We start from the raw sequence: 121,896 nt of genomic DNA on the forward strand, positions 1-121,896 counted from the left end.
CCAGATTCATTGGTAGCATGAGTTACCCAACCATAAGCTAGGCACACCAGGGCAGTATCTAAACCTGGCAAAAATGTGATCTTTAATTCATCACCAGTGCCCACTGGTACAGTCTGATTGGTAGAGATGTGGTATGTTTTTATCATCATGCCATCAAACCCCATTCTGAACAGGGTTAGACAACTCAGTTATGCTGTTGCTCCTACTGGTGGCAAATTATGGGTCCCATTTTTGCCTGTGAAGACAAGACCTATAAGAGAAACTGCCTGGAGAGTGTAAAGTGGATGCTCTTATAATTCATTAATAACATGTGTTTGTCTTAAATCCCTCTAGTAGCTAGGAGTGTGAAGGGGCTGATGTAGGTAGAAACTTGGCGATGGTAAATGCAAATTTGGATGCAGTCTCAAGGACTACATTTATGCTAATGCTCTGGTGATTATACTATGCCTAAGAGTTACTAACAGGGAGATCTACGTTAAACTGCGCCCCCCCCCCCCGCATCCCCCCCTCCAAAAAACAACTATTGAAATATTGCACACACAATTGTCCCCCTGCAGAGATGAGAATGACTGAACCATGCATGACAGATGTTAGTCACCTCACTTCATACGCTACTGGGAGGAGCTTACATACAAGGTGATGAAGGCAACACAAGAACACATATTGAACACAAACAAACAAACTTTAAAAGCCTCTCAGTGTTCAGAAACAGCCATAGGGGAATGCCCAGTCCTGTTCATTCCTTCAGCTGCTGGTGGCTGCTGGATTATATGACCTGCAGACACATCTATTGTCAGAATCATTTTAATTGATTCTGTGAGAAGCTAGGGAAAGGAGAGAGAAATAGTTCCCCTCCCAGGCCATGGAGCAGCAGCCGAGCTTCACCAGGGAGGACACTTAAGCCTAATAGCTGGAATCATTTCTATGGCTCTACTGTGAGGGAGAAAGGCCAGGAGGATCAATGTAGCTTCCCCTTTCTAAGGATGACTCTGCAGCCAGACTCCCACGGGCACTGCTGCTCAAGAAGGTCATATGGAGGTTTCACATCATGCAGTGGGTCTGCAGCCCTGCACAACGTACCTAAATCCTACAGTGCACAGTGGAATCATACTGGCTCCATTGACAGAGGCCCCCCTTGCACTCACAGGGAGGATGGGGAAGCAAGATATTTCCCTTTTAGGGCCAAATTCTGAAATGCTTACTCAATTACTAGACAAACTTTCATTGAAATCAATGGGAGATTTGCCAGAGTAAAGACTAAGGACGTGAGGATCTTGCCCCAGTTTTAAGAAAATGTTTAAATACTCTTTAAATAAAATCACTGGCTGATGTGTCTACATTTTCCCCACAAATTAAAATAACTTTTCTTTCTCAGTTGTGAAGATTTTATTGTGTTGGTTGGTTCCTTTAAAGCATTTGTACATGCTTCCTATACTGTTACCATATATCCTGTGACATGCATACCAACATATATGCTTCAGAAATAGAGCCTGAGTAACATAGCTTACTGGATTTTCAAAAAATAGCTTTAAGAGCCTAACTGATGATGTTTGTCAGCTTGTAGAATTTCTATGTATTGTGTATACACAGATGTAGTAGTTTTGTTTCTCTTCTGCCTATAACAGAATTCTTACAGTCAAACTCCTTGCTTTTGGACACCTGCAGAAGAATTTGACATTTAAAGACTGTCGGCTACTTTCCATCCATCATCGCTAGGAATTCTGAGCAGAAAGGTTTTTCATTTTCCACTCTCTCATTGATGACGCTACTAATTCTCCTGTCACTCGAATGTCAGCTGCCTTTAATGCTGGATGTCCACTCACTATAACACAAAATGAACAGATTTGTTTGTAAATTAGAAATCCATAAATAAAGATTACTCAAACTGCAGACAGCATGACCAAAATCAGCCCTTATGAGACAAGATTTGACATGTTACAACACGGTAAACTATTAGTTAAATCAGAGAAGATGGGGATTAGTATAAGAACTGGAACTGGCTAAAGGGAAGACAACAAGGGGTAGGGTGACCAGACAGCAAATGTGAAAAATCGGGATGGGAGTGGCGGGTAATAGGAGCCTATATAAGAAAAAGACCCAAAAATCGGGACTGTCCCTATAAAATCGGGACATCTGGTCACCCTAAAACAGGCTATGGTGAAAGGTGAATGATCAGACTGGAAGAAGGTGATCAGTGGAGTTGCTCAAGGCTCTGTCTTGGGATCAATATTATTCAATATTTTACTTAATGACTTGGCACAAAAAGTACAAAAGTGCTAATGAAATTTGCCAGTGACACAAAGTTGGGTGGCATCGTCAATACAGAGGATATAAGACCATTATTGAGGAAAATCTGGATGACCTTGAAGACTGGAGTACAGAAATGGGATGAAACCCAATTGTATGAAGTGCAAGGTCATGCACTTAGGGTCTAATAATAAGAATTTCTGCTTCAGGCTGGGAGCTCATGTGTTGGAAAAAACAGAGGAGGAGAAAGACTTTGGGGTGTGGGGTTGATCACAGGATGATTTTTGAGCCACCACTGTGATGTAGTTGTGAAAAAGGCAAATGTAATCTTAGGCTGTATTAGCCAAGGTATTTCCAGTGGAGAAGGCGTATTAATGCTATTGTACAAGACACTGGTAAGAGTCTGTTTGGAATACTATATAAAGTACTGGTCACCCATGCTGAAGAAAGATGGACTGGAGGACTTGTCTTATGCGAGGAGACTGGAAAAATTTAGCTTGTTTAGCCTAGCCCAAAAAAAAAGGCTGAGAGGGGATATGGTGGCTCTTTATAGGTACCTCAGAGGTGGGGAGGGAAACAACAAGGAGAATGACGAGCTATTTAAGCTAAAGGACAATGTTGACACAAGAACAAATGGGTATAAACTGGCCCTGAACAAATTCAGACTAGATAAAGGTGTCTAACCAACACAGGAATGAGGTTCTGGAACAGCTTCCCAATGGGGGTTGTGGGGGGAAACAATTTAATTAGTTTTAAGACAGAGCTTGACAAATTTGACTGTGATTGTAGAAGGGGTTGCTTGTGCTGGTAGGGGGCAGAGCTAGGCAGCCTGGAGATCATCATCAGTTTATGCCTTACATTCCTAAAAGCTCCTGTTTCAGGACTTCAGCCAGCCACCCTCACAGGTTAGAAAGGGATTCTCCCACCTCTAACACCCTTAGTGTACTCTGACTTTTGTGAGTGGATTTTTGGTCTCCTTCCACTGAAGCATCAGAGATGACCATGCCTGGAGATGGGACACTGGAGCAGGGTGGGCCAGAACTCTGATGCGGCTCTGAGTATTCTCTCTCTCAGGTGCTTGGCTGGCTGGTTCTTGCTCACGTAATCAGTGTCTAACTAATGCCCAAATGTAGGACCAGGAAGGAATTTTGCCCCAGGTCAGATCGTAGTGATTTTGGGTGTGTGTGGGGGGGTCACCTTCCTCTGCAGCATGTGGGTGTGGGTCACTTGCTAGGATATGGGTATATTTAACATAGTCATTTACCTGCCACAGGGGCCTCGGACATTGGAGCACCTCCATCACTCCTATTTCCTCCCTATAACACATAATAGTCTGATCTCCTGTGGGCAGTAATATCTTAGTCTAATTCAGTTGTTGGGTTTAGTGTACAGGTACTGGGTGGTATTGTTGGCCTCAGATATGCAGGAGGTCAGGCTAGATGATCTGGAGGTCCTTCTTGCCTTAAACTCTGTGACTGCAAGATTGATATCTGAAGGTGAATGTGCATCCCAGTAAAGACATCTACCTATAATTCACTGACAGAAAACTTTGTTAATGCAGAGTTAAGGTTGCCTGATAGTATCTCTTACAGCCTGCCTCAGAGATAAAGTCCCCGCACATTGAGCCCTGAAGATCAGACTTGAGGTCAGGAGAGGACATTGCCCGGCCATTGTACTGGCAGCAGCCTTGCACTCATCCATGATTAACCTGACTGCACCAGATCAGTAATAACACTGGGGAGCTTCTAGAAGCCTGGATTAAAGCCATACAGTGTAGATATGGACATTCAGGGCTGTAGACTTTTGCTAAGTGTATAGTTGTTGTTGTGATATCTCTGCCCTTCCAGATTGTTTAGTTCTGCAAAACCAGGAAATACTGAGATAAGGTACATGCACGTGCAACTGTAACTCTTCCCCCAGTGGAGCTGGCAATAGCATAGAATTATCTGCATGGACTCTAGTTGCATTCACTGTGGTAGATGTAACTGTATTGAATGGTGAAAGGATTATATGGAGCAGTTTTGCAGAGCTGTGATTGTGATGTGAGGTATTCCTGTGAGCCTCTCTCCCTGACCTCCATGTATGCAATCAATGAAAGAGGTTCACGTGTATCTTGAGAAATCTAGTATGCCAATTTCAGCAATGAGTTCTGTAGGTTACATCAGTAGCAAGACACAGGGGTCTTCTTTCCATGGGAATTGTCAGCAGCTAGGTAAGAGATAAGTGTGGTCTGTGGGATTAATGCGGGATAAGTGAAAATATAGTGTTAGATGGCATTGTGTGCATAAGATTGTAAAAGGGATCATAGAAGCTACAAAATTTAGCAATTGTGGTATTCTTTCTGTGAAGTAGACTCAGCGTTTCAATGTAGGGCAGGTGTAGGAAGCTCCTGTTCAACAAAGACAGAGTATTAGTATTGATATGTGTGTTATGGACATACTGGGGGCATTGCTCAAAGAGGCCAGATAATCTGACTAAGCATGAGAATTTTAGAGCGCTTGGAAGAATCAACCTTTAAACAGAAAAGTTTTCTCAACCTTGTCTGTAGGAGAGCTGATGCTCTGCTATAATTTTGTACAACATTAATAATCAGCAACTGCTTTGCTATATCCAGATCACTAGCACAGTATAATCCTGAAAGCACAGGAGGCCCTGAGAGGGAAAGGGCCACCCATTTCCTAGCTCCCAGATGAGGGGATGGGGGTAGGCAGAAGTGTTTAGACATTCCCAGAGGGACAAGCCCCTTTCCCAAATCCCAGTACACAAAAGAAAGGAGAATGTGGGGCTGATAGACAGCCCCCTTACATCTAATCTCCCATACTGCCTACCATCCTCCTCAATGTTACCCCTCCCAAGGTCCATTCCCACTCTCCCTAATCCCCAATCGCACTCCCTGATCCAAACCCCCAATCCTTCTCCTCTCCTCTACCAGGGGGATCCCCATAATCCCCCTTTCCCTGCGGCAGTCGGTAACTCCTCTCCCCTATTCCTCCAGTCCCTAATCCCTCCAGCCTTCCCAGCAAGCATTCACGTGAGTAATTTATTTTGTTTTTTAATGTAGTTTGATCACCTGAATTTTTTGCAGCACTCAGATCACATTTCCCAACAAAACAAAAACAAAACAACACAACCCTTTGACAAACGCAGATTGTAGCAACATGGCTATCTTTTATTTTCCTATTTCTGCCAAGGGTTAGGTTCACACAAAGTGCTCAAATGTAGTTCAGATTTAATGGCCACATCACATCCCCTTGAGCCACCCAGCTCCAATGAATACTGACTAGCTATACCCTTCTTGAGTATTCTATCTGCATATGAGCAGTATAATCTGGTTGGGGTGCATGTGTGTGGGTGTACGTTTTGTCCATTAATGTTTCCAATATTTCTTCCTCAAAGGGGATGTGTTTGCCTTGCACTATCTGGGGTAAATGTTGAGTGACTGAGACTCTTTGGGGCGCGACCAGAGCTATGGGTTGATCCCTAGGCCTGTACAAAAAAAAGTTGGTTGAATGTGTCAACCTTCAGAAAAGTTTTTTTTTTCTTGTGAGAGGGCCGTATCTTGGAAGCTGTGTGGTCAAATGACCCCAATTTTGGATCATTAGCCCTACACCATGCCCTCATGAGGCATACCCAATTTCAAAGCAATCTGAGGAAACATGCAGATTTTAGGGCACTGTGAATAGTCATCCTTTAAACAGAAAGGGTTTCCCAACCTTAACTGTAGTAGATCTGGTGCTCCCCTATAATAAAAGGATAATGCTAGATTACACACAAAAAATCAGCAAGATGGAGTTTTACAACATATATTTTTCTCAGAGATGCTTACAGAATTATACCCTCCTCACAAACAAAGCTCGCTGAATGTGTCCAATTGTTGAGGGACTTTATCCTCACAAGTTTGATCTTGCAGCCATTGAATTCCCAAAACTCTAGTCCATAAAGGAGTTTGGGAATGCAAGCAATGCAGAATCAGGTCCCATGGGATACAAGAGAATGATTGCTGCTTTTGCTTATTTTTAGTTCTTTACAAAGACAAAATCAGAAAAACACCATTATGCCTCCTGAACATGGCCAAGAGGTGCAGTTTTTAAAACGGTTTGTAATAATTACTTGTACAAGTATTCAGTAAATATTTTTAGATTTTTTTTTTAAAAAATGATGAAAAATTAAAACAAATGTATAAATACAATCCTTACGAGAACAGCAAAAGCAACTTTCACATGCTTATAAAACAAAAGATGAAATTAAAAAGATGTAAGGGCCGGGCAGAATTACAGCGCCTGCATTCTGGGCAGTGAAAAGACTGCATGGTACCCCAAAGGAGGAAGGAAAGAGGTGTGATCTGAGATCCACTCTTCTACACCAGCCAGCTCAGAAGCTCAGCAAGTTCCACTGCAGAGAGGGGTGCAGTAGTGGGCATGTGGCCTCTGTATGCCCAGAAGCCAAAGGCAAAATACTTCCTGGAGTTCCCCACACACCCAGCAGTGGCACCTCTATGGAGGAGCTCAAAGCATAGGGTGCATAGGGAGTCACGTGGCTCTTGATCTGGATCAGGTAAACACAGGAGTGACCATGCTTAGTTGGGAGAAGCTCTGCTACCTTTAGTACATTTATAACACAGCACTTAGCATCCTGTAGTGTCACCTAGCAATGCCTCACAGACAGAATATTTATTTTAAAACAAGACAGCCACAATACACAGCTATGTTGCTGGTATGTTTACTTTAAAATAAACACTATGTAACACCTATTTGGCATAATGTGATGAATGCAACTTTTCTAGATGGCCATAAATTTTCAACAGATAAAATTAACACCAGGAAGTTTTTAATTTATTCCAAATAGGGAAAAACAAGCAAAGACCGCCATCCTGCTAACAGCTACACATATCTGAGCAAATTACATGTCACTGACTTGAAGTCAATGGGACCACTCAGATGAGTAAAGCTACAAGGGAAAGCATTTGCAGCAGTGATCCCCACATCACTGCTGATCCAGCTAAAGTTATTCCAGTAAAAGGTAACCAATCGTCTCCAAAAGATCAAAAAACTGCAGCTGCTTCTTTTCCTTCTAAGTCTATATACTAACAATACCCCATGAGAAGTAGTTCCATCGTATTGCTTATGATTTTATTGATACAAGCAAAGTCGTGCTACGTTTGAGAACTGAACATACTCCTTGTAAATCTTTCAAAACTCTTATTTTCACCTTTAACAGATTTGAATGAGCAACACACTCCCCAGCTTAATGATTGCCTCAAACTGGAGAGTAAACTCAAAATACATTAAAAAGAGGATAAAAATAAAAAATAAAAACAAATAATTGCCAAGACCATTTACATTACAATTTCTATGTATATAAAAAAGAAGAGACACAACCATCAGTAGGAAAACGAACACAGGAGGAGAACAGCAGAAGGGATAGGAAAGAGAAGCAGCTGGAAGAAATAAGCAGGAAGCCCCAAAATGGAAACTCTCTTTGGCAGGATCTGTGGAAAATAGGCATACATCCCTAGAACTGAACTGCATAAAACAGTTTATTACCAATTAAGGGTTGAAACAGTATGTAATTTGTTACCACCTTCTATTCTGTTTAAAAAATGGGGCTCTTGAGAGTTTTTCAGATCAGTCCCAATAGCAATAATCAGCACTTCTGAAAGGAACTGATTTTAAATTCTGACTTGCTATTCATTTGGTGGGCCAGGGCTCTTTATGATGATCTGCTCTTGAGAGTTTGATTATTTAAGAGTTGTCCCTCCAAAAGGTCTCTTGTTTTGACTGAGTGCTTGTGACTCCTTAAAAATTTTAGTCCTGAGGTTAATATTTATTTATTTAACCCCTCTCATTCTGCCAAAGCTTCTAAACATAAAAAATAAAGCTGGAAGACGTTTTCCACACAATGGGGGAGAAGAACCAGAGGGTCAAACCTACCATGACCCCCAGTCTGCATTTACAAAGCATCCCTAACAATCACTTTGCAAAGCACTGAACAATTATCCATCAAGCACATATGAGCATGAGAAAGCTATGCTAAGTCAGCTTTCAAAGATAGATATTCCCCTCTTGAGCCAGATGTGTGTTAACCATTCATAAGGCTGTACCTTCATGCTATGAAGGAGAGACAGACATTTTTTTTTTTGCAAAATGTTTGTCAGATTGTGATGAGACATTGGCTTAGGGCATTCCTCAGTACAAAATAATGAGAGGAAAGCCTAAATGGACAATTAAAAACAGAAATACTTGTTGGAGTAGAGACTCAGAACAGATCAGTGTCCTGAGAAATGATTGTGAAGAATGCCTTGTAAATATGGCAACATACTGCAGCAAGTCACTACGCTGCTCTGTGCCTGTTTCCTCACTTGTAAAACATGAATAATGCTACTTTCTTCCTTTGTAAAGTGCTTTGAAATCTACTGATGAAAACTGCTATATAAGAGCTTGGTATTAATTATTATTATTTTATTTACTATTAAGTGTCACAGGAGAACACATACTTGATACATCAGTCAGAGGTATTTTGCTCCAGACACCTCGTACATCTCAAGCATCTGTGAAATGGATAAATGTGAGGCAGTCGTCCTTTTACAGTATAACTGTAGGCAACAAAGCACTGGAAAGACAGTAAACCCCCATTCAAAAGAGAAAACACTGCAAGTGGGTCTGGAAAGAAAACTTACTTCTCCCACACACATAGGTTTTATGAAATCACAAAACATGTTCAGTCTAGGCATAGCAAACAATTATGAAACATTGGCTGTGCACCTCTGAAGACGACGATGAACTCATGCATGAACTGGATGGAACACTGAGAGATTTCAATCAGAGAGGGTAAGAGAAAGGGAGGGATTTATGGTTCCTTCCACTGGAAAATAATTTGGGCGAGTCAAAAATGACAGAACATAAAAACAAGCCATCTTGTCTTCTCCGAGAGATGACACTGGGGATGTGTATTGCAATGTACTTCAGACTTTCCAAGTGTGGTTACAATCAGAAAAATGATTATGTCAATGTCTCACCTTGTTTTTCAACTAATTATTTCCCTGCACGTGCTAAGGATCAGATCTGCAGTGAGATTTTCTCACAAAAATAGAAGTTTTTACTACTTTCCGTTAGTCCCATAGAGGCAATACACTGGGGAAGAGCAGGCTGGAGCCTATTCTTACTTATGTGCCATCAGCAGTACTGTAAGTTCCAGGTCCAGAAAATGCAGTGTGGCAACTCGACTAAGGTCACAGGCGGAGTTTGTAGGGCTGGCATTTAACTAAAACAGCAGCTTTTTACATTTGATCTCGAAGTCTCTATGCGGATGTCTATACTGCAGCTTGTAGTTTTTGGTACCAGCATAGGTAGACAGACTCGTGCTAGCTCTGCTCAACCTAGCACACCAAAAATAACATTGTGGATATTGTGGCACAAGTAGCAGCTTGGGCCAGTCACCCAAGCTTGGACCCAACAGATCTAGTGGGAGTCTGTCTACCCATGCCGGGAATCACAGCTCCCAGCTGCAGCTACAATGCCATTTTTAGAATCAGTCTTCAGACTGGAACCACAAGGAAAATGAAATAATCATGAAAGCAGATCTCTGACGAAGGTTGCATATCTTTTCGGAAGAGATCACTCTTCCAGACTACAGTGTATTCTTCTCACTGCATAAGTCTGCACCTCCTTTCAGGGGTGTTATTATATCATGCCAGTTTATACATCCTATTAATTTAACAAGTCTTAGGTGCTCTATAAACATGCAACACAAATAAAAAGAAGGTGAGCAGAGGGATCTGGAAGAAAATAAGAAACAGAAGAACCTTACTAGACAGTGGACATGATCCATAATGATGGGTGAACAATAAAAGGTTTGGAAATTCGGCTAGATTAATCACTGAGAGTTCAAATACTTGTCTGCCCTCTGGGATGTTGCTGCCAGAGAACCCCTTGAGTGCAACAGCAGTGGGATGCCAGCAAAAGTTTTGGGACTGGGGAGAGAGGAGGAAAAGGACTTACTCAAACCTAAAAGATTGTTGAGTTTAGTTCCATTCAAGAGATGGACAAATATCTGGAGAAGCAGAGAGATGTTCTTATTTAACAAACAAATTTGCCCATCTCAGGGGGATAACCCCTACAGACCTACAATACACCTGGACTGTCACCCCAAGCCAGGTATAGATGGAAGATCCAAACACGGAAAGGAAAGTCAGTTGCCTCTGTCAAACCATCCCCACTTTGTTAAAGCCCTGTCAAGGGTGCTTAGTAGATCTGGAGTTTGTTCGTGGAGAGGGAGCAGAGACTGAGCAGACTAGGAGAAGAGTCAGTAGGAAACGGAGATAGGACTGGGAAAGACACATCTGTTGGTGTCCTCCACCACTCCTCCAGCAGTGTGGAAAATCTCCAGAAAAGATAATACACCTTGAACTATATTATCTTTTCTCCAGATCCCTCCCACAGAGTGTTCCTTAAGGTGGGCATGAGCACTGAGGAATCCAATGGGTACCCAGGCATTCCCGAGGGAATAGAGCTGGTGTGGCAGCATTGTGCTACTGCATAAATGGCCTGGTCTCTCAGAGATCCCCTGCTCCCAGGACTTGCTGGTTTTTTGAGTGAGCCAGCAGCCTATCTGAGCTGGGGGAACAAAGCCTGCCCCAGCAGAATGATACTGGAGGAACTCCATGAGGGGATCCTGCTTGTGCATCCAGATTCTCTCTTAGCCATTTCATTGCACTAAGAGCTCATGTTTATTTGGTAATCCACCATGATCCATGTATCACTACTTTCCAAAATATATGTCCTCCATCCTATAAATGTTTCTTGGTTCCTAGATGTATGATCTTGCATTTAAACTGTATTAAAACACATTGTTTAAGTGACCCCATCTTACCAAGTGATCCAGATTGCTCTATTGAACTGAACTGTCCTTATAATTATTTACAACTCTGACAATTTTTGTGTCATCTGAAAACTTTACCAGCATTAATTTATATTTTCCCCCAGGCAAAGATAAGAACAGATCCCAGTGAGACTCCACTAGAAATGTTCTGATTGGATGATGATTCTCCCTTTACAATTACTTTTGAAATCTGTCAGCCAGTTTTTAATCCATTGCACATGTGTTATATTGATTTGTATACTGCTTAAGTAGAATATTATGCAGTACTAAGTCAAATGCCTTACAGAAGACTAAATATATTATGTTAACATAGTTAACTTTTGTCAACCCAATTTGTAATCTCATTAAAAATAACATCCAGTTTGTTTGATAAGACGTATTTTTCATTAATCATGCAGACAGGTATACATTATAGAACCTCTTTCTTTCTTTACTGAATGCATCCATTTTCAGCTTTTCCGTGATTTTGCCCAGGATTAATGTCAAGCTAACTGGCCTAAAGTTACCCAGCTCCTGCATTAAATGTGGAATGATACCACTGACTGAAAGTTTAGGAGCTAATCTGCCTCAATAAAATGGATTTATCTATCTGTTATAAATTTAACATTGCAGAGTTACAAAACAGCTTGGTTTTAGGTTGGCAAATCTAAAAGAGTAGCAGGGACAAAGAAAATTCTCAGTTTTCTGCTTATTAAAATGATTTTAGATGCAGTGCGTACTTAATGTCAGAAGCTTATTTTATGTTCACAAAATCTGCTTTTAACATGAACACAGGACAAAATTGAAAAAACTCTAGTTTATAATGCACAGTATAATATTTATAACGTAATGTAGTCCTGTTCAGGAAGGACAGGCAGGGCAGAAAAGGTGGGGGAGTAGCACTGTATGTAAGGGAGCAGTATGACTGCTCAGAGCTCCGGTACGAAACTGTAGAAAAACCTGAGTGTCTCTGGATTAAGTTTAGAAGTGTGTGCAACAAGAGTGATGTAGTGGTGGGAGTCTGCTATAGACCACCGGACCAGGGGGATGAGGTAGATGAGGCTTTCTTCCGGCAGCTCACGGAAGCTACTAGATCGCACGCCCTGATTCTCATGGGTGACTTTAATTTTCCTGATATCTGCTGGGAGAGCAATACTGCGGTGCATAGACAATCCAGGAAGTTTTTGGAAAGCGTAGGGGACAATTTCCTGGCGCAAGTGCTAGAGGAGCCAACTAGGGGGGGCGCTTTTCTTGACCTGCTGCTCACAAACCGGGTAGAATTAGTGGGGGAAGCAAAAGTGGATGGGAATCTGGGAGGCAGTGACCATGAGTTGGTTGAGTTCAGGATCCTGACGCAGGGAAGAAAGGTAAGCAGAAGGATACGGACCCTGGACTTCAGGAAAGCAGACTTCGACTCCCTCAGGGAACGGATGGCCAGGATCCCCTGGGGGACTAACTTGAAGGGGAAAGGAGTCCAGGAGAGCTGGCTGTATTTCAAGGAATCCCTGTTGAGGTTACAGGGACAAACCATCCCGATGAGTCGAAAGAATAGTAAATATGGCAGGCGACCAGCTTGGCTTAACGGTGAAATCCTAGCGGATCTTAAACATAAAAAAGAAGCTTACAAGAAGTGGAAGGTTGGACATATGACCAGGGAAGAGTATAAAAATATTGCTCGGGCATGTAGGAATGAAATCAGGAGGGCCAAATCGCACCTGGAGCTGCAGCTAGCGAGAGATGTCAAGAGTAACAAGAAGGGTTTCTTCAGGTATGTTGGCAACAAGAAGAAAGCCAAGGAAAGTGTGGGCCCCTTACTGAATGAGGGAGGCAACCTAGTGACAGAGGATGTGGAAAAAGCTAACGTACTCAATGCTTTTTTTGCCTCTGTTTTCACTAACAAGGTCAGCTCCCAGACTGCTGCGCTGGGCATCACAAAATGGGGAAGAGATGGCCAGCCCTCTGTGGAGATAGAGGTGGTTAGGGACTATTTAGAAAATCTGGACGTGCACAAGTCCATGGGGCCGGACGAGTTGCATCCGAGAGTGCTGAAGGAATTAGCGGCTGTGATTGCAGAGCCATTGGCCATTATCTTTGAAAACTCGTGGCGAACCGGGGAAGTCCCGGATGACTGGAAAAAGGCTAATGTAGTGCCAATCTTTAAAAAAGGGAAGAAGGAGGATCCTGGGAACTACAGGCCAGTCAGCCTCACCTCAGTCCCTGGAAAAATCATGGAGCAGGTCCTCAAAGAATCAATCTTGAAGTACTTGCATGAGAGGAAAGTGATCAGGAACAGCCAGCATGGATTCACCAAGGGAAGGTCATGCCTGACTAATCTAATCGCCTTTTATCATGAGATTACTGGTTCTGTGGATGAAGGGAAAGCAGTGGATGTATTGTTTCTTGACTTTAGCAAAGCTTTTGACACGGTCTCCCACAGTATTCTTGTCAGCAAGTTAAGGAAGTATGGGCTGGATGAATGCACTATAAGGTGGGTAGAAAGCTGGCTAGATTGTCGGGCTCAACGGGTAGTGATCAATGGCTCCATGTCTAGTTGGCAGCCGGTGTCAAGTGGAGTGCCCCAGGGGTCGGTCCTGGGGCCGGTTTTGTTCAATATCTTCATAAATGATCTGGAGGATGGTGTGGATTGCACTCTCAGCAAATTTGCGGACGATACTAAACTGGGAGGAGTAGTAGATATGCTGGAGGGGAGGGATAGGATACAGAAGGACCTAGACAAATTGGAGGATTGGGCCAAAAGAAATCTGATGAGGTTCAATAAGGATAAGTGCAGGGTCCTGCACTTAGGACGGAAGAATCCAATGCACCGCTACAGACTAGGGACCGAATGGCTAGGCAGCAGTTCTGCGGAAAAGGACATAGGGGTGACAGTGGACGAGAAGCTGGATATGAGTCAGCAGTGTGCCCTTGTTGCCAAGAAGGCCAATGGCATTTTGGGATGTATAAGTAGGGGCATAGCGAGCAGATCGAGGGACGTGATCGTCCCCCTCTATTCGACATTGGTGAGGCCTCATCTGGAGTACTGTGTCCAGTTTTGGGCCCCACACTACAAGAAGGATGTGGATAAATTGGAGAGAGTCCAGCGAAGGGCAACAAAAATGATTAGGGGTCTAGAACACATGACTTATGAGGAGAGGCTGAGGGAGCTGGGATTGTTTAGCCTGCAGAAGAGAAGAATGAGGGGGGATTTGATAGCTGCTTTCACCTACCTGAAAGGGGGTTCCAAAGAGGATGGCTCTAGACTGTTCTCAATGGTAGCAGATGACAGAACGAGGAGTAATGGTCTCAAGTTGCAGTGGGGGAGGTTTAGATTGGATATTAGGAAAAACTTTTTCACTAAGAGGGTGGTGAAACACTGGAATGCGTTGCCTAGGGAGGTGGTGGAATCTCCTTCCTTGGAAGTTTTTAAGGTCAGGCTTGACAAAGCCCTGGCTGGGATGATTTAACTGGGAATTGGTCCTGCTTCGAGCAGGGGGTTGGACTAGATGACCTTCAGGGGTCCCTTCCAACCCTGATATTCTATTCTATGATTCTATAATTCTATGATTCCTTTCAAAATATTATCTGAAATATTTGCACTTGAAGCTCAGCTCTCTCCTTCACAGTCCCATTCCTTCAAATTGGTCCTGCAGTTGTCATAATCTTATATTTATCACATTTAAATGGCATTAGATTGTAAAGTCTGATGTCACATATTCAGCATTATGATTAAGTTTAAAACAATACAAATTTAAACAAAGAATGCACTTTTATAATCGGTAAAGGTAGCAAGGGCAACTAATAATGAAAGAAAGGTACAAAAGGGTTTTAAAGTTTCTCCAAAGTGCAAATATTTCTTTAAATAAACTATATGAATGTGTTTAATCAATTCACAGTTAGATTTCCTCATATTGTAGCGATAGTATATTGATACTTGTATATGATCATGTTCTGCGCATCATGATAGTTATATATCTCTCAAAAGTTAACCCACTTGAAAGTTTATTAAGCAGTAAAACTAAAATTCTATTAACCTTAATGGGATTTACACAAGAAAATTCACACTTAATATGGATGTAGCACTGCTGCTTAAAATTGTTGCCAGGAGAAAAAAGCAGGCTTACTGTAGTTAAAACACAGCCATCACATTTTCTATTTATGTCGTCCTTCACAAGGGTAATCCTCTGTGTATTAGGGAGAGAGGAAAAAGCCAGAGACTGGTTAGTCTTTAAGCTTCTCAGATGTAAGATAAGATAACTGCATTTGCCCATGAAGGATGATCTTGCTTGTGACAGAATAACAAATCACCACTGGTATTAGAGCTGTGTAAATAAAATTGTTCAGTTCAGTGGCTGAACCAGAAAAAAAATGTAAGTTTGGGTAGACTCAAAATTAATTTTTTTTAAAAAATTTGGTGAACCAAAAAAGTAAAGAAAAATTCATGGAAATATTTTGTTCTACTTGAAACATGATCTGCTATGTTTTTGAGGGACTTTTTCTTCTATTTCATTTTTTTACCTTTTAATTTTTTTAAAAATAAAACCCAGGTAAAAATGCAAAACAGAAAGCCAATATCAAAATGAAACATTTCAACTTTTTGAAATTGTTTTTGTGGGGTTTTTTTCAGAAGAAACAATTCAGCAAATTTGACATGAATTTGTGAAATGTTTCAGTCTACTCGAATTGGCATTTTTCAGCCAAAAAAAATGAAAATAAAATAAATTCATCCAATTCTAACAGGAATAGGGACAGGAACACATTATGTTTGGTGCACGAGCAACCATTATCTTCTCAGGTCCTGAAGCTTCTGTTGCCTATATTTATGCCGTAAATTCCTGCTGCTGCCAAATTGCTCCTTAGTGTACTATCTTTAACAAAAATTCAGACTCTTTGTACTCCCACACTCCCCACAACCAAAAGAAATAAACACACAAACAAACAAAACCACCTTTTTCTTTTGCCATTTATGGCAAGCGAGCTTGATCCTGCCAACATTTACCGATGCATTTCAATAACCACTGGAGCAGTCCTGCTGAATATTCAGGTGTGTAAAGTTGAATTCAGTGATGCTGCTCACAGGTGAATTTCACCCCGATGCAGAGAACCAGAATGAGACCTACGAAACACTGAAGTCTTTTTGCAGACCTCAAAAAAGGTGGGATTTAATGGTACAAGGGACTTCAGTGGTTCGTAGGTCTCATTCTGGTTCTCTGCACAGGGGTGAATTTCACCCTAAGTGAGTGAAATTATTCATAAGGGTTATGGAGGATCAGGCTATATTTTAGCAGAATGCCTCGTAGGCCACAATGAAAATATTTTCTGTGGAAATTAGCTCTATTCTTTCCCACATTCCCATGGTTAACATTTTAAACTAAGTGTTTCTCAGCAACAGATTTTAGCTTCATCTATTTGAGAATGCACAATATGCACCACCATTGTGAACAGCCTACAGCATGAAGCAGTTCGAAAGCTCTTTCCATAGACTTTACGTCAAAAGATTAGGGTCTGATTTTCAGAAGTAATAATAAACAGGAGCTATGGGTGTTCTTCTTTATTTATTCCCATTTATTTCAGCTGCAGTTCAATGTTCAGCATCTTTGCAAATCAGTCCAAAAATGTACAGTACTGTCTTTTATTCTGTTTCTGAAAATGGAGGAAACATTCCAAGGAGAAGGTTCTCTCTTTACAAGGTGGGGCAGTCAACACAGAGTAACTGTTACAAACTGTATCATCCACTTCTCTACTGTCCACATTTCTCTTATCCATCATGAATTCAAAGTTCAATTAAAAAAATATATATTTGTAAAGTCACAGAATACAATAAACATCATGGCAGGCTGTGTGATGCCCTCCATGTTTGCACCCCAATATAAAAATAACAAGCTAAAACACAAACTATTGGAATTGTACTGTGGCCTAAATGTGCTTGTACTTCCTCCAGAAACCATACCGTATGTTGACTTGGATCTTTCAGCAATGACATACAATCTGGGATTGTTAAGAAAATATACATGCAACAGAGCACGAAAGACTGAGATAATAAATACATTGCTGTCCTTAATTTTGGTGTCATGCCTGTAATAGACAGGATGTCAAAATCCAGCATTTCTTCACCTCAGTCATATTCTCCAAAACAAAAATAACACATTGTACAAAGCAAGAAGTTGTGTTCTGAAAATGATGAAAGTGAGACACTTGCTATCTTACACTTCTTTTATTCACTAGGAGTTAAAAAAGTCACAAAATAATGCCCACGGGCTAGGCACCTTTGCCATCAACTGAAAATGCAATCCTTACATACTAAAACGAATGCACAAGTTTTCTAATACAGAATTGCAACCTAGAACTTTTAGTTAATGTTGTATTGCCCCTATGTTCCCTCCACTCCACTGAACAGTGCAGAAGGGATGAAGACCTGTGGAAAAAACACAGGGGTCTCATGAAAGAGAAAGGTAGTTCTGCTCAGAGCTCCCTCACTACCACCATCTGCTTTTATTCTTTCTGCAAAATACCCACATTGCTGTTGGGCCACTTGCAAGAGAGGAAAGTGGTCAAGGCAAGGAGAGAGAAGCCAGGAAAAAGACAAAGGAAGAGCAAATCTAAAATGTATGTGCACCTTAAAACCTGTGCAGAAGGGAGGGGGTCACATCTCAATCATAATATATTAACCTTCTCCTCTGCTACAGGACTCTGTTGTGAGTTCAGAAAGAACCATTTTGGGCCAGACAGTTAACAGCAGCCCCTTTCTGGCCCCTTGTCCCGTGGTCATTCTGTACTCTGGTTGGGCGCAGTCTGTCCCCACCAAAATGTTTTTTCAAGATCCATATAAAGAAAAAGGTCTGTGCATATCATAGCCTACCATATCAAAAGAGTATGCAAATTCTTTACAATTCCATATTCTGCTCAGCCTCCCACCCCAATTATTAAATTACAGGGTATTAAGAGAAACTACATAAAGCACTCTGAAAAGACAAATTTCAGAGACACAAAATGCTATTGCCAAAAAAGAGAGCATGCAATTAAGTTTTTAAATAATTCTTATCACATTTCATACTAAAATTAGCACTTTCAAAAAAACAATAGCAAACTGCAATATTCCCAAAGATGCTCAGCTGAGGTAGCGTAGCAATGCACAGAGACAGAATCCTGATCGTTCCTTAAATTTTGATGTTATGCACAAATAGCACTCATCTTCTCCTTAATTATTAAAATAATTCTGTAACTCTAAAGTGAATATAGATTAATATTTATATAAAAAGATCGAGAAGAATTTCATGTTTCCTTTTTGTACTAGTGCACTAACAAAAATGTATGCTATTCTGCTTGATTTTCAGTGAGAATACATTAGCACAAACTTTTTGTTAATTGGGCTCTCAGAGTAAGTACACAGCAATGAACATTAGTCTCTCCTCATTGCTTTTTAAAACCTTTATGTCTACCCAGGTCTCATAGCCTTACAGATTGTAATGGCCTTAATGAAGAAAAAGGGCATTTTTATTCAATTTGATTCGAGCTGATCTCCATTCAGAATGACAATGTCGCCATTCACAATGCTATTGTTAGGGTTGTCTCATCATTTCTATTTTAAATCCTGTTTATCAGGAATTTTTAATTTGGCAATAAATTTCCTTTCTCAGGTCTGAAACATGGCACACAAAGCATATAATCTACTCCCTCAAACCAACTTCTGCACACAAACCAATTGTCAAACACATACATTCGACCAGTTATTCAAAATCACAGCTCATATCTCTCAAAACCAGCATCGATCTAAAAACTGAAATTTGGCAATACAATACTCCACAATACAATCAAATTGCTTTGATTTCCTGACTGTAAGAAACAAAATTAAAAATGTTTGCAAAACTGAGCTTCAAATATTTCCTTCGCATACGCATGGGTGCTTTGTATGTAATTGGTCTCCAAGATTTTTAACACACAAAATTAATACCTGCAGGGGTATCTCAAGTTGGGCACCCGAGTTGTTAGCCACCTTAGAAAATGTAGGCGCCATGATATATTGAGCCCTTTTAACACATTCATATTCAATATTGTGAATTACAGGGATAATTGCAAATTACAACAAATTAACAAAAAAGTGTGAATACCTTTCACACAGGTACACATTGCACATCAAAGCCAAAATCCTCACGTGTGCACACACCCCAAGGAGTTGATAGGTACTAGACACATGTCAACAGGTAAGAGGGGAGAGCAATCCTTCCCCAATGCCTCAGAGGGACTGCAGAGCTACTCCATCAAATCTGCATCCTTTATATAAGGTGAATGACCACGACATCTGCTTAGCCATACATCTCATAACCTTTGCCACAGTTCCTCTGGGCCATCACTCAAATGCCCATTGTGTACAGTCATCCAAGGAGCCGCAACAGAGCCAGGATTTTTATCACACAAGATCAGTGCAGTATTTGAGCACATTTGCAGTACAACCCAATCCCCCTACAAAACACCTTCTGCATAAAATTTGTTAAATGCCCTGAACAAGATTCTCCTCAGCTGTCCAACTTGTCAATGTTCCCCACGCACGCTGCCTATGATGTGAATATTAAGAATGTTTCCTGATTTTCTGTTTCACAAATGTGGTCACCCTACTCTCACTCGTACATGTAAATGTGGCTAGAGTGGTTGCTTGAATATCTAACTTCAGTATTGTCTCTTTGGTTGACAAGTGCAGCATAGGTGGCCAAGAATGAATGGGCTTTTTTGTATTCTGATCCAAAATTGATCATTAAATGGAACTGCATTTAAAATAGACTTTTCCTTCTCCTCTTCCCATTGCTACCCTGCTATAAAATACCCATGTGAGGGTATGGAGGATGAGGTAACCAACAGTGATGGGGAACATGGAGAGTTGGCTGAAGCAAGAACACAAGTGGATCCTGAGATTATTACATTTTAAATGAAAATTATTTTTTTCTAAATCCTGGTTCTCCTATTGGGGGTAAAAAAAACAAGAAGAGGAACAGAGGGGTACCTCTCAGCCAGCAGCTGTAACAGGAAGTTGAAGGATGATAGTGGGTCAAAAAGGGCAGGAAAAGAAGTGAGATCTGCAAAACATCTACAGAGAAACCCAGTCATAAGAGTAGGGGGAAAAGTGATCTGGCTGTAAGAATCACAGATGGACCACAGGCGCCTGGATAAAAAGCATTCAATCCTTGAGAAACTGCACCCAGGAGCCAGACTGGACCAATCCAAGATGCCAGTAAGTGCAAATGGGTTTCTGGAAGAAGAGAATTACCTATTGATTTAGGCTAGTTCCCAAGTCTGGAGACAGCATTAGAGGTCAGACTAGTTATAAAGATTTCTGTACATATTTTCATGCATTTAAGAGGTATCTGGAAGATGGAGAAGTGGCAAATAACAACAACTTCTTCTTAACAGTTACTAATCAATAAATCAGATGGATTAACAACATGTTATACATAGGTATAACTTCCTAAAGGGAAAGGGAAACTTTAAATATTGCTCGGGCATGTAGGAATGAAATCAGGAGGGCCAAATCGCACCTGGAGCTGCAGCTAGCGAGAGATGTCAAGAGTAACAAGAAGGGTTTCTTCAGGTATGTTGGCAACAAGAAGAAAGCCAAGGAAAGTGTGGGCCCCTTACTGAATGAAGGAGGCAACCTAGTGACAGAGGATGTGGAAAAAGCTAATGTACTCAATGCTTTTTTTGCCTCTGTTTTCACTAACAAGGTCAGCTCCCAGACTGCTACGCTGGGCATCACAAAATGGGGAAGAGACGGCCAGCCCTCTGTGGAGATAGAGGTGGTTAGGGACTATTTAGAAAATCTGGACGTGCACAAGTCCATGGGGCCGGACGAGTTGCATCCGAGAGTGCTGAAGGAATTGGCGGCTGTGATTGCAGAGCCATTGGCCATTATCTTTGAAAACTCGTGGCGAACCGGGGAAGTCCCGGATGACTGGAAAAAGGCTAATGTAGTGCCAATCTTTAAAAAAGGGAAGAAGGAGGATCCTGGGAACTACAGGCCAGTCAGCCTCACCTCAGTCCCTGGAAAAATCATGGAGCAGGTCCTCAAAGAATCAATCTTGAAGTACTTGCATGAGAGGAAAGTGATCAGGAACAGCCAGCATGGATTCACCAAGGGAAGGTCATGCCTGACTAATCTAATCGCCTTTTATCATGAGATTACTGGTTCTGTAGATGAAGGGAAAGCAGTGGATGTATTGTTTCTTGACTTTAGCAAAGCTTTTGACACGGTCTCCCACAGTATTCTAGTCAGCAAGTTAAGGAAGTATGGGCTGGATGAATGCACTATAGGGTGGGTAGAAAGCTGGCTAGATTGTCGGGCTCAACGGGTAGTGATCAATGGCTCCATGTCTAGTTGGCAGCCGGTGTCAAGTGGAGTGCCCCAGGGGTCTGTCCTGGGGCCGGTTTTGTTTAATATCTTCATAAATGATCTGGAGGATGGTGTGGATTGCACTCTCAGCAAATTTGCGGACGATACTAAACTGGGAGGAGTGGTAGATACGCTAGAGGGGAGGGATAGGATACAGAAGGACCTAGACAAATTGGAGGATTGGGCCAAAAGAAATCTGATGAGGTTCAATAAGGATAAGTGCAGGGTCCTGCACTTAGGACGGAAGAATCCAATGCACCGCTACAGACTAGGGACCGAATGGCTAGGCAGCAGTTCTGCGGAAAAGGACATAGGGGTGACAGTGGACGAGAAGCTGGATATGAGTCAGCAGTGTGCCCTTGTTGCCAAGAAGACCAATGGCATTTTGGGATGTATAAGTAGGGGCATAGCGAGCAGATCGAGGGACGTGATCGTCCCCCTCTATTCGACATTGGTGAGGCCTCATCTGGAGTACTGTGTCCAGTTTTGGGCCCCACACTACAAGAAGGATGTGGATAAATTGGAGAAAGTCCAGCGAAGGGCAACAAAAATGATTAGGGGTCTAGAACACATGACTTATGAGGAGAGGCTGAGGGAGCTGGGATTGTTAAGCCTGCAGAAGAGAAGAATGAGGGGGGATTTGATAGCTGCTTTCAACTACCTGAAAGGGGGTTCCAAAGAGGATGGCTCTAGACTGTTCTCAATGGTAGCAGATGACAGAACGAGGAGTAATGGCCTCAAGTTGCAGTGGGGGAGGTTTAGATTGGATATTAGGAAAAACTTTTTCACTAAGAGGGTGGTGAAACACTGGAATGCGTTGCCTAGGGAGGTGGTGGAATCTCCTTCCTTGGAAGTTTTTAAGGTCAGGCTTGACAAAGCCCTGGCTGGGATGATTTAACTGGGAATTGGTCCTGCTTCGAGCAGGGGGTTGGACTAGATGACCTTCAGGGGTCCCTTCCAACCCTGATATTCTATGATTCTATGATTCTATGAAATGCAGTTTCTTTGCTCTAACATGAGCTGGTGAAATCATACTTAAATTTTCTGGAAGGGAAAAAACTACCTGTTAACTGTACTGTTTTGGAGCTGCCAGTAGGACATCAGACATTATTGGGTAACCAATGGAAAATTATGTTTCTTTATGCAAAGAGAATTACTAGTGAAGATTGGCAAGTGCTGAAATTTTGCTACTCTGTGAGTAACTGCAGCATGTTATTCAAGACTAGAAGTATTTATGCAAATATGGCAACTGCCTGAGATCATTCAAGGAAACAAATTAGACACAATAATAAGACCTGGCAACAATGGTTCTTCCTTACTTCATTTTCTGAGAGAAGTGAATGTCCATTCCCTTAGTCCTTGATCAAAAACTGTCTTCTCAGAGGTCTAGTCCTTTTTTGATAATGTAGTCAGTACTTTATTGATCTATGATTCTGATAAACCCAGAGCCTGCATGTAGCAATAAAAATAACTGCTAATGAACAGCTTTTTAAATTTCTACTAATAATGCATCATATCCACCAACCCAAATTGAGGCACCATCAAACCTGGATAAATCAGGACCTGTGATGGAAAATATAAACCCCACTCTGGGATAGAAGGGGTTAAGGAGCAGTTCTGGGCCCAGGTGGCTCTGCCTGGCCACATGTGCAGAGCCTACACAAAGATGAGCTTAAAAGAGAGTCAAGACAGCTCAGAAGGCAGGCAATAACCAGAGGAGGAGGAGTCTCTATAGCTATAAAAGAAGGTCTTATGTCAAAATAGGCATACAGAACTTATGTTTTGAGAACAACACTGTTGAGATTCCTATGCAGAATAACAACACCTTTAAATAAATCTATAATGTTTACAACACATGTAAAAAACAAAACAATCTAGAATTGGAAGAGTTAGTGAAGGGTAGCAAAGGCCTGTACATTATTTGTGGCAACCTTAATAGCCATAATGAATTATGGAGAAGCAGAAAACTGACTCTAAGGGCAAACACCTCGAATGATTCATTGACATGCACAACCTGATATTTTTAAACACTGGGTTTAATTTGGTGGATGGAATCTTTTCATGTTTAGATCTGGAATTGCAACAAGTAATATAACAAGGAAATGCAGATGGGAAATCTATAAAGAAGATGGAATGAAAGGTGATCACTTTCCTATACTAATTATCGCAGTTAACTCACGCGATTAACTCAAAAAAATTAATTGAGATTAAAAAAATTAATCACAATTAATTGCAGTTTTAATTGTACTATTAAACAATAGAATACCAATTGACATTTATTAAATATTATGGATGTTTTTCTACATTTTCAAATATATTGATTTCAATTACAATACAGAATATAAAGTGTACAATGCTCAATTTATATTATTCTTATTGCAAATATTACCACTGTAAAAATGGTAAACAAAAGAAATAGTATTTTTCAGTTCACCTCATACAAGTACTGTGTGCAATATCTTTGTCATGAAAGCGCAACATACAAATGTAGAATTTTTTTGTTACATAACTGCACTCAAAACCAAAACAATGTAAAACTTTAGAGCCTACAAGTCCACTCCGTCCTACTTCCTGTGCAGCCAATCTCTAAAACAAACAAGTTTGTTTACATTTGCAGGAGATAATACTGCCCACTTCTTAATTACAGTGTCACCTGCAAGTGAGAACAGACATTCACATGGCACTTTAGTAGTTGGCATTGCAAGGTATTTACGTGCCATTTATGCTAAACATTCGTATGCCCCTTCATGCTTTGGCCACTATTCCAGAGGACATGCTTCCATGCTGATGATGCTCATTAAAAAAAACAATGCATTAATTAAATTTGTGACTGAACTCCTTGGTGGAGAATTGTATGTCTCCTGCTCTGTTTTACCCACATTCTGCCATATATTTCATGTTATAGCATATTGTTCATTTTAAGAACACTTTCACTGCAGATTTGACAAAATGCAAAAAAGGTACCAATGTGAGATTTCTAAAGATGTCTAGAGCACTCAACCCAACGTTTAAGAATCTGAAGTGCCTTCCAAAATCTGAGAGGGCTGGATTATGGAGCATGCTTTCAGAAGTCTTAAAAGGGCAACACTCCAATGTGAAAACTACGGAAACCTAACCATTAAAAAAAGAAAATCAACCTTCTACTGGTGGCATCTGACTCAGATGATGAAAAGGGACATGCATTGATCGGCACTGCTTTGGATTGTCATTGAGCAGAACCCATCATCAGCGTGGACGCTTGTCCTCTGGAATGGTGGTTGAAGCATGAAGGGACATATCAATCTTTAGCGCATCTGGCATGTAAATATATTGCAACGCCAGTTAAAACAGTGCCACGTGAATGCCTGTTCTCACTTTCATGTGATACTGTAAACAAGAAGCAGGCAGCATTATCATCTGCAAATGTAAACAAACTTGTCTGTCTGAGCAACTGGCTGAACATGAAGTAGGACTGAGTGGACTTGTAGGCTCTAAAGTTTTACATTGTTTTGTTTTTGAATGCAGTTATTTGTTTTACATAATTCTACATTTGCAAATTCAACTTTCATGTTGAAGAGTTTGCACTACAGTACTTGTATTAAGTGAATTGAAATACTGTTTCTTTTTTACAATGCAAATATTTGTAATAAAAAAATAAACTGAACATTGTACACTTTGTATTCTGTGTTATAACTGAAATCAATATATTTGGAAATGTGGAAAACATCCAAAGATATTTATATAAATGGTATTCTATTATTGTTTAACAGCGCGATTAATTGCGGTTAATTATTTTAAGAGTAAGTGTGATAAGTATCTAAGTACCAATTTCATAAGTGATAATTTAGAGGAATTTCATGGTAATATAATAAAGGAAGCTGTAGCGGCAGCCAACCTAGCTATAAAATATTGAATTTCCACAAACTCAGAAATCCAGTTCCCTGGTGAAATGAAGAAAGCAAATCAGCAATTAAAGAAAGAAATACAGCAGACAAACAAGCAAAAAATACAATGAATAGCAAGGACTTAATGAACTATAAAAGATGTAAAGCAGTGGCACAAGGACTATTAATAAAGCAAAAACAGATTTGGAGAAAGTAAAGTGGGAAAATTACTTAACAAGTTGGTCTTCAAGTCACCAGAGCCTGATGAAATACATCCTAGGCTGCTCAAGGAGCTGACTGAGGAGGTATCTGAGCCATTACTGATTATCTTCCAAAAGTCATGGAAGACAGAAGAGATTCTAGAGGACTGGAAAAGGGCAAATATAGCACCCATCTAAAGAAAGGGAAATAAGGACAACCCGGAAAATTTATAGACTAGTCAGCTTAACTTCAGTACCCAGAAAGACAATAGAGTAAATAATTAAGCAATCAATTTGCAAACACCTAGAAGATAATAAGGTGATAAGTAACAGTCAGCATGGATTTGTCAAGAACAAATCATGTCAAACAAACCTAATAGCTTTCTTTGAACGGGTAACATGCCTTGTGGATGGGGAGCGGGAATGGTAAATGTGGTATAGCTTGACTTTAGTAAGGCTTTTGACACTGTCTCACATGACCTTCTCAAACAAACTAGGGAAATACGTGGACCTACTATAAAGTCGGCGGGTAACTGATCGGAAAACAGTTCCTAGAGAAAAGGAGTACTTGTGGCACCTTAGAGACTAACCAGTTTATTTGAGCATGAGCTTTCGTGAGCTACAGCTCACTTCATCAGATACATACCGTGGAAACTGCAGCAGACTTTATATATACACAGAGAATATGAAACAATACCTCCTCCCACCCCACTGTCCTGCTGGTAATAGCTTATCCAAAGTAATCGTCAGGTTAGGCCATTTCCAGCACAAATCCAGGTTTTCTCACCCTCCACCCCCTCACACAAATTCACTCTCCTGCTGGTGATAGCCCATCCAAAGTGACAACTCTTTACACAATGTGCATGATAATGAAGTTAGGCCATTTCCTGCACAAATCCAGGTTCTCTCACTCCCTCAGAGAACCTGGATTTGTGCAGGAAATGGCCTAACTTCATTATCATGCACATTGTGTAAAGAGTTGTCACTTTGGATGGGCTATCACCAGCAGGAGAGTGAATTTGTGTGAGGGGGTGGAGGGTGAGAAAACCTGGATTTGTGCTGGAAATGGCCTAACCTGACGATTACTTTGGATAAGCTATTACCAGCAGGACAGTGGGGTGGGAGGAGGTATTGTTTCATATTCTCTGTGTATATATAAAGTCTGCTGCAGTTTCCACGGTATGTATCTGATGAAGTGAGCTGTAGCTCACGAAAGCTCATGCTCAAATAAACTGGTTAGTCTCTAAGGTGCCACAAGTACTCCTTTTCTTTTTGCGAATACAGACTAACACGGCTGTTACTCTGAAACAGTTCCTAGAGAGTTATCAGTAGTTCACAGTCAAGCTGGAAGGCCATAATGAGTGGGATCCCGCAGGGATTAGTTCTGGGTTCAGTTCTGTTCAATATCTTCATCAATGATTTAGATAATGGCATAGAGAGTATATTTATAAAGTTTGCGGATGATACCAAGTTGGGAGGTGTTGCAAGTGCTTTGAATAATAGGATTAAAATTCAAAATGATCTGGACAGACTGGAGAAAGGTCTGAAGTAAACAGGATGAAAATCAATATGGACAAATGCAAAGTACTCCACTTAGGAAGAAAATATCAGTTGCCCACATACAAAATGGGAAATGACTGCCTAGGAAGGAGTACTGCAGAAAGAGATCTGGGGGTCATAGTGGATCACAAAAAAAAGCAAACATCATTCTGGGCTATATTAGCAGGAGTCTTGTAAGCAAGACATGAGACAATTCTTCCACTCTACTCCACACCGATTAGGCTTCAACTGCAGTATTATGTCCAGTTCTGGGTGCAACATTTCAGGAAAGATGTGGAAAAATTGGAGAAAGTACAAGAAGAGCAACAAAAATTATTAAAGGTCTAGAAAACATGACCTGTGAGGGAAGATTGGGTTTGTTTAGTCTGGAGAAGAGAAGACTGAGAGGGGACATAGGTTTTAAAGTACATAAAAGGTTGTTACAAGGAGAAGGGAGAAAAATTGTTCTCCTTAACCTCTGAGGATAGGACAAGAAGGAATGGGCTTAGATTGTAGGAAGGGTGGTTTAGGTTGGACATTAAGAAAAACTTTGTAACTGTCAGGGTGGTTAAAAACTGGAATAAATTGCACAGGGATGTTGTGGAATCTCCATCACTGGAGATTTTTAAGAGCAGGTTAGACAAACACCTGTCAGGGATGGTCTAGATAATACTTAGTCCTGCCATGGGTGCAAGGGCTGGCCTAGATGACCTCTTGCAGTCCCTTCCAGTTCTACAATTCTATGAAAATGAACAAAGATTCCAGGGACTCAGAAATATATAAACTAGTTAAAAGACTGAATGGGATACAGCGTAAAAACAAAATTTATACCTAGACTTATAGTAAATGATAAAGTTTAAAGTTCTAACTTAGGAAAAATTGGAAATTATAGCAAAAGCATTCCAAAAAGTTAGTAGCGATACAAACTGCTACTTCGTTGAATATTTATAAAAATTACTAATGACACCCAGCAGAGGACTGGGTGTCATTAGTTATCAGTACTACATTGCTTAACATCATGATTAATAATCTCCTGAAGAGTGTATGGGCAGGAACAGGTATTACCCTATGTGTGGATAACTGTGCTATACAGGTCAAACAGACTTAAGATAGCGGTGGAAAGAACCAATGAGGTACTGGGGGGAGGGGAGGGGAGAGTTGAAATTGATAAGATGCTTGGGGATTTAAGATCTCACTTTGTGAAACAAAACAGAATAATCTTCACAAAATGAAAGATTGGGGAAGAATGGAACATATCTCTATGCACAAAAAATTCAGGTCGTTCACAATTTTATATTTTTAGGAGTTAGATAACAAACTAACTTGGAACGGTCATATAGAAAATATCAAGACTAAATGTAAAGATCATAGAATCATAGGACTGGAAGGGACTTCAAGAGGTCATCTAATCCAGTCCCCAGATATGATGAATCTGCTGAAAAATATTGCTGGGAACAATTGAGGTACAGATAAGAACACACTGATGACGCTGTATAGGACACTTAATAAGATGACCAGTTATAGATTATGGCTATCACGCCTTCAATTTGGCTTCTAAATCATCATTTAAAAAAATAGAGACAAATCAAACCCAGCCTCTGCAAATCACATGTGGTGCAAGCATAATAACACCATTATGTGTGATGCACGTAGCTACCAGAAAATGTAAGGATGAAATTGTTAGAGTTAACCTTTTGGGCTAAGGTTAATGGGCTAAGGTTACTAGTAAAGATAAGAGTACTACACAAATATACGCGTATTGTTGAGAATTAAGTAGACAAGATGTAACTGAATGCCACAAACTCCCATATGCTAACAAGGTTAAAAGGGGGTAAAATACTTGAATGAAAAGGAAGATATTAAAATCTTTAGTAATGGGAAATCAAACTATAGCTGGACTGTTGTCTCACCAGTTGTGGATTGTGGAATTATACAATAAAACAAAAGTAACAGCAGGATCATCAAAAATGATTAATAAAATTTATGAGTTTATATATGGCAATGTTGACCCCATTTACCATATCTATACAGACAGATCTAAAGATGACAACATGGGTAGAGTGGGAATGGTCTTCTGGTATCCCTGAATCTGGAATAAGGAGATAAGTAAAACTATTCAATTTTGTGACTATTATCATGGCTGAATTGGTGGGCATACTGTTGGCACTGACCTGGGTAAGGGATGTATGCCCAACTACAGCTGCTATCCTATCTGACTCTTTAGCTGGTATAATGAAGATCAGAAAGGGAACATCAGAAAGCAGGAATAAATTAATTACATATTGTTATTAACGATTAAGTATACAAATACTAATAGTGTGGATTTCTGGCACGTCGGGATACCTGGCTATGAATTAGCAGATAAAGCAACAAAAAATGCCTTAAAAATGAGGAAGTTGATATAAAGATTCCTCTGAGTACCCATAACTTCAAAAGTTTGGTTAAGAGAGAACTTAAGCAGGAATGCAAGAAATATGGACCAAAAAGAGTAAAAAGGATGAAGGCTCTATGAAATATGTCCTAAACTTGAAAATAACATTATACTGCACAGCTAAGACAGAAGAAGTGAAATAGGTATATTTAGAGTGCTAAGAGGTCACTGTGGCTTGAATGGTAATTTGTATCTATCAAACGCATACAAAGATGGAAGAAAAGGAGTACTTGTGGGACCTTAGAGACTAACAAATTTATTTGAGCATAAGCTTTCATGAGCTACAGCTCACTTTGTCAGATGCATTCAGTGGATCCGATGAAGTGAGCTGTAGCTCACGAAAGCTTATGCTCAAATAAATCTGTTAGTTTCTGAGGTGCCACAAGTACTCCTTTTCTTTTTGCGAATACAGACTAACACGGCTGCTACTCTGAAACCTGTCATTATACAAAGATGGGTTATGCGAAATGCAAAATTAAAGAATCAGTTGAGTATCTGCTCTGGCAACGCAGGGAGAATTATACAGAAAGAAGGATTATTTATGTAGAATTGAGCTGTCTCCAAAAGAAAGAATATAGTCTGAAAGGATTGGTGAAAATGCCAGGAAAGTGGGGTAGTATTAAAAAAAATACATTACTGTGCTTTTTTAAGGATAAAGGACAGGGTGAGAGGCTATAGATTTCGATTATGCAAAAACTGTGATAGGTGGTGGTCATAGCCTTACATGCTGAATTTATGGCTGCAGTGCCATAAAGTGACAGGAAAAGAAAAAGAAAGAAGGGGGTCAGACAGGATAGGAGGTGCAAACTACCTTGGGAACTCCTGAGTAAGCGTACAGCTGGAGTCCAGGCTGCAAGTGGCATCTGCCAGAGGCTTAGAGGAGGAACTAGCCTTTACCTAGCAATAGGGAACCTTTCGTGCCATCTTCTTGTGGATCATCTGCAAGGCTTTTGACCACACCCTAGACTGGAAAGGTCAGTAGTACCAAGTGGCTCAGGGAGGCAGCCCTGAAGCACTCCTAGATGTTTGACATTGCTGCCTTTCATAGGGTCCTGGGCTGGAGCCTGGTTGTGAGGGAGGGCCCGGGTTCCCCTACTAGCCCCACCTTCCACAATGGGGCATATGTCCCTTTCTCCCAAGAGGTAAGGGGGATAGTGACATTTTAAGCCCCAAGACAAGAGCTGGATGTGGGCTGAAGACTCTTTTGTGCAGGACATTGGACTTTTATATTTTATATTTTATATATTTTATATTTATATATATTTTATATTTTGATGGATTCTGTTAATTTTTGAGAAGGGGGCAGCAGACTCAATTGGTGACCTGGCCAGAGGGCCAAGTGCTGGAACAATTTGTATAGTGGGGGTACTGAGAGTCATCGAACCAAACTATAAACACTGCATTTAATGGAAACCACTTCAAACCAAGGAGTGCAGTAGCACCCCTAGCACCCTCATTTCTAGTACCTGTGCGTTTGTTTTGAATGAAACTCCATTTTTTGGTGAATAAACTATATTGCCATATTCCTATGCTATTAGAAAATACATATATATACACATTTTGCTTTATTACTTTGAAAATATTTGCACTGAATTTGTGAATCCAGGGATGGAAATCCCCTTCTCCTCCCCAGCCATTCCCATTTGTTACTGCTTGGTGAAATCTAATTATAGAACATACCACCAATTGGGGGTCTCTGCCCTGTTTTTGGCAGTCTGCTCTGAGGTAGGCACACACAGACATGAGCCACACCAGGCAGTGTGACAGTTATGTAATCAACTTTGTATATTTTTCTTGTTTTTCTTAAATGTTAGAGAAATACCAGTATAAACATAACTGGAAAAACTACCATGCTAGCTAGTTAAATCAGACAAGCCTAATGTAAGTAATATATAGTAATAGAGTAATAAAGTATGTTTCAAAGAACAAGAAAATAAAGCTTAAGAAATTTACAGTTTCCTAAAATGTTTTTAGAAATGTATTGTATCAGTTGTTTTCATATTCAAACGACTGCAAGTATGAATCACAGATTTGACATTATTGAGTTTCTTGACTGCAAGCATGAAGCTGTTCTTCTGGTTCATTAGTCAAGAAAGAATTGTCCCAGAAAAAAAAAATCCAAGTCTTGCATCTGTTAAAATTATAAATAAATACTATCACAAGGGCACCAAGACAGTGTGTTCAAGTAAGGTATTAAAAACCAAATATTTTCATTTTAAACTTTTAGCGGTCTTGCTTGGATCTGCCATTTTTAATATCTTTCTCTATGGATCCAATACTACAATCTCATCTGGGTGCATGGACCTTTGTGCTTACCTGGATCAGACTTATGTAATTCCAACAGACTTTCATCAGAAAATGTTGGTTTGTCAAGCATGAAATTACTTGTAGAGGAACAGGAAGCATGAGACGGTATCTACACAGTATTTTGGAGCGAGCAGCCCAGCCCAGCCCCATCCCTAGCCTTCAGTGTCCAAACTCCAGCCTAAGCCTCAATTTCAGTCCTAGCTATATAGCTATTTTTAGAGCACTGATACAAGCCCTACTAACCCAAGTCTGTCAGCCTAAATTGGGAGGCTTCCTCCAAAATGCTGTGTACACACACCCTGGACTCCACTCATGGCTCCACCAGGGTTTTCAGGGCTTCCAGGATCCCTAATAATAGAATCATAGAATATCAGGGTTGGAAGGGACCTCAGGAGGTCATCTAGTCCAACCCCCTGCTCAAGGCAGGACCAGTCCCCAATTAAATCATCCCAGCCAGGGCTTTGTCAAGCCTGACCTTAAAAATATCTAAGGAAGGAGATTCCACCACCTCCCTAGGTAACCCATTCCAGTGTTTCACCACCCTCCTAGTGAAAAAGTTTTTCCTAATATCCAACTGAAACCTCCCCCACTGCAAGTTGAGACCATTACTCCTTGTTCTGTCACCAGCTACCACTGAGAACACTGGAATGGGTTACCTAGGGAGGTGGTGGAATCTCCTTCCTTAGATATTTTTAAGGTCAGGCTTGACAAAGCCCTGGCTGGGATGATTTAATTGGGGACTGGTCCTGCCTTGAGCAGGGGGTTGGACTAGATCCATCCTCTTTGGAACCCCCTTTCAGGTAGTTGAAAGCAGCTATCAAATCCCCCCTCATTCTTCTCTTCCGCAGACTAAACAATCCCAGTTCCCTCAGCCTCTCCTCATAAGTCATGTGTTCCAGTCCCCTAATCATTTTTGTTGCCCTCTGCTGGACTCTTTCCAGTTTTTCCACATCCTTCTTGTAGTGTGGGGCCCAAAACTGGACACAGTACTCCAGATGAGGCCTCACCAATGTCGAATAGAGGGGAACGATCACGTCCTTCAATCTGCTGGCAATGCCCCTACATATACATCCCAAAATGCCATTGGCCTTCTTGGCAACAAGGGCACACTGTTGACTCATATCCAGCTTCTCGTCCACTGTAACTGCTGCCGAGCCATTCGGTCCCTAGTCTGTAGTGGTGCATGGGATTCTTCTGTCCTAAGTGCAGGACTCTGCACTCATCAGATTTCTTTTGGCCCAATCCTCTAATTTGTCTAGGGCCCTCTGTATCCTATCCCTACCCTCCAGTATATCTACCACTCCTCCCAGTTTAGTGTCATCTGCAAACTTGCAGAGAGTGCAATTCACACCATCCTCCAGATCATTAATGAAAATATTGAACAAAACTGGCCCGAGGACCGATCCTTGGGGCACTCCACTTGATACTGGCTGCCAACTAGACATGGAGCCATTGATCACTACCCATTGAGCCCGACAATCTAGCCAACTTTCTATCCACCTTATAGTCCATTCATCCAGCCCATACTTCTTTAACTTGCAGGCAAGAATACTGTGGGAGACTGTGTCAAAAGCTTTGCTAAAGTCAAGGAACAACACGTCCACCGCTTTCCCCTCATCCACAGAGCCAGTTATCTCATCATAGAAGGCAATTAGATTAGTCAGGTATGACTGGCCCTTGGTGAATCCATGTGGACTGTTCTTGATCACTTTCTTCTCCTCTAAGTGCTTCAGAATTGATTCCTTGAGGACCTGCTCCATGATTTTTCCAGGGACTGAGGTGAGGCTGACTGGCCTGTAGTTCCCAGGATCCTCTTTCTTCCCTTTTTTAAAGATGGGCACTACATTAGCCTTTTTCCAGTTGTCTGGGACTTCCCCGATCAGCATGAGTTTTCAAAGATAATGGCCAATGGCTCTGCAATCACATCCACCAACTCCTTTAGCACTCTCGGATGCAGCACATCCGGCCCCATGGACTTGTGCTTGTCCAGCATTTCTAAATAGTCCCGAACCACTTCTTTCTCCACAGAGGGCTGGTCACCTCCTCCCCATGCTGTGCTGCCCAGTGCAGTAGTCTGGGAACTGACCTTGTTCGTGAAGACAGAGGCAAAAAAAGCATTGAGTACATTAGCTTTTTCCACGTCCTCTGTCACTAGGTTGCCTCCCTCATTCAGTAAGGGCCCACACTACCCTTGACTTTCTTCTTGTTGCTAACATACCTGAAGAAACCCTTCTTGTTACTCTTAACATCGCTTGCTAGCTGCAACTCCAGGTGTGATTTGGCCTTCCTGATTTCACTCCTACATGCCCGAGCAATATTTTTATACTCTTTCCTGGTCATTTGTCCAATCTTCCACTTCTTGTAAGCTTCTTTTTTTGTGTTTAAGATCAGCAAGGATTTCACTGTTAAGCCAAGCTGGTCACCTGCCATATTTACTATTCTTTCTACACATCGGGATGGTTTGTCCCTGTAACCTCAATAAGGATTCTTTAAAATACAGCCAGCTCTCCTGGACTCTTTTCCCCCTCATGTTATTCTCCCAGGGGATCCTGCCCATCAGTTCCCTGAGGGAGTCAAAGTCTGCTTTTCTGAAGTCCAGGGTCCGTATTCTGCTGCTCTCCTTTCTTCCCTGTGTCAGGATCCTGAACTCGACCATGTCATGGTCACTGCCTCCCAGGTTCCCATCCACTTTAGCTTCCCCTACTAATTCTTCCCGGTTTGTGAGCAGCAGGTCAAGAAGAGCTCTGCCCCTAGTTGGTTCCTCCAGCACTTGCACCAGGAAATTGTCCCCTACACTTTCCAAAAACTTCCTGGATTGTCTGTGCACCGCTGTATTGCTCTCCCAGCAGATATCAGGGTGATTGAAGTCTCCCATGAGAACCAGGGCCTGTGATCTAGTAACTTCTGTGAGTTGCTGGAAGAAAGCCTCGTCCACCTCATCCCCCTGGTCCAGTGGTCTATAGCAGACTCCCACCACGACATCACTCTTGTTGCTTACACTTCTAAACTTGATCCAGAGACACTCAGGTTTTTCTGCAGTTTCATACTTGAGCTCTGAGCAGTCATACTCATTACATACAATGCGACTCCCCCACCTTTTCTGCCCTGCCTGTCCTTCCTGAGCAGTTTATATCCATCCATGACAGTACTCCAGTCATGTGAGTTATCCCACCAAGTCTCTGTTATTCCAATCACATCATAAATCCTTGACTGTGCCAGGACTTCCAGTTCTCCCTGCTTGTTTCCAAGGCTTCTTGCATTTGTGTATAGGCACTTGAGATAACTCGCTGATCGTCCCTCTTTCTCAGTATGAGGTAGGAGCCCTGCCCTCTCACGTCCTCCTGCTAGTGCTTCTTCCCGGTATCTCACTTCCCCAGTTACCTCAGGGCTTTGGTCTCCTTCCCCCAGTGAACCTAGTTTAAAGCCCTCCTAACTAGGTTAGCCAGCCTTCTTGCGAAGATGCTCTTCCCTCTCTTCGTTAGTTGGAGCCCGTCTCTGCCTAGCACTCCTCCTTCTTGGAACACTCCCATGGTCAAAGAATCCAAAGCCTGCTCTCTGACACCACCTGTGTAGCCATTCGTTGACTTCCACGATTCGACGGTCTCTACCCAGGCCTTTTCCTTCCACAGGGAGGATGGACGAGAAGACCACTTGCGCCTCAAACTCCTTTATCCTTCTTCCCAGAGCCACGTAGTCTGCAGTGATCCGCTCAAGGTCATTCTTGGCAGTATCATTCGTGCCCACGTGGAGAAACAGGAAGGGGTAGCGATCCGAGGGCTTGATGAGTCTCGGCAGTCTCTCTGTCACATCGTGAATCCTAGCTCCTGGCAAGCAGCAGACTTCTCGGTTTTCCCGGTCGGGGCGGCAGATAGATGCCTCAGTCCCCCTGAGGAGAGAGTCCCTGACAACCACCACCCGCCTCCTTCTCCTGGGAGCGGTGGTCGTGGAACCCCCAACCCTAGGACAATGCATCTCATGCCTTCCAATCGGCGGAGTCTCCTTCTGTTCCCTTCCCTCAGATGTATCATCTAGTCCACTCTCCGCATTAGTACCTGTGGAGAGAACATGAAGACGCAGGCAAGCTGTGGCTCTCAAAGTTGAGGCTCTCAGCTCTGCCATTTTGGTGTTTTGAAGTTTCCTAAATGAAATTTGTCAGAATCTCCAGTTCAGAAGAAATGTCTACAAAATTTAAACTCAGTCTGAATCATCAAAACCATATTTTGAAATGTCTAAATTTCCCATGCACAGGAAATTCCCAATTTGAGTCAGCTCTGTTCCCAACAGAATCTCAAACTATATATCTCTGTTGTGGGAATCCCATAGTTTAAGTATTCAATATTGTATGTATGGTATAGGGACTATGCACATAATAGAGTGTAATGATTCCTTTGAGACAATTATGGTCTACTGTGTTGAACTCTACTGTACAATTATGGTCTTGTGCTGAACTCAAGACTTCAATTGCACCCACTACGGTCAGGGCTGAATATATTTTTTCATTTGCACATACCTTTTTTTTTTTACATACTTCTTTAATTAGATTGAGTAAATAATATTTGTAAAATTACTTACTACATATTTAAATAAAACAATTTAGCTTGATTAATCCCAAAGACTATGTTTTTCCTTTAAATTTACAAGTATCAGAGGGGTAGCTGTATTAGTCTGGATCTGTAAAAGCGGCAGAGAGTCCTGTGGCACCTTATAGACTAACAGACGTATTGGAGCATAAGCTTTCGTGGGTGAATACCCACTTCGTCAGATGCATCTGACGAAGTGGTTATTCACCCATCTGCATCTGACAAAGTGGGTATTCACCCACGAAAGCTTATGCTCCAGTACATCTGTTAGTCTATAAAGTACCACAGGACTTTGCCGCCTTTAAATTTACAGTTTTTAATACAGGAAAAAAGGAAATACATGAACACAAAAATGTACTGAGAACATTAGAGGGCTGACAAACTGATCCAGAATAAGATTTTCTAAAGTGTTTAAGTGACTTGGGAGATAAAGTCCCATTTACAAAAGAGATTTAGGCACTTAGGAACACATTTTAAAGGTATTTATGTACTTAAAGATTCAGATGGGCACCTAATGAGATTTTCAAAAGTGCCTACTTGCCTAACTCACATTGATTTCCATGTGAGTTAGGCACCTAGGGTTAGAGCTGCATAAATGGGTCATTTGACCCAGTTTAGAACTGAGTGAAATTTTTTCAGTAAATAGCAAATGCATTAGTTACAGTAATGCATTTTGGGGGGCATTGAAATCATTTGTGAATTCTAATCAAATTGGCTAATAGTTATGGCCAAAAAAAGAAAAAAAAAATCAGAAATGCCCATTTAAAATGGGGATCAAAACCTTTTGTTCAACCCAGACAAAAGTTTTTTGGATTTTCATTTTGGCTAATCAAAAATCAATTATTTGCTCAGCTCTACCCAGGTCTCCCACATCCTAGGATGACCCTTCGGAGTCAATGTCCCGTTAATTTTCAGTGAGATTTAGGCTACTACAGGCTGAGAAATTTTTGAAACTTAGGCAATTTGAAAAATTTACCTGCAGTCCTTAACCTACTCCTCTGTGCATAGGAAATATAGTACAATGCTAACCTGCCCATTATTTTGAGACTTTTCATGTAACTACTGTGTGTATTCCATATTTTCTGCTGGTACATAACTGCATTCATTTTAACATTTCTTATGAACTACTTATTCAGCATAAATCTGAAATGATATGTATTGTTCAAGATCTGTGACAAAAACATGTCATTTGCAAGCATTTTTAATGAATGGGACTCAGTAAATATACTTAATTAATGGGACATTTTGATTAATTTTTATGTATTAGATTGTTCAGTGGATGAATTTCACTCTGTAGACAATTTATTGAAAACAGGAGGCTGTTCGAAACATATCATTAGAAGCTTTTATTCCAAACTGACACTATGTAGAGCTTTCCTTGTTAGCTCTGTAATATCTACTACTTTTATTTTTGAGGCTACACCATGTAAATTAAATCATGCTGTTAAACAGCTCAGTAATCAAGATAGTAATATCAAAGCTAAAATAAAGAGGTAATCTATACTACATATATACATTCAAACAACATCTGAAATATCCCCCTCTTCTCTTGTTCTTATTCAGAATGGTCAGAGCTGTTCCCTTATTTTATAAGTGTTTTAACCCTCCCATTTTGTCCCCTGTGTTGCTGAACGCCCTCCGTTTATTCTTTTCTTTTGAAATTTCATGAATACCTTTCTAATGAGTTCCATTATGTTTGCAGTATACTACTGCACAACAGTACAGTTCCCCAAGTCAGTGACAGAGGGTACACATGGAACCATTTGTTAGAATACCATTATAATATTAAAGGGAAGATTAGGGTGATTTCCCACCTTCTGATGGAGTCATCCCCCTCCCTACCTCACTGAATTCTGCTACTAAATCATCCTTGAAATCCTTAAATCATCCCCCATGAAATAATTACTGAAGTGCAAAGTGTTCATGCTTGGAATGCACCAAGGGCCTGATCCAAGTTCTCATTGAAGTCAATGGAAAGACTTTGGACCAGAACACAAAACGTTTGTTTTGTAAATTAATTTTCCAGGAAAGGCTTTTACCCCCCCCCCCAAAATCTTCCTCAACTCTTCCCTCCACATTCAAGTTATACATGCTAAACACTGTGCTATGCTATCAATATATTTTATATTTTTCAAGAAAAAATATACGTATTTCCAGCAAGTACAGTGACTCTAGGATTGTTTGCTCTGATGTGTTGCCTGCTTGCTTGGTTATTATATTGAGAAAATGGCTTTGTTCCAGTGTAAAAATAATTATATAGGTTTCCTAGTCATAGACCTCACTTCTCTGCAAACATACATACCACTGGTTCAAGGATTTTGTCACAAGGAAAGGAAAATTGCAATGGGAACCCCTTATTAAGTGATTGGCAGCATATCATTGTTCCATAGGGCTTTTGGAGAAAAGGATGCTTAATAAATATAATTATTACTTATTATTAATCCCATCTAAATACAAACTGAGGTTAATTGCTGACACAGCAAAAAAGTTTACTAATAATACTACTACTAATTAGTATTTCCATGGATAGTTCTTCATCTGCCCATCTCAAAGTGCTTTACAAAAGTGGGTATATAACATTATCCTTATTTTACAAATGGGAAAACAGGCACAGAGAGTTGAAGTGATTTGGCCAAGGTGACACAGCAAGTCAGTGTGAATAAAACCTAGATCTCCTGTCCTAGCTCAATTGACCTATCAATTGAAATACACTGATCCCCCCCACCACCCCATGTAGGGAGTAGTTTAGGGCAGAATGACCCAAATGCATGTGCTTAATACTACAGGAGCTGGTAGTGAGAGCAAATTTTCATTCTCTCACAGGACTCCTTTTGTAGCATGGTAGTCCTTACAAACCCTACCAGCTTCCATGGAGATTAGAGGAATATGGAATATGAGATTATGGAATATGGGAACCAAATCAGCCCAGAAACATACAGACCTAACTGGGAACACCAACCATCGCCCCCTGCATCCAAGACCAAGAAAAAAAAGAAAAGAAAATGAAGGTGAGTAATATTGTTTATTTAGTTAGCCACTCTCTCACTTTCAAGTGGCCTTTATTTACATAAAAGGATCGTTTTGGCCCTGTGAAAAATTAATACAATTTCCTTAGAAAAGATTGCTTTTAAATCTTTATTGTATATTAAATTATTTCTGCAATGTTTATTCATCTTGAGAGAAAAGTAATTACTTTTGAGAAAACAATATAATTAGTTTTGCTAATGTTTAATAGTGTTCTTAGTTAAGTTATTCTATTGATTTGTCCCAACAAGATAATCGATAATTCACCCCCACCAAGGTGGCCTTCCTCAGATCCTAGAGAGAAAACCAGAAGTTCAAAGAATTCTAACCTTAAGTGCATCTCTACCTTGAAAACTGATTCTAAAAATGGCATTGCTTAATTCCATGTTTATGGTGTCCAAGTGATTTCTTTATCAAATCTGCCCAGTTCACAATTAAAGACTAAAGGTTTTATTAATTAAAATTAATATAAATGATTGCTGGTCCTGCAAAGAACGCGGAAGATAAGCATTAAGCTTCATTTTCTGGCTCATACATTGCCAGTGATAAAAATTCTAAAATCAAAACATAGCTACCACTCACTAGATAAGGGGAGAGTAGAGGGGATTTATCAGACTCTTTAATCAGAAAAGTAATTAGATATAACACTGAATATGCAAGATAGCAAATACATTGAGTTGGAAAAGTCACTATACAAAAATAGCACATTCTAAGTAGAATTGCATATTTTCTGCCATTTTCCAATGCAAAAATTCAATGAAGGTGACTCGTCCTTAACAAAAGAGATGTTGAAACATTACCAATAGGAAATGGCGGGGGGAGGGGGGGGAATATCAGTTAATATAAATGAAGAAGCTTTATGGAATGGCCTCCCAAAAACATGCCATATAGATCAATGAGATGAATAAAGCTACTGTACTCTGAAAATACAGAGGGGTTCTCAAACTTTTGTACTGGGGACCCCTTTCACACAGAAAGCCTCTGAGTGCGACACCCCCTTATAAATTAAAAACACTTTTATATATTTAACACCATTATAAATGCTGGAGGCAAAGCAGGGCTTGGGGTGGAGGCTGACAGCTCATGACCCCCCATGTAAAAACCTCAAAACCCCCTGAGGGGTCACGACCCCCAGTTTGAGAACCCCTGCTTTAAAAAGTCCATTTCTGTTTATTTAAATCACATGAATCTTTACTTCCTGCAAACCAGCAGATAACTGCTACTCAATTATCTGATGAAAGTTCAACACATCTCAGAAGCCACAGAAACAGAATCAATAGTAAAAAGAGTTATGTCTGGATTCTGTACCAGTTTTTATGAGCATACACACACACAATAAATTTCCAGGGCTATTTTTCCTAAAATGTTTATAGGAAGGGGAGTCACTGAGCTACAGAAAGTCCTCCTTTAATAGACTAATCTCTTTTCAAGGCTACTGCTGCCTCTTACTTGTCAACTGGTTTAATGACCATGGTAACTCAAAAAGATGCAATATGCCGGTCACTTAGAAAAAACTATAAAGGCTTTCAGAAGTAGCCTTTACTATATACAACATAATCTCATTTGAAGATCCGCTTTTGTCTTCTCTTCTATATAATGTAGATAAGAATGATAATCCAAATTCAACACACTAATGTTCTATCAAAGATCTAAATAAGCATTTTAGAAGTGAATTTATTGGCTAGAAAATCAATCAACTCATGGACAAGCATTTAAATACTACAGATGCTGGCAGGTTTAATTACCCTAACAAAAAAGGCCCCAATCCACAGTTGGCGTAAATTGACCTAGCTCTGCTGAAGTCAATGGAGCTATGACAATTTACATCAGCTAAAAATCTGGCCAAATCAAAAGATCAGACATCACTTTATAGCAATAATTCAAGCATATTTAAAAACAGTGCTAGTTTATGCGTTTGGTGCAGAAACAGCGATGCATCTACAGGTTAAAAAGAATCGTCTCACAATTTGTTTTCAGCAACAAGCTTGTAACTGTTAATTGTCATGCAATATCATCCTATGAAAATAGTCATATAATAAATGGAATTCAGTTTTAATAAAGACCTTGTAACTTAAGGCATGGCTGAGATATGAAGCATATAAAGCATGAAAATAATAGGATTATGTCTGCATCACTTTGGCTGTCAGTGGGAACACTGTTGTAATAAGGCAGTTATAAAAAAAGGAAGTGTGTATTGTTAAAATGTCAAGGCTCATTGCAACTTAGTTTCAGTTCAACTTTTTGTTGTTTCAATGCACCACCAGACAATGGGATGTTGGTTGGAAAGGAGAGGAGCGACTCCCACCCATGTCCATTTACTTCTCCTCCAATCTTCTGCTTTAAATGTGTTATTTTAAAAGGCCCAACCGTGCAGCAGCATACAATCTTCTTTCTGTGCCCTTAATTTCACCTCCTCTGTGCAACATACTTGCTGTCCACTTCAGGCCAAATCTTGGAAATGGGCTCAAAGCCTAATTAATAAGCTCAGGAAATTTCTCATAAAGCGTGTGGGAGGGAATGGCAAGATATTCAGCACTAACGTGCAAGTTTCCAACAGATAGTTGGGCTGCTGCTGCATGATGCACTATGAGAAAAGGCAATAGCAGATGTGAGCCATGTGGAATTTTAGCTTTGTGGATTCTCACTCAGAGCCAAAACTACAAATGCTTTGTACAGGGGATCTCCACAGGGGATGAGTAAAGGAAGACTTCCTCCTTCCCAGGCTTCAGAGTACCAGCAAAAATTCTCTGAAACTGCTACTATACTCCATAGTCAGTAAAAAAGATTGCTCTTTTTGCCTTTGCAATTCCTTTTCCCCTGCTAGGGGTTTCAGCCAATGCATTCACATACCCACAAATTGACCAGCTGCAGTCACATCCCCCCTCAGGCCCACTCCTCTGCTGTCATGGAAAGCCACCACCCTGCTCTGAGGCACGCTAAGCCCATTTGGTTGACTTTGCAATGGTACTGTGGCGTTACCACAGCAGCCAGGCATCTCTGTCCCCAGAACCCATAAACACAATGCTAGCAGACGCCAAAGATACCCATTCTACTTCTTCTCCCTTCCCAGCATTCCATTGTGGAGAGATGCTACACAGCTGTACTCCATGGTGTGCAGAGATCCTCTGTATGGGTTCTCTACTATCTGACCCACCCAGAGGTAGAAATGTGGCATTTTTACTGATAAGGGTCTCACATAGATGCACAGGCACACTATAGATTGGTCCTTCGTAATGTTAGACCTATTAAAATCATTACCAAAATGCTGAGTAAATATATTTGGTAGCAGATTCTCCAATAAGCCAGCGCTTTTAACTCAAAATGTTGACATCACTTCTATCAAATATTTGGTTTATTTAGAAAGTTTATATCTATTATTCAGCATTTCTATAGAGATATAGCCTACACACAACTTATACCACACATTGCTGAAGCAAAATACCCTCATCCACCTGACTATATTCATAGCCTAATATGGCTTTTAAAATTTTACCTAAATATATGTATCCATCTTCTCCATCCACTATAGGTTGCACCCAGGTTGACCTTACAGGAACTACAATACTCTGCTTTGCACCAGCAGGAGGATATAGTGTGAAAGCCATTTCGAGTGCTTGATGCTGCTTGATGGTTGTTACTTCAGAAGGGTGACCTGGGAACAAATAAACAGCATTCATATAGTGCCCTACAACTACACTTCAAATACTGAGGTGTATCCTTTCTTTTGATACATGTATGCAATTCACATTAACATTAATGGTAGTTGCACATGGATATTTGGCTTCAGCACACACTTCGGGATTGTTTCATACCCTAAATTGGACTCCTGAGCCTGTGCAGGCTGAACCATTGAAGTACCATAGGCTACGCAGTTAATGCATGTGATTTCACAATCATTGTAAAGGTTTATAATTTGGATAGCTTCACCTTATGATGATCTTGGCCATTAAGCATTATATAGCACAATGTTAGGATTCTTCATAGGGATATTTTATTAGTAGTATTCTAATAATTAAACTGGTATTATATACAGAAGCTTATTCCGTAATGATGCTCACTAGTAGATAGTGTGATTGAATATGTTTCCTCACACAATACTAATTTTCAGGACTGAGATTTTCAAAGGGGTTGAACATCTCTGAGGGTTGGGTGCATAACTCCCTTTGAAAGTCCCAGGCTAGATGCTTTCTGTGAATTGGTCATGAACAGCACTACCTCAAGCTTCAGCCTGTAAATTATTTGAGAAAATGAAAGATAAGCTACAACTTCAAGCAAGCAGTCAGTCTCTTCAATGATTTAAAATGGGCAGTTGCTGACAAGATATGGTAAGAACAAAATGAAATAACACTGACATCAAAAAGACCAACAGTATTTGGTCCTATAACTGTCTCATACAAGTTCTTCTGTTGAAGTCAATAGGAATGGGCACTTTTAATGGGGTGGCCCCCACCTCTTTCAAGTACCCCCTGGTTGAGCGTGTGTGTGCCTGCCTCAATCAGTTTTTCCTCAGTTTCTAGGCTCCTGGTGCCCCACCGGCTGCTGCGCTTGTCAGGCAGATCTTTGGTGACTCAGCCCTCTGGCCGAGTCTCACACAGTTCTTGTGAAAACAAACAAACCCATTCTAGGGTATAAGTCCAGAATGTCCTGCAGCCCTCCCTGGCTCAGTCCTTTAGCAGTCCAACTTGGCCCATTGATTTTGGTGTAAGGGAGGTCAAGGGTGTTCTGGGGGTTCAGAAGGGATGTCATCAGGGGAGTAGGTGTGACAGAGTGAAGCTCCAGCGCACCCAATTCTCCACTGATTTAAGGTACTTGAGGAACCTTAAATCAATGGTGTATGTTAAAGCTTCCACCTTGTAGCTTTAACTCATATTGGGCATGGCAGCTGAGAATGAAGGAGCTGTGACCAGTTCTTTGACACATCCTACCCCATGCTGCACCCACGCCTTGGCACAGTGCAGAATCAAGTCCATGGTGTTTAATGAATATTGCCAAAAAACGCTAACCATACAGTAGACAAAACACCTCCAAAAGAGGGCTGAGGGTATCACAACTCACGTGGCTGAACTGACAGTGCTTCAGTTCACTGATCTTTACAGCAGGGTGCAAGAGCTCTCTTCTATTCTCATTGTGGAATTCCAGCCTCCGAACATTCAAACACCATGAGTAAGGCCCTTCCCCAAAATCACGATATTGACTTAAATACCGTGAGATTTATTGATATTGGTTTCTTCTTATTTGACGTCTGTTTGTTTGTTTGTTTTTACCCTTTAGAGTGCATTTGCTTGTTGTTTTTCAGCTTTTCTCTTCAACCATGAGGGCTAGATGCTTACTTTCTTTTTTAATAAAAGCGGAGATTCTCATGCAATCTATTAAAGCCATTACCTTTCTGAAATACAGAACATCATGCCATCATGGTAAAATCATTGGAGTTGGCAACATTGGAGTTGGTATTCAGTTTGAGGAGAAAGACTTCTTTTGTGTTTAAAGTTAGAGAAACGATGGGGCAGATGTTTCAGATACTGTGAATGCACTTTGTTTTTTATAATATTAAGCATATTGTGTAAATTCTAGAAAAAGAAAAGTAATAAATCCTAAAATGATAACTCAATGGTTTAAGACACAATAATTCACAGAATTATACAATATTAAAATACGTTGGGAACTATTTCCTACCAGCTTATTTTTTAAGTGAACTGGATGCTTGTTGAAAGCATTAGACTGACAGTTCAGGAAACTACAATCCTATCTTTGCATACAGTACAGGCAAGTGGTGTAAGTTTCTCCATATTAGATTGGCAGTATTGGCCAGGAGGAAACACATCTAAGTACTGCGAGGGATATTTCACTCCCCATACCAGTTAGTCTCCAGACACAACCCACCTTCAAGACTATCAACTGTGGTAATATTGGGCTTCTAGGTGTGAACAACTTTGGCATCCACTAGAAAGCATCTCATGCCACTGCACAGCCATCCACCATGGATAATTTTTGGTTGTTAGCCATCTGAGCTATACTGAAACCAAGATCAGAGGCAAAAAAATCTGTATCCGGTTAACAATTAAACTCCACGGCATCACAGCTCTCAAATCTGAGCTTTTAAAATTTGTGGTCACAGTTCAGTAAACTCACTTCATGTTGCATTCATTTTCTTCAGTATGAAATAAGTGTATGTCACACTTTTTTGTCATACCATTTTTATTTAACAAATTATTTTCTATTCATTAGTAAAAAAAATTATAAACAAGACAGCTCATTTATCAAAATGAAAAATGTTCTCCTCCTTGAACAAGGAAAGGGGACTCTAAATAGACTGTCCCTATTCCTAAATTAATGGAACTATCTTACATGTAATATTTTCTTTTAAGCATTAATGTAAGCACTCCAAGATCATTAATGAAGAAGTAGAGGAACAGGAGTTACAGTTGAAGGGCAAAACTGCTAAGAAAGCATTTCAGAGGGATGTCACTGAGTGATACGATCTAGGAAAATAAATATAAGGATCATTGATATCATAATTAAATGCCTATAGTACATGACGAGGAAAAAGGACAAAACGTTTATTAAAACTTGACTAAGAACATGACCTGCAGGACTAATCAAGCAGGTATACTGAGAGGCCATGCAAAGGGTTACAGTCAATAACGCTGTATTTTAAAATGGCTTTATGACTTAAGAAACAACATTGAATAAAACTTCCTGGTTACTATTTACAAATTCCTTTGTACTTAACAATCCAAAATTTGAAACCCAGCATCAGATCATCAGCTGGTGTAAACTGTCACAACTCCAGTGACTTAAATAGAGCTACCACAATTTATACCAGCTGAGGATCTTCCCACAGGAGTAATTATTATTAATAGCACAGCCAGGTCTTATTTTTTTCACTTCAGTGAACGGCAACATATTAAAAATATAGATACCTTGAGTTCTGGCACGTTTACTCATTTTTAATATAGAGACAACAACATGTTAACATTTCAGACTATTCTGGCAGTCCTCATCACGTACCAGTATAAACATTTAAAAATATTGCAGTCTATAAAGTGATCGATGGAGACTATCAGTTCCTATCCAGACTAACAACACCTAGTTCACCCAAACTCATACACACCTTTCTAAAAAGTAAAGGAGAACAGAATTATCCAGGCTAAGCTGAATAAGAAGAACAATAGCTGATCTTGTAATAAACACCAGATTTATTGTAACAGAAGAAAGTTCACTAAATCAGATGGAATTCATCTCAGAGAGCTAATGAAACTAGCAGCAGTAGTATGAAAGTGACTGTGTATTATTACTGAAAACTAACAAAGTACAGCCAGGATCCCAGAACTGGAAAAATGACAAAACATATTACCTATTTTAAAGGAGAGGAAAAAACAAATACCAGGGGAACTGCAGAACAGACAATTCAAATTCAAATTGCTAGCTAGCAAAGAAGTCAATTTGTAAGCAGCTCCCAAACCTTTGGCAAAGGCGATAAATAGTAAAAATTTGGATTGGCAGGGACAAAACATGTCTATCACATATATTAACTTGCATGAGCCTCCTGCTCAGTGCCATCACTACCATTAACCACCCTAACACAATGTAACTTCCCCACAGGCACTCTCAATTTGTACTGGAAAATACAATACCCAGCGCTTATCAAACTTCAAGACGAATGATCCACTCTTCCATTCCCTCATTGCCTCCCAGCTCTCGGGGTGGCAAACTTAATTTTTGTAATGCCCCTTCACACCATTCATACAGTAAACAACATTAGGTCCATCTCTCTGCATCTGTTAAATATTAGATTTTAAACTGAAGGCATAGCACACTAAGAAAGTTTACAACATACAGCAGAAGACAAAAATAGATTGATGCGTGTGTATGAGAATATTTCTTGCTTATAATTGTAGCAGTTATACAAATCATTTAAGCACCAATTGCCAGTTTATTATACCAAACATGCTGATTTCTATTGGTTCAGACAGCTAGAAAAATCCTTTTCCTGTCAGGAAGTTCTCCCATGTTGAAAGCAACACTAGTAACTGCTGACGTGCTCAGGCTTGTGAGATTACAAAACAACATTCCCTTTGTTCCCTCAAGGATGTGGAGACCAGGAAACCATATTTTTCTCTAATCAAACATCTAAATGCTTGGCACAGATGGGCTCATTAGGAAATCTAAAATTGGATTCCCTGACCATTCTGTTCCTAAAACTCTTTGATAAAGAATGGGTTAATTAAATTATTCTCACAATACTGGTAAGAAATTTCCATTATTTTGATGTTCTATGAAACAACACACTTTCTACATCTTTATAAATAAAGATTGCTCTTTCAGGAAGCCCAACAGTTAAATTGTCTTTTGTTTTGAAAGCCATTTTTTAAATTTGAACCCAGATAGGTAATACCAGTCTTCCATTTCTTTCTTTGAAAAGGCCAAGCAAACTAAATTACTCTTCTTGCTAGTCGCCCATGTTTTGTTTTCTGTCATGGTGGGAAAATAATTGTATATGGCATAAGGAAAAGCTATATGTAGCGTATCACTATAGAACAAACACACACGTGTATGTGAGTTACAGTATCAGCACACTTTCGGATGAGAATCTCCCTGCCTCTTTGCTGATATACGTAGGGGGGGAAGAGAGGGAACAGGGAGCCCCTCCTGATCTCTTGCATACTGACGGAGGAAGCCGTCAGAATGTTAATGCTTGTGCTTCTCATGTGCAGCGGACACAGGCAAGTCCAGCCACAAGCACCCCACGTTCCAGAGGGAACATGACTAGGATAGGAGGTTAGTGATCCTTGCCTATGCCCACCAGTTGGTGGTTGGAGGATGGTGCTAGGGGAAATGCTACACCTCTAAAAACTTGTAAGACCAGATTCTGAGTTCTCTCCTACTTTGCCTGCTCCAGCACCCTGCAGGTGGAGTGCCTCCAGCTACTGCTGCTGTACCTCCATTACGCTGGCCCGGGCCGTAAACCCCACAATAGAACCTTTTACTTCGTTTGTTGACAAGAAAACACGTTTAGTGGAGAAAGGGAGGACATGGCATTTTGTACAGTGGAGGCAGCGTCGCTCAGTGGATGGACCACTGGATGATGGGTTGGGAGACCTGGGTTACATTCACAGCTCTGCCACTAGCCTACTGGGTGACTTCAGGAGGGTCACTTCCCCTCTTCGTGCCTGATTCCCCATCTGTAAATGAGGGTGATGATACTTGCACCCTTTGTGAGGTGCTTTGGGATCTACTGATGGAAAATGCTATTTAAGAGCTAGGTATTGTTATTACAGGGCTTAATTCTGTTTCAGTTACAGCCTCTAGTTCAACCCTGCAAACCCCATTTGAACTCAGTGGGACCAACAAAATGTGGCCCCTTTATTTACCATAGTAAAGCAAGAGATACTGTTCCACACAACAATTTCAAAATGTAGATCACCATTTTGCTAAAAAAAATGAACATATTTTAGTAATGGCTCATGTCAAGGTGAAAGGAGAGGACAGTTGGACCATTTGGTGTTCAATATATTTTCTTAATAGCTTGGAGGATACAGTGGTGAGTACATTGTTCATATCTATGTATGGCATGAAGCTATGAAGAATCACAAAGGGCTTGATAATGCACAACACAGATGTGGAACTGCATGTGCAAACACTAGGTAAAAGGAATGATTGGGTCAAATAGTTCAGGAGAACACAATCCTATATTAATGAAGGCACTAGGGTATATCAATCAAATTACTCCTGCCTAGTGCCAGTGAGAAAAGAGTGAATAGCTTTTTGCATGACATAAGATCAGACTTAAGTCAATGTCTCTACAGACACCCATCCTCTGCCCCTTTTATACCCTACATTCCTGAGAACAGGGTAGTGTGGGTACAGAAAGCTGGAGATTAATTTCTGCTCAGTGAAGTCAATGGGAGTTTTGTTTTTCACTATAATAGGAGCAGGATCATTCATCTGCTTAATTCACACTTGTGCTGGACTGTAGCAACCTTGCGCTCACTGCTGTATACCACACAAGGACTTTCAGGATAAGGCCAAACAGCATTATAAGCCATCTTGAATCATGGACAAAAAGATCAATAAAATAAGATTCATTAAAGACAAATATAATGTGGTTCACACAGGAAGGGATACTCAAATTCACAAGTATAGAATGGCAGACAAATTGAATGTGAGTCAACAATACAAAGCTTTTGTCAAACCACAAAATGTTGAGTTAGATTCTGTTAATACAATAAAATATTATATGTAAATTAAGAGAAGTAAAATTACCATACAATGGGTTATAATTGCTTTAAAAACACTTTAATTATATTCAGGCAATGTACAATCAGAGGAAAAATATTTTGACAGTAATTACCTATATTTAATTCAGTTTAATGGTGTGCTACTAGCTGGGATGGGTAAGAAAGATTTAATTTGAGCTACTTTTCCTGAAATGCAGAAAGTGCCAAAGATACTATAATCGGACATAGGAATTACCCATTTTATAGGAATATTAGCAACTCCAGTTGGTTTGACCACAAAATTAAGTACTATAATCAATTTTGATTACAAAAGACAGACTGGAGAGAATTCAGATAGTCACACAAATTATAAAACATCTAAAAAATTAAAATGATGGGGAAAACAATAAAGAGAACTGGATATGTTCACTTCAGAGAAAAGATGACTCAGGTTCTTTCCATTGACTTAAATAAGAGCTGGATTGGACTGCTAATCTTTCACTCTCTTTTAGGCTGTCCAAAGAAAATGTTACAGTTAATAAAGGAATAGCTATAAAAAAAGATTTCCAGATGTTTATGAGGTGATTGAGAAGGTATGTAATAGTATACAGAGTGATATCAAGTAGTGGTGAACATCCAGAGTTATTATCCCTTGAAGTAAATACTGATCTCTGCATTGCCTTGGTCACAATTTGTCTCTAAAAACAATAAATCTTTATGGCCTTAACATAAGTCAATATCTGTGTTTCTTTTTACAGAGAAGAAGCTCGAAAATGAGGGCTACAGTCTTAGATTTGGTAGGGCATTTGTATAAATATCTAAATGCATAATAATAAGTATTATTTTTATTATTACTGAATTATGGAGAAGGGGGCTATTCTCCTTTTTGTAGTAATTACAAAAACACCAAAGTCTTGATCCTGCAAATGATCTGCACATTTACTTTGTTTTATATGTGGTGGCTTTAGTTAAACAAAACCATACCTATTCAGCACAACACTTAAGCACATGCTTAACTTTAACTTTATGCTGAAGGCCATTAACCTTAGTGGGACTTAAGCAGATACTTAGGTGTTTTGCTGAATAGCATGTGCTAAAATGGATTATTGAATTGGGGCTTGCAAGTAGGCCCATTAAAGTCAATGGAACTACTTACAATGTATATCATGAGGCACCTGTATAAATCTTTGCAGGATTGGGGCCTAAAAGGAAAACAGATCACACCCAAAAGAACCTTAAGAGGTGATTTGCAAAGCACCTAACGATTTAGAAGTGCAAGCCTAATTGAAAATGTGCTCCTAAACCCTTATAGGTTTTTTTAAAAATCTCTTCCTTAATTTATCCTGTTGGTTTCTGATCAAATAAAAATCATATTTAATTTGTGACCTATCCTTTTCTGTTAAGATCTAATACAGGGTTTCTCAAACTTTTGTAATGGGGACCCCTTTCACACAGAAAGCCTCTGAGTGTGATTCCCCTTATAAATTAGAAACATGTTTTTATATATTTAACACCATTATAAATGCTGGAGGCAAAGCGGGGTTTGGGGTGGACGCTGACAGCTCATGACCCCCCATGTAATAACCTCATGACCCCCTGTTTGAGATCCCCTGATCTAATATGAACATAACAGGCATCTCAAGAAGATTAATCAGAATACAGGGGTAATCATTTTGTTTTGCTTTTTATTAATATTATCTGTATTTTTGTAAATAATCTTTCAAAACAGCATTGGAATCAAAAGATGTTTGTTCATGTTCAGTACCTCTTTGTAAACCAAAGATCTAGATTTTTTTCAAGTAAAGACTCAAATTTATGCTACCGTGAAATTAACTAGTTGCTGTAATTTTATTCTAAAGTGTTTACCTATCCCTGCTGTTCTGTAGTCAATGAAATGATCTAAAAATTGTTCACAGAGCATTCATAGTTAGCTTCTACTGCAAACAACTGAGACAGGGAAAATCAAGCCAACTTAGTTCCAAATGTTTATCATTATTAATAATACAATTAAGATAATATTAAATGTAGGTAATTATTCTTAATATCAGATTTTTCAAAGGAAACAAAAACAATGTTAATAATATATTTGAACTTGTGCTCACTATTGAATAAAATACTAAATTTTTCATACTCCTCCTATAGCTAAATTAATATTATGTAATTTCATGTTTTTGCTTTGTAAAACTGCTTAGAAACTTGTTTTTCTATGTGTATTAGTGTGTTTTGGACTTCTGCAGCAATATACCATATATTATTGTGTATTTTCTGTCAGTTGGGTTTATTCAATGTCTTTTTTGTTTCACAAAGGCAAAAGAAAAGGAATAATACTGGGGGATTTCAACTATCTTCATATTGACTGGGTATGTCACCTCAGGAATGGATGCATAGATAACATTTCTAGACACATTAAATGACTGCTTCTTGGAGTAGCTTGTGCTGGAACCCACAAGTGGAGAAGCAATTCTTGCTTTAGTCCTAAGTGGCACACAGGACTTGGTGCAAGAGGTGAATATAGCTGCACCACTTAGTAAGAGCAACCACAGTGTAATTAAATTTAACATATCTGAAGGGGGGAAATGCCAAAATAACCCATCACAGTTGCATTTAACTTTGAAAAGAGGAACTACACAGAAATGAGGAAGCCAGTTAAACGGAAATTAAAAGGAACAGTCACAAGAGTGACAGTACTGTAAACTGCATGGAAACTATTTAAAAACACCATAATAGAGGCTCAAACTAAATGAATAAGCCAAATAAATTAAAAACAAAACAAAATAGTAAGAGGACCAAAAAATTCCATCATGTCTAAATAGCAGAGTAAAAGAGACAGAGCCAAAAGGCATCCTGTAAAAACTGGAAGTCAAATCCTAGTGAAGAAAATAGAAAGAAGCAAACTCTGGCAAGTGTAATAAGGCAGGCCAAGAAGAATTTGAAGAGCAGCTAGCTAAGGACACAAAAACTAACAGCAAAAAAATATTTGAAGTACATCAGATGCAGGAAGCCTGCCAAGCAATCAGTGGGGCCCCTGGATGATTGAGGTGCTAGAGAAGCACTCAGGAAAGACAAGACTCTTACAGAGAAGCTAAATAAATTCTTTGTATCAGTCTTCATTGAAGAGGATATGGGGAAGATCCCCACATCCAGGGGTCATTCTTTTTAGGTGACAAATCTGAGGAACTGTTCCAGATTGATGTGTCAACAGAGGAGGTTTTGGAACAAATTGGTAAATTAAATCGTAATAAGCACTACGGAACAATTAGGAACTCAGATATGAAACTGAAAAGCTACTAACTGTGATATATAACCTATTGGAGGGTACCTAATGTAATGTCAATTTTTAAAAAAGGATCCAGAGATGATTCTGGTAATTACAGGCCAGAAGTACTAACTTCAGTACCAAAAAATTGGTTGAATTAAGAACAAAATTATCAGACATATGGACAAACACAATATGTTGGGAAAGAGTCAAGACTTGTGTAAAGAGAAGTCACGCCTCACTAATCTATTAGAATTCTTTGAGAGTCCACGTGGACAAGGATGATCCAGTTGATACAGCTGCTTAGTCTTTCAGAAAGCTTTGACAAGGTCCTAAACCAAGGGCTCTTAAGCAAAGTAAGCAGTTCTGGCATAAGGGGAAGGTCTTCTCATGGATCAGTAATTAGTTAAAAAGATAAGAAACGAAGGGTAGGAATAAATGGTCAGTTTTCACAATGGAGTGAGGTAAATGGCGGGGTCCCTCAACGATCTGTACTGGGACCATTGCTGCTCAACATATTCATAAATGGTCTGAAAAAGGAGATAAACAAAGGTGGCAAAATTTGCAGATGACACAAAATTATGCAAGATATACAAGTCCAAAGCTGACTGCGAAGAGTTACAAAGGGATCTCACTAAACTGGGTAACTGGGCAACAAAATGACAGATGAAATTCAATATTGATTAGTCCAAAGAAATGCACTTTGGAAAACAATCCCAACTACACAAACAAAATGATGGGATCTAAATTAGCTGTTATCACTCAACAAAGAGATCTTGGAGCCACCGTGGATACTTCCCAGAAAACTTCTGTTCAATGCATAGCAGCAATCAAAAAAGCTAACAGAATGTTAGGAGCCATTGAGAAAGGAATAGATAATAAAAAGAAAATATAATAATGCCACTATATAAATCCATGGTATGTCCATACCTGGAATGCTGCACTCAGTTCTGGTCACCCCATCTCAAGAAAGAGATATTAGAACTGGAAACAGTACAAAAAAGATCACAAAAATTATTAGTGGTATGGAACAGCTTCCATCGGCAGAAAAATTAAAAAGACTGGGACCATTCATCTTAGAAAAGAGATGACTAATTGGGGGTATGATAGAAGTCTATCAAATCATGAAGAAAGTGAATAGGGAAATGTTATTTATCCTTTCATATAACTTAAGAACTAGGGGTCACCCAGTGCAATTAAGAGGCAGCAGGTTTAAAGAAACATAAGGAAGTACTTCACACAATGCATAGTCAATCCATGGGTCTCATTGCCATTGGATGTTGTGAAAGCCAAAAGTAAAACTGCGTTCAAAAAAGAACTAGACCTATCATCCATGACCTTATCTATCAACAGTTCTTAGCCAAGATGGTCAGGGATCTAACCCCATGCTCTGGGTGTTACTAAGACTCCAATTGCCAGAAGCTGGGACTGGACAACAGGGGATGGATCGCTTGATAATTGTCCTGTTCTGTTCATTCCCTCTGAAGCATCTTGCACTGGTCACTGTCAGAGACAGATACTGGGATATATGTACCATTGCTCCACCCACTATGGCTGTTCTTATGCATTAAACATAGACCACCACAATGACTATTTTACATGATACTAATCAATGGAAGAGGCATGTACTCAGTACATCTCTTAAAAGTTAGACTCCAAAAGAAGGGTAAACAGCAGAAGTATGGGGAAGCCAAGATAAGAACAATCATAGATATGATAAAGGGAGACAACTGGACTCAGAGTGATCGGGAGCTCCTGATAAGCTGCGTGCAATCAAACAATATGTGCTTTAGTGTGCAAATGTAAACTTATACATGTAGGAGCAAAGAACATAGACCATACTTCCAGGACGGGGGATTCTATCCTGGAAAGAGTGACTCTGTAAAGGACATAGAAATCATGGTGGATAACCAGCTGAAGAGGAGCTCCCAATGCAAGGCTCTGGTCAAAACTGCTAATGCAATCCCTGGATGTATAAACAGGAATCTTGAGTATGAGTAAAGAGTTTATATTATCTATTTGGAACTGGGGAAACAGCTACAGAATACTCTGTTCAGTTCACAATTCAGTTCACAGTTCAAGAAGGGTATTGACAAAAGTAGAGAGGGTTTAGAGAAGAGCCACAAGAATGATTAAAGGATTAAAAAGCATGCCTTATAGTCAGAGACTCAATCTGTTTAGTTTAACAAAGAGAAGGTTAAGGGGCCACAAACTGTAACTACCTATATGGAAACAAAAATCTAATAATGGTCTCTTAATCTAGCACACAAAAGTATAACAAAATCCAATGACAAAGCTGAAGCTAGATAAATTCAGACTGGAAATAAGGTTCAAATTTTTCATAGTGAGGATAATTGACCATTGGAACCAAGGAGTATTTATGGATTCTCCATCACTGGCAATTTTAAAATCAAGATTGGATTTTATTTATTTATTTTGTGAAATATGGTCTAATTCAAACAGGAATTAATTCAGATAAATCCTATGGCCTGTGTTATACAGGAGGTCAGGCTAGATTATCACAATCATCCTTTCTGGCCTCATAATCAATTAATCTATTAATATAATTAAATATACTTTCATTTCATAAGTATTTTATGAAATTTGCACTTCAGATCTCCTAGCATGGTTAAAATTTGTACTTAATGTACTTTTTAAATGTTGTATATAACTCTAAAATATACTTTCACATTGTAGATTATGAGATAGTTGGCAAATATATCCTATATAATATGCTTTTAAATGGATTATGCTATTAAAGCTCTGTTACAATTAATAGCATAATCCATTTAAACCATCTATCAAAACAGATGACTTGTCTCATTACCCAGATTAATACTTGGAATCCAGTGGATTTCAATAGCAAGTGTTCGGTATACAATAATTTGAAAAAGCATGTGTGAAAGAGAAGAAGAAAAATTAATCATGCCCTTAATATAGATATATGGTGGCTGGAAGTGCCGTAAAGTTTGGGGTGACTATATTAACAAGTAGCATACCAACAAGTGAGATATATTTATCTTTCTAAATTAGAGACCAAACTTTATAAAATATTACACACCCCAAAAAAAACCTGGGTTAAACTAACATTATTAAAATTGCAAATTAAAACACCCAAAGGTTAAGAAAGTCCAGAATTAAGGTTGCCCGTGAAACTTTAATTTGTCCCTCTTGTTCATATGCATTATGGTGCAGTCTTTAAATATTTGATCATATATAAGGTTACAAGTATGTCACAGAGGGTATGGAAGTCACGGATTCCGTGACTTTCTGTGACCTCCATAACATTGGGGCCCCACAGCAGCCGAGCCCCTGCTGGCAGTGGGGGGACCCTCCTACAGCTCCCCAGCCCCCACAGGTGGTGGGGGACCCCCCCTCCAATCCAGCTCCCAGCCCTACAGGGCGGCAGGGGATCCCCCAGAGCTCCCCAGCCCAGGAGTCCATCCCAGCTCCCAGCCACATTAAATCATCAAAGTATGGCCTGTTAATGGTTTACTAGTAGCACAACAAAACCTGAAGGACATAAAGGACATTCTTATTCCTCTAAAGGCACTTGCATAGGACACCTGTTACAGCCAGAGATGTGCAGAATGATCAACAGACAAAAGGATACCAATGAAAGGAAATAGAAATGGGAACAATATGAAAATCATTTAGTGTAATGGAAAGATATTGCAGTTGTTGGCTAATATGGAAATGGAGTTTATCAGAAAAGTTTTATATAGAGAGAGACAATAAAACTATATATAGTTTTTATTTAACATCTTTTTGGGTGTAGAACTATCATTAAGAAATAATAATTATGTGTAATGTATAACATATAATTATATAAATAATTAGTATAATCCTGGGATGAAATGAGGGCTATTAGTGGCAGTGGATACTTTGAACCTTGCACATTTAGTCAAGAAGACCAATGACACCCAATCAAACTACTTGAAAATGAATTACAACAAACAATGGCAGCACAGCTGCTATTAGGACTATAATTAAGTTTAAGAGGGAAACAGCAGCTGAATGCAATCAGATAATTAAGGAGCAAGCTTTTGTTAACACTGAGTATCAGTAGGGTCATGATTCGGCAGATTTTGAATGTATTATGGCTCAACAGACTAATCTATTTTTATACCAGAGGTATATTTCTATTTCTTTTACCAATCAAGTATATTTCTGACTAGCAGCCAGTTGGTCATTTATTTATTTAAAGTATTTACCATCCATTTAGGGGAGAAATTTAACATTTACCAAATCTAAGATTACCATGGAAACCTTACTCTTAATCCCTAAATGCTGTGGGAACACTTAGTGATACAATTGTGATGGCTGAATAACAAGCCATGAGTACTATAAAGACTGTAGTTATAAAATTATTGTAAGTAATGTCTCAGTTCCAAGCCTAAGCATATTTTTCTGTAGTAGTTCCAGCTGTGAAACCCAGTCCTAGAAGGGAAATCTCCCTATTGAATAGAATAAAAAAACAAATATTTTAAAATAGCATTTGAAAAATACAGAATAAACATCATCATAGTTAAGGAACTCAAAAAAATGATCAACAGTTAGAATTTCCTAGTGCATGTCCATCTTTAAAGAAGAATACTGGAGTTTTACCAATCAGAGAGTTTTGGTGCCAAAAGGGTATGGATCTATTTTCTGTGGGCTACAAATGTATTGGTTCAGGTCTTTGGGATATGAATTAAGTTCTAGGATCCCAAAACCTGGGCTAGAACTTCCAAGGTTTAGTCCTTCAGATGAGCTGTCAGTTCAGTTTCTCATCATCCACAGTGATTGCACTGGTAGGATTTACACATGTTATGGCACGCATACACAAGTCAAAAAGAAAAGGGGATAACTTCAGAGTCCTAAGTAACTGTCTCAGAAAAATATTCTTCTGAGTTGAAAGCATGTCCCTATTGAAGGGAATAGGAATTTTGCCATTTACTTCAACAGAGCCAGGATTTCACCCTTACTGTTTAATGGTATTTCTGAGTGTATAATGGCTGCTCATTGCCACCTATTTGTTTACACTGCCAGTAGCTAACACATAATCATTGCTTCATAAAGCATTTGGAATCATTGAGAATGGAAGATATCACATGAAACCAAGCTCTTCTGTTAAAAGAATAAAGTAATAATTTTTAAAATATGTAAAAATAATATTCTATACTATTAGAAAGTCAGGGTCTACAACCTCAGCTGGTGTGAAATGAGATCACGCCATTAACTTCAATAGAGCTGTGCTGATTTACAGTAGCTTAGTATCTGGCATTAGGAATTTTTACCAAAAGGTCAAACTGGGAAGCTCACTGATGTGTGCTGTACCTTTCCCCCTTTCTCCTTTAGTTATATTAGTCATTCAGGACAAGAAACCCTAAGGAGAAAAGAATAGTAATTGAGTCTATGTCCATCAAAACAGTAAATCATTAGCAACAGAAAAGTTGTGAGTGACACTTCTACTATAGTTAAAATTTCAAACTTGACTGCAGCATCTGACTTCTTTAGTAAAACATTCTAACCACTGAAGAAAATAACTCGCATCCCTGCAGCAGAAAAAAAAAAGGAGAACAGGAGTGGAAACTTCTTGGTTAACTGTGGCTCTTGACTCTACATCTTGGCTCCACAATGAGGTGATATGAGACCTTGGACCATTTGTAATCAGGTCCAGGAGTAGATATTCAAAAGATGGAAAAGCAGTCAGTAAAATGACAAATCAACATTAATGTAGTTTTTCTGTGTAAGGTTAAAAAAAAGTTCATATTTTGAGTTTCTGACCAAACAATTTGTTGACAATTTTATTTTTGACCAAATTCCCCAAATTTTTTTTTCCAATCAAAATGTTTATGACCAGTTCTAGGAGCTACAAAAGTAGACATCTTGACACAAACTATTTAAAATAATTTCCATTTGTTTGTAGGAAGTCATTTTAATGGCCTTTCTTCCATCTCTGGTTCTGTGTGGTCCAAAGTTTCATTTCATCTGTAGATCAACAAAGTGTATGTCTAATCTTACCTACAGGGTGCTATTTTTTTTTTCCTTTTCTTCTTCAGGAAATCCATTCCTAGACTCTATAAAAGGCAAACAGAATTTGGTTTTTAGGGTATGTCTACACTGCAGCTGGGAGTGTGCTTCCCAGTGTAGGCCGACAGACACATGCTAGCTAACATGGTAAAAATAGCAGTGTAGGTGGGGTAGCAGGCTACCTGCCCAAGTACATAGGCATCAACTCCGTGGGTGCTTCGGGGATTAGTGGGTGCTCTGCACCCACCGGCAGCCAAGCTACCCTCACCCGCTGCCCCACCTTCTCCTCCCCGCCCCGAGGGCACCGTGTCCCCGCTTCTCCGCCCACCTCCCAGCATTTCCCGCCCGTCCACCACCAAACAGCTGTTTGGCAGCATGAGCATGCTCTGGGAGGGAGGGAGAGGAGCGGGAACATGGTGTGCTCAGGGGAGGAGGCGGGGAAGAGGTGGGGATTTGGGGAAGGAGTTGGAATACTGGCACGGAGGGGGCAGAGTTGGGGCAGGGACTTTGGGAAAGGAGTTGGAATGAGGGCGGGGTCAGGGCCTCATGAAAGGGCTGGAGTGTGGGCGGGGCTAGTGGCAGGGTCGATGTCGAGCACGGGAATGAGGGGAAGTTGGCGTCTATACCCAAATATGTACCCAGGGGTTCTGGGCAGGTATGTACTCAGGTGTCTAGCCCAAGCTGCTGCCCATGCTATCACAGCTCCACTGCCATTTTTAGCATGCTAGCTCAAGCAGAGCTACCAAATGTCGGTCTATGCTCCCTAGGAAGCATGCTCCCAGATGCAGTGTAGACCTACCCATAGTGATATTGCACCTGGAACCAAATATCATTCAAAGATATTCATGAATGGGATAGTATCCTGCCAATCCCAATCCCTTTTACAGTAATCTGGAAAAAAAAAATAGATAGTATACAAAAACATCTATTCCCTGATCCCCTCCCCCTACTGAGTATTCCTTGCAACAAGAATCCTCAGCTGTACCTTAACATCTCACCAAATGTCTGCCAAAACCCCAAGCATATCTTTAGCTTTATAAAGTGTACAATGCTAACCATTTTTTTGAAAGTCTCTCCAAGATCTGATACTTGTCATACTGGTGTTATTGCAATTCAGGATATTACTTTAAAACATAGTGAACCATAAATTACAGGGATGGGCATTATAGTAAACTCTAAACTCAAGACAGACATTAAATAGATTTGCTAGTTTTAGAAAATATATGATAATGGTCACCATTAAAATCAATATTTGTCAATTGTTATGACACTGGTATCTGAGATTACCACAATTTCTCCTATATTTATATGTAGGTTCTCAGTGTTAAAGGTTGGGAAATACTGACTTTTTAATGTCTTAACTGTGAATAGAACAAGAGAGGCCTGCTACCCTGCAGAATCCAGAGCCTAATTCAAAGTGACCACCAGTAACTTCAAGATGAGGACCAACTTCCTAGATTATTTCTAAAAAACCTTTGGAATCACAGGAATCCTAAGGACTTTGTGGTGTTTGACTTGTAGGCATATTCTGGAATACACCTTTGAGACATAGAGGTTCCTCAATGTTAATTGAGTAGACAGACCATGCGCAGAATATTTTGCTCTTCTCATTACATCCCTTTCAGCAACAAGGATGCTAATCTAGATGAAAGAAGGTACCCTGGTTCAGTAACCATGTCTAAGCAGAAACCTGTGTGGAGAAATTATTGACATTTGCAACAACTTAGCACATCAGGACCTTCAGGACTAGTAAATGTGGGGAGGCATCAAAACGACTAACATGTTTTCCTTTATTTTATGAACATAGCACAAGAGTAATGGGAGTGGGACAACAGTGTACAGCAGATGAAATGAATATTTTTTTGGAAAGGGCATCTATAGATCAATTCTTGTACTCCTTTTGTATGGAGAAACAGAGTAGAAACTTTCATCGAGGCAAATAGACCCTCCTAGGATGCATCCAATGAAGTGAGGTGTAGCTCACGAAAGCTTATGCTCAAATAAATTTGTTAGTCTCTAAGGTGCCACAAGTACTCCTTTTCTTACTACAATGGAAGAGCCTCCAAACAGAGATCCCAAAGTCTCTGGTAAAGATATGGCCTGCTGTTCCAGTTTGTCATTACATTTATCATTGCTGTTGTGCATTGCCCTCAGAGATTTTACATCCTTTACTGCTCAACAGAACTGCGGTATTACCTCCCTTAAGAGAGCAAAGCTGCTTCTTCCTCCTGCTTGTTTAAATGAGACACTATAGATATTATTAAACTGTAAGCATCTACAGTAGAAGGTAGTGTTGCAGAGCTAGTAAAGGGATAGTGCTGTGCTGCTCTCAACTCCAGTAGAATTTTGCTTTATTTGCTTTAACGTAATGACCATTTTCCTTGGACAGAAAGGTGAAGTATTTGCACACCTCAAATCAAGAAGCTAGCTGGCTTTGAGTCACATTTTTGCCAGCAAGCTACTAGTCTAGTAGGTTTCATGTTTCTGTTACACTCCTAGACCAGTGTGTTGTTTAAAATGTGAGAATGATATTAAACTTTTGCCATAATAACAGTCCACTAAGCTCCATCCAATGTCAGCCTGGCACCACAATGTGATCATGCCACAGAGAGTAGCTGAGTTGTATAAGTATTACTGAGGGAAGAATTTGGCCTGGAGGATCTTTACTATTACTGATAATAGTGAGAAGGAGGAGGAAAACACTCAGCTTGATTTTCAAGAACCCAGGCAGAGTTTGCTGTGCTGGTAGAAAAAAATACTTTTTACACCTAAATTGACAAATATTTGATAAGAGGTAATTGATACTCTTTAAACACAGAAGCCCCCTCAATACACTTTTATAGAATGACTTTTCAGAGAAGAATTCCACTTTAAAACTACCATCATCATCCTTCAGGCCAGACACACTGCTTTTTCAATGGTCAAAAGGGGTCATCATAAAAGCACTACCTTACTCTCTTGCTGGGATTGAGCACATTCTTTCCATAGTGCTCTATTTGCTACCTAATGAGTGAGAGATTGGAACTGAACCCAAGTCTTCCAGAACAAAGTATTCAACACTGCCACCATATTGACCCTATTGTGTGTCTACTTTATACCCTAAGAGAGATCTGGATGTATGTATTCATTTATAAAACACATTCATATTGAAATGAATGCTGTGTAAGTCTTATTGCACACAATCCAAATCCATTATGATGATGAGCTATAGCACAGTACTTTTCAAAACACTTTAGGAATATTGACTAAGCAATCCTCTTAACCCCTTTCAGGGAGCCTAGTTCCCACAGTACTTCCCATTGTATTTGAGTGGCCTATAACTCTGAATATAATTTATTCTAATATTTATTAATGACATTGAATTCTATACTAAGTTTCAGCTTCTTAGACCACCTATATCAAAAAACTATCGAGGTGCCTTCCAGGAGTTCATTAAATGATGTGACTAGCATTTGTCCCTTGGGTCTTTTCCTCTCTAATGGGAAGGAGATTTTTTAAAATTATTTTTCTTTTGTTTATTTTATGTTGGCTGTGCTCTGTGTGTTTATTATTGAAGGTAAAGTCAACGAAATGCAATTTGCATTTGGACTAGAAAGTGGTGCTGTTTGAGATGGTTCTTAGATCCTGTGGGTATATTGTCCATATTGCCAGGATAGGGAACAGAGATATTAAATTATGCTTATCAAACATAAATTTATACTCAGTTTTGCCTGTCTGTGCAAATTGACTGGATTCATAGCATAAAGGAGGCTGTATCTGTATTTCGCAAACAGTAGTTGTTCAGGGTCAAGATCTGAAGTCTTTCTTGAGACAAAACTCCCATGGAGTCAGTTACAGTTTTGTCTGAGGTAGTACTTCAGGTTTTGACCTTGTGCAACTATTATATCTTGTCCATGAGTGAAGGATGGGTAGACAGGGTGCTTGATTGATTTAAGAGATCTTTAAAATATTTTGGCCTGGAAATGTTATAAAACCTCTTGCTACAATTACAGAAAATTGATGATTGTCCCTACATGTGGAAATGAATCTCAGGGAAAGGGAGGAAAGGGGAGGAGAGTGAAAACTAAGTTTAAACTGAGTGAGGACTTAATAATTTGACTTATATTTTGGAACATATAACTATTTTTTTTAAAATAAGAATCATGGCAAATATAAGAACATTCTTCCTCTCAGTATTTAAGACCTTAGATTAGAACTCAGAAGAACCGAGTTCAATTCCAGTCTCTATTGCAGTTTTCTCATGTGACCTTTGGTAAACAAGCTAGTCATGGTGTGCTTCAATTTCCCATTTGTCAAACAGGCATAATTACACTTCCCTGCCTCAGAGGGACATTGTGAAGATAAATGCAATAGTGTTTGTGAAGTGTTCAGAAACTATAATGATGGAGGATGGGTATATAAGTAGCTAGACAGACAGTTTTTCAGTGGAACGAATGTGAAGTATGACTGACATCCAAGAAATGTCTGTAAGCCGACAAGCTCACATTGGGCAAATGTGGCCTAGCCCACTGCATAGCTCAGTTATAAAGCATACTGACCTATGTCACAGTTTCAGAATAAACTGCACCAGTGTTCCCCCTCTGTGGTCCCTTGACGGTACCCACTTAAGGTTTCCAGCCCCAGCTGTCACCTGTCTTGTTGGAGACAGGCATCTCCCTCCCTTCCAACCAGGGGTTTTAAGGCTGCAGTGTAAGGCAGGTTGCTATGCAAGCCAGTCCGCCTAAAGCTCACGTGCTTTGCTTTCTTTCTCTAAAGGCTATGAACAGAGTGCTGCTAGCAGTTAAAAGTTATCACATAGCTCTTTCTGAGCAAGCACATTTATTCTTAAGGTAAAAGCATTATAGAGAAAATATATTAAAACAACAGACGTTCCTATATGCATGTTCAAAGTTTACCAGAGGTCACCCACCAGTGTATGGGGCCCTAGTAGGTCAAAGTCCTTCCAACTCTTCTGCAAGAGTTAAGGGCCCCCCTTGGACAGAAGGTCCTGCCCATTTGCTAGATCAGAGAGAGGGGGCCCTGAGTCAGTTTAACCACAGTCTTTTTACGACAAAAGCCCTTTCTTTATCTGTTTGTCTCTGAAAACCCATTTTGAAGCGGAGTATGCAAAACTCCCCATAGTGGCACCTCTCTGGGTGTGTTTGCAACCAAGTGTTTCACCTGAATCACCATCACACCCAATTACACATATGGTTTTTGGTCCCTGGAGGAGCTGTGATAATCTTCCCCCCAGACTAGAACACAATGATACATGGAATCTCTGGCCCACAGCGATATATAAACTTAATACAATATTGTTTCCCCAAAGATACAGTTGCAATATCTGCCACAACCTACACAGCAAAGAGGTCAGCTGAATAAATAAAAATAATAATAAAAATGAATTGCTCTGTTGGAAGGCTTCATAATCCCTTTTTTGTTGTTGCTGCTTGAGTCCCAAATGTCCATCATAATCTCCTCTCTTTTACTGCATTGTTTGTTGGAAACAAGAATGCTTTTTCATGGCTTCATGAGTCCTTGTTTTATTACATAATGTGCCTAAAAAGCAACCCACTGGAAACTGGTAGGCATTTATTTACCATAGTGGGTTAATCTCATTCAGGGAAGTATAGAAAGTCAGTAATGAGAGCTACAGTATATAAGCTAATTGCCAGGATAAAACCAAATGAATAATTACTTAACTCCAGAATGAGACCTGGGGGAATTTTTCTTTAATAAAGGTTTAATTCACCAGTGATAATGAATGCAATCTCACGTACTACTGAAAAACGCCATTAGCATAATGGCTGAGATACAAAAACTATAATTAGAACTAAAAATGTTAATTATATCCACTAAGGTACTGAATGAAAAGGGAATTTTCCCCCTACCTGTAAAATGGGTTTCTATGAGTGTAGCTCCAGTAATCCATACTAAGGGGCCCTCCTTCTGCACAGGTGATTGGCAGGCAGAAGTTAGAATCAGAAGATATCTTCCCTTCCCTTTTCATCCCAGAGAATGTTGTGATCTCTGTAGGGCACTTTGATAGCCAGAGTAAGACTGAGGGCAATACAGATTGTACCTCTGATCACAAAGCTTACAAAATGAGCCCCCAAATACCTGATTCACATAGTTTAATTCCCCTTCAAAGTAAGTAATCACTTCCCAACTTGTAGGCAGACCAATCACAAGTGGTCAGCAGCATTCAATATCTTTCAGCTAATTTTGCCACTTACAAAGAGGTTTGACACTATGCCATTTGACATATGTAATTGTCTGTAACTGTGCATGCAAATATGGGCATGCAATTGGCTAGGCAGGCGGTAAGCTGACGCTACTGATCTTCTCAATTTTCTCTACTAACAACAGGAAAGCCTCTACACCTAAAAAATGGTGCATGCAGCTGTCTTGTCTTAGAGACCATGCAAGAATGGTCTTTTACTAGATTTCTGTATTCTATTTTTAAAAAACTGAGTTAAAAGACCATTAAGTTTGCACATTCAAGCACTCAAAAGTTGTGAAATACCAGAATTAAGGTACTGTTTATTCCACAGGACTCATTCAGTGTACAAAATGAACTACGTTCACTGAATGGTTAGCTATGCAATATTTCTTTTTATTGTCATCATTCACTGTGTGATCTCAGGCTTTATTTACCACACAACACCAAAACCCTGCACTGAATACAAAATTATTAATTACCACATGGGATTTCTGCAGTGATCCCACCAAAGTATCTGAGTGCTTCACAAAAATGAATGAATTTATCTTCACAACACCCCTAAGAGGTGATATTACCGAGGCAGAGAGAGATTAAAGCCAAAGTTAAATGTTCACTAATTTTGAGTGCCGAACTTGAGATACCTAACACCCGATTTTTCAGAGTACTTAGTATTTTATAGCATTTTTTATGTTCAAAGAACAGCACCAATTTACTTCAGTTGCAGTTGCGACTCTGCATGTCTGCAAATGGGCAGCCAGAAAACGAGGAACACATCATTACAAGCCACCTGTTTACATTTTGGTTTTAATGACTTGCCCCTAGGAACCCTGGGCCAGATTCACAAGGGGGCTTAGGGGCCTATCTAAATCCAATATATAGGCATCACTGACATTAACAAAACCCCTGCTCAGGAGCCACCTAACCCTGTAGGTGGCCTAAGTTTCCACTGGTAAAGTCTCCATGGTGCTTAAATTTCTGCTGCTGGGCATGAGCAAAGCTGCCTCAGTCTTGACACTGCCAAGAAGCTCGGCACCTAACTCATACCTGAGACCTGGCAGGATTCATAAAGTAGGATCTCTTCCCCCTCCCCCGCCCTGCATATCTCATCCAGTAGATGTGCTCAGATGCTGCCTTGGAGCACATATCCTAAATTGGGCCCAGCACAAAACACAGCAGGAGGTGGTGGTGTTGCCACCACCCTTTTACCCAAACCCAAGTGGTTAGAGCACACAACCAGGAGGAGAAAAACCTAGGTTCAAATCCCTGCTTTGTATTGAGTCACAGGCGGTGGCTCCTCCTCTGCTTTTCTGGAGAAAGGACCGACCATGCTTAGGCACACAGCTCCAGGCACTTAACTCCAGAATGAGACTTGGGGAAATTTTTCTTTAATAAAGGTTTAATTCACCAGTGATAATTAATGCAATCTCATGTACTACTGAATAACACTAGGAGAGATTTTTCATGAGTATGAATCCTGAGTAGAGGGAGATACCTTCCTCCAGCCTGGATTTAGGTGCCTACCTCCCTTTGAGGGGTGGGGCTTAGGCCTTACCCCTTGTTTTGGAATTTCCTACTGGCTAGCTTAAGTGACTCCCCACTCAGCTTGCTGGATTCTGCAAAACCCTGTTTTAGGTGCCTAACTCTCCCTATACATTCTAGAGAGAGCCTAGGTGCCTGACAAGGGATTGGGGATTCCACTTCATGGCAGGGCACCTAAAAGTTAAGCACTCCAATACGCAGCCTAAGTTCCCCTTGGGAATCTAGCTCCCTGTGGCAGCTGGCTGTATAGAATCCAGTTGTCCACAGTTGCAGTCAACCTCTTTAACCATGAAACCAACTTATCATTTTTATCCCAAAACTGAAAAACAACTATAAAAATCTAGTCTTTTGGAGGATGTGCAAGAGCACCCGAAGTAGGAGCATGGCACTGTAGCCAAAGTAGTGATTTTAATGCCAGGATTGCAGAGGTAAAAGGAGTAAATTAGAAATTTTCTACAAAAGCTACATACCAAAATTGCCTTCAAATAGTCTCCCCAGACACTGGGTGAGAATAAAACAAATGGCTATGAGTTAAAACAACTACAGTAGGTACTTGAATTAATGGCATCAAGAAATGTTTGAAGCCACTACAACCTAAGATTAAAGTACACGATAGACTTTTATGAACTCAGCATTGTTAAAACTATGCAACAGAACATATATGCCAACAATCAAACAGCTGGAATTGCTTGTATATATAGTATAAAAAAATTGTTCATTCCGTATCCCTGTGAGCTTGGGAGAAAGAGGGCGGGGACCACCAGCAAACCAAACCAAACCAAACCAAACCAAAGAATTCATTGTAACAATGCCTTTTTAAAAAATTGGAAATTTATGTGAACATTTTTTTACTTTTTCAAAATTTTCCATTTTAGCAATAAAAATGGAAAGTAAAAAAATTATCTTTTCAGATTTCAGTTTATCATTTTTCCTTGCCCCCTACCCCTTTTGTAAGACCTGCGATTCATCTGTTGCAGAAGATGCAAAGTGTGTAGTGAATAAGGGAGGGAACAGTAGGAAGAGGCTTATTAGTTAGCCTGTCCATCGCATACGAATGCTGTGTGACTTTGTCATAAATATAAAGGGAAGGGTAAACCCCTTTGAAATCCCTCCTGGCCAGGGGAAAGCTCCTCTCACCTGTAAAGGGTTAAGAAGCTAAAGGTAACCTTGCTGGCACCTGACCAAAATGACCAATGAGGAGACAAGATACTTTCAAAAGCTGGGAGGAGGGAGAGAAACAAAGGGTCTGTGTCTGTCTGTATGCTGGTCTTTGCCAGGGATAGACCAGGAATGGAGTCTTAGAACTTTTAGTAAGTAAACTAGCTACGTATGTGTTAGATTATGATTTCTTTAAAGGGCTGAGAAAAGAATTGTGCTGAATAGAATAACTATTTCTGTCTGTGTATCTTTTTTGTAACTTAAGGTTTTGCCTAGAGGGGTTCTCTATGTTTTTTTAATCTAATTACCCTGTAAGATATCTACCATCCTGATTTTACAGGGGGGATTTCTTTATTTCTATTTACTTCTATTTTCTATTAAAAGTCTTCTTGTAAAAAACTGAATGCTTTTTCATTGTTCTCAGATCCAAGGGTTTGGGTCTGTGGTCACCTATGCAAATTGGTGAGGCTTTTTATCCAACATTTCCCAGGAAAGGGGGGGTGCAAGTGTTGGGAGGATTGTTCATTGTTCTTAAGATCCAAGGGTCTGGGTCTGTAGTCACCTAGGCAAATTGGTGAGGCTTTTTACCAAACCTTGTCCAGGAAGTGGGGTGCAGGGTTTTGGGAAGTATTTTGGGGGGAAAGACGCGTCCAAACAGCTCTTCCCCAGTAACCAGTATTAGTTTGGTGGTGGTAGCGGCCATTCCAAGGACAACGGGTGGAATACTTTGTACCTTGGGGAAGTTTTGACCTAAGCTGGTAAAGATAAGCTTAGGAGGTTTTTCATGCAGGTCCCCACATCTGTACCCTAGAGTTCAGAGTGGGGGAGGAACCTTGACATGGTGGCATAGCGGTGGGATTAACCTGAAATCATTTTGAGATCCAGTTGAGATTTTTTGAACTAGAAATACAGATTTTAAAAAAGGAAATTTTTTTTTCCTTTGGAAAGCAGCTGAAACTGAAAGCTGAAACTGTGGCCAAGCAGAGACAAAAGGGGATTATCTTTGTGAATTGCAGGTTTTCTTTGCCTGGAGGCAGGATACTTAACTCCTGCAGGGAAATTCACAGTCTTCCAACCCAGAGGTTTTTTTCTTTTCTTCCTAAAAGTAAATAGGGGGTGTGTGTTCTACCCATTTGCTTTTTCTTTGGGCTGGGTAAGCAGGTTTCCAAGTAGTTGGAGGTTTTTTGCTTTAATTTGGGCCCAGAGCAGAGACAAGGGAATTGTCTTTTTCTGTAGGCTGACAATCACTATCAGAGAATAGATATTCTATTCCAGCACAGCAAAATTTTACAGCCAAGTTTTGTTTGTTTATTTCTAAACCTCGGGTGTAAAGTTAGTTAAAAACAGAGAGGTTAGAATGACCAAATCCTCAGCTCGACTACAGCTGGAATTAGCCAAATTTCAGGCTGAGGAAAGACAAAGGGAACATGAAAGACAGATAGAACTCATGCGGCTAGAGAAGGAGGTACAGGAGGCTGCCCACAAGAGGGAAATGGAGGCAAGGAAGCATGTGGAGGAGGAGAAGGAAAAAGAGAGGAAGCATGTGGAGGAGGAGAAGGAAAAAGAGAGGAAGCATGTGGAGGAGGTGGAGAGGATAAAGGCCCAGCAGAATATACCAACAAACCCTAGCAATCCTTCTCCAGGTACCACTTCCCATCCCAGAAAGTTCCCCACCTACAAGGCAGGTGATGATACTGAAGCCTTCTTAGAAAACTTCGAAAGGGCCTGCCTTGGGTACAACATCCCTACTGACCAATACATGGTAGAGCTGAGGCCGCAGCTCAGTGGACCCTTAGCTGAGGTGGCAGCTGAAATGCCTAAAGAACACATGAACAAGTATGAACTGTTTAAATCCAAGGCGAGAGTCAGAATGGGGATAACACCCGAGCAGTCTCGTCGGAGGTTCAGAGCCCTAAGGTGGAAACCAGACATGTCATTTACCCGACATGCCTACCACATTGTGAAACATTGGGATGCCTGGATATCAGGAGCAAGTGTTGAATCTCCAGTAAATTTGCCCTTCCTAATGCAAATGGAACAATTCTTAGAGGGTGTTCCTGAGGAAATAGAAAGATACATCCTAGATGGGAAACCCAAAACTGTAATCGAGGCAGGAGAGATTGGAGCCAGATGGGTGGAGGTGGCAGAGAAGAAGAAAACTGGTCGCAGTTGGAGCGGAGACCAGAAGGGACCACCCCAGACCACACCCTATTACCGGGGGCCACCCAAGGCCCCACCTACCTCCCAAAGAACCCTCCAGACCCCTTATCGTCCTGCCACCCCGTTCTCCAGCAACCCTCCTCGCCCCAGTGACCCGTCAGCTGGACGATGTTTTAAATGTAACGAGCTGGGGCATGTAAAGGCCAACTGCCCCAAGAACCCCAACAGATTACAGTTCATTGCACCGGAATCACACCAGAGGTCCACAGGCCCAGATACCTCCCAGATACCCTTGGAGCGGAGGGAAATTGTGAGTGTGGGCAGGAAGAAGGTCACCGCGTGGAGGGATACCGGAGCACAAGTGTCAGCTATCCATGCTTCCTTAGTGGACCCCAATTTAATCAACCCAGAGGTCCAAGTGACGATTCAACCCTTCAAGTCCAACTCTTTCAATTTGCCTACAGCCAAGTTGCCTGTCCAGTACAAGGGCTGGTCAGGAATGTGGACTTTTGCAGTCTATGATGATTATCCCATCCCCATGCTGTTGGGGGAAGACTTGGCCAATCATGTGAAGCAGGCCAAGAGGGTGGGAATGGTCACCCGCAGCCAGGCTAAACAAGCCGTGAGGCCTAGCTCTGTTCCAGAAACTTCTATCAGGACCCAGTCAGAGGTGATGGACCCGGACCCCAGGCCAATGTCTGCAACAGCAGTAGTGGATCCAGTCCCAGAGACCCAGACGGAACCAGTCCCAGAACCGGAACCAGCCGAACAACCAACACCAGACCCCGTGTCAGCACTGAATCCAGTACTTGCAACCTCAACACCAGAGGGCCCCACCGAACCTGAACTGGCAGCAGCCGATAACCCTACACAAGAGGCTCAGCCGGAGCCTGAATCCCAACATAGTGCACCAGCGGAGAGCGGTTCACAGTCAACAGAAACAGCTCCATCCCCTATATCGCTTCCAGAGGGACCAAGCATAGGTCCACAATCCAATGAGGAACTGATGTCCCCAGCATCAAGGGCACAGTTCCAGACCGAACAGGAAGCAGATGAAAGCCTCCAGAGAGCTTGGACGGCGGCACGGAGCAACCCACCGCCTCTCAGCTCTTCTAATCGATCCAGGTTTGTTGTAGAAAGAGGACTTTTATACAAGGAAACTCTTTCTGGTGGACACCAGGAAGACTGGCATCCTCAGAGACAGTTGGTAGTTCCAACTAAATACCGGGCCAAGCTCTTGAGCTTAGCCCACGATCACCCTAGTGGCCATGCTGGGGTGAACAGGACCAAAGACCGTTTGGGGGGGTCATTCCACTGGGAGGGAATGGGCAAGGATGTTTCTACCTATGTCCAGTCTTGTGAGGTGTGCCAAAGAGTGAGAAAACCCCAAGACCAGGTCAAAGCCCCTCTCCAGCCACTCCCCATCATTGAAGTTCCATTTCAGCGAGTAGCTGTGGATATTCTGGGTCCTTTTCTGAAAAAGACACCCAGAGGAAAGCAGTACATACTGACTTTCATGGATTTTGCCACCCGATGGCCGGAAGCAGTAGCTCTAAGCAACACCAGGGCTAAAAGTGTGTGCCAGGCACTAGCAGACATTTTTGCCAGGGTAGGTTGGCCCTCCGACATCCTCACCGATGCAGGGACTAATTTCCTGGCAGGAACTATGAAAAACTTTTGGGAAGCTCATGGGGTAAATCACTTGGTTGCCACTCCTTACCACCATCAAACAAATGGCATGGTGGAGAAGTTTAATGGAACTTTGGGGGCCATGATACGTAAATTCGTAAATGAGCACTCCAATGATTGGGACCTAGTGTTGCAGCAGTTGCTCTTTGCCTACAGAGCTGTACCACATCCCAGTTTAGGGTTTTCCCCATTTGAACTTGTATATGGCCGTGAGGTTAAGGGGCCATTGCAGTTGGTGAAGCAGCAATGGGAGGGATTTACACCTTCTCCAGGAACCAACATTCTGGACTTTGTAACCAACCTACAAAACACCCTCCGAACCTCTTTAGCCCTTGCTAGAGAAAACTTACAGGATGCTCAAAAAGAGCAAAAAGCCTGGTATGATAAACATGCCAGAGAGCGTTCCTTCAAAGTAGGAGACCAGGTCATGGTCTTAAGGGCGCTCCAGGCCCATAAAATGGAAGCATCGTGGGAAGGGCCATTCATGGTCCAGGAGCGCCTGGGAGCTGTTAATTATCTCATAGCATTCCCCACCTCCAACCAAAAGCCTAAGGTGCACCATATTAATTCTCTAAAGCCCTTTTATTCCAGAGAATTAAAGGTTTGTCAGTTTACAGCCCAGGGAGAAGATGATGCTGAGTGGCCTGAAGGTGTCTACTATGAAGGGAAATGTGCTGGTGGTGTGGAAGAGGTGAACCTCTCCATGACCCTTGGGCGTATGCAGCGACAGCAGATCCAGGAGCTGTGCACTAGCTACGCGCCAACGTTCTCAGCCACCCCAGGACTGACTGAACAGGCATACCACTCCATTGACACAGGTAATGCTCACCCAATTAGGGTCCAACCTTACCGGGTGTCTCCTCGAGCTAAAACTGCTATAGAACGGGAGATCCAGGATATGTTACAGATGGGTGTAATCCGCCCCTCTGAAAGTGCATGGGCATCTCCAGTGGTTCTAGTTCCCAAACCAGATGGGGAAATACGTTTTTGCGTGGACTACCGTAAGCTAAATGCTGTAACTCGCCCAGACAACTATCCAATGCCACGCACAGATGAACTATTAGGGAAACTGGGACGGGCCCAGTTCATCTCTACCTTGGACTTAACCAAGGGGTACTGGCAGGTACCGCTAGATGAATCTGCCAAGGAAAAGTCAGCCTTCATCACACATCTCGGGCTGTATGAATTTAATGTACTCCCTTTCGGGCTGCGAAATGCACCCGCCACTTTCCAAAGACTTGTAGATGGTCTCCTAGCGGGATTAGGAGAATATGCAGTCGCCTACCTTGACGATGTGGCCATATTTTCGGATTCCTGGGCAGACCACCTGGAACATCTACACAAAGTCCTTGAGCGCATAAGGGAGGCAGGACTAACTGTTAAGGCTAAGAAGTGTCAAATAGGCCTAAACAGAGTGACTTACCTTGGACACCAGGTGGGTCAAGGAACTATCAGCCCCCTACAGGCCAAAGTGGATGCTATCCAAAAGTGGCCTGTCCCAAAGTCAAAGAAACAGGTTCAATCCTTCTTAGGCTTGGCCGGTTATTACAGACGATTTGTACCGCACTACAGCCAAATCGCTGCCCCACTGACAGACCTAACCAAAAAGAAACAGCCAAATGCTGTTCAGTGGACCGGAAAGTGTCAGAAGGCCTTTAACAAGCTTAAAGCGACACTCATGTCTGACCCTGTACTAAGGGCCCCAGACTTTGACAAACCGTTCCTAGTAACCACAGATGCATCCGAGCGTGGTGTGGGAGCAGTTTTAATGCAGAAAGGACCTGATCAAGAATTCCACCCTGTAGTGTTTCTCAGCAAAAAACTGTCTGAGAGGGAAAGCAACTGGTCAGTCACTGAAAAAGAATGTTATGCCATTGTCTACGCTCTGGAAAAGCTACGCCCATATGTTTGGGGACGGCGTTTCCACCTGCAAACCGACCATGCTGCACTGAAGTGGCTTCACACCGTCAAAGAAACTAACAAAAAACTTCTTCGGTGGAGTTTAGCTCTCCAAGAGTTTGATTTCGACATCCAACACATCTCAGGAGCTTCTAACAAAGTGGCTGATGCACTCTCCCGTGAAAGTTTCCCAGAATCAACTGGTTAAAATCGTCCTTGAGATGTGGAAAATATTGTTAGTCTTTATGTACTTGGTAGTATATTTAGAGATGCATGTGTCTTATTAACTCTGTTTTTCCTAGAGCTCCAGGAAGAAATCCCAGCCAGTGTTTCACCCTAGCTGAGATTTGGGGGGCGTGTCATAAATATAAAGGGAAGGGTAAATCCCTTTGAAATCCCTCCTGGCCAGGGGAAAGCTCCTCTCACCTGTAAAGGGTTAAGAAGCTAAAGGTAACCTTGCTGGCACCTGACCAAAATGACCAATGAGGAGACAAGATACTTTCAAAAGCTGGGAGGAGGGAGAGAAACAAAGGGTCTGTGTCTGTCTGTATGCTGGTCTTTGCCAGGGATAGACCAGGAATGGAGTCTTAGAACTTTTAGTAAGTAATCTAGCTACGTATGTGTTAGATTATGATTTCTTTAAAGGGCTGAGAAAAGAATTGTGCTGAATAGAATAACTATTTCTGTCTGTGTATCTTTTTTGTAACTTAAGGTTTTGCCTAGAGGGGTTCTCTATGTTTTTTTAATCTAATTACCCTGTAAGATATCTACCATCCTGATTTTACAGGGGGGATTTCTTTATTTCTATTTACTTCTATTTTCTATTAAAAGTCTTCTTGTAAAAAACTGAATGCTTTTTCATTGTTCTCAGATCCAAGGGTTTGGGTCTGTGGTCACCTATGCAAATTGGTGAGGCTTTTTATCCAACATTTCCCAGGAAAGGGGGGGTGCAAGTGTTGGGAGGATTGTTCATTGTTCTTAAGATCCAAGGGTCTGGGTCTGTAGTCACCTAGGCAAATTGGTGAGGCTTTTTACCAAACCTTGTCCAGGAAGTGGGGTGCAGGGTTTTGGGAAGTATTTTGGGGGGAAAGATGCGTCCAAACAGCTCTTCCCCAGTAACCAGTATTAGTTTGGTGGTGGTAGCGGCCATTCCAAGGACAACGGGTGGAATACTTTGTACCTTGGGGAAGTTTTGACCTAAGCTGGTAAAGATAAGCTTAGGAGGTTTTTCATGCAGGTCCCCACATCTGTACCCTAGAGTTCAGAGTGGGGGAGGAACCTTGACAGACTTTAACAGGATTTGAATTCACTCAGTTTAAATTATGATGCACGGAACTAAATAATCTTTTGAATTTATATGTCATGCAAAGCAAGGTTTCTGGAAAAAATATTCTGTTTAACTAACAGAAAAGAATAAAGAAACAGCTGTAAATCAAGAGTCGTTATGCCAACATACTGTACAGCTGGATTCCACATTACTTTGCATCCCCCACATCATACCGATTATAAACTTAGTGCTAATGTTTTCATTTAATTCATTTTTTGAATATTTTAAATTCATAGTATTTAGTGAACACTTGGTCTGAAACAAAACAAACAAACAAAACCTGACCTGCAGGTGCAAGGAATTTGAATAACCACATAATTGCTGACCCTCAAACCAACTGAGTCTCCTGGCACCTTTTTAAATGTGTAAGGAAACAAAATGTCCATATTACTCAAAACAATTGTGAGATAACAGAGCTGAAATAAAGCAGTTAATTAAAACATTATTATTTATATTTCAGTAGTGACTACAGTCCCCAGCTGAGATCGCAGCCCATTGTGTTGGGCACTGTAAAAACACACAGCTAAAGAAGTCACTGCCTAGAATCTTGATCTCCCATTGACTTCAGTGGTCCAGGAAGACGGAGGGTTGGATGAGAAACAAAGATATTAAGTGACTTCGCAATGCTATAATGCAGGGCAATGGCAGAGCTGAAAATAAAACTGAGGTATCACTATCCACTGGATCACACACAGTCACTCAACTGAATATATCCCAACCCATGTCTTTCAGGAAGCCGTGGCTGCTAAGCACTGAGAGTCTATAACAAATTTTGCTACTTTCTGAGTACTTTAATTTTCCATGACTATTGCCTTTCATAAGAGTTATTTATGTTAACGTATTCACGCCTTAATTTAAAAGGGTATTTTTGTCATCAATATTAGTTTTCCATTGAAAATTAGTATAGCCTCAAAAAAGTGATATAAACTAACAATTGTCTTATATGAAGCTTCTACCAGTATATAAGGCTATGCATCAATGAAGATATGGCTCTAAAAAATTAAATAACAGTCACACACAACAGAACAACATAAATTATGCACATAACATATTTCACTTCTGAGATGTAATAAGTTGATTCATGTACTCTGCACACAGCTATCCACAGAACTTCAAGTGATCTCAGAGACATGTTGCATCTGTCATCATCCCACCATGGAATCTGATTATTTTGTACAATAGCAATTTTAGGCTCAGACATCTTGTTTAAATATATTTTTAATGCTAGCTCCTCATATGGGAGTTGGTGGAAGGAAGTTTTTTAACTTATATAGCAGAAACAAAGTATGGTAAAAGGATCAGAATTACCCAATCAAAGAGTAATGTCTGACTGCATGGACCTGTTTAGAGGCTATCCAAGTTTAGGCCTACATTAGTGATGCAGCAGAGTCTAACCTGACATTTCCCAGTTACCAGATGGAAGTATCCAAGAGTTAAAATATCAGAGAACAAATCAAAATAAGATTTTTTTTCAAACCAGAACTGAACACAAACTCATTTCCAAGTGCACATGCCCTAGTCCTGTTTATATGCATTCCAGAAAAAAGTAGGAAATGTACATGATAATTACCTGGGTGATACACATTGCTGTGTTCCCCGTGTAATCAGAAAGTATTTCTTGAGATGCAGCTGCAGTCACTGTCCTTTTACCAGTGACTGTCCTACCTAAGACAGACCTCTTAATACTTCTGGCTGAATCAATGAGTCAAAGAGAACGAACTAATTTAACTCTTTACTATCTGCCTGGTTTGTGAGCCAGGACATACCTTCACAGTTTTCTAGCCATACCAGACCAAATTTTATCCATCCAAATCACTCCTATTTATACTGCTTAGTGCTTTCATTCACACATCACATTTAGTTATGACTTTCTTCTAGGTCTTTTTTGTTTTGGGGGGATTTTTCTGAGGGAGAAAAGTTGGCATGAGTATTTTTTGCTCTGAAATAGTTCACAACAAATAAGGATAGAAGCCTAAAAATAATCCTGTACATCTATATTTCTGTTTATTTTATTATTTAAATAAATGCCTTGATCAGGTACTGAGCACTTTTGAAAATAAGGCAGGTCCTTAAATATGAAGTCAGGAGTCTAAATTTTGGCTTCTGAATCTTGTCCATGTTTGCCTGTCTGATTCAGAAGCCAGAATTTGGCACAAATCCATCCTTTTAGCATCTGTGTTCAGCTCCATTGCTTTCACCTTCACCAGCAGTGAATATAGCCCTAAGAATAAACAGATTTGGAAATGTTGTGTACCAACATGTCATTGTAATGTTCTGATAATATTTTTGATAATGAAACTTTGTCTTCTGTCAGTTTTCCATAACTTTTTTAACATTTTAATTAAAAATACCCTTCACAGTAGCTCTAGTTGGTTTACATTAGTTTCTCCTTAGTAATGCAGCTTGCAACGATACCAATATTGCTTGGCTTGGGAAATATACTGAACATATATTTATTGACTAATCAAATATACAGTAAAACCAGAAAAAACACAGCAATATTTAAAATCTAGCTGATTACACTTTCGTGGCAGATGACTAACAGCTTACCTCAGCAAAGCAAAAAATGCTGCCAAAGGTTTCTTCATAGAAATTATCCTTATTTATTATCCAAGTTCACAGCTGTATACACTGCAGGCAGCAACTAAAAACACTTAAAAAGCATAATGCTAAAAAACAAACCCAAAGCTTATGTGACTGTGATGCTCATTAAGGGTCCAATTTTGCCTCATTAAAGCCAATATGAGGGTTTTTTCTCCCAGTCATTTCAGTGGGAGCAGAAATAGGCTCTGTAAGCAGTATTCAGATAAATTATGGCTGCATTCTGCTCTTTAGCACTGAAATGATTCTCTCGGACATGAACAGCAGCTCTAGGAGGTTACTCAGTACTCTCCTTTTTGAAGGGACAGAATCAGAGAAGATGCTGTTAAAGGTCATGTCCTAATAACAGCCATATTCTGCTCTGAATCTATACACAGAATTCTACCTCACTGAAGTCCGGTGGTTCTGTGAGAAAAACAGAGTGCTACATGACTATTTCAACTGCCTTTAGGCCCAGTTCTACAAACCTTACATCGGGTAGTATTTACTTACATGAAAAGCTTCATCAAACTCAATAAGGCCTCATGTGAATGCTATTCAATGTTGATAAGAGATTGCAGAATCAGGCCTTGTGAAAGCAGTAATATTTAATTGGCTAATATGGCTGCTTAAATTCTTCATTTGGAGGGAAGAACAGAGTGAAGTTCCCAAGATTATCTCCTCATATCCATCCCACCCTCTCTGCAAAACCTTTTTTCCTCTTCCTCATTTCATAAAGCCAAAACTTTTCAGTTGAGAGAAAGCACCTCTCTCCGATGCTCCGACCTGAGAGATGGTGGTTACAGCATTGCCCTGGGATGTCAAAGACCCAAATTCAAGTCCCTTCTCTGCTTGATTCAGACTGACCTAGCATGAAAAACTCTGCTGAGTCAGGCAGGACAGAAACTTGAACCTGGGCCTCCCAAGAGCCAGGCCAGTGCCCTTACTATTATGTTTTACACACACACACACACACACACACACTCTCAAAACCTGAGCTTGTTGTTCCAAAAAGAGACATTGTGACAAAATTAAATTTTTATGAAAATATTCAAAAAGGGTTTTCGTTTTGTTCCTGTGCAGAACAGCAACAAATTTTGAAACCTCATAATTTGCCACAAAACAGTGTTGTTATCCTCCAGAGAGCTCTGCCCAGAGTTCACCAGAAGCGAGAAAGGAAATTAAATGTTGCTCATCCTGGCAGAACAAATGGGGTCTGCTACATGTCCGAGGGCCCAAAAACCCAGACTTTGGCAAACTGATTATGGAAATAAGATACACAATGACAAAAGACCTCTTCAAAATGCTCTATCTGTCCCCTTAAGATAAAATCTGGGGACAGTTAGTTCAAGCACTTCAGATCCCTACCACAGGATCACACCAGGAGACAGGCAATCAAGCCATTTAAAGCTCTACAGGTTAAAACCGACACCTTTAACTACACTCCAGTACAAATTGGATATCGTGAAGATCATGGATCAGAGGTGCAGTGTGCCCTCTATGAAAAACACTCCTTATTAGGTCCAGACTGGCAGGCACAGGTAGCCCGAGTACAAGAACTTCTATTTTTAAGCATCACAGCTTTGCACTCACCCCAAGAATCTAGTCATTTAGAATCTCGTACAGAGGTATAATTAGATATTTTGTTTATGTGCAAATACAAATAATTGTATAAATTATCACATGTGTGGGTATAACACAGCAGTCCTTGGTATTCTGTGGTAACATTTAGGTATATTAGATTTATGGGTCAGTTCCTCAGCTGGTGTAAATTGACATAGCTCCAACTCAGTCATCAAAGTTACACTAATTTACGCTAAATGAAGGTCTGACCTTCAGTGAAATTAATTAGTTTTTAAAAATTAACCAACTTTGTTTCCCTTTTGTTCTTGTACTGATTTTCTTTTCCATTCCTTCACCACATTGTTTCTGTCCTCCACTACCAAACAGTATATCTGAAGTATTTTCCTCCACCTTTTCCAATTTCTGTTTTCTCTTAGACTAATTACCATAGAATATCAAATCATAGGAATGTAGGACTGGCAGGGACCATGAGAAAATTCTAGTCCAGCCTCCTGCACTGAGGCAAGACCAAGTTTACCTAGACTATCACTGGTGTTTGTCTAATCTGTTCTTATAAACCTCCAAAGATGGGGATTCCACAGTCTTTCTTGGTATTCTATGCTATTCTAATAGTTAAGAAAGTTTTTCCTAATATCTAACCTAAATTCCCCTTGCTGCAGATTAAGCCCATTACTTCTCATCCCACCTTCACTGGACACAGAGAACAATGGATCACTGTCCTCTTTATAACAATCCTCAACTTATTTGAAGACTATTATCAGCTTCCCCTTTAGTCTTCTTTTCTCAAGACTAAATATATCCAGTCTTTTCAACCTTTCTTCACAGGTCAGGTTTTCTAAACCTTTTATCATTTTTCTTTCTCTCCTCTGAACTCTCTCCAATTTATCTACATCTTTCCTAAAATGTAGCACTCAGAACTGGACACAGTACTCCAGCCAAGTGCAGCAGGACACTTACCTCCTGTATCTTGCATATAGAACAGGAGTACTTGTGGCACCTTAGAGACAAATTTATTAGAGCATAAGCTTTCATGGGCTACAGCCCACTTCATTGAATGCACAGAATGGAACATATAGTAAGACTGGGAGTGGCTGGGTCATTACACATATTGAATTTATTTCCCTATGTTAAGTATCCTCACACCTTCTTGTCAACTATCTAAATGGGCCATCTTGATTATCCCTACAAAAGTTTTTTTCTCCTGCTGATAATAGCTCATCTTAACTAGTTAGCCTCTTACAATATATACACACACATACAGAGAAGGTGGAAGATGCCATACAAACTGTAAGAGGCTAACTAGTTAAGATGAGCTATTATCAGCAGGAGAAAAAAACTTTTGTAGGGATAATCAAGATGGCCCATTTAGATAGTTGACAAGAAGGTGTGAGGATACTTAACATAGGGAAATAAATTCAATATGTGTAATGACCCAGCCACTCCCAGTCTCTATTCAAACCCAAATTAATGGTATCTAGTTTGCATATTAATTCAAGCTCAGCAGTTTCTCCTTGGAGTCTGTTTTTGAAGCATTTCTGTTGCAAAATTGCCACCCTTAAATCTTTTACTGAGTGGCCAGAGAGGTTGAAGTGTTCTCTTACCGGTTTTTGAATATTATGATTCCTGATGTCAGATTTGTGTCCATTTATTCTTTTGCATAGAGACTGTCCGGTTTGGCCAATGTACATGGCAGAGGGGCATTGCTGGCACTTGATGGCATATATCACATTGGTAGATGGGCAGGTAAACGAGCCCGTGATGGTGTGGCTAATGTGATTAGGTCCTAGGATGGTGTCACTTGAATAAACATGTGGACAGAGTTGGCATCAGGCTTTGTTGCAAGGATAGGTTCCTGGGTTAGTGTTTTTGTTGTGCGGTGTGTGGTTGCTGCTGAGTATTTGCTTCAGGTTGGGGGGCTGTCTGTAAGTCAGGACAGGTCTGTCTCCCAAGATTTGTGAGAGTGATGGCTTGTCCTTCAGGATAGGTTGTAGATCCTTGATAATGCGTTGGAGAGGTTTTAGTTGGGGGCTGAAGGTGATGGCTAGTGGCGTTCTGTTATTTTCTTTGTTGGGCCTGTCCTGTAGTAGGTGACTTCTGGGTACTCTTCTGGCTCTGTCAATCGGTTTCTTCACTTCAGCAGATGGGTATTGTAGTTTTAAGAATGCTTGATAGAGATCTTGTAGGTGTTTGTCTCTGTCTGAGGGATCGGAGCAAATGCGGTTATATCTTAGAGCTTGGCTATAGAGACAATGGATCATGTGGTGTGTCCTGGATGGAAGCTGGAGGCACGTAGGGAAGTATAGTAGTCAGTAGGTTTCCAGTATAGGGTGGTGTTTATGTGACCATTGCTTATTAGCACAGTAGTGTCCAGAAAATGGACCGCTTGTGTGGATTGGTCTAGTCTGAGGTTGATGGTGGGATGATTTCAACAATTTCCATTCTCCCCCCCCACTTTACCCGCTCCCGTGACCTGTCCATGACTTTTACTAAAAATACCTATGACAAAATTGTAGCCTTAGCTATTACATAAAATACTATTATCCTGTAGGTACTTATAAATTAATGTTTAATCGTTATTTCCAGTTATCAAAGTTAGGCTGAACACGCTACAATTCCTCAAGTCCTCTTTCTTCCCCTGTTTAAAGATAAGTTCTGTGTATGCTCTTTTCCAGACCTCCTCCATTCTCCAAGATATCTCAAAGATAAGCTCCAATGGTTCCAAGATTGCTTCAGCTACTTTCTTAAGTACTCTAGGATGAATTTTAGCAGGCCCTGCCAACTTGAAATACTTGTAACTGATCTAAATATTCTTTAATTTGTTATTTCCCTAGTCTAGCTTGTGTTCCTTCCCCTTTGTTTTTAATATTAATTGTGTTGAGTATTGGTCACAATTAACCTTTGTAGTGAAGACCGAAGCACAAGAAGCATTAAAAACCTCTGCTTTCTTATTGCCTTTTAGGTCTTTTACTAGGTGGAACTCATTTAGGGTCTTGGCCTTTTTTTTAACTGCACAGTTTAACAATTTTTCAACCTATATTATAATGTCAAAATGTCCCTCAGTTCTGCAACTCAATTTACTGTAGTACCAGCTGCAAAGTGCTGTGCAGTGGTTTATGGCCAGTGAATCATAAACCTCCTTAGTGTTCTTGCAGAGGAACCCACTAATGAACCTTTGCTGGGCTGTGGAGTCTCCTGAACAGCAACACCGCAGCAAAACTGATGTACTTTGGGACTTCCACAACTCCAGAAATGCCAGGACCCTTTCAGTCTATCTGTAAGTTATTCCTTGCACTCTCTCATTTCTGCCAAGGTATTGTTGCAATTTCTGAACTGTAGATAATCCTACATATGGAATACATGCTTCATTTGTTACCCAAAGGGGTAAACACTTGTACCTTGGCTAAAAATATATGACAAGTACTTCAGTAAAGAGTAATTTGTGTGTTTTAGCTATGTAGGTGGAGGGGCATGGGAGAGCTTATCAGTCAGTACTTGTAAGTAAAGGATACATTGATTGGTTATTAAACTAATTTTGAATAGAAAAGTTAATCATAAATTCTTATCGTTCAACTCTTGCATGAAGCAATACCTAAACTGTGTCTGTGGTGCTCAACCAAGACATACATTTGAAAACATCAATACATATTTCTTCTCAAATGATAAATATCAACCAAATGAGGTGGGGGATGAAAGTCACATTTATTCATTCAGTTATTATAAATGATGTGATCTTTCCAAATACAAGCATTGGAATAATTAAACTAATTTTCCAAAATTATTCTAGTGTATTCAATTACAGATTTTAATTATTTTAGAGAAATAATCCACAGTGTTAATGAAAGAGACAGTAGTAAGAATCATGGCAGGGTATGGGTTTCATGTGCCTGCATTCCATAAGCCTTATTAGAAAATGTAAATCAAATATTTGATGAATACTAAGAGCCTATTGGGACACTAAAATGAATATTACCATTGTGACTCTGAGAATCAGGTTGAAGTATAACAGAAGTCAGTTAAGGTAAGTGGATTTCAGTGCCAAAGGGAACATTAGCTGTTTTGAAGAGGCCTCTAGAGACTTATCCAGTGTTAAATAATAATAAAAAAGATGTTTAAATAACATTCAGGTTGTGACACAAAAAACAAAAACTACCAGAAATTCAAAAGTTATAACTGATATACAACCTCAGCTCTCATATCTATAAAAATAACGTAAGCACACCCAAGAGAAGTGTGGATGGCATATGAACATTAACTGTGAATTTCCTGTTTTAGCACTTGATCCTGCACCATTAAAGTCAATGGGAGCCTTGACATTGACATTATTGAGAGGAAGATCAAGCTCTTATGCTGGTTTATACTATACTATACTTATAGCTTTATTTAAATATACAGTTTTGTATTCAATTTCTTTTAAAAATAAACAATCCATGGCATTCTGCGGAATTCATATTGTTAGCCTAAAAGGCTAAATAGCTTTCAAGTATTATATATGATCATCTCAACAACTTAGTGTTTATATAGCACTTTGTTTTGTACGTGCTTCACAAATACTAGCTAATTCTTTTTAGCAAATGCCTTGTTTTAGAGGCAAGGAAAGTGAAAGACTCAGAGGTTAGGTGAATTTCCAAAGACCACAAAGAGAAAGATATTACTCAGAAAATCCCATCACAACTCAACTCACTACAGCACACTGTCCCTAGTGCAGGCTTATGTAGACGTCTACAGTATTTTTAGGTTAAGTTAATGGTGTATAGGAGTTATAGCCTACCAGAAGCACTATAAAAATTCAGTGTAGTTAAAACTATATTGTAGAAAAGGTTAATATGTAGTCATTAGAAGTAGAGCTGGGGTGAGAAGACAGTGTTTGGAGATAGAATATGTTAGGCCTGGGGATTTGGCTTGAAGCTGAATCAGGACGATGTTTCGATTTGACAGCACTAAGATCTTGCAAGTGGTTCCTGCAAGGTTTTTCCCCAAATGGAAAAAATGTGCAAGATCAATGGCTCTCATAAGATTTTTGCCTTCATGAAAAATGGAAATTTCATGAAATCAGCTATTATGGAGTTTTCCACCCCATGGGGCTGAATTTTCATGAGGATGACTGTTCTTGTGAGATTTCAGGTATGCTGGAAGCGGAGGGGTGGGGGAGGAGGAAGCTTTTTCTTATTTTGATTTAGACCTAGAACAAGAACAAATAAGGTGTTTGTGGGGACGGGGGTTGGATCTCAGAATCTGCAATCAAAAAGGCTTGGAGGGGAGGTTCAGGTTATGATAAGGTTAGGTTCTCTCTAATTATTTGATCTTCATTTTCTGGTTCACTCCTCTTCCTCTATTTTCTGTATAATTACACTAAATGTATATTTCTGGAAGTACATTTTAGTGATAGGACAAAATATATGGTAATGGCCTATGTGCAAGTAGATTGCTCTGTTTGCCTCACATAGTTTCCTTTGCTTCCAGATAAGTATTCTACAAGACACAACTCTATTCAAGTCAAAGGGGAAAAGAGTGCAATAGGTACTCCAGTACCTAAGCCTCTGGACCAGAAGCGTTATCCCGCTCTCATCAATGTCAATGGCAAATTCAACTGACTTCAATAAGAGCAGGACTGACCCTATGTTACAATCACTACCGTGTTCTTTCACAATAGTTCTTGAAGTTTTCTCTTAATAAATATTTCTAATTCTTTAGCTCCAGTACACTATATGAATGATGTAAATGTCCACCGTCACTCAAAGCTTGAAGCTTCACTAGATAAAACAAGAAATTGAATCCCTTTTTGATAAAATATCTTTCTGATACAGAATCTCTCTCATCAGTCATATAATCTTTCCTGAGAAAAATGAAGTGCACTTTATGAAACATGTCCTTTTCCTGTTCTCTATATTTGTACACTTACATGAGGAAAATATTCAGAAAACTCTGGGTGACTGGATTTCAGATCCAAAAATTGGAACATTTTTTGCCACCATCTGTAAGATTGAATATATAAATCTATTTTTCAAAACCCAATCTACTTAATAAAATATGTTCTGTAAATTCAGGAGGACACCCAGGTCTCAAAACATCTATACACAAGAGGGAGGATCAAAAACATGATTTAAGAAAAATAACAATAAAATTCAATTTTGTATTTATATCACTTTTTTATTTTAAATCAATTATTTCTATTTATATCTGGATTTATTTACTTGTGGCTACCTCTTCACCCACACACACAGGCCAGAAATTTGCTAGACATTCTTTTGAGCTACAGGGCAGAGGTAACATCTTGGACCTTATCCTTCACCTATGGTCAAAGACTATTTGTTTGCAAGAAGTTTGGTGGTAATCACAACATGATGCACAGGCATCCAGCGCAAGGAGTGCAGGATCACACACACAGTAAAAGGAAATATTTTACCACAAGTATGTCACTCTCAGCACAAATTGCAAAGTAATAAAAAAAACCAAAATACATTCATAAACATACAGCTGGAGGACAAAGCAGCAATAATGATAATTGTGACAGAAGTTTCTGATGCAGAAATTGTGTTTACTGTTGTATCTTAGACAGCAGACTGGTCTGTGACATTGGCAATAATGAACAAAAAGTGAATTTCAAAACAGATACCAAACTGAGTGCATTGGAATCACAGCAAGTGACCAAGTATAGATTCTGTATTTTTTCCAGCTGTCTCAGGGGAGTCTCTAATTATTGTTATTTTTTCTAGGATTACAGATATATCAATTGATGTGATCCATTCCTTCGGAGTTGGCAACGATTTTTTTTTTTGTGTGATGCATAATACATAGTCTTGCAATGGAGAGTACTGCACAGATAAATCTTTTCTTGTACTTCTCCAGAGGAAGCTTAGATAAATCATGTAAAAGACATCTTTGTGGCTGTAATAAATTGTGAACATTTAATATATCTCCCCTATATCTCATTGATATTTGACTCCAGAATTCTTGAACTTTTTAATATCTCCATAATCTCCACGTTTGGATTTTCAATGGCTACATTTATTCTTTTTATTTATTATAATTATTCTTACTGCAATCGCTCCCCTAAGTCACCATTGTACTAGGCTCTGTGCAAGTACATAAAAGATACAGCCTCTGCCTTGAAGAGCTTACAATCTAGTTTAAGACAAGCTATAACAAGTGAGCATAACAAATAAGATGGAGGAGGAGGGAGGACTACACAGTCTGTGTGCAGTGTAAATGTTCAAAAACCACGGGTGTGATCCTCCACACTTCCACAGGTATGTTTATATATGTGAGCAGTTTCATGTGTATCAAGCTTCTCATGTGTAAGTTCACTGGATGGGGTCCCATGTTTTTATATTATACAGACAGATATATTCAGCACTTGTGGCTATTTTTAAATATCTTTCTGTTTGTGTTATAATAATTCTTTATTAATTTAGTATTCTAAACATCTGCTCAATTCTTTTTCCCCTTTTTATACCTTGACCAGTTTCTATTCTTTTTAACATTACTCTATTGCTTGTTATGTATATTACTGTAGCATCTAGAGGCCTCAATCAGAAATAAGAAGCCCCATCTGCTTATTAAAACACTTTTTCTTTATTTCTCCTTTTTAGACCTATATCTTAAAAAAAAAAAAAAATTCCCTCTTCGCCCCCCCCCCCCCCCGCCACCTTTCTATTAGCCAGGATGGGTAGGGGTGGTGTCCCTAGCCTTTGTTTGCCAGAAGCTGGGAATGAGGGACAGAGGATGGATCACTTGATGATTACCTGTTCTGTTCATTCCCTCTGGGGTACCTGGCATTGGCCACTGTCAGAAGACAGGATACTGGGCTAGATGGACTTTTGGTCTGACCCAGTATGGCCATTCTTATGTTCTTATTAAACCTCTATTATTTTTAAGCATATATCTATATATTTCTGTGAGTTTTCTGCTACTGGACACTAGAAAATTGGGAGAAAAACACAGGAGGAAGGAAGAATACAAGAGAGCAGAAGTGTTGGCATAGGTTAGGAGGAGTGGGGACAAGGAAGAGGCAAGTCAATCATAGCAGCAGCAACCACAGTATGCTGTGGCAATGTCCACACAAACCTCAACTAAGCAAAACACCGAATCATGTGCTTAATTTTGCACTTGCTTTTATGCCCAATTGATGTCAGTGGAATCTAAGTACAAAAACAAAAGTTGTGTGTGTTCACTGCTTAAGTGCTTTGCTGTTTTGGGACCATATACAGGAAGACACAGTGCCTGCTCCAAAGAGTGTACTGTCATGCATCCCAATCCTACAAGCATGTGGGTGAGTAACTTTACACATGTGAGTAGTCCCAGTGAAGCTAGTGGAACTACTCACACACATGTATAAAGTTATGTTTATAAGTATGTGTAGGGACATGGCCGAAATAATTTTGTATTTAATTAAAAATGTGCACAAGTACACATCAGCTATAGCCAACCACCTCTTAGCCTAGCCATTCTTATTTGGCCAGTTTTCTGTAGGTGCCACTGGAGAAGCAAGTCTTGAGGAGAGATTTATCATTATATTTGGCATTTGCTGTTTTGTGCCTTGTAGAGGTAATATGAATATTACATTCTATATGAATAGAGTTTAAGAAATAATTCTGCCTCCCATAAAAAATATTGTTGCAAGAAAAAAGTGAGCTTGATGTTTGCAAATTTCGTTTATGAATAAAAAGGACTTAAATTGTTTATGTAACTTGGATACTGACATGCAAGAGATTTCAGCAGATGAAGAGGTGCTAGCCATAGCAAAGAGAGAAAATGAGACTAAAGACAGATGATAATGAGTTGGAGAAAAATCAGCAAGTGCACATTGCTGAAGCACTTTCATATTTGTCCATATCAATGAAAAGGGGACAGCCTACGTATACCAGTTGGCGATTTGGAAAATCTCCTAGATAAAGTCTGCAAATACAAAATATACCCAGCAGAATTGCAGATATTTTTTAATGAATTCAATACAGCATACACGCTAATATCATTATAACTTTTAAACAAGTTTGTACTGTATACTGAATTTTATAAAATTAATGAATTGTATTTTATTAAATGTTATTGAATTGATCCACTAATACAACAAATTAAAAACTGAAGTCCCTGAAGTGATGGTATTGAAAACACAGTCGGTCAGATGGAATTGGCTGTGACTTGGTGAGCTTAGTCTCTTTGGGATGGAACAAATCAGAATCTAATGAGACAGCCTGATTAATCAGTTTCTTCTCTTTTATGATCCTAATGCTGTGTTCATTGTGGTGTGCTGAAAATCTTCCAAAGCTAAAAAATCACTCCCCTAGCTCATAGTATAAATGTAGCCTTGTCTGTGTTTTGTACATACATTGAACTCAATGTGTTAGAGACAAAGTCATATGTACCTGTTCATAATTAATTTACAGACGGCTAATATTTAAAAACTAGTGTGATATAGTGTCTTCATCAGCATGTATTTCAGTGGTGATATAGTTTCTACTACTTTTGCTACTGAGTCTTTAGAATCTCATTTCACATTCTTGCAAGCAATTCTTGATGAACACACACATACACACACACAAAACACTACAAGCAACTTTAGATGTCTTGTATTTTAAAAGATAAAACTTTCTTTCAGGAATTATAACATTACTAAAATAACTAGAGGCCCCAGCCCTCCAAATACTTACACATGAAAGTAACTTAGACACATGTATAGTTCCACTGAACTTAAATGTACTCATCTGCATATGTGCTTGCAGGATCAGATCCTGATGATGTACTTTGTATCAAATTATGGAAAAAACAGAAGTGAAATAGCAAATTTTCTGCTCTCTCTAATATATATATATTCTATGACCTCCTTGGAATAGTTTTCAAGATGTAATTTTGGTACCAACTGCTAACTATAATTCCTATGGATGCATCCAATGTACAGCCAATAAATAAAAATAAATTGATTTAAATAAAAAATATACTGGATTACCAAAGAAAATATATGACGTTGCATTTACTCTTTTTCTGACTGCATAATGAAGTCTACAATATATTGCAGAATGAAGTGACAGCTAGTACTGGTCTATAAAGTCATGATATAATATATTTATTGGTTTACAAAATCTAGAAATGGGTCCCAGATATCCTTAAATTTAATCTGCTTTTTTTCTTGAAGCCACCAGGGTGCCCTTGCCATAGATATGCTATTCAGGTTTTTTAGCCAATCCTTAACTTTTCAATAAGTTAGAATAATGTATTTAGCTACTATCAAACCATTGTCATCTATTTTTCTTTAGGATGTAGAGAAAAGGTATTTCTGAGCACCATTTAAGATCTAGCTCTCATCTGACTTCAGTGGCCGAGCAAACTTGATCCCCCAGAAGCTAAAAAACAGATTTCAGAAGGAAATCTCGCACATTAACACACTTCATTTTGTGTCTGAGTTCAAACCAATGGTTTGGTAGGTACCACTGTATGTGCCTGTATCTGTTTTTTGACAGTGCCAACACTCATTCAGTGGAGTCTCGCTCTCTGTAATATATATTATTATTTAAGGAGTAGGGACATCTCTAGTAGCCCTGTATCCTTATATTAACAGAGTTAGCTATGCAGTATTCTATGTTATATTTCATATTCATATGCTGTTCATATCTTGCAATCTACAATTTTCCTTCCAATTTGCTATAAAGCTCACTACTGCATACTTTTAGCTAGTTAACGCGCTGTTGCATATATCCCAATTCTAGGCTTGTATTTCACTCACATACCTTTATTACACGGAAATAACTTACAGTATTTTAAAGAAGAAATAGATCCATTCCGAGTACTACAAGCAAGATTTGAAATTGCGTAAAACTGCTGTAATTAAATGAGAATACGAAAGAGCTGCAGGGATAATAATGGGACATGGAAGCTTTCACTCCCAGGTTATTACTAGTTTAACAGCAACCAAAGATGGCACTGACAAAAAGTTGCTACTGGAGATGAGCGAACCACGCTCGTTGAAGTCCAGTGACACTTATTTTCAGAGGCCCCATTGCTTTGATATTTGGATTCAGACAAAAATACAAAATTAGATACTAGAGGTAAAATTAGATGGCAAGCTGCTCAGGACAGGCATTATGTCTTCTTCACATTTGTTCTCAGAAGCACCTGGCATGCTTTTGGCTGCTGTATAAATAAAGTAAAATAATAATAAATGAAGTGTGAGCAGGGAAGTGAAAGAAGCAGTGTCACAGGAGCAGACAGAGAGGAGTGAGATTTTTAAAAACAGTTTTTGTTTTTTCCTCATATATTCCAGGCATTTCTGGCAGCCGTCTGAGAGAAGCAGTAATTGGTGGGCACAGCAGCAGCAAATGGCAATGACTCAGAGGCTGGATAGCAACATATTGGCTGGCAGGGAGACAGCCCTGTACAGCTCCTGCAATATCAGGAAATGGGAATCAAAATGGACACGTGAGCACTGTATTGGTGGGAAGGCAGCTGGAGTACAACACCCATTGCAACAATCAGCAGACAGGAACAGCTAGACGACCGGCAGCAGCAGCAGAAAAGGAGACAGAGAAGAGAGATCTTTCTTCTTTATTGTATTCATTGAGGGTGGCAGGCATGATGATCCAATCATTCTACCACTTGATCACACAGTCATACAGGATGCAACGTCCATCCCATAGATTTACAGCAATATTAAAAGCAGGATGACACAAGACAAGATTCTATCATGCCATCCCACCACTGCCATATCACTCCTCTTCTGAGCACATAATCAGGCAGGATGGTTGTCTTTCCACTGACAGAGGATAGCCGGATTACTTTGCAATTCACAACATTCAGTCATTCACAATGTGTCTCCCTGGCAATCTGGTGAGGTTATATTCTGTTTATAACTAATCTTTAGAAATAAATGTTATTTGTGTTACAAATCAGAAAAAAAAAGTGGGTACTTTACAGATAAGTGAAAATTTATTTAAAGCACATGCATGATGGAAATAATTTGGTGGGTGTCCTGTTGTCAGACATACATTTCCACGTCTCAGAAAATATTTCATGATCTACATGTTTATACTTTGGTAAAACTTTGAACTAGTAATAGCAAAGAAGTCTATTCTCTGCCCAGTCCATCCCCTGGCAGCAAACTGGTGAAGCTAAGGTTGAAACTATGCAATGACTGAGAGTTGCTAAATAAATGAAATAATGAATGGGGGAACATTAACCTTTGCTGGCCTGTCTGTGAGCATAGTGAATAGTAGCAATACTTTCCAAAAGCTAGGATATTAGACTAAAAATATGTCTCACAGTTATAAAACCACTTGTTACCATAGCAATGAGGACTGAGCAAATGATTAAAAATACCTGGTCTTATTCAGACCGTCTTAGGAATGTGATCTAAATGGCATATAATGCATGATTTTCCATGAGAAATTAATTAAGTTTACTAGAAGTAAACATTATTGCAATATACTATTGTGTAAGGTGGAATGTGGGGTCAGATACTCAGAGGAAAACCTACTACCCAAGGATTCAACTTCCGAAGGCTAAAAATCTCAACAAATTATCCCACTGATAATAGTAAGTCATTAACAAACAAAGGAGATACAATTGAACATGAGTTTATCACACTGTGGCAAACCTAAAGAAGTTTCCACCTGAATTTCATGGACCTCAAATCTATTGTTATCCAAAACAGGGTCACTGTCCCCAAATGTTTGACTACCCTGGCTGACCCCAAAATTGGGGAGCCACAAAGGAGGTATAAAACCTCCTTTGGGCTCCTTTTGGGTGCAATGCCGAGTACCGTTTAGCTGCACCCAAAACTTGTGGCCAACATCTCATTCATCTCAATAATGTGTTGGTGCTGTAGCCTAATAACAATATAATTGCAACTACCGACAGTTCTTTCACTGCCATTTTATCAGAAATATCCAGGTCTCACACCTGCCCCCAGCTGCTGGATGTACTGGCAAACCTGGGTCAGGATGGCCACAAACACCATGAATTTAAAACAAAAGTGCATTGCTGCACAATGGAATCTGGAAATGCCACCTGTCCTTTCTCTGTCTCTCAGTGTCTGAGGGTGGGTCCAGAGGTCCACTCACAGAATTCTCTGCTGCTGCCGCCCAGAAGAGGAGATCAGGGAAGAGATCAAGCTGTTCCAAGACTGTTTCATTCTCTTCCCCAGAAGAGGGAGATGGAAAAGAGATGCTTTTTACCCATGAAAGCTTATGTCCAAATAAATCTGTTAGTCTTTCAGGTGCCACCAGACTCCACGTTGTTTTTGTGCATACAGACTAACACAGCTGCCCCTTTGATAAAAGAGAGGGGAGATTTGATTTACTTGAAGTCTTTTTCTTCATTTTTGATCACCTATTTATACTGCAGCATAACATTATTCTCCTCTTATAACATTTTATTCCATTGACCTGCTCTCTTAAATAATATAAATGCACAAAAAACTTCATTGTGAAGCAGTAGGGTTGCTATATACACGGCATTTGACATAAACCCAAAAAAGCAAGACAATGAAAAGTTAAACCACTTAACAGTACATCCCTTCTGATCCTCCATCCACAAGCACACATGTTACCATTTCCACAACTACCATACACCACAGATCAGGCACTTCAAACTTAACTCTGCCCCCTTTTGTCTTCTATACGTACCCCTTTGCCAGATTATACTGACACACACATGCACACACTAGTTGTTGTGGATGTTTGGTGTAGTATGATGATTGTTGCATTGAGTTGTAAAGAGTTGCAGAAGGGTGTTTAAAGGGGACGGTGGAAGGCTGGCACCCCTGTGATGCAAAGTAGGGAAGGAAGCAAGTGCCTTGCATGCAGATATCTGAAATGGTTGAGCAGCAAACTAGAGTGCACTAAGCTTCTCTATACTCTTCTGAATGCCATACAAGGTGGTGAAGGATCAGTGCCTTGCATTACTGAAACAATGAAACTCTACAAAGTGTATTTTCATTTGAAGTTGTAAAACACTATGAGGAAAAATTTGAGCAGGCTTTGTCTAATCTATTTTTAATAACAGCAGCTCCTGTACTGTCTCTACACAAAGACATTACAAAATTGTAATGGATGTTTCCTGACCATTGTGAAAACATTAAAAAAAAAAAAAGACACTTACCTGGACAGACCAGATGCAAAACCTTATCTATTTGCTGCTGGGGTAGTAATTGTCCACAGTCTTTGAAAAATGCCTGCAGATCATTTTTATCCATCTCTTTCCAGAACTCCCTCTTGGCAAACATTGTTTCATAAACTAAAAGAAAAAAGTTTCATAGTTTCATTTACAGAAATTAAAAAAAAAAATCTTACTAGGTCTATTATATATGTTGGAACGTTTTGTATTGCCCTAGAAGTGTCTTATTTAGAACCAGGTTTACATACAGTACAAATACCATACACATATACAGTACAATGAATGGCTAATGAAATTATTAAGTGCCTTAATGAGGCCTTTGGACCTGCAAAGCAAAATGGCTGCCAAAAAGGAACTAGAAGATTTGAAAATTGGTACATTTTTTCCAAACAGGAAAGAACAGTAATCCTGAAAAGTGTAATTATTGTACATCATAAAACAATGAAGCAATTGTTATGAGGAGGAAAAAAATCACTCTAGATGATAATTGAACTAAGAGCAGTAAATAGGTTGGATTTATTTAAAAAAAAAAAACAAATATTTCCAGACAAACGTGATTACTTTGAAAGAATTACAAAAATTAGGGTATAGAGGGAAAGTGGTAGATGTAATAATATTTAGATTTTAGTAGAAGAGGGAAAGTATTTGGCAGTGAGTAGTTTGAAAAAAATAATTTCTTCTTCTGTCTGTGAGCTGTCTACAAACATGAACAGTTTTTAATTTTATTGCCTAAAAATGGTGGAGAGTTGTGGAAGTAAAATTATGGAAGACAGGACAGCTGAATTCAGATATTTGTCACTTTTAAAAAAGACCCTTATTCCCATCCAATGAGTTCAGCATCACATGTTTTAACATGTCCAGATTGTGTTGGTCAAATCTCCACAGTAGGCTACAAGCTAAAAAGGCAAATAATTATGCAACATATAAAAATGTCTGCATAATCTTCTACATTTGCAAATCTAAACATCATTTTAGGTAATCTACCATAGCTCAAAGACTTTTGCAGTGTCTGTGCCAGACAATCTTCCTCCTCAGTAAGCAATTTCAGTCTAGCTAACAGAATGAATGGTTTACTAGTTATTAATGTAACCATTAATTTGAACTTTATGTAAAAGTTAATAGAAATTGACTGTATTAAGTATTGACATTAAAAACGCAAATACATATAGTAGGACTATTTCTCTCCCATCTTCAAACACAGCATAAATTTATCACTTTAACGTATAAGAAAACTAACAACATCTGGCTTCTAAACTGGACTTCTCTCTCTAAATGTTTAAGGACTAGGAAGACAAGAGGATGACAAGAAACAAAATGTCAGGATGTAACATCTTACGTCTGCAAAGAAGCTTTAAAGGGGTACATTTTTATGTCTTCGTATTAAAGTCTCAGTGTCTCAAAAAGCCATGAAATACTACACAGTATGTGACACAGTAAAGAAGATTCTTAGTGTAAAGGGGCCTTAAATTAGGTATACATTCCAAAGTAGAGTAAAAGGGACATATGTAAATGAGAATTAAGCTCTACCTGATAAATACATATGGAGGTTCAAAGGAAGCCAAACAGGCTGGAATCTAGTTCCTATCTTTATCTGGTGGCCCCTTTAGCTTCTTCAGAATTTACATGTTCCTTTGAAAACATGTTTCTAACCCTAGGATGTGAAGATAGTTTTCTTACTATGGAATCAGTGTATACTGTTGCTTTCTTGAGACTTCAGAAAGACAGAATGAACCAATAACTCAGAGGCACAAACTGCACCCATTCATACCAACGGTGAGTTAACTCTAAAACCTGATGAGTGCAATTTAATTACCAACATTAACAATGCTACCCATCTTGAAGAAACATCCAGTCAATATATTCCTCCAGCATGGCTGGATATCACAGGGCAGATACTGAAAAGTTCTGCTGGGCAGTACTGCTCCCACCTACCACAGCAGTCGCTACAGTAGGTCAGCCCTTCAGTGCTTTTGCCAGTCTAATTTTACATACTCATTGAGATAGGTCTGTGATCACTTCCTTGGGGATTATTCTGCAGTATAATAGATCTCACTATGAGGAAGTTTTGATGATTTTTTTCTCCAGTCTAAAATTTTCTTTCTTAAATTCATCCGATTAATCTTTTGTTATGCCCCAAGGATTGATCCAGTAGTGATATGCAAAACAGTGCAGAAGAGAGTGAAAAGAACAGCAGCAAGGATGCACTGCTGCTACCCAACAAATATATCCCACCCTGTTGGTGTTCCTCTGCACTTAATGGCGCGGATCAAGAGAAGTAAAATCCCCCCTCCCCCTAAAAAAATAAGACCACTTGTTTGGCTTTAGTCTCAACCTATCATCATCATGCCGAGTTTCTCCGCTGCACATACTGCACACCCCAGTACATGCATAGGGTCTATGATGGCTCCACACTGTGCTACATAACAGCGCCTCTCAAGTACAAACATACAGCCATTCCACAGCCTATGCTCTTCTATGGAGTAGCCACCAGACCGGAACTAAAGTGAGCTCATAGTAAAGGCAATATAGAGTATAACAATAGTTATGTGAATAAAATGTCTGAAAAATGAAACATTCAAAAATGCAGAGATCCTTCCACCAAAAGCTCTTTATATACACAAGTAATTTTCTTTTATTTTGGATGATATTACTAGTTTGACAGAGATTCACTATACTTGAAATGGGGCATAATGGTAATAATTCTCAAACCAGTAGGAATTTTTAAATGCAATCACTGTTAGTGAAGAGAATATAGCAAGTACTAAGATGATTTGCAAATTTGTCCTCTGTCACCTGCCAGCTCATTAAGAATTCCTTCTCCCTAACAGTGTACAACCCTGTCCATTATCTGAAAGTTACAAAGCAAAAATCAAATCTCAGTAGTGCAATGACTATGTCACAAAATGTAGTACCCACACCGACATAAATCCCACAGTTCTAAGAACTGAAGGCCAGAATGACGTCTTACAAAAGCAGCTGTGCATATAGTAACATGCAATATCCTTTGCACAAAGGAGCAATTTAAAATGCTGAAGTTATAAATGAGCAGTATTACTTCAGAACAGACACAACCATTGAAATTAGAATAAAAGATTACTCTGTACAAAAATGTTAACAGCACTTACATTTTTTCTTGTCCAACCACTCCTCTAGTTCTGAATACCGTAGTGGTGTGGATGGATTCAAAACACCAGCTCGACGTTGAATGCGATTCATCATTTTACGGTAGGCCTTTACAACTGCTAAAAGGGATGGTCCATGACTTTTAGCCTGTAATTACAGATATATTTCATTTTCATTACTTTTAGAAATAGTGAAGGATGACTAAAGAAAGCAGATGAGGAGGTAAAATTGTTAGATGTGCAGAGTAAAATAAGATCTTAAAAGAGGGTGAAGAGAGGTAATTTTATTGCCACAAATAAGTAAGTGTAGATCTGAAAAACTGTTATGCATCATGTGATATATAAAAAATAGTGTACAAGACCTGATTTCAGTCTGCAGTGCTAATAAGGGCTGGTCCTTTCAAAAGATGTTGAGGTGGAAATATCTGGGGATGTGTGCGGCACATGAAGACTACAAGAACAGAGCTGGAATAATGAAGAGCAGCAGATGTTTTTATTTGTCAGAATTAGGGATCTGACTAGGAAGACAAAATTCGGTATCCAAACAGAGGAGTACTATGGGAATGCTGGGGAAAGAGGAACAGTGGGATGGAGTAATCACCAAGGAACAGGGGAAACTTCTCAGAAGCATCAGTATGACAGGGTCATGTGATTGACAACATACTACATCAGCAGTGTGATAATCTCAAGTGCCCAATGAAATAATGCTGAGATTTCAAGAAACAATAGATATGGGGCATGAGCCAAAGCCCATTGAAATCAATACAAGCCTTTCCAGGGACTTCAGTGGGCATTGGAATGGAGCCACAGTTAATAAATATCAATGCTGCAAAAAGATTAAAAATGGATGTTATAATTTATATCATTACATAGATTTCCAGAAACATGAAGGATTAATAAATGCAAACAAAACCTTAATCACTGACTGAATCACAGCAATGCTTACCTGTGGACTCATTAATGGTGATCAGGATAACAGCAGCCACTGCATTGCATCAGATACCACAGTTCTCATCAGATACAATTATAGAAAAATAATGTGATATCTCAGATTCCCTGGTACAGTAATAGCTGACTTTTAAATGCCAATCACTGAACCTAACAATCAGTGTTCAGTTCAAAGTATAGCCCTGTAAGGAAAAATATGCCCCATTCTCTTTGGTCCAACAACCAATTTCAAAACTATGCAAGTTCAGTTCATCGTTAATCATATAAACAAGGCAGCCACTTTTTGTAGCATATAAAGCAGCATACTCACAGGGGAATTTTAGGACAGTGACAACTATAGAATATTTTTATCTGGTTTGTATTCACTCTATTTAAGGATTTTTGGAAATCCTTTAACTATGGTTTTCAGTTTGATTTATAAATTCATATAATAAACAGGTTAATGAAGGCCCGTTTATAATAGACTATTTGAGTCAGGTGCAGGTTAGGCTATGGAATACATATTAGATTACAGGGCTGCATATTGCCCAGAGATTGAAATCCTGGTGAGGTGGAGCTGTGTTATCTCTATAGCCAGCAGTAAGCAAGACCTCTGTTAATGTGCTGTACATATTGAAATGGAAGGCAAAAGTAAACATTCTAGCGCTTTCTGACCCTATGTGCAGGAGCTCATATTTGACTCTGGCTGAAAAAGAAGCAAACTTCAAAAAGGACAATTTTATGACATACTCTATGCATGCTTAGCTCAAGTGTTTGATATTTAAAATGGGGGCGAGTAAAGAAGAGAGATAATGAACAGCTTGTTAAACCTATGCTGTTTTTATATGTGAAAAAGAAATCCTGGAATTAACTGATTAGCATGTAAGTGTGCCATAGTTCTCTTCAGGACAGAATTAAAAAGGGATCAGATGTGAACCACAGCCCCTTTAGTCCAAAAGCTAATGGAGGTTCTCATTAAGCTCAAGTGACGAAGATCTGTCCATTTAGAGCAGGAAGGTTCAGATACTATCTTCATTTTCACTGAATTTCCAAACAGCCCACGGTGTGCTACATGGTGGTTACAATGGAGAGCTAACTGGGCATGGGCATACAACAAATATTTCATATTAAAATCATAAAAAGCAGTAGTGCTTAGGCTACTGTGACAGATTGGATCACAGAAACCCCCTGGGAGCTGCCACCTGATGTGTGAAGACTTCTTCTGTTCGTGCTTTCCTGCCCAGTCAGCTTAGGACTCCAGCACCCTGCCTGGTTTGAGCCAGACCCAGGTCTGAACCACGTCCCCTAACAGCTGTAGGGTTAACTGAAAGCAGCTTACTGAAGTGTGCCTGTCTTTAACACTCAGATGCCCAACTCCCAATGGGGTCCAAACCCTGAATAAATCCATTTTACCCTGTATAAGCTTTATACAGGGTAAACTCATAAATTGTTCACCCTCTGTAACACTGATAGAGAGATATGCGCAGCTGTTTCTCTCCCCCCCCTCCCCGCAAGTATTAATACATACTCTGGGTTAATTAATAAGTAAGTAAAAAGTGATTTTATTAAATACAGAAAGTAGGATTTAAGTGGTTCCAAGTAATAACAGACAGAACAAAGTGAATTACCAAGCAAAATAAAATAAAACCCGCAAGTCTATGTCTAATAAAACTGAATACAGACAAAACCGCACCAGTTCCAGTAAGCTTCCTTTTACAAACTAATCTCCTTCTAGTCTGGGTCCAGCAATCTCTCACACCCCCTGTAGTTACTGTCCTTTGTTCCAGTTTCTTTCTTGGGGGTGGAGAGGCTCTCTCTTTAGCCAGCTGAAGACAAAATGGAGGGGTTATCCTCCGGGCTTAAATAGACTTTCTCTGAGGGTGAAGACCCCCTCCTCTCTCCTATGCAAAGTCCAGCTCCAAGATGGAGTTCTGGATTCACCTGGACAAGTCACATGTCCATGCACGACTCACAGTTTCTTACCAGGTAGCAGCCATGGGTCACATGCTACCTTGAATGTCCTCAAGTAGACTTCTTATGTGGATTGGAGCATTCCAAGATCCATTGTACTTTAAGTGCTTCTTGATTTGCACATTCCTTTCTCAATAAGCTGACCAAATGCTTTACAAAGGTTACTTAAAAATCAAGCCAGTACACAGCCAATATTCATAACTTCGAATACAAAAACGACACACACATACAAATAGGATTAATAGATTCAGGAGATCGTAACCTCTACAGAGATATGTTACATGGCATGTGTATCATAAAACATATTCTAGTTATGTCATCTATACATTCATAAGCATATCTCCATAAAGCCTTATGGGGGGGCACTGTCATAGCTACTTTCCAAGAATTTTAACACTACCCAGACACAATGAATTACAGTATGTGAAATTAACATCTGACACATTACCTTGGTCTTTATTCTGTTGAATCTGGTACGTTCAAGCCATCCTCTGACATATTTCTGAATATAAATGGATGCTCTAATTACTTTTCTGCAGCTAGGGTCCTTTCTGGCATGAAAAGCCTCAAAGACTTCTAAGTGTGGTCCAATTCTTTTGACCTTTTCCTGAGTTTTAATGACAATACATTTTCCACTAGAAATTAAAACATAAAAGATTTTTTTAATTTATTTTTCAATAGTGTAGAGCATGCAACACAAACTATAAAATCAAAATTCTAGCAAAGGAATTGATATAATTTGAATCTAAAATAATTGTAGAATGCATTCAAGGCTTTAAAATAAGTATTTAGCCATTTACCATCCACTATTACTAAATTAGCATCCAAAATTTGTTGTGTTTTACAGACATGTAGATCAGCACATTCCCTACTAGGCTGCAAATATTAAAGGATTTTTTAAAAAATGTTACATGTCAAAAAGAACATATTTTTCAGTTTTCAAGTTTTTGTATTTGATTACAAAACATAGTAAATGAAAAAGAGTACTAGATTCAATGCAAGAATGTCTCCTTTTCAATCAAGGATCTGAGTAAGATGAAAATAAACATTGTAAATCTTCCTTTTTCTGAAGGTATAATCATGAGTGGAAATAATCATTTCATAGTTAAAGTCATAACTAGCTTTGTATTATAAAGCGAACTGTGATTCTATTTCCCACACCTAGACTGTGCCAAGACTAAACTACTCCACCAGAAATATAATTGAGTACCTTTGTCACAGGAGAATGTTTTTTTTTTAATTTGGTATTAATTGAACAAAATGTTAGTAAGATATGAAAGTTTGAAAAACTGAGCTTCTCCCATTTGAATGTTTCCTCTGTGTGTGTGGTTTGTTTTGGGGGTATGTTTGTTTTGGAGAGGGTTTAGCCCTATGAAGCTGAAATGTGTCTTGTCCTGCCCATCAGACCTTCTCCCTATATTCAAGTCATTACAGCATTTTCACATTATACCCTCTACGTATAATCCACAAACACAACCTACCCTTATCTACCATTCTACCATATGCCGCAAAACCCAATCAGCCATTCTCTCTCTCTCTGTTAGAAACACTTTTGATTTATTGTATTCACCTTTCCAAAGTGGATCTGTGACTCCACCACTCACATACAATCAGATACACATTCTGACCACTTCCATTCTACAAATAATAAAATAATAAATAATAATACCTAGCTCTTATACAAGATTTTTCACAAGACACTGATCAATACTGGCCCGGATTCACTCATGCACCAGCAGGGGCAGTTTACTCAAATAAAGGGCAAGTAGCGTTTACATCGCTGTCCTCCACACAGGTTTTTTCTAGGGGATGGCAGCTTTAATTTGCCATTGAGGTTCCACAGCAATTGTAACATAAAAAGCTTCTTAAGAAATATATTGAATCCATTCATTCCCATGACATCCTGGCTCCAACCCTTTCCTAGACAGTGTTGCCCATTTTGCAGGCAGTTCTGGTCTGCACTGCGACATCAGATGGAGCAGAGGCTAAGGGTGGCCTCTTGTCATACTTTTCACCACCAGCTGCCAATAGCCCTAAGATGGTTTGATCCACTGGCCACAAAGCCCAGAGTGCATCATTCTCTCAAACAGGCTAGACAGAAAGAGCCTCACCTATGCACTATGCTACAGGTAAAGGGGAACTGACAAGCAGAATGTACTGTTTTTTTCTTGTTCATCCTTTCAAAACTTTGAAAAATGTCAGAAATGTTTATCATAGACCCTTATCTACATCATGAGGATGATTCATACTGTGGCGTCACTTGAGATGGAGTTAAGATTGCCTGGGTTCTCTCACCTCTACTTTCAGACTTACAAACATTAAGGTTACATTTTAGATTTTCTAACTTTCTGGGTTTCTTTCCCCCAAAGTAAGATTTGTAAGGGTTCTTTTTCTCATAAAAGTTAACCTGAACTCCAACTTAATACTGTTGTCTGGGGAAATCATTTATAATTGTGTTCATTCCACTCACACTTGGTCAACATTCACTCTGGGTCAACTCATATCCTTTTGGGGGCTTTTACAACACAAATATGGAAGATATGAGGACCTGGAGATCAGCCCTATTTAGAAGATGGGAATATACAAGCAAATCCTCAGTAGCTGCAGGGGCAGCTGTCAGCTCCTTAAACTTCTATGTAAAGCCAAATGTGAGCGAACTGCAGTGCAGATCTAAGGGCAATATATTGCATAACTTTCACTATCTAAAGTTTTGAGGTTTACATGGGCTCATAATGGGGATTAGAAAATTGAATCACATGTTTTCTGATTTTTTTAAATAATCTTTTAATTTAATAATATGCCATTTACATGTGCCTATTTATAACTCTGTACAAAAGTACAATATTGTGAATTGGCACTGGAAGACAGGCAACCTATTATGATTATACCAGTATTTTGTATTGGCCTTAATGACAATAAAATAACAAAATGCTATTTTCATGTTACACTGTTCTTTCTTATATGTGTCATTGCTTAATATGAAAGTTTGATATTTATGTTAATTCCTGGATTATGTGATTTCTATTATTTATACCACCTCTAATACTTTTCTTTTTTTATAAGAAAATATGTTCTCTGTTCTTAACAGAGAAGAAGAATAAATTAAGAGTGATTTTTACTATTTCAAGTTTAGAATACACCAGATAAAAAAAAATTAGGTATGATGTTTGAAAGGAAACTGCTATTAAACTATAATCTTATCAGCATTAATACATATTACACCAGTTATAAATTTTGGTTCAGATATTGCTACTAATTAGTTTTGGCTGATATTGAAGTATTTTGCATGCCCCATGTATAAAAGCTGTTGGCCCATCTGTTAATAGGTTGGAAATGATTAAGGGATACTTATTTTCACTGTTGTAAAGGCCAAATAGTTTTCAAGCTGCAAATATGTGACAAAAAACTAACAGGGTTGCCAAGTTCAGGACCTGATTTTGCAGAAAAGTTTTGATGCCTGATACTGCCTTAGGCCACCGTATCATCTACAAACCTACAGTATGTATAGGCAAATATCCACCCTCCTTTGACAGGACCAGCCTACCTACTTTGTTCAAACGTAATTTATAATAGAGTTGCAATTTATTTTGATTTGGTTGATCTGCTATCAACCCAAGTCAAGAGGTTTCTGCTTCACATATATTGACCTGCGGTTCCCTGATACTCATATCTGGGTAGCTAGTGATATACAAGTTTGTGAAAAGAAAAGGAGGACTTGTGGCACCTTAGAGACTAACCAATTTATTTGAACATAAGCTTTCGTGAGCTACAGCTCACTTCATCGGATGCATCCGATGAAGTGAGCTGTAGCTCACGAAAGCTTATGCTCAAAGAAATTGGTTAGTCTCTAAGGTGCCACAAGTCCTCCTTTTCTTTTTGCGGATACAGACTAACATGGCTGCTACTCTGATACAAGTTTGTGGTTTCAGTTTAGTCTCCAAGAAATATTTTTACTATTTTAATATTTCATGTTATAAATTCACCAAGTAATTTCCAGGACTGGCATTCTGCATCAACACCACTACAACAGAGTTTTATCAAGGCCCTGGAGCTGCCACTGGAGCTGAGAGCATGCCGGCCTTGTCAGTGTGCCTAGTTCCACATCTACATGTAATATCTGAAAATCGTTCCAGGACTCCATGCAGATGAAGAAAAGTCAACATTAATTATTATTTAATATCTGTATTGTTATAGCACCTAGATTCCTCCACCAGATTCCCACTGTTATAGGCACTATGGAAACATCTAGGACTAGATGGTCCCATCCCTTACTTGGCCATGCAGGGAAGAGAGAGGGACTAAGACCCACTTTCTCTCTTACATCCCTGCTTGGATTGCATTGCAAATCTACCTATAGTGAGGATAGCAAGCGGACAAGCATGAAGAGTGGTGGAGAGTGGGAGGACACTGGTTCTTCTTCCCTCTGGTCAGGGGGTCCATCTTAACCTATTTTTTCTACAGAGCAATGGAGGAACTCAAGAAGGAATTGTGGTTCTGAGTGACAATTGGTTCTGTGGTTTGCTCTTGGTATGAGACAGCTTCTCAGGACAAGTTGTAAACTTACAATGTAGCCCAGGGTAAATTATAGTTCCTGTCCTAAATTATTATTTATTATTTGTATTATCATAGCCCTATGTGCCATAGTCGTGGAGCAGAACCTCACTGCGCTAGGTGCTGTACAGACACAGAACAAAAGATGGTCCCTTCCCCAAATTGCTTACTATCTGAGTATAAGACAAGAGACACATGGATACAAACAGATAGAAAGGGAAGTACATGGAAACAATGAGACAATATTGGTCAGTATGACAGGCAATGGTCTTGATACAGTAGTGACCTGTTAAATTTTATTATAGGCATCACACCAAAGGAGAATTTTAAATAGGGTTTTGAAGGAGTTTAATGAGGTGGCTTTGCAGATGTTTATGTGGAGCTGCACCCAAGAGTGAGGGGTAGCATAGCAGAAACTAAAAAGTTGGAAAATGTAAAAAGTGCGTGATGGAGGGTGGCATAAAGAGCCAATCAAATGGGAGTAGATATTTCAATAGTGAATGAGAGATGATAGATAAAGGGGGAAAAGGCTGCGAAAGTCCTTGGAAGTGAAGACAAGTAGTTTATGTTTGATAAAATAAAGAAGGGGGAGCCAGTGAAGGGATGCAAAAAAGGGATGACAAAGTAATGGGCTAGGATAATGGACTTTGCAGCAGCATTCTAAATCGATATGAGATGGACAAGATTGCATTTGTCAAGCCCAGAGAAAAGAATGTTGCAGAAATCAAGATGCAAGATGATTAGAGCTAGATGAGAATTTGAGCTGTGTGGTTGCATAGGAAAGGCTGTATCTTAAAGATGTTATGAAAAAAGAATTAGCAAGATTTAAATATAGCCGTGATGTAAGTGCCAAGAGATGTCCTAAAGAGTTTGCATTTTGCAAGTCTATAGAATTGTCCATCAGATGATCCCCAACTATTTCAGACACTCTTTGCAGTGTCCTTGAGCCATGAGAAACCTCAGAGAAAGAATGTGGGAATGTAGTGGGGTATACTGGTATGGAGAAGGGGGGGGGATGAGAGGGGATAAATCAACAACAAAAAATCTCCATCAACCCAAATCCCTAGTCACAAGGAACTTCCCTATAGTTCTACCATATAATCTCAGTCCTCCATTCCATCTGGACGAGGAATATTTCAGCCTAAGCTTTTCTCAAACAAACTAGACAATATATCCCTGTGCAGAGGACCAGAACAAGATCTACATCCCATTTAAATATCAATTATGTGTGAGATTTAAGGGATGCACAGGCCCTTTGTTGGACCTCTTCGTTTGGTGAATCTCACCTATTACATCATATCCTGCCATTTTCTCATATATACAGTTCCATACATTGCAGCCAAAGCTGATGGAAAGATATGACTCAAGCTTTCAGTTGTCACAGATAAAGAGTTCTTTGGAGATATATAAAAAGCATTCAAATAAAATATTTAGGGCTGTCAATTAATCACAGTTAATGGATGCAATTAAATAAAAACAAATTAACTTTTTTTTTAAATTAGCATTAATCGCACACCTCTGGCTGTGGCCAGAGAGAAAGGGAGACATGGCTGGCCTTATAGGTGCGTGAGGGGGACCACAACCCAGACTGCTGTGCTCAGGGGGGTGCCGCTGCATGCCTCAGGGCAGGGGTGCCCGTCCTCCTGCCACCCTGCTCCACTGCTGCTCCTGCCTCCTCCACCCCCACCCCACCCCCCCAGCTAAGCTGCTCTGGACTGGGAGCCTGCCTCCTGAGCAGAGAGGGGGTGGGGGCTGATGTTGGGTTGTTCCCCTCCATCCACCCATGTACCTGGTTGCTGATGCCCACTCAGGAATGAGTGCTGCTGCCTGCAACTGCTGCTGGCTGAAAATGCATCCAAGCTCCTAAGTGCTCTGCTTAAAGAGACAACGCTCCCCTTCTCCCCTACACACACACGCTCTCACACCAAACCAAAATCTAAAATGGGGCCCCTGGGGCCCCAGAGGTGGCCAGAGGTCTGCAAGATGGCAGTAGGCTCCGGCAAGATGCAATCCCCATGAGACAGCACGGAGCCCTCCTTGAGCTGCAAGCTGAGTGCCAGGTACCATGAGCTGCAGCAGCGGCGCAGAAGTAAGTAACATCCAAAATATTTAAATAAATGGCATTCTATTGTGGTTTAACAGCGCAATTAAAATTGCAATTAATTGCAACTATTTTTTAAGCTCGTGATTAATTTTTTTAATATCATTTGACAACCCTAAAAATATTCTATACTGGTTGTGTCTCTGGCTCATGAAATAATTTTTCTTGGTTTGATTTAGATTTAAACTGTGACACCAAGGGGGAAAGATGAGTAACTAACCCTGGATCTATTTACTTCATCTGCAAATTTAATTTTTAAATGAATAATATAGAGTGCTACCAACATGAACTTTCCTGGAAAATCTGTCAGGCACTTTCTCTAATGATTATACATCTTAGAAGTACAATAAATGAAAGGATTACCACTGAAATCATATTAATCTACAAAGGATTAACAGCATACTGTTGAAAGACTTCAATAGAGAATAAGTGATTTATTCATGAACTGCAATAGGACACTATCTGAGATTTTAAGAATGCAACGAACTATTCGTATATATTGTGCTGAAGGAGAGTATAGAAGCTGGAGCAACAAAAGTTCAAAAGGACTCTAAGAAAGAATGTTTATATAAAGAAAACACTTCACACTGTAGAGAATAAAATGGTTAGATAGTAACCGTGGAGTATAATATATCATATTATTTAGTCTTACTCCCTAGATATTATTTACTCATTTTCTCTCTGAGTTCTTGCCAGTTGTGTTCTCATTTTAATTTAGAATTTTAAACTTTTAGATACGTTATATGAAAGGTCTCATGTTACAAAAAGGAATTGAATCGTATTGAACTTCTGAACCTATTGGAATAGAGAATGAAGCGCCGATTTCCTACTGGTACTGGGTGTTCTCTCTAAATATGAAAAACACTCCTACTGCATATAGAGCCCCTTCTCTTTGGCAATATGCAGCTTAGCTTTTAAAATTTCAACACAAAACTGGAAATTATTTTCCCAGTATATTTCCCCTGTTTATAGCAGCAGCAATTATAGATAGCAAATATAGCAGTCAGGCATTTCAAGTTAATGACAAGCTGAGTTCACCTCTTCAAGGCAATCATCAGGGCTCTAGATTCAGTAGCCAGGCCTATTCATCTAATCACTTAAGCACATGCTCAATTTTAACTTGATTTAACTTTAAATCAATGGGATTTTAAAACATGCTTAAATGCTTTGAAGTTAAAATTAAGCAAGTGCTTAAGTGCTTTACTGAATATGGATGCAGTAATGAATCAGGACCCCTTGATGACTTCTAAGTTATTGCATAAATAAAAGCACACACACACACACTGTATGGATGAGAGGAATTTTGATTACCAGGTTATTATAATTCAAACTGACAAAATATGGATATGAAAAACAATATTTAAACACAAAAATCCATCTCAAATTGTTCACTGTTTGAATGTTCACAGATTGTAACTTATAATTAGGCCCATACCAAATTCATGGTTCATTATGGTCAATTTCATGGTCAGAGGATTTTTAAAATTGTAATTTTCACAACTTCAGTTATTTAAATCTGATATTTCAAGGTGTTGTAATTGTAGGGGTCCTGACCCAAAAAAGGAGTTGTGGGGCAGTCACCAGGTTCTTGTAGGGTGGATTGCAGTACTGCTACCCTTACTTCTACATTGCTGTTGGCGATGGCGCTGCCTTCAGAGCTGGGCAGCTGGAGATCGGGGGCTGCTGGCCAGGAGCCCAGCTCTGAAGGCAGAGCCGCTGCCAGCAGCAGTGCAGAAGTAAGGATGGCATGGTATGGTATTGCCACCCTTACTGCTGTGCTGCTGCCTGCAGAGCTAGACCCTCAGTCAGCAGCTGCCACTCTCTGGCCACCCAGCTCTGAAGGCAGTGCAGAAGTAAGGGTAGCAATACTGTGACCCCCATAAAATAATCTTGCGACCCGCCCCCCCTCAAGTTCCTTTTGGGTCAGGACCCCCAGTTTGAGAAATTCTCGTCTCCTCTGTGATATCTGTACAGTATAGCGTAAAAGCACATAAAAGACCAGATTTCATAGGGGGAGACCAGATTTTACCATCCCAGACACGTTTTTCATGGCCATGAATTTGGTAAAGCCCAACTTATAATACTCTAGGGAAACAAAGTGCTACTTTAAGACCAGCTGCTAAAGTTGGCTCAAGAACAGTTCCAACTTCAAGCTAGAAGACAAAGCAATTCAATGGATTGAACCCCCAGGGCTAATCCTACAATTAGTTTCATGCTCTCAGTGCCCACTGGTGCTAGTGGGAGTTGAGGATGCTGAGCAACTGAAAGGATTATGCTGTTGGACCACAACTGTGGAGTTTTACATCATAATATTCAAAATCTAGGATGTTTGCTTCTTTTCTGGAAATCATTTAACCTCTAATTAAGGCAAATAAAAGCTCTCTCTTCCATCTCACCTTTACAAAATAACCAGAAAAACAATACAAAAACAACAATTGGCTATGACTTTCCAGAAAGATTTGTACAAAAGAAGCACCTGCTAATCTTCCTTTTTGATTCAGGAGCAATAGTTACAGCTTTCTTTAATTTGTCATCTTGTAAATCTGTTGTTATCTAGAAAGACAGAGATAAAACTAGTGAACTCTACAGGAGAAATCCATGACAATTCATACTGCCAAATATTTTAAAAAAATATAAATATTAAAACGTTTAATTTACACAGGACTTTGTTGAAAGAACCTATGCTGCTAAAATAGATAAACCTAGTCTAACCATAGCAGTGAATGGTAGTAATGAGCCAATCAACAGTCTGCCTTGTTTCTAGATTGCAGATTCAGAAAAGTCTTTTCTTTCTTGCCTCCACAAAACAGTGGAACAGAGGGAAAATTCATTTGAATAAAATTCTACAAATACTTAAATTAAGACAAGACAAAAAAAGGATAGGGATTGACTACCACATTTTTCTTTTTAAACCAGTTAGTTATATATTACAGGATGACATCAGGCTCTATATTTTCTTTAAGATCCAGCTCTAGTGTTGCACCATGGTTATTTTCATCTTCTTTAATGGGATAAGTTACTTGTGAAAGGCTTTCATATAATATGGTCCACCAAAGATACTGCATGCAGTTGCAATATCTGTCACACTGGGCTCTCCACATATAGGTGAGCACACTCTGAATCTTTGGGAGTGGAGATTGGTATGTTAGAGAGACAGAGAGAGAGGGGGATTCTCCTTTGTCAGGACCAGACTAGTTCACAACTAAGTGTCGAGAGAGCAAAGGTGAGCTATCACATTTGTAGAAGATATGTAGAGGAGAGATTTGTTTTTTCCCTGAAAAATACTTTTCTAAACATAAATAACTGCCATTTTGCTAACTATTCATTTCAAAACTAAACATTAACATAAATTATAACATTTTGATGAACAGGACTGCTAATAAAACAGTAACACCCTTGGGACTTAGTAATATCATCTCAAATATTTTGTACTTTCAGAATGAATTGATCCCTTAAGTACTTTTTTTACTGAGTATCCTGAAGTATGCTACTTTCCCTCGATTTGTATGTCAGAGTCACCCCTTAGAATGTAAAAGGGGCAGGGGTGAGGAGCACATCATAAAGTTTTGTTGTTAAAAGTTTGCACAATGGTACTCTTTGCTACACTCTCACAGCAAGAGATTTAAAAGCCAGCTTTATCTTCCCAATACCTTCACAGTGCAGCAAAGCATGTGTTTGACTCAGAAAGAACTGTACCTACATCACACTATGATGATCCACTTGCCAGTTCGTTCATTCTGTCTCTCAGTTACAAGATGAATTTAACTGGCTGTTATAGCAATATGCACTGTGCTGTTTAGAGAAGAAATTGTCTCACCTAGATATCTTATACTGAGTTTCCCCTCCACAGCCCTCCAATAATAGTGTTCTCCCATCACCGTCTGCCACCACTCTTCAAGGCCAGTTCCTCTCTACAGCCTTCCGAAGGTCCTTCAACCTTATGATTATCCAACAATCACAGCTCCTTTCCTCCACTTCTCATTTTACCTTTAAAGATCCAGTCATGAGGTTCAGCAAGTCTTGCAATCTTTCTTCTTGGCTTGACCCCTGCTAAATTCAAAGCCTTCTGTCTGAAACAGGAACACCCTACAATAAAGACCTTCCTCCATTTTATAAGCCACCTGTTATCTTCCTCACCAGCACAATCAACTCCTCTACTGCTTCCCAGTCCTGTTGCTCCCCAACCCACTCTGCCATCTGCATGGCAGGAATTCAGAGAAAAGCTTACTAAGTGTTATAAGTCTCAGCTTTGTCTCACAGGCAGTGATGATTTGTGAGCAGAGTAATTATTCCAGACTAAAGCCACTTTTATTCCAAAATAGAGTGTCCACACAAGAAGCTATTCTGTAATAACTTATTCCACTGTACGTATGCCAATTTTCCCTTGTAGACTAAGCATAAGGGGTTATTCAGTAAGAGTTTAAGGTTCTTTATCCAGAGCAAGAATTTCAGTCCTTTTATTGTACCTCAAAAACAACAGCTTTAGCTTTAAATTAATCTAAAATGGAATGAAAAGGTTTCAAAATGTCACTTTAAACAGCTCCAAATTGTGTGAAATACGGAGATTTGGGGGGATTTTTTTTTTTTTTTTTTTTTTTTTAAGACCAACAACATTTCAGGAATTTGACTGAGAAAGTCTTGAGAGACTGAAAAAAGGTGAGTGGGTTAGAATAAAAGCTGAAAGTCAACACTAACTATTGGATAGCTGACGCTGTGCTCTCACCTGCTACATTTTTTCACGTGAGCTATCTCAGGCTTTGTTCAGTTCAGAATATCACATTTGTATCACAGAATAAGCCAGTTTGTATAGGGAAATTCAAAACTATGGAGCCACCTTGTTTAGACAGTACTATTGTTTGCCAGCCTTGAACCACAGCGCAAGAGTGCAAGTGCTTGCTCATAACTAAAAGTGTATTCGTTTTAAAGAACGCTCTTCCTCCTGTTGAAGGTCATGGAAATAACCCTACTGAAATAAGAATTGTGAGCAAACCCTAACTACATCCTATACGGTCTCAATGAAAACAACTCAATCCAAAATAATGGCACTCTAGTAATGCTACAGTTCGCCTATACAATCCATTATCCACTTTCCCATATGCCTTTTAGTGAAAAATGTTGTCAAATATATTTAAAAGTTTAATGAACCCATTTAACTTTTTTGTTTCTTAATTTTCCAAAGAGTACATTAAAGCCGTTCTAAACAAACAACAACCCTACCCCGTGTGTGTAGACGTAAGTGAGGCTACAGGCACTTCCTGGGGCTGCTCATTGTTTTCTCACAATTTGTATTCTATGTCTGGTGCATTTTCTGTCATAAAATGAAAGCAATTAGAACTGTAAAAATATTCTACAAGCTGGTTTTATTTCTATGTGAAACGTGTTCACGACCAAAAGCTTGTCTTTTCAGATGGCTTTATTTTTGGTCCTGGTTTAGATTTAGTTTGTGTTTCAGTTTTTCCTCTGTTAATTTGGACTGTTCCCTTTTAATTGGATTACCTATTGTAACTAAATTCCATGCAAGTGAAAATGCCAAAAGTTAAACACACCTTGCTTAAACACTAACTTACTCACCTGAGACTTGCCTGTTTAAGGCCTACATAGAACATTAACCCAGTGTTCACAGCAGTTGTTAGCAATGGGTTCCCCAACCCAATTGTGAAAACTGCTTAACTGCACTGTAGAAAGGACAGAACAATTTTCAGAACCGTTATAGAAAGTATCTCAATCATGTTCTGTAACAGGAAAATGGTTTTGTCCCATACAAGATAATCAAACTGTCTTCACCACAAGCTCAGGAGCACCTGTTGCTCACAACCATTGTCCACAATGGGTCAATTCTATAATGTAGAGTAGGGTTTAGAGTCAATGCCATCTTCTGTGGGTCTCCCAAGAAAGCTTTTTTAATCACCGTTTCTGATATGATAAAGGGCAATACTGGAGATTTACTGGCAATTATATTCCCTATGAGAGGCCAATTGTAAAATACAAAAATGAAGACTAGTGGCATGAGCAAGAGATCCCAAAATACCTTCATATGTGTATGTATAGATTGATACTTTACGCCGACATCTACATTAGAAGCTAGGGATGTGATTTCCTGGCTCATGTACACATACTCATGCTAGTTCTCATCAAACTAGCAACAGTATACATAATGCAGCTGTAGTAGCATTGGTACCTGCAGTGATGGCGTGGCTTAGCCGTGCTGTGTACAAACCTGCCTGAAACCAGTGGGTATGTACTCTGCAGGGTTAAGCCTTGCCTTTGCTGCTGCTACCCACACTACCATGGCTACACTATTTATATTCGCTTGTAGCTCGATAAGAGCTTGCACGAATATGTGTACACGAGCAAGGGAATCACCCCCCTGGTTAGTGGTGTAGACATAGCCTACGACACATATCTGCATGGATATTTTGTCTTCTATCTTTTGTTTTACAGTCCATGTCTTATTTTAAGTATTGTGACTATTTAATTTAGCAATAATCCTATATTCAATATTATCTACCTCCAGATGAAATACACTCCCCAGTTGTGGTTCTCACTATTGTCTTTGAGAATCAACTGACTCATAGGGTAATTCACAATTCTGACCAAAAAAACAAGACAAGAGGGAGAGTGCTTATGGCACAAAGGCTGGATTCAAAGCATTTTCCAAAGGATACACAAAACAATTGATTATATCCACCTGAAAGTTTCATTTACTTGAGTCACCATCATTAAAAGAGACATTTAACGATAACATCATGAAATTGCAGAGTTGCTAGGGTTCCAGCTGCGACTACCCAGAATCCTGTCCAAATCAACTTAAGCTATCAAACCTCTGCCCTTCTTTCATACTTTGTTTTATTCACAGATCGAGCCCCTCCTTTTAAGAACAAAAGGAACATTTAAAGAAAAGAAACCCTCCCACTTTTCGTACTGCAAGCCTTTCAACCTTCACAGGAATTCCCAGATAAGCTGAAATATGTAAGAAAACAAAGATTTTATGAAGTAGAATAATATATTCAGCTCTGAAAGTTAAAGATACTTGCTACTGTAAATACTATAAATAACCTGTAACACACTGTACCTCCTAACCATTTTTGCTAAGAAATAAAATATATTTAACTTTTGTTAAATGATTTCATTTCATTTCAGACTTTGCATCAGTTGTAACTGTACAGACTGGAGTAAACATCACCCTTTGGAGTGCTGCATGTTTTTCAGTATTTAATGTCTAAGCATTGTTTTTAAAATCACTGAGACTTGAATTGTTACAGTCCTATTGCTACACCTCATTTCAGAGGGCTGGATCAGTTTCTGCATTTTTTTTTTTAAGCCCAGTAGAGGAAGCCTCATATTGATGAAGAGTACAGTGTAAGATAAATTTGGCAAAACAAAATGATTGTGGTAACAAATGATGTGAATAACAAACTGGAAATAGATCTAATTCCTTCTCTCAAAGAAAGTTTGGATTGTCTAGAAAAAGGGATTTAAACATGTGATGATAGCATGTATTAGCTAACACATGCTAATTAACATGCTTTAAATGTCTAGTGTAGAAAGACCTTTAACACATGCGACACTGGTCAAGTTTAAGCCTAGTCTCCCTGGATACATGGAAGCATTTGAAAGATTTTGGTGAAATTAGAAACATGACTAGTATAGCCTTCTAATGAGAAGCCTCAAAAGAAAAACACCATTAAGTGTACATATTTCTCATGCAATACTGTATTAGAAGTGATTCTTCATTTATCAGCTGAGAGCAGTTTTACATACCTCCTTGTCAGATTCTTTTATTATTGGCCTCTTTTGCTTCGCTTGTTTTTGCGCATTTAAAGGTTTCTGTGATACCTCCCCTCTCCAGTCCTGGTATGCTTTGCCTATAGAAAGATCAACACAGTTTAGAATAATACATTATTTACCCAAATTAAGTGTCCACTAATCCTACTGGGCCAAATACAGCCCTCATATTAGTAGGTGCAACTCCCAAAGATATCTATGGGAATGGCACCCACTTACTACAGGATCAATCTTGTAAGCGGGAACTACTTCCACAGCAAACTTCAGATAATTCTCACCCTGCCTGGGATCTGGTTGAATGACAACAAAAGTAGTAAAATCTCAAACATTGTTCCCCATGGGATCTGGTTTAATCCAGTCTCCCAAATAGTTTTCAGACAATTATAGAGAAAATTCCATTTCTGCAAGCCTTCTCCTCGGGCTTAGCTCAACATTCTGTCACAAACTAGCAACAAAGATCCCCCCAATAGCCTCTTTCTCTCCAGGTATTCTACAGGGAGATGCCCACAAGAAGTTCTCCAAATATCCCATCAGACCAAGGAAAAGGAAACTCCCGTATATTCCTGCTTCCTTTTCCAAGCATGCATTACTGCAAGATTTATGGTTCTCAGGTGTCCTGAAATTACCAGCCAGAATGCCTCTATACAGGGCAAAAACCAGAAATGGGGCTGAGGTGGGCCTGGAATCCATTATAGAATGTCAGCTTGCTCTGTGATACATCTATGTGTCTGTCTAGATCAACACAGGGTATGTCTATATTGCAGCAGGAAGTGTGCCTCCCAGCCTGGGTAGACAGACTCGCAAGAGCTAGGCTCTAGCTAGCATGCTAAAAATAACAGTGCAGACACTGCTGCATGGACTAGCTACCCAAGTACAAATCTGTCTGACCACCTTAGGGGCTCGCACATGCCAAATGTCCACAGTGCTATTTTTAGCATGCTAGCTTGAGCAGTGTTTGTCTACCCAGGCTGGGAGGCACACTGCCAGCTCCAGTGTACATACCCCGGGAGCCTTGTGCCAGATCTCTATTTAGTTCATAATCTAGTATAATCGTATACTATATTTAAAATGTCCTAACAAGTAATTATTTTTATAAACATACTTTTCTGTCTTAAAAACAAAAGAAAGGCTATGCATCAGCTTGTGTTGATTTACATATAATATGATTTTTTCCACTACTCTATGTTGGCTCTGAACAAACCTTTACCTGTCAGTTTTACCTGTCTTTTTTTAAGATGTTATGAGCCTCCACAGTTTTGAAAGTAGCAGAGTTTTGATTACGTAACCGGGGCATCATTTGCTATGGGGCAGGGGTGGCAGTGGTCCTTGCAGACCTTGGTTTGTATTACCAAATTTTAATCGCTCTTAGGCAACTGGCACTGTGGTGTCTTCTCCAGGTCCGTGGGGGCAGTTCTGGGGCAGGCCAGGCCGGGGCTCCTAATCACCACATTTCTGCATCTTCCCTTCCCCCCGTTTGCTGGACAGGAAGTAGCAGATGAAACCTGGGCCAGAGCTGAGCATGAAACAAGGTAGGCCCCAATCCCAGCTCGAGGCTGGCCTTTGGTGAGACTCAGCCCACTGCCCCAGCACAGTGCCCATCCCTATTCCCAGGACAGGACTGGGACACCACCTTTCTGCCCTCTCTGGAATTAGACCAGCCTGCTAAACCTCCCTGAGCAACTGCAGCCTTAGCGGGAAGGTGTAAGCGGGGATGCTGACACAACTTTGCCCACAACAATATTTTTCTGAAATGATGCCCCTGTTAACTTAAAGCTTAATTCAGTGAAAACTACTATACATTTACTCTAGATCATAAGTCCATCACAAATCTACCTAGGTGACTCCCAAAACTACTGGGCTAAAAACTATGTAGGGGTTAGGGAGGGGGCACCATTACCACCACCTCAGTTTTTCTTGAACAAGGATTGACCTGGCTTAGGCACACAATTCCAGGAGAGGTTTCACAGCTGTGAATCGCAAGTGAAGACAGGCATCTCTTTCTGAGCCAGACTTAGATGCCCAAGTCCTTCTGAGACGTGGGGCATAAGCCACGACCCTCTCCTTAGCATTTCCTACTTCCTAGTTTAGGTGATTCCCAACTTGTTTCATTCACAAAAGAGATGCTGAATGCAGGTTAAGTTGAACAAGTGGAAATGTATTAAGCCCATTCGACTGCTCTGTTCATGTGGCTAAGAAGCTTCCAGCCTAACTCACCAGTGTTCCCCATTACCCTGGTGTCCCATCAATAATAGTCCTTCCAGGGAACACTGGCCTTCTGATTCCAGTTCCATTTATCAGGATTCATCCTTCCTATTTGATAAACATTTGAATATAAACATTAAAACAAATAATTGACACCCAAACCCTCATCCCCTGTCCCCTCCAGTGGAGGATGCTAGCATTTAGCCAATTTGGAGTCTCATGTTTATCACAGACTCATCTGGTTACATAGTTTGGGGTTTGTGGGCTGATTACATCGATGGTCACCCAGTAATAGTGCAGTGATAGAATCACTCTACTCCAAAAACCACAACCAGAAGCTCTCTCTCTATTGGGGTGTAACCCTGTTCAGTTTCTGACATGGCTCTGCTGGCATAAGTGACCAGCTGCTCCTGCAAAAGAGCTAAACCAATTCTTTCTCAAATTAATCATGCTGGAGTGTCAGTGGCTCTCCTGGCTGGTAGTACTTCAGGATGAGGGCATCTGTTATTGTTTGTTTAAGCCTGTCAAATACTTGAAGTTGGGGACCTGTCTAGTCACACTCAAGATCCTGCCTTCTGAGCTGACTATAGGTTTCGCCAATGCAGCCAAGTGAAGACAGAAAATGTATCATTCTTATGAAGCAATGTGCCCCTTTCACATCCATTGGAGCTGGCAAGTTTCTGACTGCCTTGAACTTGTTTGGATCTTCTTTCTGTCTCTCTGCTGTGAACCAATGTCCAATGTATGTCACTTCATGCTGTTTGAATTGCATTTTTTCTGTATTGAGTTCAATGTTCCTGTCCCTGCATTGCTGTAGAAAAGCTTGTTTTCTTTCATGGTCCCATTGAGCTTCTGTATCATTGCTCCTTTCACCTGTAACAAGCATATCATCTACAATTATCTGAATCCCAGCACTCCTTCCAGAGCTTGGGAGAGTCTTCTCTGGAACACCTCTGGTATTGGACTAATGCTCATTGGCATGCTCAGCCATCTGTAGTGAATAAATGGTGTTGCAAAGTTTGTCAGCATGCTGGACTCTTGATCCAGGCTTGTGTGCTAAAACCCGTTCCTCACATCATAGATCATGACAAGTCTGGCTTTGGAAAGTTCTGGCAAGATATCATCAATTTTGGGCATTGGATACTGGAAATGGTTTAATGCACAATTCAATGGGTTTAGATCTATGCAAATGTGTAATTGGCCTGATGGCTTCTTTACCACCATCATGCCGCTTACTCAGGCTGTGCTGGTTTCTATAGGTGCTATGATACCCCTGCTTTCCAGCTCCTTGCATACTGGATTACATAGTGCCACTGTAATTTCCGACATAGTAAGAACACAGGTTCCTTTGTGGAGCCTACTTCCAGTTTCCGTTTTCCTTTGAGGCACCCCTCATCTTTGAAAACATCCCCATATGCTCTAAAATTGCCTCTGTTGTCCAGGAGACTTCCCCTTTTGCTTTTTGCACTGTAGCTATAAAATTCTAATGCTGAACCCTGATCAGATCCAGGATTTGTATTGCTGTATTCCCTAAGAGGGGTCTGTGGTGCTTACCATCCACCAGCACAAAACTTCAGTTGGTCCCATATGTTGTTTTTCAGGAAAGTTGTTATGAGGTCAGTTTCCTATGGCCTGCATTATTCTCTCATTGTACATAATTAGAGTGCGCCTGCTCAATCTGTGTTCACGTCAAATTCAACCTGAGGAATCACACTGCAGAAGGCCCCACTCTCCAGCTGAAATCACACAGCACATTTCCCTATTAAAATTGTTGTATGCATGGAGGTTGGCATTGCCCCTTGTTGCTTGCCTGTCCCAACAGCTTGAACTTGATGCTCTCTCAGACTCTAAGAGAAAGCCACAATGTCATTGCAGTTATTTGATGTGCTATCCTCCACTTGTACAAGTCTGACCAAATCGTCCTGGGACCTTTCTCTGCTTTTGCACACACTGTTAAATGGTTCACCTCGCCGCATTCTTGCAATGATGTCCTAGTTGGGCCTGTTCTCTTTTATCCAATCATGCTGTCTCCCACAAAAAATGCATCTCACTGTGGGTATGGAACCCTGGCCACCTGCTCTCCTTCTCACTGCATGTACTTTGTGGGGTATTGTGCCTCCTAGGGCTTTCATCCTTTCTCTTGAGGCTTCCACAGCATACCAAGCATCTGTATAATGTAACATCAACTTCCTAGAGCAACCGGTCCCAAGATGGTGATCCCAAGTGCTGGAGACTACCCTGTCCTGAATCCGGGACTCTGCGAGGTCCCCAAAATTGCATGTAGCAGCCAGTGTGTGTAAGGCAGTAACATAAATGTTATCTCTTCCCTTTCAGAAAGGTCTCTTGTGAATAATCTGTGTCGCTCCACAGTTGCATTCTGATTAGAGGAGCAATACCTCCCCGCGGCTCCAATGGCTACTATAAGGATTGAGGCAATGGTGAACAGCAGCCCTCTCTGCTTTGTCCCCCAAATAGATAAAATAATAGTTTTACTTTCCTGATGTTGATCCCTCCTGCCTGGCCAGGTCTGCATACAGTTCAAACATCTCCTTCCACTGGGTCCATCACCGGGTTAAGTTTAGATCTGCAAAATTCAGGGCTTCAGGGGCTTCACACTGATTATCATGACTCATGCTGCCAGCTGCTGCACTTCAGAGAACTCACAGCTCAGATGCTGTCACCATGTTTCATTCACAATGAGTGAAGCTGAATGCAAGTTAAGTTGAACAAGTGGAATTTTATGTCCTTTGGACAGCTGTGTCCATGTAGCTGAGTTGCTTCCAGCCTAATTCTCCAGTGTTCCCTGTTATCCTGGGGTCCCATCAATAACAGGTCACTCCAGGGAATATGGGTCCTCTGACTCCAGTGCTACTGATCATGATACACCTCTCAGCATGCTGGCTTCTGTGAACGCCATTCTTCTGTGCCTAACGCTCCCCATGGATTTATGGGGAGCCTGGTCACCTAACACAAGGCTGTGAATTTCACTTAGCAGCAGGACACTTAAAAGTTAGGCACTGCCACACTAATGTAGCATTAGTGTGAATTCCTCCCTTGTGAATTCCTCCCTATCCCTCCCTTCCCACCTTTTGTGCCACTTCTTACAAACAAACAGCTGGCCCTTTCATTTCCCATTCTCCACCTTGGTAGGAAGATATCTTTATCTTGCCCTTTACCATAAACAACCTTTCAGTGAGGCCAGTCAGGAGTTGTTCCATTGACTTCTACTTAAAAACCAAACAAAGAAGAAATTAAGAGCTAGCAAGGTTGATGCTGAAATCCTGTGGAAGCTATAAAAAGATGGGGAAAAGTAATTTTTATAATCATGATTCTCAGCAGCACTCTCATCCCTAATGACCATTTAATTCAAAACTTGTGTTATCTTTTTATAAACTCTCAACTGTTTCATGCCTTTTTTTTAATTGGACATTCAGTTTTAATCTTCAGGTACTTACAAACAATTAATAGCTGAAAGATAGAATTAGCACTTCATACTTTGATTATCAGGGTAATTAAAAAAAAGAGGAGGATCCTAGTAGTCAATTTAAATCCTAATTGTTTGAATAATTAACTGTTGGAGGGTTGATCTGAACTGTTAGATTTCATCTGTTATATCAATTTAAAATTGCAGAAGCTAACTAAACAGGTAAAAACACTGGATCAGATTGTTATTTCCACTGAATCCCCTTTGCACCATTCTGGCCATGTAAAGGGGCCTTAGCGTGAGCATGAATGTAATTATGCCCACTTTAAGGCCTTTTACACTGCCAGAAATGGTGTAAATAGGCTCCAGTGTAAATAAGAATCAGGCTTATTAGGAGAACCTGCCTATGTGATTGCACTGTCTGTATTTTTAGGTTTATAATTTAAAAAAAAAGCCACCAACACTTAAATAAGTTTTACACCAACATTCTTGTATTTGTCAGGTGACCAAGGGATTCAGTAATAATCAAATATGTCCCATGGGATAGGGGGCTGTTATATTGTTACAAACAGTGCCAAACTCAGATGCTGTGCAGCGAAGAATACATAAGTTGCTCTAATTTACAAGGCTATGATGTCATTGAGAGTTCTCTGTTAAGATAAGGTGCAAGAGCATTTAGGGTGTCATAAGAAATCCTAGTTGCTATTATGTACTGGTTTTAAAAGATATCTTAACACACTATGTTAATATGATGTGGCTTTCTTCTTTTTTAAAAAATGTGTTTCATCTCAAGGAGGAACAGGACTCTTGTGTCTCAAGCACTGGGCTCATGCTCAGGAGATTTGGGTTAAATTCTGGTTCTGCCACAGATCTCCTGTGTGACCTTGAGCAGATCAGCGAGGCCCAGATTTTTAAAGGTATGTTTAGGTGTTGCAGCATTCATCGTTACAATGCCTAACTGATTTATGTACCTAATTTTTCAGTAGGACACATCGCGATCTTCCCTGCCTGTTTTAGCTGCCCACATACATAAAGCACTGGTAGAAATAAAGGCACGAGCTGACCCCCTTATTTAGCCTCCCCCTTTTAAGAACAGCAGCTCAGGTACTGTTTCTAAGATTGCCGTTATTGTTAGTGATATGTTTCCAGTGCCTAATGGCCAACTTAATGTGAAATGGTTCATATTACAGATACAGCCACTCAATCAGTACTAATTGTACCTTTGTTGTCAGCCTCAGCAGCACGCCCACATACTCAGTGGGTATGTGGAATATATCCCCTCTCCCAGAGATGGTCCCTGCAGAGCAAGGTTGAGCGATACTGACAGTTGAATGAGTGTATCCACTTTAAGGCTATTCTAAAATATTGCCACTTAGTTTGGAATTGGAATAGATTCTGCATTTCTTTTAATTAAAGAATTTATGAAACATCCTCAAACAGACCAACCAGACTTAAATTTTTAGCTACTACTTTAGTGTCCAAGTGAAATCCTCATTTTGTTTACTTAGTAGAAATGTACCAGACAGACTACAAACAGAGAAGAACAAAGCCTCAGAAAATGCATTTACAAAGGTTTGCTTTTCAGGATTGATATTACAAGTAATTAGCGTGACATTTAATAAATGACATTTCTAAGAACTGCTAAAGCTAACTTAACAGGCAAATAAAACAGCCTTGTTTTGTTTTTAAAAAGCTATTTGCATTGTAGCACATTTTATGCAAAGTGTTTTTGCCAACACATGTTTAAAACATCCTTTGTATACATCAAGCTTACTATTACAGTGTTCTCAACTTAGCACAAACCCCGATTAAATGAATTGTGATAAAAAAGGAAATATATTTCCATATCCCAATTCAGTCAGTATATACTGTAACTGAATGGACTCGTTCTATAGTTAAAATAGATTAATCCTTGCTTAATGTAATGCAGTTTTTCTAAACATAATTCAAGCAGTAAACAATTCAGTCTCCACTTTAGTTTTTCTTTGAATAAAGAAGAGTGAGATATGGTATAATCACATTTTGTACAACTCTCTCTAATCCTCAATATCCAGTTAGGATAGTAGGAAATAATGGTAGCTGCTTTGAACAATCTGGATTTATCCTTGAGCCCTGCTACCCAGTGCTGAAGATATATTTGTTTATATAAACCATATTTTAGTGCCTTAAAAAAACAAAGCGATCCAGGATATTAATTAGAAATTTGGTTGTCTTTGCTGATCTAAAAGTTTCGCCATGTTAAGGAGAAAGTTAAGTGTCCTACCTACATCATGGATTCATCAGCGTTGTTTTAGTACTTAAGAAATCTTGAAGCCTCTTCACTAGCCTAACAAATTTCACTGTCACTTGCCTCACTCTGTTGTTTAGCTAGCATAATTAAAATTGACAGCACAGGAGAGGGGGCGGAGCGGTCAATCTGGACTGCTACATACAAACTGAGCTCCCACAAAATGGCCTTATAAACCATTTTTTGGCAGGAAGTGCATGATTTAGGATCCTGAGTGAAATCCTGGCCCCATTGAAGTCAATTGGAGTTTTGCCATTGTTTACAATGGGCCCAGCATTTCACCCAATCTCTCTGCTATGGAATTGTGGCTAAACGGCATGGTTCCACCTATAGTAAAGTATACAAACTTATAAAAGCTAAGGGAAAGGAACTGTG

The 121,896-nt window shown here is 39.8% G+C and overlaps 1 protein-coding gene across 1 annotated transcript; it reads right to left on the bottom strand.

The window, feature by feature from the left end:
- Positions 1–1,712: 1,712 nt before the first annotated feature.
- Positions 1,713–120,227, bottom strand: IQCM (IQ motif containing M). The gene is made up of 10 exons (XM_077816150.1): positions 120,206–120,227; positions 113,585–113,688; positions 109,961–110,020; positions 108,300–108,376; positions 99,620–99,806; positions 96,277–96,421; positions 92,992–93,271; positions 89,770–89,828; positions 42,916–43,074; positions 1,713–1,822 (listed from the first exon to the last, which is right to left on the bottom strand). Exons 1-10 carry the CDS (start codon positions 120,225–120,227, stop codon positions 1,713–1,715), a joined length of 1,203 nt encoding a protein of 400 aa, XP_077672276.1.
- Positions 120,228–121,896: the final 1,669 nt, after the last annotated feature.

This window comes from Eretmochelys imbricata, chromosome 4 (assembly GCF_965152235.1).
Source record: "Eretmochelys imbricata isolate rEreImb1 chromosome 4, rEreImb1.hap1, whole genome shotgun sequence".
NCBI lineage: Eukaryota > Metazoa > Chordata > Testudines > Cheloniidae > Eretmochelys > Eretmochelys imbricata.

Coding starts and splice junctions, on each gene's coding strand:
- IQCM (XM_077816150.1), bottom strand. CDS start 120,227: ATGTGTCCTACTGAAAAATTAG. Junction 113,689..120,205: donor GTGTCCTACTGAAAAATTAG/GTACATAAATCA, acceptor ATCTTTCTATAG/GCAAAGCATACCAGGACTGG. Junction 93,272..96,276: donor GTGGTTGGACAAGAAAAAAT/GTAAGTGCTGTT, acceptor TTTTTCTTTTAG/TTTATGAAACAATGTTTGCC.